The sequence below is a fragment of the Phyllostomus hastatus genome, unplaced genomic scaffold (genome assembly GCF_019186645.2).
Source record: "Phyllostomus hastatus isolate PE091 unplaced genomic scaffold, TTU_PhHast_1.1 phas_contig_17, whole genome shotgun sequence".
Lineage (NCBI taxonomy): Eukaryota > Metazoa > Chordata > Mammalia > Chiroptera > Phyllostomidae > Phyllostomus > Phyllostomus hastatus.
The window spans coordinates 22,650,861-22,764,671 of NW_025333664.1; the positions used below are offsets into that span (position 1 = coordinate 22,650,861).

General features: G+C 43.5%; 3 protein-coding genes and 1 pseudogene across 3 annotated transcripts; 1 reads left to right on the forward strand and 3 right to left on the reverse strand.

The window, feature by feature from the left end:
* Nucleotides 1–18,660: 18,660 nt before the first annotated feature.
* On the reverse strand, nt 18,661–43,780 carry LOC123814980 (signal-regulatory protein beta-1-like). The gene is made up of 6 exons (XM_045833134.1): nt 43,688–43,780; nt 31,315–31,665; nt 27,539–27,859; nt 26,627–26,959; nt 20,028–20,137; nt 18,661–19,373 (listed from the first exon to the last, which is right to left on the reverse strand). Exons 1-5 carry the CDS (start codon nt 43,755–43,757, stop codon nt 20,031–20,033), a joined length of 1,182 nt encoding a protein of 393 aa, XP_045689090.1. The 5' UTR covers nt 43,758–43,780; the 3' UTR covers nt 18,661–19,373; nt 20,028–20,030.
* A 10,331-nt stretch (nt 43,781–54,111) lies between these two features.
* Nucleotides 54,112–69,705, reverse strand: LOC123815049 (signal-regulatory protein beta-1-like). Its single transcript, XM_045833206.1, has 5 exons — nt 69,630–69,705; nt 65,506–65,859; nt 59,277–59,597; nt 58,437–58,745; nt 54,112–54,218 (listed from the first exon to the last, which is right to left on the reverse strand). Exons 1-5 carry the CDS (start codon nt 69,697–69,699, stop codon nt 54,112–54,114), a joined length of 1,161 nt encoding a protein of 386 aa, XP_045689162.1. The 5' UTR covers nt 69,700–69,705.
* Nucleotides 69,706–72,941: 3,236 nt separating this feature from the next.
* Nucleotides 72,942–87,722, reverse strand: LOC123815050 (signal-regulatory protein beta-1-like). Its single transcript, XM_045833207.1, is given in 6 exon segments — nt 72,942–73,048; nt 79,650–79,982; nt 80,668–80,988; nt 86,881–87,065; nt 87,067–87,232; nt 87,683–87,722. Coding segments are annotated over 6 exon segments (1,152 nt in total).
* Nucleotides 87,723–87,832: 110 nt separating this feature from the next.
* LOC123815051 lies at nt 87,833–88,730 on the forward strand (annotated as a pseudogene).
* Nucleotides 88,731–113,811: the final 25,081 nt, after the last annotated feature.

Sequence of the window (113,811 nt, forward strand, 5' to 3'; positions counted from 1 at the left end):
ACTCCTGCCTACCTGCTACGAGGAAGCCCACACTAATGCATACATGTGGCTATAGGGCTTGTAGCTGTAAGCCCAGCTCAGGTGCCAGCGATAGTCAGCATTACTCATTACACCTCCAAGTGAAGAAGCTTCCAGGTGATTCCAGCCCCCAGGAGTTGTCACCTCTAGCTGAGTCTTCGCAGTGGAGGCCCCAGGCAACATGCAGCAGAGATAAGCCGTTCTTGTGCCCTGCCTGAATTTCTGACTCACAGTATCAGTGATCATAATGAAATGGTTGTTTATTTCCCCCAAGATTTGGGGCATTTTGTTATGCAGCAGTAGACACTAGAACACCACTCTTGGTAAACTGGTTCCCCATCTCCACTCAATAGTCTTCCTGCTTCACCGGGACCGGTGCTGTTGCCGGCAGGGACTGTGGAACATGGCATTAAAACATGAGCTTTGGGGCTAGAAGGACATTTGTTGGGCTCCTGGTATGTGCGTGACAGGAGGCAAGTCATCTGCATGCCTAATCCTACTGTATTCTTAGCATCTGCAAACCATTCTCATCACTCACCTCCTCCGTCGGGCTTTTTGGCTGTGTCTTCATCTCACTGTCTGACACCCCCATTAACTGAGTCAGTCAAGCTGGAAAACCTTGGTGTCATCTTCGATAACTGCTCTCGTTCTCCCACATACTTGCATCTAAATAATGCCTTCGGTCTTGTGTGTGTCTCTCTCCATTGTCACCTCTGACTTGGACAGTCTATCAGTTTGCCTCCCTCCCTCCTTGCTTTCAGTCATTTCCTCACACTGAAGCCCGAGTGGTACTTTAAAGAGAAATCTGAGGGTGTCCTTCTCTCTAAGTGGCTTCTCACTGCTGTTGGATAAAATAAGATTGTTCTCCTGTGCCCAACTGATCTGACCCAAATGTCTTACCAGCCTCAGCCGGAAGCCCTTTACCTCATGTTTGCTTCAGCCACCCTGGCCGTTCTGCAGCGACTCAGACTGTCTGTACTCCCTGCCCCCCTTCCTTCATTGTACTGGGGATGTCCACCCCCTGTCCTCCTTGTTACAGATAAATCTAGAGCACCTTAATTACCTCATCAGGATTTGTAGTCATAAATTTATGTTCAGTGTTTGCCTTATCCACTGGAGCAAATGCCTCCATGGCAACAGAGGGTGGATCTGCTTTATTTCCCATAGAGAATGTTCAACAGGTGTTTTGAACTTGGAGAGGAATGTCTAATGGATTCACGGTGTGTGTGCGGTGACCCCAGGTGTCATCCTCTTGTGACCTCCCCAGAAGTGTCAGAGCCTCAGGACCCCTACCTTTCTTGGATCCCACAGTTGCCCTCTTCACCCTTCTTCCTTCTTGGGGCTCCTCCACTTCTTGACACTACGGGATCCTGACACTCATTATAACTAAACCATGGTGTTGGCCTCCCACTGCCTCATCCTTGACCCCACTTCATTGCAGCTGGGCTCTGCTTTAGTATTGAAAGCTTTCCTGGGTGAGTGTTACTGGGGCACAAAGAGGCAGTCTCTTGGTGTCTTTATGGCTGGTGCCTGGCTCTTGGGTGAGCTTTGGCAGTTTCGCAGAAAGGAAAGGTAGGACACTTCATGCCTGTGGGGTGGGCTATGGTTTGGGGATATACACGTTTGTAGGTACATTCCCCTAAACTCAATTAGAAGCAGACCATGAGGCTCAAGCGGCATTACTAAGGGTGAGGCAGACTTGGCTGAGACACGGGTTGAATTTCTGAGTGGGTCATTTAAGCTCAAAGTGAAGGCAATGGACTGTAGAGCTAAGACTTTGCATGCCAGAGGCAGGAGACTTGTGGAGAAGAGTTCTTGAATTCCAACAGCTTTACATTGCAAATGGTAACCAAAGTTTTGAATGAAGCATTGAGTCATTCACTCAGTAAATTTGTATTAAGTATCTGGTTGGTCCAGCCACTGTTCTAAACAATGGGGATATAAGAGCAAAAAAAAGAGGCAACATCCTTGTCCCCAAGGAGCTAACATGCATGTCAGCGGGGCCATGTAATAAAGGGGATGGGAATGCTAGGGTGGGGGGTACTGTTCTATATAGGACAGCTAGGAATCCTTTACAAATAACATGATGTTTGGGTAGAGACTTGGGGAAAAAGTGAGCTATGCTGACATCTGAAGAAGAGGGTTCTAGAAAGAGAGAATAGCAAGGCCAAGTTCCTGAGAGAGGACTGTGAAGGTCAGGGACCAATTGCAGCTGGAAAGTGGCAAAGTGGCAGGAGATGAAGTCAGAGAGGTTGAGAGCAACTCAGCCGGGGCTCCTAGCTCATCACAAACTCCCCTTGGCTTCACTGGGAGATAGGAAGGCACTGGCATGTTGGAAAAGTGATGGGTCTTCTCTTACTCTGAGATTAGCCTGAGGTGTATAAAGGTGGGAACAAGGATACCAGAGTTGGAGACTATTGCAATAATCCAAGTTGTAACCTGGAGGTGCTGGGAAGTGACCAGATTCTGGGCCTGTTTTGAATGTTGAGATGGTAAGATGGGGTATGACTTGGCTGTGGAGTAGGGGAGAAGTGAGAATCAAGGACCATATCAGTAGTTTTGGCATCTGGAGAAGATGGACAGCCTTCAAGGCGGCTCCCGGTGGTCCTGCCTCCTGACGTTCACATCCTGGTGCAATCTCTCTCCCTTCTGTGTGCTGCACCTCGTGACTCAGTTCTAAATGACTAGAATACAGCAGAAGTCACTTCCAAAATTAGGTTTCAAAAAGTCTGTGATTCTTACCTTGCTCATTCTGTCTCATGCTCTCACTTATGAGGAGTCACCTGCCATGCTGTGAGCTGCCCTGCAGAACTGTTCATGGGGCAGGGGACTGATGCCTTCAGTCAATGGCCAGCAAGGGTCTGAGTCCAGTCAGCATCCACGGAAGTGAGCTTGGAAGCAGATCCCAACCCTAGTCAAGCTTTGAGTTGGTGGTACCTCTGGCTGACACCTTGGCTGTGGCTTTTATGAGACTCTGAGCCAGAGGACCCAGCTAAGCCATACTCAGATTCCTGGCCCAGATGAACTGTGAGAAAATAATTGTTTTAAGCCCCTAAGTTGTGGGGTAATTTTTGTAAAATGCAGCAATAGAAACCTAATGCAGTATACTAGAGCATTTACACTCTAAAAGCAGGGTTGGGAAGAATGTAGGATGTTATGAAATTGCTTCCTATTTTACAGATTTACAAAACAAACTGTCTAAGTGGAAGTTAGAGCTTAGACTGAGAGGGAGATGCAGACAGCTCATGAGAAATTGGACATGAGAGTGGGATTCAGGCCCTTGTTCTTCAAATTAGGGAGGTGTGATGAGTCCCCCAAGGTCTCCTGTTTGCTGCTCCAGGTTTTGTCCTGAGACCCCTCCCTGGGGACACTGTTGAGTGGAAAGGAGTGTGGGAGGCAGGTGACCAGGGAGAGGAGGCATGTGGAGGTCCCTCACCTCCCTTGTTCCTTCTCTCAGGCTGAGTTCCTCTGGAAAAAAGGAGGTAGCGAGACTGAAGTCCCTACAGTGCATGGGAGGGGGCGGCTGTGGGGAAATGTGTCCATGCTTCTGCTCAGCCAGTCAGCGCAGGTTTCCTGGGTGTCTGCACAGGCTAGCCTCTGTGCTCAGCCTGGGGAGGAGTAGGGAGTGGAGATCCAGCCCTGTGGGGTCAGACACTGCCCCTCTCTGGGCCCTAATCTTCTCTACTGTGTCTTGGGCATTTTTTTTGCAAACCCTTGATCATGCCCCATTTCCTCCATTATCACACCTAATATGGAGGTTCTTAAAGGATTCTAGGAAATTCCTGGGGAAGTAGGAGTTATGTGTCCCTCCCTTACCTGTTGGTGATCCTTGGCCCCATGTGACCTGGTGGGCTGACTCTTCCTGACCTTAGCTTGCTCCCAGGCCAGGCTGTGGTCGCCACCTTCTTTACCTTTCTCAGCCTCCTCTCAGCTTACAGCCAGGCAGTTTGCTTCGTGCGCCACGGAGGGCTGAGATTCCATCACAGCAGCGCCTTGTGGCGTAGGGCGACAGCCACCAGAAAGAGCCACTAGAGGGCGTAGGAGTCCGTTCTCCAGGCTCTTCACTTTTCCATTGAGGGTGACACCTGGTCCTGCCGCCCTGTGCCCGTCTGGCTTGGAAACCTGAGGCAGGAGCCCAGACAAACACAGATATCTGACACTGCTGGGCCAGGCTTCTGTGGAAAAAGCAGGGGCAGGTTCAGCCATTTAATTATCTCACACGACCTTGTTAGTGCCTCAGCGTGGTCTTAGGAGATGGGTGTTATTATCTCCATGTGGGTGAGGAAATTGAGGTTCAGAGAGCTTGGGAAACTTTTCGGGGCCACTGAATAGCGCAAATCAAACCCATGTTGTGAAATACTGTGCTCGTCATTGCTTTCCCTGTAGATCAAGAAAGAACAGGACATCCAGTCCTCCAGAGGGCGCTAGAGTAACACATATTTTGGCACCACGGTATCTGTCTGCACTGATAATAAGTAGGGTATAGACATCTGCCTGTGGGGAGAGTTGCAAGTCGGTCTTGCTCAGCAAGGACTGGGGCTCCACAGAAAATGCGGAAATACCAAAACACTTCCTGGCCAGAAAACATTAAGGTCCTTTAAGGGAATATTGGTCCCTGACTTAGAAGGGCTCTCAGACATTATCTAGTCCTCCCACTACCTGGTACCTGAAGTCTACTTGCAGGTAAATGAGGTGTAAAGGGGTGCACAGCAAATCATAAATAGAACAATTCTCTGGGGAGTTGTATTGGGTGTACTTGATTTCTAACAGATATTAGTCTTTAAGATTGTTTGGAGTGTGTGTGTGTGTGTGTACGTTTATGCGAAAGAAAGAAAAAGAGAGAGCAGGCTTTGCTTTCATAATTTAAAATGTCATAATTTTGAAAAGAGAGTTTAAGGGAAAGATGATGGTGCCTCCTTAAGTCATGCAGGCCTTGCCATTGGCTACTTCTTAGACTTATCCAGATGAACAGAAACCAAAAATGTCATTTTTGCTGTGACGACATGCCATCCATCTTGTTCTACCTGGCAGGTGAACCCGGTGTCCTCTGTGAGGTCAGTTCTGTTCACCAGGATCAAGCTCTGCGCAGTGTACAGTCCATCTCTGCTCATGGTGAAGGTCAGGGTCTTATCTCTCTGGGAGGCATTTCCGCTTTTCAGCCAGGTCAGCTGTAAGCCCTGGGGGTAGAACTTCTTTGCTTTGCAGGTGACATTGATTTTTCTTCTTTGAGATGAGTTGTTCAAAAACAGACGTGGTGAGTGGAACTGAAATAGCATAGGACAAAGGCTCAGACTCCATGAAACAATTAGATCCATCTTGCTTATTGCTCGGTGGCCATTTACTTGGTGACTACCCAGCATGCGGCAGTCCATACCACATAGTAGGTGCTCAATAGCTGGAAGATCTTGTTATTATTTAGGCCTAGTTCCTGAAGTAAATTTGGGGAAAACTGTTCTCCAAAGCCAGGTGAAAGTCTGTGCACATGTGGTGTCACCTATGGTCTTAGACAAATCAGCATTCTCTTGAAGAGGCTAATGTAAGCTCAGGTGGTCCATATCACAGGCAACTTAAGAGTAGAAGTCTTGTAGATTCAGGGACACTTTAGTGCTGCCGGAGATTTTGTAAACATGGCTGTGCTCCATCCAGACCACGTGGGTCTGGAGGGATGAGATTTTATCCTTATTTTTAAACCACTTGAGGGTGCTATTTTTGGGGAAGAAGCTGGAGAATATGGAGCTGAAATTCACAGACTGTCCATTTAGGGCTCTCTCCAAGGGCTTATTAGTATAGGCAAAGAGGGTGGAGCTACAGGAAGGAAGAAGAATGAACAATGAATGCTGGTGAGCCAGGCAGTATTGTATGTGCTTTGCATAATTTTAATTCTGACAACTCTGTTCATTTTATAAATAAGAAAATAAAGGCTGATGGAGGCAAGGAACATATTAGTAATTGGCAGAGACAGAAAGATAATACAGGCTTCTCGACCACGTAGCCTGTGCTCTTCCTTGAGGCCAGTGTCCCTTTGTTCAGGAGCCACATTCCTATATTTTTCTCCCTTTTGGCATTGGCTACTCCTACTACTCATTCTCATTCAATAAAGTTTAGACCACTTTTTAAATTTAGGAATAAAAGAGAAATTTCTTAACCTGATACTTATCTACCCATATCCTAAAACAGCATAACATTTTTAATGTGCAACTTTACAAAGATGTACTTTAAAATCAGCACAATGGGACACACACTCTTACTATTTAACACACTTTCAAACAATGTACTGGAGATCCTGGCCCATGCAATGAGACAAGACAGCAAGGAATAAATAATAATTTGGAAGGAAGACTAATATAATATAAACTTGCAAAGAAAATCTAAGTAAATCTGTTGACTAAAAGACTAATGGATTAGAAATCCCACACATACATGGGAATTTGGGGCTCAGTGACAAAAGTGGGTCAGAAAACATTTGATTTTGGGGACAATTATCTTTTTATAAATGTCAGTGAACACAGACATAAATACCTGATAAAATCATTGGAAGAAAAAAATAAAGGAATATTTTATGTCTTTGGGATGGGAAAGAACTTTAAGAGAAGATCCTAAAAACACAACTCACTGAGATCTGTAAAGTTCACTTTAAAGACTTATAAAGGTGACAATAACAACAATAAAAATTATACATGATGAGAAAGAAAAATGATAAATCCAAAGGCTTCTGGAAGTATGTGATCTGGGTTCTAGTATCCATCACCTGTGTAAGTTTCGGGAAGCCTGATCTCTGGGTCTCAGCTTCCTCACATGTTTAATGAAGGGTTTGGACCTTGTGGCAGGCATATTTTGTTCTCATTCTGTTGAGCATTTGTTTCATTGGGTCCATAATTCCATACCTAGCATCTCCTTTCCACTGCAATAATGAGTAAGTAAAAGGCACAAAAAAGGCAAATAATATTTTATATTTTTTATTTAATAGAAAATGCATTAATCTGTTCACTGAAAATGTTTATTTAGTGCCTGCTATACTCCAGGCCATTCTCATATCCTGATGCAGAAGGAAGGTGCCATCCTCCTTTCAGTACATTGGTCTCCTTCCCTTCATCCCATTTGTGACTTTCATACAATTAGTGGCAGTATTGTTGCTAAAAGTGTGTGTAATGAGGCCCCACCTTGACCCAGAACCAGGACCTCAGAACACCTTTGGCCCAGACAGGGGACACAAGAAATGATGCAGAATTTTTCTCCAGGAACTTCAGGTGAAGGTTTCCAGGTAAACCAGCCTGAGAGTTGGGTGCCAGTCATTGCTGGAGATGTCATAACCATGGCCTGCAACATGTCTGCTCTGTCTCCAGCAGGGCACTCCTTGTGGTACAAGAAGACTGGGACAGAATGACAATTAACCTAAGTTTCAATGGAAGGCACTTCCCTCAAGTAGACCAAGTGGGAAAAACAATGGTGAACCGAGCAGACTATTCGATCCAAACCCAATACAGACGTCCTGACATGGAGTATATATCTGGGCTGTGAGTGGTGAGTACAGTCTGATAAACTTCATCCCCTTGGCTTGTACAGGTAAATTTATAAAAGTCTGCAACATGCACCAAAACATTACCACACACTGGATAATGTGCCCCTTTGTTCACAAACAACCCTGTGGGCTAAGATTCTGCAGCTGGCCCTTCTGTCCAGTCATTTCACTTTGCTACGCCCAATATTGACTTTGGACAAGCCATGCCCTTCTCTGATGGCCAACAATATCAGAACCCAAACATAGGTCATGAACATTCCCAAATGAAAAGATTTTGGGTAGGTAAAATGCAACTACAAGTTTGCATTGCATGGTCTAAAAAGTTGGAAAACTGAGACTTAGAAGGCTGACTGGGCTTTCCAAAGTTTAGGGGCAAACCTGGGCTCAGGAGCATTGGGTCTATTATAATCTATTTCCTGGACCTGAACATCCATTACAAACACTTAGCAGTCACATCTTACTTTCTGGATTCAGGATGAAATATCAACATGGATGAAGTTGTTCCCAAATGCCCAATATCTCCTGAGCCAAAATAAAGGGAATCCTCAGGCAAGCAGAATCTTGACAAGACTGATAATTACACTCACCCATTTCCAACTGGAATGTGATTGGAGCCAGGTAGCAAGTACCTGAGAAGTCACCATGATTCAGTCAAGGGTGTCCTACCCCATGTAGGAAGACAATGAGTAGGTGTGGTTTCTTCCTATGTCAGAGGTGGCTTCTGGGAATCATGAGACCAGAAAGATGGGTCTTGAGTGTCTCCCACTTCCAGGTCTTGCTTGGAAAAGCCCTCCTGGAGGAGTGGAGTCACTTTCTTGCCACTTGATCTTTCCCTGGTCTCGACAGAGAATACTACTCCCAGCCCTGCTGTTCTCTTGTTCTCCAAGGACACCCTGTGTTTTCTTCTCCTCACCACTCTCTGAGTTAATGTCATGAAAAACAAGGAGATGAGAGCGTCCTTCTGTCTGCCAGGACAACTGGTCTTCCCCAGTAACATTTTCCTCAAGTCCAGCCACATTCCATGACATCCAACTGGCCATGGAGAAGTCACATATTTCACTCATTTCTGAAAAATGTGAGTATGGCAGCTTGAGGCTGCTATAATGAAGCACCATAAGTTGGGTGGCTCACACACAACAGAAACTTATTTCTTACAGTCCTGGAAGCTGGAAGTCTGAGACCAGGGTGCCAGTGTTGTCTGGTTCTGGTGAGAATCCTCCTCTGCATTGTGGACTCCTGACTTTTCCTTGTATTCTCACATGGTGGAAGGGGGAGCCAGCTCTCTGGCCTCTTCTTACAAGGGCACTAACTCTGCTCATAAGGGCTCCACCCTCATGACCTAATTCCCTTTCAAATACCAAACCTCCAGATACCATCACATTGGGGATTAGATTTCGACATAGGATTTCTGGAGGGACACAAACATTCAGTTTGTAGCAGATTTCCATAGTTTTTACATAATACCCTTTTCTGTTCCAGGATTTCATCCAGGATACCACATTACATTTAGTCATCATGTCTCCTTAGGTACCTGTCCACTGTGACAGATTGGACTTTGCTTGTTTTTTTGTTGACCTTCACAGTTTCGAGGAGCACTGGTAAGGTATGTTACAGAATGCTTCTACTTCAATTTGTCTGATTTTTTTCAAAATTAGCCTGGAGTTCTGTGTTTGGAGGAGGAAGGTCATTGAGGAAAAGTGGCATTTTCAACACATTACATCAAGAGTACATACTATGGACATGATTCATGATTGTTGGTGTTGATTTATGACTGCTGGTGCACCTTTGTTCACTTGGCTAAATTGTCTTTGTCAGGTTTCCCATAGTCAAGTTATTCTTTTTCCTCCTTTCTGTCCTCTTTGGAAGGGAATCATCACGTGCAGCCCACACTTCGGGAGTGGGGAGGTAGGCTTCCCCTCCTTTAGGATGGAGCAGCTACGTTAATGGAGACTTTCTTGCACAGGACTGATATTTATTTCATATTTGGGGCTATAATCTGTCATAGTCTATTTGGGCTGATGTAATAAAATATCACAGACTAGTTGGCTTATAAATAACATAACTTATCACTCACAGTTTCAGAGGCTTCAGTTTGGAAGTCTGAGGTCCGAGTGGCCTCAGACTTCCCTGCATGGCTGGGTCAGGGCTCTTTTCTGGGTTGCAGATTTCTCACTATATCCTCACATTGTGGAAGGGACTAGGGAGCTCTCTGGGATCTCTTTTATAAGAGCACTAATATCGTTCATAGGAAGGACCTTCTAAAGGCCCCACTTTCTAACATTAAGCATTAGAACTCTAATGTGAATTGGGTGGGGGGATACAAACATTTAGACCATAGCATATTCCATTAACACTTTATGTTAATTATTTTGCTCAAATTGTTCCAGCCTTAGCTTTTGGGAGGGGCTTTTAATTGGTTTCCATGTCCCTTGAAATATTGTAATTATTTTTTTATTTTTGTTTTTTTGTGTTTTTTTTTTCCTTCTTATTTTTCTGGAGAATGTTGAATTTTTTATGGGACTTTTTAAACACAAAGAAGAGAGTCATATTTAATGAAAGAGTTTAGGATACAAAAAGCCAGGTGACTGAATTAAGAAAAATTTTATTTTGAAATCCATCATCTAGCAGAAACTAATGTCCTTAAAGAAGTATTCATTCATCTATGTTTGTTTTTTTTTTTTTCAAAATGGGATGGCCTATTACCTGGCAGTCTGTATTCTGGGACCAGGATACAGACAGGCAGTCCCTTCCCTGTTAGCACTAACATCCTGTTTGTGGAGGAGACAAATGCATACAGCAGCTCTCCCTTTGCACAGCGTTGGCATGTGTGAATCTCAGTTACTACAGTTTAGTTAAATAACATCAGTCCCCCAACACACAGTTCCAGTTGCAGTTACCACAGTAAATTTATCAGGAGCAATTGCATAAAGCACGTTTGCTGCTACCTGTTCTCCAGTCTGCAAATCACAGTGTGGCCAACAGCTGCTCATCAGGATTAGCCGCCCATCACGTCACTTCTTTCAAAGTCTGTGGTGATGGATCCCTGTGACTGCTACTGAGTTTACACACAGGCAGCATGTTGCTGTGTTGTCACCTTGTCTCCCACATGACATTTAAAAAAATGAATAATTATAAAAGGCACATGGCAAGAAAGACATAAGTGCAATGGGGAAACAAAAAGTGATTGTACTGAAAGTAAAATTGAAATTGAGTGCAAGTGAAGTTGACAGAAGAAATTGCTGCCCTTGGGAAAGTTGACACTGATACTGTTAGAAAGAGTCTAGAAAACCAGCCAGAGGAACTAGGTGAAAGCAAACTCACCACATAAAGGAGGAAAATGGGAAGTCCCAGAGGAAGTGATACCACAAAGACTTCAAATTGATGGAACTTTGGTAAAGGTTTCACAGCATTGAGAGCACAGGGATAAAATGTTGGAAGGGCATCCAAACTTACAAGGGAGTGTGGTAGTTCATCAAGGCTCAGCAAAGAGGCTGTTGCATTGTAAATTATACAAGAAGAAGAAGGCAAGTTCCGTTCAAAATATTCTTGAGAAGTTTTTACAAAGAAAACCCTTCAGTTCTCAATGTTTTTAATGTTTCAAATTGCAGTATTTTAAATAAATGTTTTATTATTTTTATTTCCCTATACTTTTATAACTGACAGTAAGAGAGTTTCTAATGTTTTGGGAAAAAAATTAAAGGTCACAGAGCAATCATGATTTCCCCCATTGATGACTGAGGTCATTTTCCATGGTTTCCATTTGCCCAGCCCTTTTCCCAGTATTTTGTGGGACATTCATTTAACTGCAAGAGCCTTCATGGATCAACTTCCCTCTTCCATGGAGATCCACGTGTCATGCTGGGGTCTGCTTTGTCAGCCCGGGCACCTGAGTGACAGTGAGGTGTAGAGCTCCACATAATGCACATGTAATTTAAGTAAAAAGTAAAAACATTGTTTAAGTTCTTGGGATTTTTTCCCATAGCATAATCATGTGATATTAGTTTTTTAAAAATATTTTTATCTTTCAATTACAGTTAATGTATAATATTATATTGGTTTCAGGTGTACAACCTAGTGATTAGATATTTATATAATCTAAGAATTGATTCCCTAGATAAGTCTAGTACCAATCTGACACTATATATTTTCACTACAATATTGCTGACTATATTCTCTATTGTAAATAATGCTGCAATGAACATATGGATGCATGTGTCTTTTCAATTTACTTTTTAAATTTACTCTTCAGATAAATACCCAGAAATGGAATTGCTGGGCCCTTCTTTGTGCCTTATTATAGCCTTTATTTTAAAGCCTAGTTTGTCTGGTACAAGTATTGCTACTTCAGTTTTTTTTTGTTGTTGTTGTTCCCATTTTACTGCAATATTTTTCCATCCCTTTACTTTCAATCTGTGTGTGTCTTTTGATTTGAAGTGAGCATCTTATAGATAGCATATGTAAAGGTCTTATTTTTATTTACCTATTCAGCCACCCTGTGTCTTTTGATTGGAGCATTTTAGCCATTTTCTTATAAAGTAATTCTTGATGGATATGTATTTATTGCCATTTTATTACTCATATTTTGATCACTTTTCCCTTCTTCTTTAAAAAACACCCTTTCACCTTTCTTATAATACTTGTTTCTTATCTGTTGTGTGGTAATGAATTATTAGCTTTTTCTTATCTGGGAAGTTCTTTATCTGTTCTGATTTTAAATAATAGCTTTTCTGAGTAGAGTAATCATGGTTGTAGGTCCTTTCTTTCAATCACTTTGAATATTTCAAGCCAATCCTCCTGGCCTGAAAAATTTCTGTTGAGTAATCAGCTGACAGTCTTATGGGGACTCCCTTGTAGGTAACTAACTGCTTTCTCGTGTTGCTTTTGAGATTCTCTTTTGTCTTTAACTTTTGCCATTTTAATCATGATGTGTCTTGGTGTGGCCTCTTTGGGTTTGTTCATCCTGTTTAGGCCTCTTTGTGTTTCCTGAACTTGTATGTCTATTTCCTTTACCAGGTTGGGGAAGTTTTCTGTCATTATTTTTTCAAATGGGTTTTCCAGTGTTTGCTCTCTCTCTTTTTCTTCTGGCATGCCATATGATGCAAATATTGGTATGCTCAATGATGTCCCAGATGCCCCTTAAGCTATCTTCGTTTTTTTGTAGTCTTTTTTCATTTTGCTGTTCTGATTGGATGTTTTCTGCTACCTTGTTTTCCAAATTGCTAATTTGATCCTTATCTAGTCTAGTGTTGTTCTTTATAGTGTATTCATCCTACTTGAGTGGTCCTTTTTAGGTTTTCTAACTCTTTGTTGGAGTTCTAAGTTCATCTACTCTTCCCCTAAGTTCATTGAGCATCCTTACAACCAGTGTTTTGAACTCTGCATCTGATAGTTTGCCCTGTCTCCATTTTGTTTAGTTCTTTTTCTGTAGTTTTGTTCTATTCTTTCACTTGGGACATATTTCTTTGTCTTGCCATTTTGGCTGTCCCTCTTTGTTTGTTTCTATGTACTAGGTAGAGCTGCTATGTCTCTCAGTCTTGGTAGAGCAGCCTTATGTAGCAGGTGTCCTGTGGGGCCCAGTGGCACAGCCTCCTCAGTCATCTGAGCCAGGCACTCCAGGTTCCTCCCTCCCATCCCTGTGTGGGCTCTGAGCACCCTCCTGTTGTAGTTCAGCCTTGATTACTGTTGGCAGATCAGTGAGAGTCCATGACTCCCTGACTGATTTGTTGCAACAATGGCTGCAACTCTAGCAGAGGAGATTCAGAGGCCAACCCTGTGGAGCAGGACTTGCTTCAGTGGGGCTCTGGGGCCCACTGAGTTCATCCCTTGCGTGTGTCCCTGGTGGGGATGGTTGGGTGGTGCTGCAGTGTGGTAATCTTGCTTTTCTCTATGTTCTGTGGTAATGTATTTTCAACTACAAATTAGAATAATTTAAAACTCATGTCACCTTTTTCTTCAAAACCTTGCAATGGCAACCATTTCACTCAGAGCAAAAGCCCAGATCCTTGAACACAGCAGGAAGATTCTACTCCCATGGACTTTGCACATGCTGTTTCCTGTCACGCAGGCTTTTCTGCCAGGTAACCACAGGGCTCACTTCCACTTTTTTTTTTTGTTTTAATCTGTACTCAGACTTCCCCTTCTCAGTGATGACCACATGGACTACCCTGTTTAAAATACATTCTACCTGACAGATTCCCCCAATTTTCTTGTCCAGCAATACTTTCATGTTTCCTTAATGTTTATTAATTTCCATATACTCTATGGTTTACTTATTTATTATGTCTATTGTTTACTATAATTTCCTCACTAGGAAAAGCTCCATGAAGGCAGCTACTTCATCTCTTTTACTCACTAATGCACCCCAAGTTCCTATAATGGTTCCTGGAACACAGTAGGTATCTTATAAATATTTGTATGATATGTGTGAATTGCCCAACGTAACACCTCCCTGAGACTTGAAGGCTATGTTAAGGGTAAATCTGTGGAAATTATGTCATTAACTGAGTTTCCCACGAGAATACTTGGCGAAAAACAAAAGCATCTTATACGGATGCAAGAAGCAGAAGAGCCCAAGAGCAGAAAACCACAAACCCTGTACCCCCCACTCACCCTTCCCCATTAGCAGGAGCTCCTGAAATACCATGGGGTGGAAGTCAGATTACAGACATTTGAGAAGAGTAATGATAAGCCCATGAGCTCTAGATCAGCTGCCTGAGTTCAAATCACAGCTCTACCATTTACCAGTGAGTAATCTTGAACCTTTTGTACTTCCTTTTGTTATCTGTGAGGAAGAGGTGAGAAGATGTTTTCTTTTGGATATAATGGTCACATGAGATAACAGTCACAGGCATTTGCAGTAGTGTCTGCACATTGTGTGTGTTCAAGAAATTGAAAAGTTATTACTCATTAGATTTCCTGAGGCCTTAGAGTTTAACAGATTAGATGATATAGATTGGATATAGGTACAGATATGTACATGGATATGGATATAATTACATTTATATATATATCGCTCAGAGAGGAGTCCATATCTTTTCTCACCTTCATTCTTTCCTCCTCACACCCATCCATCATGGAGGAGGAACTCCAAGGTAGTAATGCACAATAGTCCTACTGATTTTACCAAAAGTGAAGCTTGCTTGTCTTAAGAGTTTGGGAGAGGGCTGGGGGTAAGTTTAAATAGAAAGGAGGGAGGGTGGCTGAGAGACAGAGAGAACTAAAGATTTGTTCATGTCATTTCATGTAGAGTGAGAATGATTCAAGGAGAACAATAAAAAAAGGCTTTTCAAGAATTCCATGTGTATGTGAGGGTGCACTTCCTTGAGCCATCTCATACACACACATACATGCATCACAAGTATACTCGTATATAGAAGTGTGGCCTATCACTCTAGTGCACAGATCGTTTTGAGGATTAATGAAATTATAATATATATTAGAAACTTAGCAAAAATTAGGAACATAGAAACCATCCAACACATCCTTAACAAAAGTGTGCCAATAAGCACAGCAGAATCTGAACTCTGACAATCTCTGAGTGGCTGGGTGGGTGATGAATATTGTTTCTCTCTCTGTGTTTTCTGATTTTCCACAATCAGCCTCCACTGAGAAGCCGTATCACATGGTTAAAAGAATGAGTTCTGGAGCTGCTTGGCCTGGACTTGAATCCAGCTGAATCTCTGCCTCACATAGGTGGCATTGCACAAGTTACTCTCTCTGCCTCGGTTTCCCCAGTTGCAAACGCAGGATAATAGTCATACTTCTCACACAAGCATGTTGAGAGAATTAAACAAGTTAATATGCACAGAGCTGTCACTGTTGCAGTTTGAAGCATCATCTATTTTGATGCCTCTGGTAACATGGTGCTAGTGATGGACCCCCAGAAAAATGCTCAGATCCTTGATTTCATGCTCTCAGATAATGTCTTGTCCTGGGCTTTTTGTGAAAGCAGTGGGTGATGCACCCTGCTTTCCTGGAGGCTCCAAACCCTTTGAAGAGTAGGAGGAGGTCCAAGAGTAAGGAGAGTATATTGTATGCCAAGGCATGCTCACCTGTAAGGCCCAGCAGCAGACTAGTAGCAGGCAAGGAGTGGGGAGGGGCCAGGAGGCAGGGACAGGCATGCTGGAGGCCTGAGGAGCCTGTTCTGTACTAATGTGTGCTGGGAGAGCCCAGACTCTGCTCTGTGAGAAGAGAGGCCACACTTCTTGTGATATAAGAGGAAGTCCCCAGGATGGGGTGCAATGGCTGTGAGACAGTAGCTGGCTATTAGATTTGAGACAATACTTGCTTCTAGATTGTGAAATAGAATCAGGCAGAGAAGACAAATACAGGGTGAGGAAATGCTCATAGTTTTTAGCCACAGATTAAGGAATTACTCATCTTAGTTGTTAGAGAGACTTGGACACACCTACAGGAAATAGTGCTTCCCCTGCATGGGGCCTCTTCTCTCCACTGGACCTCTCACCCCATCTGAGATCTTTATGGTGGTACCCCACTTGGGGCTCAGGACAAGAAGGGTCTGCAGTTGTGGGCTGTGTCCCAAACTTCCAAGTCAAGGACCCTAGGATGAGACCACAAGCTAGTCAGCTTGTGGCTGTATCCTCACCAGCCTCACCAAGAGCTATTCAGCTGGAGAAGAGAGAAGGTTTACTAGAGCCTGTTTGACATTGAGACAGAAATAGGTCTGCTACTGAATGACTCCATGTTCTACCCTTTATTGATGGGACTGGTAAAACTTAGCCCAAATGCACAGTGTGCTCTGGACCTCAGAATCTGTATGTGCTTCCATCCAACAAAAGGAATAATATCCTGAATTCTTTCAAAAGAGGAAGTAAGTTATTAAGACCCACCAAGTACACTCCCAAGCATTTATTTCAGAGAAATAAAGCTTACATTACAACCAAAACCTGTGTGCTAATGTTTAGCAGCTTTCTCTCTAATAGTGGAAAAAGTGGAAACAATCAAAAAGGTTATGTAATAAGTGAAAAGTTAATCAAACTCTAATACCTTGTAATGCCTCCATACAAGGACATGCTACTTAGCCACAGAAAGAAATAGATTATTTTAAAAAGTCGTTTTTATTTGTTTATTTTTAGAGAGAGGGGAAGGGAAGGAGAAGGAGATTGAAACATCAATGTGTGGTTGCCTCTCACGTGTCCCCTACTGAGGACCTGGCCTGCAACCTAGGCATGTGCTGTAACCAGGAATTGAACTAGTGACCCTTTGGTTTGCAGGCCTGTACTCAATCCACTGAGCCACACCAACCAGGGCAGAAATAGATTATTTATATGTGCAACAACTTGTAAGTTTCTCAAAAGCATTATGTTGGGTATGTAAAGCTAGTCTCAAAATTTTACATACTATTTGATTCCACTCATATAATATTCTTAAAACTATAGAGTGGAGAGCAGACTGGCATTTGCAGAGGTTGGCACAGTGGGCATGGGTCACTGTAAAGGCGAGCACAGGGGACCTCTGTGGTCATGGAATTGCTCTGCATCCTGGTCATGATGGTGGTGACACAAACATACATGGGAGGGATCAGCATAGCAAAGCAGGAAATGTTACAAGATTTAGCTGTAAGTACCAACCTCATAGTTGTTGTAATGAAGACACGGACTACTCAGTTATCCAAAGTTATACTGCAATGACATCAGTGTGATGGGAGCAGACAGTGTGCGTGTGCGGCATGAGGTCAGGAGTAAGACTTATGTCCCATCTTCCTTAGCGGGATGTCCACACATAAATCCTGAGGGTCAGAGATCAAGAAGTGCAATAGAAGTTCGCTGTATGCGTTGTGACAGTAAACTCTAAAATAATCAGTTCACAGAGTGGAGAATGGTTGCTTTTTGGAAGTAGAAAACAGTGGGTGGCTCGGGAGACTCCAGTTTTCACATGTAGAACTTGTAGAACTCTTTGATTCTTTAAACACATGCACATGTAACTTTGATGAAGGTAGAAACTAATTATAGATAATTGATGTTGTAATTGTACAAATAAAAAGTGTACATACTATTAGCACTAGTTAGGGTTTCATAAGCTTGGTGGATATAGAATGATTGAAATCAATTACCATCCTAAACAGTACTAAAAATACTAAAAAAGTACTAAAAATAGTACTATTAATAATTAATTAATAATTAATAATTATTGATAGTACTATTAATAATTACTATTAATTACTAATAATAGTAATTATTAGTGTATTTACTATTTAAAGCAATAATAGTAATTATTGTTTTTAAAGTTTTCATGAACTAGAAAGTGTTAAACATAGTTCTAATTAAAGATGCCTAAGACCATTAAGGGGAAAAATTGTGTACTGAAAGTCAAAAAGTAAACTTTAATAGATGTATATTATGTCCATGAATTAAAAAATCTTAATAGTATAAAGATATAAATTTATGTGAATTAATATATAAGTGTAATACAGTCAAATAATGATTTAAATATAGTTTTTCATGAACTATGAGAAAGTCATTCATGGACAGCAGTGTGGTGTTGTGGTGATGGGGGGTGAGGGGTATAGGAGATTAAATGGGCATAGAAAAAATACAATAAAAAATATAAAAAATGCATTTTGGCCAAGAGTAACACACAATTTTGAAAACAAGAAAAGGTGGGAAGATTTCCCAATAGTGCTATGAAAACTGATTATAAAACTATTCTAATTAAGTCAAGGAGGTTCTGACAGGGAGATAGACAAGCAGCTCAATGCAACAGAGAGCTCATAGAAAGAAGCACGTATTTATGCAGACTTGACATACAGCAAAGGTGTCTGTGAGGACCAGTGGGTGTGGGGAAAATCATCCTTGTGGAATAAAAAAGATCCTGACTACCTATAGTGTGTGTGCGCACGCACACACACACACACACAGGGAAAATCTGCCTAGATCAAAGGCATAAATTATAAGAGCAAAGCACGATCAAATATTGAAAACCATTTTGGGTGAACCAAAAGCTCCCAAATGACCCCGACTTGCTTCTTTGCAGCTCACACTAGGGGAACAGGAGGAACTCTCCCGTAGGTGCCATGGAGCAAAAATCAGAGTGTTTATTGCAAAACATTAGATCTAGCTTTAATGCAATACAAATTGTAGCACATCTTACAACAGAAAACTATAGAGCATGGAAAATCAAAAAAAATGGGGCTATATATATATAACACACAAAACTGTTAAGCAATAAAGTTCCAGAATGTTGTATACAGTATGATAGTATTTAAATAAAATTTAAAGCATGCAAAGTAAAATTAAATATTTCATGAAAATATTTCAAAGATTTTCATATATATTGTAAAAGTATAAAATTGCACTCAAGAAAATAACACCAAATTCAGAATAGATTTTTCAAAATGAACACAAATCATAAGGCAACATGTTACTATTTTGCAAAGACTTCGTGGCAGGTCCATAGGTTTTTTACATTATTCATTATATAGTTCAGAATACCAGAATGCTTATTCAGCTTAGTGGTTTTAAATATCTATGTGCTAAAATGAAATCATACTTGCAAAATCTCTGGGTAAAGTAAAATCTTCTCTGAATATTAAAGGTTGTTTACAATAAAAAAGAATGGAAACCCATTGCCTTGCCCTGGAGGGGCCTCTTTTGGGAAAAGGCAGGGTCAGTTTGAAGCTCAGTGCATCTAGGTCCAGACATCTTGGATTCCCCATGACCAAAGTCTATCCTTGACTCATGTTCATTGTCAGAGAGCAGGACCATCAGGAGGGTGTGTGCAGGAGCGTGTTCATGGTTCAGGTGGGGCTGGCAGAGTAAAGGGCCAGGGTTTTGGGTCACCTGCAGGTCCTTGAAGCTTCTTCTCTCCAACGGAGCCCCTTGGAGAAGGCAGGAGACAATGCATCATGGAAAGATGTAGTGACATTTTTTATTCATTCATTCAGTGCCTCCTTTTAATTCTGCAAATATTTATTGAGCACATACTAAGTGCCAAGCACTCTCACCTGGGTTGGGGGCACAGATCAGACCCTCGAGTCCCCTACTCAGTTTACCTGAACCCCTCCTCTGAGTTCTGCTCCCCCTTTCATACCTATATTCGTCTTCACCACTGGTCAGCACCCCTAAGTCTCTCAGGTTGTATTGGTTGATTTTAGTTCTACTTTTTTGTTCATACAAAACATATATCATATGAACACTGAAATATACAGCAGTTTATGGAGGACTGTTTTTAGTTTGTGTCTCAGAGCTTTGGCCTTTATCCCACCTCCACATTTAGACCACCATTGCCAGGGTCCCAGTGCACTTAGTTTGAAAACCTTCAAAATCCAAGACATGATACAAGGTGGAAGAGTTGGTAGCCTCTAAGATTCCAAAGACATTTAGAGAAAATAAAAGCTTTCACAACCTTCTGCTGAGGCTGAATCAACCTTGTGGCGACCATGTGACTATGCAGCCACACCCTGCACTTCTGCCAGCCCATGAGGTTTGCCCTGACCTTCCTCTTTAAGGACTAAGGCCTGCCTCCAACTCACCTGTTACAGATTCCACCACCTGTGGATGTAGGTGACTGTGAAACTCATTACCAGCAGCACCTTGAGGCCCAGGAGAAACATCACAAAAATAATGGCAGATGTCTGTGAACCTAAACACCAATGGGCAGAAGGAGACATCAAATGGAGCTCTGTGAGTTTAAATACCTCACAGCATTCAGGAGACAGAGGTGACCCAGCTGCTCACAGGAGTGGAGGTGAGTGAGCTTCTCTGCACCTTCAATAGGCTCTATGTGGTATGGGGTGTTGTGGACAGTATGAGGTTGGCTGGATTGGAGGATGTACCTCATGCAGCACCATACAGGTGAGCACCCTCTGCAGTGATACATTCATCAATTGCAAGCTTTCCATGCTTTAGGTCCCATTGCTCTTCTGCATGGATATGGGTTTCTCAGTTCTCTTGAACATATGACAGTTCTCTAGCCAGGTGAGATGCACACTCTGTGGATAGAATCTCTGTGCCTGGCAAACAATAGCCACCAAGTCTGAGGAGAATGAAGACTGGGACACTGTCACTGCGGGGGGGACTGACACATCACAGAGATAGCTGACAATTACTATAGGAAGTCCACTGTGGGAGATTGGGAGCTCCTTGAGGGTGGGTCATCTTCCGGGGCCTAGTACAGAGATGATCACTGTAGGCACTGATTAACATATACATGCCTAAGTAAATGTACAAATGAATGAGAGTGTGAATATATCAGTGAATGTATGCTGGGATAGATGGATGGGTGGATGGAAGGATGGATGGATGGATGGATGCATGAGTGGAGAAAGATTGGGAATCTAAATGGGATCAAACATCCTACTCTTTTCTTTCTTTTCCAATTTGGAATCTGGTCACAGGCTATAACATGGATTAAACTTAATGACACTGTGCTAAGTGAAATAGGCTAGTCACTAAATGGCAAATACTGCATGGTTCTACTTATATACATATCAAAAGGTGTCCTACTGAGGGAAACTCTCCCCTAGAGAAGGAACACAGCCCTGCCAATGCTTTGCAGAATTCTGTCCTCTAAAACTGTAAGACAATAAATTTGTCTTGTGTTAAGCCACTAAACAGGTGGTCACTGTGCCCATAGGAATCTAATCCAGGGAGTCAGGAACATTTAAATAGAACAGATGTAATTAAAGGGCCAGGCACAATTAAAGTTCATTACTTGTGTCTTTGATGAAGATGGTGGAATAAGTAAATGCAGTACACGCATCTTCTTATGAACACATCAAAATTACAACTAAACTACAGAACATTCATCATTTAGAACCACCTGGCTTCTAGCTGAACAGAAGTTCTATGTACAGAAGAAGCCACATTTGTTCTTGTAAGAGCAACAGAGATGTGGAATGGACTGGTCACACACCCATGTGTGGCGGGTAAAAAATTTTGGAGGGATACGGATTGTGGAGGTTCTCCCTGAGGAGCAATGAGTCCCTGACCTGCACCAGGCCAGCTGCCCCAGAAATGCAGTGCTGGAAGAGAGTCCCATTAACTTCTTGCTGTGAAAACCAGCAGGGATTGTGGCTGAGAGAGACAGAGAGTGGCTGGAGTCCCAGGCATTCCTCTTTTTATTTTAAAATATAATTCTTTAAATATTATTTTTAATGAATTTATTGGGGTGATAGTCTGAGAAAGAGAAATACCACATGATTTCACAAATATATATAAAATCTAATGAACAAAATAATCTAACAAACAAAATAGAAACCAGGCATCTCTCTTAAAGGGCCTACACCCAGACTTAACCAGACTCACTTTCTCACGGCTCCAGCACTGGGGCAGCAGTTTGAAAGGTGCCAGAGGATGGGAAGAACTGAAATGTCTGGCTTTGTGGCAAGGCTAGAGAGGCAGCTTTTTGCTAGACAGAAATGCTGGCAGAAGCCATTGATCTCTGCTGAGCCCTTCCCTGCTGGCACAGGTGGGCACTATATATGAGTCTCCATCAACTTGGCTAACGTTGTTAGTCCCTCCCTAGTAACTCCCTGAGACCCCACCCCACACAAGTTGTGGGCCTACCCAGGCCATTTCTAGGGCATTCTTTGCAAATGGCCTATCTTGGCTTATTCTCCAGACTTTTCTAAAATCTCTCAAGGGTCCACAAACCCTTAATAAGCTGCATTTGGCCTCAGTGTGCCACAGACCTGCTAAGTGGCCCCAGGCCCAGCATTAGTAGCAGCCAGCTTCAGTATGCAGCTGGGCCTCTCCCAGGCACCTCTAGGCCCAGCACAAATAGCAACCATCTGCAAATTATTTTTTAGCTCATGCCAGGTAGCCCCAAGATGGGCCCAGGCAGTGGCTGGTCTTTTTCTGCACCTCCAGGGAGACTCCAGAATCAGGGAGACAGCTTTGGACAGCTTTAGACAACAAAGGAGCACCACCTAACAATTTCCCAAATTGACACAATCAAGGGGTGGGCTCAATGGGCACCAGAGCCTCAATGAAGTGAGTCCTACTCTTTGGGGTCAGCCCCTGCACAGCGGCTCCTTTGCTGTAGTCACAGCCAGTCCTTACAGCTGACTGGCCTGGGGGCAGGTTCCTATCATTGATGTACCAACATCAATCAAAGCTCAACCACAACAGGAGGATGCACACATCCCACACTGGGGGTACGCACCTAGAACACCCAGGTAGGGTGGCTGGGAAGGCTGCACCACTGGGCACTATAGGACACTTACTACATAAGGCCACTCTACAAAGACTGGGAGATATAGCAACTCTACCTAATCCATAGAAACAAACACAGGGAGGAAGCCAAAATGAGGAGACAAGGAAACATGTCCAAAATGAGAGAATAGAACAAAACTCCAGAATAAGAACCACAAAAAATGGAGACAAGCAATCTACTAGATGTAGAGTTCAAACACTGGTTATAAATATGCTCAGTGAACTTGGGGGGAGAGTAGGTGAACTTAGTGGGAATGCCAACAAAAGGATAGGAAACATAAAAATGCAGATGGATGTCCTGGCCAGGTGGCTAAGTTGCTTGGAGTTTTGTCCCATGCACAAAAAGTTTGCAGGTTCAATTCCTGGCCAGGGCACATACCTAGGCTGTGAGTTCGATCCCCAGTTGTGGTGTGTGGGAAAGGCAACCCATCAGTGTTTCTCTCTCTTATTGATGTTTCTCTTTCTCTCTCTCTCCTCTCTCATTAAAAATCAATAAATATATTCTTGGGCAAGGATTAAAGAAAACGGAGCTAGAATACATTTAAAAAATTTAGCAATGAAGAACACAATAACTGAAATGAAGAATACATGATAAGAAATCAACAGTAGAGTAGATAAAGCTGAGGATCAGATCAGTGATTTGAAAGATAAGGAAGCAGAAAACACCCATTCAGAACAGCAAAAAGAAAAATAAAAGAAAGTGAAGATAGCTTAAGGAGTCTCTGGAATTACTTCAAGCATACCAACATTCACATCATAAGAGTGTCAGATGGAGAAGAGAGCATGAGATAGTAAACTGTTTGAAAAAATAATGACAAAAGACTTCCCTAACCTGCTGAAGAAAATAGACAAACAATTTCAGAAAACACAGAAGGGCCCAAACAAGATGAACCCAGAGAGACCCACACCAAGATACATCATAATTAAAATGACAAAAGTTAAAGGCAAAGAGAGAATCTTAAAAGCAGCAAAATAAAGCAATTAATTCCTTACAGGAGAGCTCTCATAAGACTGTCTCAGCTGAATTTGAACAGAAACTTTGTAGGCCAGAAGGGATTGGCATGAAATATTCAAAGGGATTAAAAAAAACCCAGCAACAAACTGATGAAAAGCAAGGACCTACAACATGATTATTCTACCTAGCAAAGTTATCATGTAGAATCAATGGGCAGATATCATGTAGAAGCAAGGACCTACAACATGATTATTCTACCTAGCAAAGTTATCATGTAGAATCTTGTCTTTCTTTCCCAGACAAGAAAAGGCTAAAGAAATTCATCACCACCAAACCAGTATTATAAGGAATATTAAAGGGTCATCTTTAAGAAGACAAAAAAGATAAAGATATGAAAAATATGATGGCAATAAATACTACCTGTAACAATTACATTAAATGCAAAAGGGCTAAATACTCTAATCAAAAGACACACAGTGGCTGAATGGATAAGAAAACAAGACCCTTACATATGTTGCCTACCAGAGACTCACTTCAGATTGAAAGACACACACAGACTGAAAGTAAAGGGAAGGAAAAAGATGTTTTATGAAAATAGAAACAAAAGAAAACAAAACAAGTGGGGCAGCAATACTCATAGCAGACAAAATAGACTTTAAAACAGAGGCTGTAACAAGAGACAACAAAGGATCCAGCAATTGCACTTCTGGCTATTTATTCAAAGAACCCAGAACACTAAATTGGAAAGACATATGCACCCATGTTTATTGCAGCATTTTTTACAATAGCCAAGATATGGAAGCAACCTAAGTGTCCATCAATAAATGGATGGATAAAGAAAAAGTTGTGTATCTATAAATGAAATATAATTTAGCCATGAAAAATGAATGAAATATTGTCATTTGTAACAGCATGGATGGATGTAGAGGGTATTGTAGTGAGTGAAATCTATCAGACACAGAAAGACAAAAGCCATACAACTTCAATCATATGCAGACTCTAAATTAAATAAACAAATAAATAACAAACAAACAAACAGACCAGGAACAGACCAATAGATACAGAGAACATTTTGGTGGGAGAGGTTTTGGAGTTTGGTGATAAAGGTGAAGGTATTAAGAAGTACGGAATAGTCACAGGGATGTAAATTGTATATAATATTGTAATAAATTAGGTATCATACAGATGGGTGCCAGATTTATTGAGGTGATCACTTGGTAAATTATATAAATGTCTAGTCACTGAGTTGTACACCTGAAACTAATATAATACTATATATGAGCTGTAATCCAAAAATAAAACATTATTAAAAAATAAAGTGTGTAACTGCTGGAGGCATAAGGCAAAAAAGAGGGAAGACGTGCTGTTTCATAATTAGGTGATGAAAAGAAAAAAGGAAAAAGGGAGGGGGGCAAATTTAGGGTTCAAATTTGGCAAAAGAGAACCAAAAAATCTGAAGACTCAGAATCTTTCTCCCACTATCAAACCTAATCAATAAACTCCATCAACATAATCTACACTGACAGAGAGAGGTTCATTAATCAAGAAATATTGTAAAACACCCCAGCATTATACACATGAACAAAACATTGTGCATCCTCACACTGAGCCCACTGCGCTGGGACTGCAGTGACCAGAAACCTCAGATTCCATGCAGGGTGTGGCCCCTCAGTGCAGAGGGTCACACAGGCCCTTCTACATGGCTCCACTGGCTACCCAGACAAACTAAACACCATCCTCAGTCTCAAGATGTGGCAGAAGTGCTGGGTCACACACACTGAGAGCACTGGGAGGTGACAGGCTGGGCACAGCAGCAGCAGGAGATGAGACTCAAAACACCCGAGGGGGCTCCAGACCAGATGGTGCAGACACAGCTCTCCTGCTCTCCCCACTCAGTGCATCTCCGACCCCTAGAGATGACACCAGGTACAAGGTACACATAGACGAGGACTCTGAGCGATGGAAGGGGGAGGCAGACAGGCTCGGACCTGAGGACTGGAGGAAGCACACAGGGACAGGCTTCAGAGGTTGCACTCCCCTGATCTCCAGGCACAGAAGGTGACTCAGGTGTGGCTTAGGAAAGAGAAAAATGTTAAAATCAGTGATCTACATTCCCATTGCAAGAAACAAGAAAACAGGGAGCAAAGTGAACCCAAAAGGCAGAAGGAAGGAATTTGTGAAGTAAAGGGGGAAGCTCAATGAAATAAAAAACAGAGAAACAGTAGAGAAAATCACTGAAAAAAAGCAGGTTCTTGGAAAAAAGAAATAAAATTGAAAAAATTATATCAAGACTGACAAAGAAAAAATGACATATTTCCAACATCAGTAATGAAACTGGGGATGTCATCTCAGACCTTGCATCATCACAAGGACACTAAGGGAACAGTATTAACATCCCCACAAGCAGACATTTGTGATTATTGCTGGTTCATTGTCACAACACTGGGGACAAAGGAGGCTGGTGCTGTCACCACCCATGGTCACTTAGATGACTGTCCTGACTCAAACTCCACATCCTCAGGGCTCCCCCTCTGGAATTTCACAGAGCAGCAGGTTCAGGCATTTGCTTGGTGACCTTACTGATGCGGATGGAGAAGTCTGGAATGGAATGGAGACCAGGAGGAGGTTGAAAACAGCAAGGAGGAGGGAGGGACTGACATGGACAGAGGACACAGGGACAGTTAGGAGAAGGAAGGGAGAGGCAGGACACTGAAAAGATGATCACCCTCAGTCATTTTTTCTTTCTTTAATGTGTATTGATATCAAAAGATCTGTAAAGATTTGTACCAAACTCTTACCAGTGATGACTCTTATATTGTGGGGTTTAAGGTGGGGAACCTCACTTAAAAATTCTACTTTCTATTGATAGACTTCTAGATTATTCTATAATAAGCATGAATGAATACTTATTAAAAATGATAAAGTTTAAATAGAGCTGGTCATTTGGGGTGGAGGCCTCACCAGAAGGTCCATCTGTGCTCGGGCCCTTCGGGTTAGGGGAGGCCTCCAGGGTGAGGTTCCTGCTGACGGCCAGCTGCCCATCATGCTGCACCAGACAGGTGAGCTCCACGGCCTCCCCTCGGACAGGTAAATTCACCAGGATCCAGCTCCTCCAGGTGAAGGTCCCATCTTTGTTCTCCACTCGGGTTAACAGCGTTTCTGTTCGGGACATGTTTCCGTTCTTCAACCAGGTCAGCTGTAGGTGCTGGGGGTAGAAGTTCTTCACCTGGCAGATGATGATGTTCACCTGGTTCTCTGACAGGGTGTGTTGGGAAACCTCCAAGGTGGGTGGAACTGAAACAGCACAGGGCAGAGGCTCTGACCTCATGGGCATGCAGATCACAGAGGAGAGGCCCATGATGTAACTCCCCGACCACACCAAGGGGTCACCCAGGAGAGTGCTAGGTAAGCAGCAGGTGCTCAGAACTCAGGGTTCTCTTTGTGTGTGAATAAAATCACTAAGCACTGTGCACAGTATACAGTAGATGCTCAAAGACTGGTAGCTCCTGTTAGGTTAATATGAATGAAATCAACTAGCACAGCCCATGCATGGAGTGGGAACATAATAACTAGCAAAACAAACAAAACTGAAAAGCACATATGAGTTTTGTTTGTAGTAGGTGCTCAGTAATTGAAGTTGGTAAAGTAGATAAAACTACTGAGCACACTGCTTGGCACGTGGTAGGTATTTATCAAGCAGCTTCTATTAAACAGTGGCTTTTTTGATTGGCAAATCCATGTGCCTGGTGATGGGAAGGACTGTGAGGAATCATATTACCAGCAATTGCAGGTCTGGAGCAAAGAGCAGGGGGAGGAGGAGGCTATAGGGAAGGAGCCAGGTGTGGGCTTGGGCTGGGTGTGAGGGACATCTACCTTGGATGGCCTCAGACAGGTTGGCAGTCCCACGAAGAGGAGGGCCCCCCTTCAGAGTGACATGGTCCACCTGGCAGATGACCTGGGAGCGGACATCCCCCCAGGCTAGCCGCACCCTGGCTGTGCTGGAGATGCTGTAGGAAGGGCTGTCTCCCTCTGGGTCCACAGTGGTCTGGGAGGCTGGGAGCTCATTCCTGTCTTTGAACCATCTCAGGACGATGTTCCTGGGGGAGAAGCCATGGGACTCGCAGGTGAAGCTCACTGTCTGCCCAGGTGTGGCCCTCCTGGTGGGGGCTGACACCACGGGGGGAGAGGGTTGGGCTGTAAAAGGAGCACAATGAACAATGAACATGATTGTGACCATCACCACCAGTGACAAGCATGTGACTCTGTAAGGATCCTTCTCATACATTGTCTTTATCCTCTAACAATGCTGGGAGGGTGTGTCATCATCCTCATCCTACAGAGCAGGACACTTGGGTCCTTGGACATGAACCCTGAGAGAGAATCTGGACAACTTGCAGGTCCAGGAGTGAGCTCAAAGTGCACCTTCTTTCATCCTGAGGTGACTTCCCATCAGTCTGGGCTCAGGAACATTTCTGGTCAGTTTCAGTATTTGCACTGACTGTTTACAGCTGACCTCTGCCCTCACAGACCCCTAAACAGGAGCTGAGATTATCATCCTTCATTATGTGGGGAAACTGGGGACTGAGCGAAACCGAGCCTTCCCAGGAGCACCCAGTGGAGGGACGAGATGCAGTGGCTCAGCCAGGGCTGTGCTCTCCCAGGCTCACCTCGTAACACCCTGTGAAGGTTGATTTGATTATGTGATCAATATTTAATTAATCATTTGATTATATTACATTGTTAACTTATTGTACAGACTTTCTGCAAATGAGGACCTGAGGTCCCTGCAATGTTCCCTGGGTCATGACACTGACATGACACCTGACTTGGGGGTGCTGCTCTGTGCTGGGTGACTCAGACAGAGCACCTCTGACCCTTTCTACACTTTTCAAAAGCACCCGTAGTTATCACCATTTCACAGATGAGAGAACTGAGGCTGAGGGAAACCAAGGGACTGTCACCTCCCGCACTACTGTGTCCCAGAGATGTTTCTTGTGCCCCCTAAATATTCATGACCAACAGCAGAGCAGGTGCCCACCTTCAGGAACCTGACACTGTCACCCATTTCAGGTAGGAGTGGCCTCCATGTGCCCAGGCCTGGGGACCCTGTAGCAATGAACGGAAGGATGGGCTCCTGACAACTGGGTCTAGAAAATGAAGTCCTGCTCACCTGGGGCCCCAGTACTTTCTAGGAAATGCCCCCCCGCTCCGCCTCATCCTCAGTCTGTGGGGACAGGAAACGTGGTGCACAGTGTCACTGGGGGTGCAGTGACCCCTCCCTGCTCTAACCCCACCACTGTCCCCAGGCTGCTCTGGCAGGCTGCTCAGTGAAGGAAAAACTCCATGTTTAGAACTAGTTTCAGAACAACATGGGATGTGTCTCATTTCAGTTATAAAGCTAGCCCTGCCTCCCCCACAGGACATTTTCAGAAATTTATTTATTTATTTACTTATTATGGAAACATAATATATGATTTTAAAGAAGAGGGTTGGAGATTTCTCTTCATATCGACAAGCATGGTGGGGCAGTGCAGAGAGCAGGGCTGTGATTTATGCTGCCTGGGGTTCAAATCTTAGCTCTCCTTCCTCTGAGTTCGTGTCCCTCTCTGAGCATCAGTGTCCTCATCTGGCAAAGGGGCAACAGAGGCCCCTCCCTCACCACACTGGTTATAAAGTAAATGCCGCCATGAAGACATAGTTTTTGCTCCATCCTGTCTCCCTCCTTTCTCACCCAGGGCATCCTCTGGGCAGGCAGCTTGGGGAAGAGGAGCCAGGACTTTACCAGGAGGCAGCAGACCTGAGATGGAGCTGCTTACTACCTGTGGTTGCCTAGGGAAGGGACACACCATAAGGAACTTCAGAAATATCTGAATATTCAGGATAAGGCCACCTTCCCTGCCTATGTCCAGGAGTTGTGGGGAGACTCCATTGCTACCATGTCTAGGAGGGAAATCTGGAAATGTTCACACGAGTTAAAATGCCCGTACCCTCTGACCCAGCAATGCCACTTCCAGGGGGCATCTCCCTCTTGATCAAGTGACACAAGGGCAAGGTTATCCACTGCATCACCTTTCTAATAGCCACAGGTTGGGAACAACATATATCCATCAACAGGCTGTCAGTGAACAATGCTGTCTCCATGCGCTGGAGGGTGAGGCAGCAGTTGAAGAAGGGGCAGCTCTAGGTGCTGATGTGGATGCTTGATTTGGGGGGATGGGGCTGAAGGAACCAGCAGATTTCAATGACCTTGGGCTTCAGGGTCTGAATCTGAGGAGCACCTGAACATTTGAGAAAATGATGAGAAGAATATTCTGGCTTCTTCTTTTTAAAAAAGATTTTATTTATTTATTTTTAGAGAGATGGGGAAGGGAGGGAGAAAGAGATGGAGTGAAACATCAATATATGGTTGCCTCTAGCATACCCGCTACTGGGGATATGGCCTACAACCCAGGCATGTGCCCTGACTGGGAATCAAACCAATGATGCTTTGGCTTGCAGGCCTGTACTCAATCCACTAAGCTACACCAGCCAGGGCTGGCTTTTTTTTAATGGTTTGGGGTAATTAGCTTTTATTCAGTACTTAATATGTGCCAAGTCTTTCATGGAAAGAGGGTCCTATGCACGATAAGGGAAAAAGGAACCTGCTTGGAATCAGACTGGGTTCTGGGACAATCCCCTCACTCACTGGCCATGTGATGTGGGCAAGGCCACTGTCACCTCTGTGTATCAGGCTCCCTTCTGTACATGGGTGGGCCAAGCAGGGTGGTCTAACAGTCCTTTGTGGGCTGACATTTCAGGATTCAGGATCCTGGGCCTTAGGCAAAAGCCTAAATGAGCTCTTTTGCTGCCTCAGTGGGATAACTCCTATGTCACCCACAGGGGGAACCTCCTCTCAGAGTGAAGGACAGTCCGAGAAAACTCTCCTCAGACTCTAAGTGACAGTGTGACCAGGTTCCCTGAAATGAAGGGGGTTTATCAGACAGACCCACAGTGAGCGCCCAACCTCTGGCACCTCCTCCCAGCAGGGCTGGCAGAGCAAACAGGGACTCTGTGCCCCTTTAGGGATGTCTTCTCCTGTGATGCTTCTGAGGAGGAAATAAAGAAACACGTCCCCCCTCCCTGCCCTGCATGGATCTCTCCCAACTCCAGGGAGGAGAAGGAAGCTTCTTGGGAGAAGAGCTCTGCCTGCTCAGTCTCCTGCAGCTCTCACAGCACCCAGGGCAGAACCCAGCTCCCAGCGGGTGTCAGTGAGTGTCAGTGAGGGGGGCTCGGCCACACTGGGGAGCACTCTCTGGAGGCAGGGGTGAGGTCTGACCTCAGGATGGGCGAGTCCCTCAGACCTTCAGTTCCCTCATCCCTGGAACCAAAGGGCTGGACAGCATTGGAGAAGGGAAGTGCTCAGGAGCCAGGCAAATAGGGGTTCCAGACTTTTCCCACCATTTACCAGCCATGGGGCCTGAGAAGATAGCAGGATCTCCAGGCCTCAATCTCCCTGACCTGCAGGAGGGGTGACATCAGACCAGGAATCAGACCCTGACTATAAGCACTTACCTCTGTACCTGATTTCTAGATGATGCTCAAAAAACGGAGATTGTTCTTATGGACTTGTTGTCACACACCAGGGACGAAGGGCCCCACACTGTACTCACCACTCACGGTGAGCCGAGTGCCTGCTCCAGACTTGAGCTCCGTGTTGTCAGGCTCTGCTTTGCGGAACTTCACACAGTAGTAGGTGCCGGTGTCTGCTGGGGTGATGTTGCTGATGCGGATGGAAAAGTCCATGTTGTTTTTCCTCGTGGTATCTGTAGCATTTGTTACTCGGGGGGAGTGGCCTCCTTGTTGACTGTAGACTAACTCCCGGCCTGGCCCTGTCCCCCTGAACCAAAACATGGGCCCCACAGGGAGAATGGAGGTCACAGTGCAGCTCAGAGTGGCTGTCTCTCCAGCTGCCACTGACACTGACTTAGGCTGAATCACCTGCAGCTCCTCACCTGCCCCTCCTGCAGTAAAGCACAAAGCAGTTTTTTTATCCATCCATGTGTGATGGTATAGGTTTTGTAAAGTCTTTATCGACAACAGCTTTCATTGACTGAGTGCACACCCTGAGTGGGCCTGAGCTCAGCACATTGCATGTGCCATATGTGTAATCTTCACAATGAGCCTGTAATGTGAGACCCTATTAAGAATGAGGAAACTGAGGCACAGAGCGGTAAAGTGATGTGGCAAAGAGTGGGTTTAATTTTTTTCTTGCCAAGTGGTTCTGCTTGATGCCAGCAATGGAGAGCATGTGCTGGGCCTTTTCCTGTGATGCTTGGCTGCCCAGCTGAGCTGAGGAGCTGTCGGTGGTGTGACCCATCCAGCCTGAGGTGAAGGAGTGTGTTGCCCAGACTGTCTGTGCCCGGAATGCTAAGGCAGCCATGGCTGGTCTTCTGATGATGAGGAAATTAGTTACATAGAAATTGAGTATCCCTTAGAGTAATATTAGTTTTGCAAAGAACTGTGACAGAAAAACAAGTTCTTGCAAAAGACTTACTGATTCCTTATTCCATTTCAGCTTTAACATCTCTCATTAAAGGGACTGAGCTGCACCTGCTGCTGAACTTGAGCTACACGTTAGAACTAACACAATGAACTCTAGTTTTCCAGGGTGTAGTTCAATTTGGGAATGCTTTCATATTATGAAACGAAAGTTTACCAGCAAGGAATGAGAAGCAATCAGAAGCTTTAAAGCTGAATGTAATTGGGTGGATGTGTTTTATAGGGACTGGGCACTGAAAGTAACCCTCATAAAAGTCACAGGTGTGGGACTGGGATTTGAACTGCAATGATTTGAATTTGATATATTCCCATTAAACCTGAGTATAGACCAGGTTTATAAAGAAACACATTTGTTTATGGATGAAGAAGAGAAAACAATGGGCATTTGAGGAACACAAAATAGATGAGCACCCTGTTTCTTCAGTAGCTCTGAGCAAACGCGATGGATGCACACACAGGATGTTTTGTCTCCAGATGATTCTAAACCTTCCCAGAGACGTTTACTGGTCTCACCCATGACTTACATCATCTGTGGTTCCTATGGCCCCTGATGAGCCTTCATTTTAGGTCTGTTTTTGCTTCACAGAAAAAATTCTGATACAAAATGGTACAAAGTCATGATATGATAAGAAGGGGAAATGAAAACTGTACTATGCTATATTTACTAAACAGTTTGTAAAAGAAAAACACCATTTTTCCAATGAAAAGACTATACACCCACTAGAGATAGCTTTGTAGATTACATATTTACCTTTTCTTCCTCCTCAGTTTGCAGTGAATTGACAGAAGAAATCAAAAAGTGTGGCACAATTTCAGGTGACACGGGCATTCTTTGTTTTATTGCACTTTTTTCATGTGCTTCACAAGCTTGCAGTTTTTATAAGTGCAAGGCAAGGAGACCCTCCACCAACAACAGTATTGTGACTCGCCTTATTACAGAGGACTGGAGCTGAACCCGGAGTATCCCTGAGGCATGCCTGCACATGCTTGTTAAAGATGAAATGGAAAATGCAGGTGTGCAACAGGGAAACATTTAAATGTCTGCCCTTCAGACATACTTATGTCAGAGATAACTATTTCTAAAACCTTTGTCTTGGCAAATAAATCCATATTTAATGCACTTATTTTTGAATAAAAATGGGAACATACTATTTTGTAATTTTTTTGTTAACTGCACATCTACTGTTCATAAATAGTTCTGTGACATAACTTTCACTGGCTTGTAAGTATTCTATTGTGCGGCTAATATCAGTTAGGATGCTTTTGACCAGAGATAAGTGTCCAAACATAATGGTCTTAAGTAATCAAGCACATTCATTATCTCACACACAGGCAGCTCAGACATGTCATTAAGGACTCTGTTTGGCCTCAGCCTCAGTGTGTTTGGCCTTAGGCTTGTCTCCTGGTCCCCAGAGCTGCTGCTGCAACTGCAGCTTCGCATCTTCACAGAATTGCATCTAAAAGTCAGGAAAGGCTGCTCCTCCTCTCACATCTCAGGTTGTCAGTGAGGAGTGCACTTCCCACGGGTCCCCAGAAGATTCCTCCTCAGTTCTCTGGACTCGGGTCAGCTCACTGAGGAAGCGATTGATGGTTAGACCCTGTGGGAAGTGGACTCTGGGGTTGGGGGAAGGAGCTGAGGGAGGCTGGGAGGATGGCATCGAGGGGACGCCCACTGCCTGCCAAAAGGGAGGGGCCACTGCTTACTCAGTGTTCCTCTGGGTCAGACATTTGGTCGTGTGCAGATGTCAGTGTGAGCAGTGGTGCGGGGAGCACCCTGTGACCACGTTCTGAGGTGTGTGCTTAGTCATGTTCTTGAGAGAGGTTCTGGAAGTGGAATGATTGGTTCAAAGGGATTAAACTTTTTTAGAGTTTTGATAAATATTACCAAGTAGCTCTTCAGAAAGTGCAACTTACACTTCCAGCTAGTTTTATATGTGTGACCACCCTTTCACCCCCACCTGCACACTCCCTGGTAAACTGTAGATACTATCTCTTAGAAAAATTTAATCTTTGCCAATGGTACCTTAGTTTTTAAGTTTTTATTTCTTCAAGACAAATAAGATTGATATATCAGTGTTGTTATTGGCTCTTTGTATTCTTTCATTTAATGAAATGCCTATTCATAGTCTTTGCCTGTTTTTGTATCAGTAAATAGGACTTAATTTAAAGTGGGAACATAATATCTAAAATGCCAAGTCCAGTGTATTGATGACAGAATCTATTATATGGTGGTAGTGCATGTCTTAGTGAGTAAGTGCTGCTATTGTTTAATATGAAGAAGTGAAATAATTTCATCTTTCCATTACTAAATGGAATGTTGTGTGTAATTGTATAAGATTAGATTCTTTGCTTAGTAAAAAAATTGGAATGACAACTTCTGGTCAAGATGGAGGCATAAGTAAACAGAGCTTGGCTCCTCTCACAACCACATCAACATTACAACTAAACCACAGAACAACCCTCTCAGAACCATCAGAAACTGAGTTGAATGGAAGTCTGACAACTACAGAACTAAAGAAACCACATCCATCCAGGCTGGTAGGAGATGAGGAGAGGAGATGCAGAGACACAGAACAGGCTGGTCCCACACCCATGTGTGGTGGCTAAAAATTCAGGGAGGGGACTTGAGGTGACGATGGTGGTGTAGACAGACATGGCTCACCTCTTTGCATGACCACAGCAAATTTAAAACTAAAATATAGAAACACCACAACTCAGAACTGTCAGAACTTGAGTTGAATGGATGTCTGACAACTATGAAATTAAAGAAACCATATCCATCTAGACTGGTAGGAGGAAAGCAGATGTGGAATGGACTGGTCCCTCACCCACATGTGGTGATTACAAATTTGGGAGGGAAATCTTGGGAGCAAGGAGTCCTAGCCGTATACTAAGCTTTCCAGGCTAGGATCCCAGGACCAGGAAGATAAGTTCCCACAATTTCTGGCTGCAAAAACCAGTAGGGATTGAGTCAGTGGGAGAAACTGCTGGAACCACAAGCAGTTTCTCTTAAAGAATTCCCACTTGGATTCACTTACTCACACTCACTCCCTCTGAGCTCCAGCACTGGGGTAGCAGCTTGACAGGCACCAGTGTTATATAGGGAGAAACTGAAGTGTCTGGCATCAGGGCGAGCAGAGGCCATTGTTCCTTTTCTGAACTCTATTTCCACAAAGCCAATAAACTCATGCCATATCTGAGACCCCATCAACCTGACTAAAACTGTTTGTCCTGCCTTGGAGATCCCCAGAGACTCTGCCACATCCAATTTATGGACCCACCCAAGCTGCTTTTTCATATGGATGACTGGTCTTGGCTCATGCTTCACAACTTCATAAATCCACTCAAACCAAGCAACAGCTGGCCTCAGTGAGCCCAAGGCCTGGCACTAGCAGCAGCCAGACTATATTCACAGCTTGGATTCACCTGGGAATCTCCAAGCCCAGCACAAGGAGCAGCCATCTCAGATTGCTTTATAGCTCAGGCAGGGTGGCCCTGGGAAAAAAACAGGTGGGGGCTGAACTTGGCCTGTGCCACCTGGGAAACGCCAGGGCCAGTGCAACCAGTGGACAGCTACAGATCACATTGGAGCACCACCACCCTGTCCTCACATAGCTGATCCCCCATGAAGGGCAGAGGTTTGTGGTCAGTGGTCACAGCCAGTTCCTGCAGCTGACTGGCCTGGGTAAATCACTCCCATTGATCTGTCAACAGCAACCAAACCTCAACTACAAGAGGAGGGTATACTCAGCCCACATGAAGTGTGCACCTCATGTACCCAGCTTTGGTGACAGGAGAGGCTGTGCCACTGGACCTTCAGGACACCTAATACATTAGGCACACTACCAAGACACAGAGTCAAAGCAGCTCTACCTAATACATAGAAACAAACACACAGAGACAGCTAAAACTAGGAGATAAAGAAACCTGGCCCGAGTGAAAGAACAGATCAAAACTCCAGAAAAAGAGCTAAATGAAATGGGGATAAGCAATGTATCAGATGCAGAGTTCAAAACACTGGTTATAAGGATGCTCAAGGAACTTAATGAGGACCTCAACAGCATAAAAAAGACCCAGTCAGAAATGAAGGATACACTAATTGAAATAAAGAAGAATTTACAGGGAAACCACAATGGAGTGGATGAAGCCAAGAATTGAATCAATAATTTGGATCATAAGGAAGTGACAACAACCAATCAGAACAAGAAGAAAAAAGAATCCTGACTTCTGGTCAAGATGGAGGCACAGGTAGATACTCTTTGCTTCCTTGCACAACCAAAAGAAAGACAACAACCAATTTAAAAACAACAAATAGCTGGGACTGCTAGAAAATTGAACTGTATGGAAGTACAACAACCAAGGAGTTAAAGAAGAAACATTCATCCAGACTAGTAGGAGGGGTGAAGATGGGCAGCTAGGGTAGAGGATGCACATCAAGGCAGTGGCTGGCAAACAGAGCAGTTGCACATTTCTGTACAGATAGATCAGGAGGAACAACTGGGGGGTGAGAGAGACCATGCAATCCAGGGTTCCAGTGTGGTGAAATAAAGCCTCAAAACCACTGGCTATAAAAACATGGGGGTTGTGGCAGAGGGAGCAACTCCCAGTCTCGTAGGAGAGTCCATTGGAGGGATCCACAGAGTCCTAGAATGTACACAAACACACTCACCTGGGAATCAGCACCAGAAGGGCCCAATTCACTTGTGGGTAGGGGGGAAGTGACTGAATGTGGGGTGAGAGCTGAGCAAGTGGCATTGTTCCTCTCTGACCCCTCCCTCACATACAGCACCACAATGCAGCAAAGAGCATTTCCCTGCCCTGCTGAATACCTAAGACTCTGCCACTTACAACATAACAGGTGTGCTGAGACAAAGAAACATGGCTTAAATGAAAGAACAGATCAAAACTCCAGAAAAAGAACTTAGCAATGAGAAGACAGCCAACCTGCCAGATGCAGAGTTCAAAACACTGGTAATCAGGATGTTCACAGAAATGATCGAGTATGGATGCAAAATAAAGGAAGAAGTCAAGGCTATACAAAGTGAAGTAAAGAAAAATATACAGAGAACCAACAGTGAAGGGAAGGAAACCAGAACTCAAATCAATGATTTGGAACAAAATGAAGAAATAAACATTTGACCAGAACAGAATGAAGAAACAAGAATTCAAAAAGATCAGGAGAGGCTTAGGAACCTCTGGGACAACTTTAAATGTCACAACATCTGAATCATAGGGGTGCCAGAAGGAGAAGAGGAAAAGCAAGAAAATGAAAGTTTATTTGAAAAAATAATGAAGGAGAACTTCCCCAATCTGGTAAGGGAAGTAGACATGCATGTCCAGGAAGCCCAGAGAGTCCCAAGAAGTTGGACCCAAAGACAAACACACCAAGACACATCAAAATGACTGTATTTTTGGACCATAAGATGCATGTAGGTTTTAGAAGAGGAAAATAGAAAAACAGTTTTTTGAAGCAAAAAATGTGGTAAAATATGTAATAAAATAATTAACACAATATTTAACCAATGTAAATGTAAACAGAACTCAACAGGAGCATTAACAACCATTACTCCTTCCAACTTGGTGTGTGTGGGGGTGCGTCTTATAGTCTGAAAAATACGGTAAATCACCCAAGATTAAAGATAAGGAGAGAAAATGAGAGTGTTACCTACAAAGAAGTTTCTATCAGACTATCAGCTGATTTCTCAAAGAAACCTTATAGGCAAGAAGCTGCTGGGAAGAAGTATTCAAAGTCATGAAAGACAAGGACCGACATCCAAATGACTCTATCTAGCAAAGCTATCATTTGGAATGGAAGGGCAGATAAAGTGCTTCCCAGATAAGGTCAAGTTAAAGGAGTTCATCATCACCAAGCTCTTATTATATGAAGTGTTAAAGGAACTTATCTAAGAAACAGAAGAAGATAAAAACTATGAACAGTAAAATGACAATAAACTCACAACTATCAACAACTGAACCTAAAAAAAACCCCCAAAACAAACTAAGCAAACAACTAGAACAGGAACAGAACCACAGAAATGGAGACCACATGGAGGATTATCGGTGGGGAAGGTGAGGGGGAAGAATGGGGGAAAAGGTACAAGGAATAAGGAACATAATTAGTAGGCACAAAATAGACAGGGGAAAGTTAAGAATAGTTTAGGAAATGTAGAAGCCAAAGAACTTAAATGTATGACCCATGGACATGAACTAAGGGGGAGGGGGATTTCTGCAGGGGTGGGAGGTGCATGGAAGAGGGGGATAAAGTGGAGAAAAAATGGGACAACTGTAATAGCATAATCAATGAAATAAAAAAAGAAAAAATATCTGAAAAAATGAGGATAGTATAAGCCTCTGGGAAAACTTTATGAGGTCCAACATTTGCATCATAGGGATGGTAGAAGGAGAAGGGAAAGAGAAGGAAGTTGGAAATCAATTTTAAAAAAGAATGAAAGAAAACTTCCCTAATTTGATGAAGGAAATAGACATGCAAATCCAGGAAGCACAGAGAGTTCCAAACCAGATGGATGCAAAGAGGCCAACTCCAAGACACGTAATTAAAATGCCAAATGTTAAAGAGAGAATCTTAAAAGCAGCAAGAGAAAATGCCACGCTCTCTTCCAACCATGTTTTTTGACAAGGTCTGAACATGGAAAGAAGGCATTCAAGGAATCCATCTTCCTGGAAGAGAGTGTGGCATACAAAGGGGGGGTGGTAATTTTCTGAGGATTGCTTTTAATAATTTCCTTGCTAGTATTAATCATGGTCTTACTTTGTACCCTGATTCCTATAAGAACAGGCCATGAGAAGAAAGAGGCTCAAAAAGAGTCAATGATTGATTTTGAGGGAAATTCTGAAGGGACAACTAGTTCTCCATAGACTATTGCATCATGCCCAGATTGTTTTAAATAAAGTGTTTATAAACCTGAGTAAGAAATTATCCCCGATTGTTCCCATAAAAGAATTCATAAATCAGTTACAATAGGTTGAATTATTGGCGGACTTTCCCATGCTTGTTCCTTACCCATAGATACAAAGAGTCTTTCAAGAAAACAAGAAAAAACTATATAGACCCTTACCCACAGCCCAGGGATACCCCTGGGTAGCATATTAAATTATTGGCAAATTATGGTATCCTCCAAAAGGAGCTAATGGTCTCCAGAGGGTTCCAGATCTCCCATTGCCTTATACAGGAGCATATAATGAGGGTGACATTAGAATGGTCAATAAGGATGAAGTCCAAGTGCCTTATAATAGTCTAAATTTCATGGAAAGGCTAGCTCGAAGCAGACCTCCCTGGTATTTATTAATTAAGAAATAAAAAGAGTTTATTGTAGCTGAATTTCCTGTTTATCTCTCCTTATATGTTTGTTTTGGAGATTAAAGGTAGTGGGATTGTTAGATATCTGTATTTCAGGTTTATTGATTTGCATAATTCCAATGAAGTTGTATAAAATAATTTCTTGACCAGAGAATAAAATCCCCTCTAATGAAATAGCCCCTGAATGTCTAAAAGTTGTTGGAGTAACAGCCCTGCCTTTACCTTGAATAGGAATATATATCAAGTAGAATTAGACAGGCAAAGAAATAAGAAAAGCTGGTTAACTATTATAAATTAAGCACGTAGAAACAGTTACCAGGAAGTTAAAGTCCATGGTACATAGAGAAATATTTTAGACAGAAAAGGTAAATAGGTAAGTTAGACATCACAAAGGCCTTATAATAAATTTCCTATAACCTCTATTCAATTTAGCGTATCCTTTTGCCCCATGACAAATTCTGAGAACTTTAATAAACAATAAGACATTCAAATTCTGTACGTACAGCTATTTCTAATTGTCTGATTTATGGCTCTCCTGGTTAAAATAATCTTTGTTTAAAATAACTGAATCTATGGGAATTTTTGTATTTTTCCTGGTTACCTTTGTATTAATTTTTTTTCTGCTTTACCTAATCGCCAAATGTCAATCACTGCTAAAAATGAAAGTATAAAAACCTGCTTGTACTTGCAATAAACGGAACAGAGCATCACTGTCCTCTGAGGCGTGTTGTCATCTGTCTTCCATCGCCGACGCCTTACCCACCTTTCAGGAAACCCTGGACCTAGCTGCGGCTGGACCGCGGCAAGAAAAGAAGTTAGTTATCTACAGGGGAGTTCCCATAAGACTGTCAGCTGATTTCTCAAAAGAAACTTTATAGGCTAGGAGGGATTGGCAGGACATATTCAAAGTGAGGAAAAGCAAGGACCTACAACCTTGATTATTCTATCCAGCAAAACTATCATTCAGAATGGAAGGGCAGATAAAGTGCTTCCCAGAAAAGGTAAAGCTAAAGGAGTTCATTGTCACCAAGCCATTAATACATAAAATGCTAAAGGGACTTATTTAAGAAAAAGAAGAAGGTCAAAATCATGCATATTAAAATGGCAACAAATTCACAACTATCAACAAACAAATCTAAAAAAACAAACTAAGCAAACAATCAGAACAGGAACAGAATCATAGACATGAAGATAATTTGGAGGGTTATCAGCTGGGAGAGGGAAGGGGGAGAATGGGGGAGAAGGTTCAGGGATTAAGAAGCATAGTTGGTGGGTACAAAATAGACAGGGGGATGTAAAGAAAAGTATAGGAAGTAGAAAAGTCAAAGAACGTATGTGCATCAGCCATGGACATGAACTAAGTGGGGTGGGGGGAGATTGCTGGAAGGTGAGGGGTACTAGGCAGAGGTGGGCAAAGGGAAAAATTGGGACAACTGCACTAGCATAATCAATAAAATATATTTAAAAAAGTAAAAAAGAAATAATGTCACTCGGAGATGGAGACAGATGTGGCACCACAAGTAAATCCTGTGTTCTTTTCTGTTTCTTAGCTTCTCCTCAGGGAGAAAATCTGTGGGTCACTTTTGCAGAGAGTGAGCTGGCGAAACCCTCCCACTTAGCACTGTGTGTGACCACACAGCCCCCAAGGAGGCTACATGCTGTCACAGGGCAGGTCCCTTGGAGCCAAGCACGTCATGGTTCATGTTTTAAAGTCAGGAGAAGAAGATTGAGAAGGGGGAAGCTGGACAGCTGAGACAAAAATTAGAGAAATAGCCATGAGTATCAAGAGAGAAGTGGAGGGAAGAGAGAAAGAGAGAAGTGGACTCAAAACTCTGACATCCATGCATCTCTAAATCTCATGTTTACATCTCTGTCCAGGCCTTTCCTTTGAACTCTGGACTGTGTGTCTAACTGCCCACTCACATTTTTCTTTAGATGAAAACAAACACCTCACAGTTAACATGTCCAAAGTGAACTCCTGAATTTCCCCCACAGCTCTTTCTCCATCTCACCTGAGCACCATTATTTTTCCAGATACTCAGGTCACCAACATGTGGAGTCTTGCTCTTCCACCCAAATCCTATGCATCAGAAATCCTGTGGCTCCCCTTCAGCATGCATCCAAGTCTCCGTCTTTCCCCTGTCTCTACTGCCCTGGTACAAGTCACTTCTTTGTGTTTGTGTGAATGCTCTACCTGCTTCTTTCTATGTCCTGTTGCAGTCTATTCTCAACTAAATGCTATGGTATTTTAAACCTTATGTCACTTATTTCTTCAAAACCTTGCAATAGAAATCTTTTCACACAGAGAAAAAGCTAAAATAATCACACAAAGCAGAAAGAATCTACTGCTGTGGACTTTACACATGCTGTTCCCTGACAGGAAGGCTCCTCCCCCAGATAACATCATGGCTCACTCCAAACTTTCTTTTAATTTTGGCTTGAAATTCCCCTTCGCAGTGATGCCCACCCGGACTACACTGTTTAACCTACATGCCAACTTACAGATCCCCTAACTCTCTTATTTAAAATATTTCCATTTCTCCCTAAAACTTAACAATTTCTAATATTCTGTGTAATTTACTTATGTCATTATTCTATATAATTTACTATGTTTATTGTTAACTGTCATTTATCTATTGGGATATAAGCTCCCTGAGGGCAGTTGCCTTGTTTCTTTTATTTACCAACACACCCCAAGTTTCTATGATGTTTCGGTACATTGGAGGTGTCTAATAAATGTTTATTATATGTATGAACTGGACTGTCAAACTCCTCTTTGAGCCTCTGAAGCTTATTTTAAGTGGGAAAACTGTGTAAATGATGTCCGGAACTGAATTTCCCAACTAGATGACTTGGTAAAAAACAAATGCATCTTCTGCATGTGCAGAAAGCAGAAGAGCCCAGGAACAGAGAACCACAAACCCTCTCCCCCAACACCCAACCTTTCCCGCACTCTCTGGTCCAAGTAGTGGAAATGAGTTCTAAGATCAAACTGTTTGAGTTCAAATAATGGCTCTACCATTTACCATTGAGTGACCTTGAACCTCTCTGCAGTTTTGTTTCCTCCATAATTAGGGGTGACAAGGTATTCTACCTTGGATATAATGATCACATGAGATAAGAGACAAGAATCTCTAACAGTATCTGCACATAGTCAGTGTTCAAGAAATTGATAAGTTATTACTCATTTTACTTCCTGGGGCTTGATGTTTCAATTGATATTATAGGATATAGATATATAGATATAAGTGCAGATGTATTAGATATAAATATAGAGATCATACAGGCAGAATTGTATGTATCTTTTATGCCCTCTTTTTTCTTCCACCCACAACCATCATAGAAGAGGGACCCCAACATTATAATTCACAAAATTCTTCTCGTTTTATTAAGGGAGAAGCTTGCTTGTCTTACAAGTTTGGGGGAGGGTAAGGAGCACATTTAGAGAAGAAAAGGAGAGAGGGTGTCTAAGAGACAGAGGGAACTAAACATCTGTTCAATCATTTCATATGGACTGAGAAGGATTTGAAGAGAACAAAAGGGAAAGTCTTTTAAAAATCCCAGTTGTGGGTGTGTGTGCACTCCCTCAAACATTCTTGTACACACACACAGGATACAAGCATCACAAATACACATATAGAAGTGTGGCCTGATGGGAGATGACTAGTCTTTAGTTTAGTTCTCTGTGTTTTCTGATTTTTCCATGAGTCAGCCTCCACTGAGAAGCCGTATCATGCAGTTAAAGAAGCAGGCTCTGGAGCTGCTCGGCCTGGACTCGAATCCCAGCTGAACCTCTGCCTCACACAGATGACACTGGGCAAGTTACTCTCTTGCCCAGTCTCAGTCTCCTCATCTGCAAATTAGGGATGATAGTCATAGTTCTCACACAGGGATGTTGTGCAGATTAGGGCATTTAATATACCCACAGAGCTGTCACTGTTGTGGTTTGAAGCATTATCTGTTTTGATGTCTCTGGTACCCAGGTTCAGGCATGGACTCACAGAGAAAAACAACGGATCCAGATTTCATGCTCTCAGATATTGCACTCTTCTTGGCCTTCTGTGACAGCACTGGGTGATGCTCCGTTTTCCTGGCCATTCTAAATTTTCAGGGCAGGAAAAGGTCCAGGGGGAGGAAGAGGAAAATCTACCCCAAGGCATGCTCACCTGTGAAGCCCAGCAGAAGAGTCAGCAGCAGGCAAGGAGGAGGCCAGGACCAGGAAGCAGGGACAGGCATCCTGGAGGCCCGAAGAGCCTGCTCTGTCCTAATGTGTGCTGGTAGAGCTGGACTCTGCTCTGTGGGAGGGGAGAGGCCCCACTTCCTGTGATGTAAGAGGAAGTCCCCAGGATGGGGTGCAATGGCTGTGAGACAGTAGCCCACTTCCAGAATAGAGACAGATTCTGGTTCCAGATTGTGAAATAGAATCAGGCAGAGAAGGCAAATACAGGGTGAGGAGTTACTCATCTTCATTCTCAGAGAGACTTGGACAGGCCTACAGGATATAGCACTTTCCTCTGCCTGGGGCCTCTGCTCTCCACTGGGCCCCTCACCCCATCTCAGATCTTCCTGGTGATGCCCCACTTGGGGGCCCTGGACAAAAAGGGGCTGTAGTTGTAGGCTGTGTTCCAAACTTTCAAGCCCAGGCTCCCAGGATATAGCCAGCTATGGCCTCATTTCTTCATCCTGACCAACAGCTGCTCAGGAGAAGGAAGGAAGAGGGTCCACCAGAGCCTGCTCAATGTTAGCATGGAAGCAGGTCTGCTCCTGAATGACTCCCTCTCCCAACCATTTGTGGATGGGACAAATAAAAACCCAAACACACAGTGCAGTATGGACCTCACAACTTGTATGGGTTCAAGCTAACAAAATGTCCAATAACAAGCAAATGGCTAAACAAACTGGTGCTTCCAGACAAAGAAATACTATTTAGCAGTAAAAAGAAATGGCTTATTTACATGGACTACAACTTTAAGTTTCTTGAACACATTATCCTAAGTGAACTAAGGCAATTTCAAAATGTCATGTACCATATGATTTCCGGTATATTACACACTTGAAACTATAGAGCGGAGAGCAGACTGGCACTTGCAGATTAGGTGTGGTATGATGGGGATGGGGTCACTGTAAAGGGTGAGTATAGGGAGACCTCTGTCGTCATGGAATAATTGCTCTGCATCCTGGTCATGATGGTGGTGACACAAACATACACCTGAGGGATCGACACAGCAAAGCAGGAAATGTTACAAGATTCAGCTGTACACATCAACCTCAAGTCATTATAATGGAGACATTGACTATTCAGTTATCCAGAATTAGAATATAATGGTAGTAGGGTGATGAGGAGTAGAAAGGGTGTGTGTGCGGCATGAGGTTAGGAGTAACAGAACTTTATGTCCCATCTTCCTGAGTGGGAAATCCATAATGATGCCTAAGAGTGAGATATCCAGAAGTGGCATTTTAAGCATGCTATATGAAGTATGGGGAAGGGGGAGGGGAAATCCCCACACATAAATAATCAGCTAAAAGAGTTGCACATAGTTGCCTCTGAGAGGTAGAAAATGGTGGGAGGGAGGAAGACAGACCTCCATTTTTTTTTTTTTAAGAAATTTATTTTTTAGTACACATATAATTTTTTTAAAGATTTTATTTATTTATTTTTAGAGAGGGAAAGGAGGGAGAGGGGAGAGAGAGAGAGAGAGAGAGAGAGAGAGAGAGAGAGAGAGAGAGAGAGAGAGAGAGACATCAGTGTGTGGTTGCTGGGGGTTCTGGCCTGCAACCCAGGAATGTACCCTGGCTGGGAATCGAACCTGGGACACTTTGGTTCCCAGCCCGCGCTCAATCCACTGAGCTATGCCAGCCAGGGCGACAGACCTCCATTTTTATATGCAGAACTTACAGAACTTTTTTACTCTTTAAACATGTGCACATGTAACTTCGATAAAGGTAGAGACCAATTCCAGATCATTAATGTAAGTGTGGTAAGTAAAAAGAATATCCATACTATTAGCAGTAATAAAGGGTTCATAAACTTGGTAGATATAAAAGCAATGATCAAAATCAATTACCATTCTAATCCATAGTAAAAAAAACACTGTAATCAGTAATGACAACTTTTAAAGATTTCATGACCTAGGAAGTGTAAAGATAGTTCCAGTTAGAGATGCATGATTAAGGAATGGAAGCATGTAAAATTGTGAATTAAAAGTCATAAAACATCATAAAACTTAAATTTCATATCCATGACTAGAAAACTCAATATTGAAAAGATATTAATTTGCCTGAATTCCTATATAAATATAATGCAATCAAATGATAATTCTAATATGGCTTTTCATGAAATGCAACGAAGTGATTTTTAAATACTTTTGGGCCAAGAAAGCACACCATTTTGAACAATAAGAAAAGGTAAGAAGATTTTCCCAAAAGAGTCATAAAAACTGATTATAAAACTGTACTAAGTAAGGCAGAGTAGTTCTGACAAGAGACAAGTAGCTCAGTGGAGCAGAGAGCTCATGCAAAGAATCACATGTGCATGGAAACTTGGTGTTTGGCAAAGGTGGCTGTGTGGACCAGTGAGTGCTGGGTAATTTATCCCTGTGGAAGAAAAAGAGATCCCCACCACCTATTACACACACATTCACACTTCCATATGCACACTCGGAAAAGATAGCTAGGTAAAAGACATAACTAGAAAGAGCAAAATCTGATCAATAACTGAAAGCAGTTATTAGTATAACCAAAGCTCCAAAATGACACCAATGCTGCTTCTTTGTGAGCACATTAGAGGAACAAGGACTCTGCCATCTGAGCCAAAGAAGGAAAGATAAGAATGTTTGTTTAAAGTTGTACTAGCAAAGCATTAGATAAAATTTAAACATCTGGAATGAGAAGAATCAATGAATTTTAGTATATTGTTATAATAGGAAGCAATACAGCAGTACCACATTCATAAAATGAAGCTACATATAGCAACATGAATAAATTACACAAACTGTGTTAAGCATAAAAAATAAAATGAAGTCCCAGAATGATATATACAGTATAATAGTTTATAAAAAAATTAAAACATACAAAGTAATATTAAATATGGCTTAAGTATTAATGCATATGTTATAAAAGAATAAACTTAATATTTTCAAAGAGATCTATGGATATTTTTAATAGTATTCTTTATATATTTCAGACTAGAAAAATATTTATTTGACTAAGTGATTGCAAATACCTATGTGTTAAAATGAAATTGTACTTGCAAAAGCTCTGGAGAAGGGTAAAATCTGCTCTGATTGTTAAGGGTTGTTAATAATCAGGGAACAATGGGAAACATGATTTTGTGATCTGCTTGGTTCTCTTTTGAATGGGGCAGAGCAAGTTTGAAGCTCAATGCATAGGATCCACACATCCCTGAGTTCTCTTGACCAAAGCTCATCTTTGATCTAAATGTCGGATAGAAGAAACATCAGGAGAGTGTGTGGAGGGAGCATGTCCTTGGTGCAGGTGGGGCTGGCAGAGTGACAGGCAGCCATGTGGGGTAACCTGCACATCCTTGCAGCTTCTCTCCACTTACTTGAGCCCATTGTAGAAGGCAGGAGGCAATGCATCACAGGGTGTGCTGGAGCTGGAGGGAAAATCATTCATTCATTCGTATATTTTTTAATATATATTTTATTGTTTATGCTGTCACAGTTGTCCCATTTTCCCCACTTTGTTCCTCTGCGCCCTGCACATCCCTTCCCATCTGCATTCTCTCCCCGACTTAGTTCATGTCCATGGGTCATACATTTAATTTCTTTGGCTTCTGCATTTCCTATACTGTTCTTAACTTCCCCCTATTTCCTACCTACCATTTATGCTACTTATTCTCTGTACCTTTCCCCTGCTTTTCCTCCCCTGCCCTTCCCCACTGACAATCCTCCATGTGATCTTCATTTCTGTGATTCTATTCCTGTTCTAGTTGTTTGCTTAGTTCGTTTTTTTGTTTTTTTTTTTTTAGGTTTGGTGGTTGATAGTTGTGAGTTTGTTGTCATTTTACTGTTCATATTTTTGATCTTCTTCTTTTTCTTAGATAAGTCTTGTTAACATTTCATATAATAAGGGCGTGGTGATGATGAACTCCTTTAACTTGGCCTTATCTGGGAAGCACTTTATCTGCCTTTCCATTCTAAATGATAGCTGGATAGAGTAATTAGGATGTAGGTCCTTGCCTTTCAAGACAGCCCCTTCTTGCCTGCAAGGTTTCTTTTGAGAAATCAGCTGATAGGCTTATGGGAACTCCTTTGTAGGTAACTGTCTCCTTTTCTCTAGCTGCTTTGAAGATTTCCTTATCTTTAATCACAGGTAATGTAATTATGATGTGCCTTGGTGTGTGCTTCTTTGGGACTCTCTGAGCTTCCTGGACTTCCTGGAAGTCTATTTCCTTTGCCAGTTTGGGGAAGTTCTCCTTCATAATTTTTTCAAATAAGTTTTCAATTTGCTGCTCTTTCTTGTCTCCTTCTGGCACCCCTATGATCTCGATGTTGGAATGTTTAAAGTTGTCCTCGAGGTTCCTAAGCCTCTCCTCATTTTTTTGAATTCTTGTTTCTTCATTCTGTTCTGATTGGATGTTTCTTTCTTCCTTCTCATCCAAACCATTGATTTAAGTCCCAGTTTCCTTTCCATCACTGTTGGTTCCCTGTACATTTTCCTTTATTTTAGTTTTCATAGCCATCACTTTTTCCTCTGTCAACCAATTGTGTGAGCATCCTGATTGTGTGACCATACTCAACGAGTTCTGTGAGCATCCTGATTACCAGTGTTTTGAACTGTGCATCTCATAGGTTGGCTATCTCTTTGTCACGTAGTCATATTTTTTTCTGGGGCTTTGATCTGTTCTTTCTTTCATTTGGGACATTCTTTTTTTTTTTTTTTAATCTCAGTGAGTTTGTTACATAGTAACGCGGAGCCTTAGGTATTAGCCAGGGTGGGGTAATCCACCTGGCTGCGTTGTTGGGGAGGGGCCCGACAGGGAACACTGGCACTTGTTCAGTTCTCTGCCAGCTTTCAGTCACTTCCATCACTATTCACAAGCAAATTGGGCCCTTCTGGTGCTGATTCCTGGGTGGGTGGGTTTGTGTATGTTCTAGGACCCTGTTGGTCTCTCCAACAAAATCTCCTGTGAGGCTGGGAGTTTCTCCCACTGCCTCAAGCCCCACAGATTTTTTCAATCAGAGGTTCTGAGGCTTTATTTACCCACATTGGAACCCTGGGTTGTGTGGTCTGTCTCGCTTCCCCCATTGTTCCTCCCATTTTATCCACACACAAATGTGGGACCACCTGCTCCTCCAGCGATGCCTTGTGCAAGTCCTCTCCACCCCAGCTGCTGGTCTCTGCCCCTCCTACCAGTGCGGATGAATATTTCTTCTTTAACTCTTTGGTTGTCAGACTTCCATATAGTTCTATTTTCTGTCAGTTCTGGTGGGTTTTTTATTTTTAAATTTGTTGTTGTCCTTCTTTTGGTTCTGTGAGGAGGCACAGTGTATCTACCTACACCTCCATCTTGGCCGATCATTCATTCATATGTTAAATACACAAATATTTATTGAGTTTCCACTATGTGGCCTTGTAGGGAAAATGAAGTCAGTCAGGCTTCCTCACCCAGATGTCTGGACAACTATGATATTCAGCAGTATTGCCATAACCTTGAGTATGGGCCCGCATGCACAGAATCACGCTTTGTTATATAACATCTTGGCACTCTGTCAGCTTTGTGTGCATTTACTATGTAAGGGAGTTGGGACTCCCTGCTGGTGCAACATGTGGCTTGTGGCATATGTGGATCACTCCACCATAGAATAAAGGCATTTTCAGGCATCCCCACAGCTCCACACATTTTCTACCATCTGCCTGAATCCTGTGTGACCCTGTCTGGCCTTGAACAGCTGCAGCGCAGGTCTGCACACTCCTTGACCTCAGTGCACAGTACAAATCAGAAATGAAGTCCCCATTCACTTCACCTCAACACTTCTTTTTAAGTTCTGAACTTCCTTTTATACCCACATTCATCTTTGTCATGAAGCAACACTTCCTCATTTCTCAGATAGGTTCTATTAGTGGATTGAAAATATTTATGTTAAACCTAAAATATATAGCAGTTTATATGCAGACTGTTTGCAGTTTGGGTTTCAAAGCTTTGAGCTTTATCCCATCTCTAAACCTTGGATACCCACCTCCATGTCCCAAGGAACCTAACTTTGAAACTCTAGAGCACTATGCAATGAGTAAGAGTTGTAAGACTTTGAGATTTCCAGGAGATATTTGGAGAAAATAAATGTTTACAACTGTCTTTTGAGGCTGAAATAGTCTTGTGGCCTTTGTGGCATTGTGTATGTGCCCAGACTCTTCTGGGTAGCTCATGACAATGGCCCGACCTCTGTTCTAAAAACTTAGGCTTGCACCCAACTCACCTGTTATAGTTCCCACCATCTGTGATTGTAGGTGGATATGAAACTCATCATCATCAGTCCTTGAAGCAGAGAAAAAAAGCCACAAAGATAACAGCAGGCATCTCTGGACTTAAATATCAATGGGGAGAACGAAAAATCAAATGGGGTGCTTTTCCGAGCTACTTTTTTTGGTCACCTCTCAGGGAGAAGTTTAACACTTGGAATGCTAGACATTGGGTCCAAATCCTACTCCTCAAGAAGCTACAGGCTGTGAGTATCTCCTGATTGTAGGTCTCTGTGCTGAGGGTGGGGTTTATGGTGAGATTGTGTCTCATTGTCTTCTATTTGCTTGGATGTGGGTTTTTTCTTGGGTGTCCAATGTATGGGAGTCTCCCAAATAGTCTCTGGATTTCTTTCTCAGGGAATCATTGCTCTAATAGCTATAGATTTGGGAGGTAGCAGCTAGGAATGAGTGGCCAGAGGGGAAATAAAAGCAGGGCCCTCACCACACAATCTGACAAAGCACTTAATACACGAGGCTAGAAGCAAAAGGAAGACGTGTCTCACCAATCAACACAGCAGTCCTGAGCTCAGTTTGATAAGACTGCCAGGAGTTCCAAGCAAAATAGCACAGGAGGAGGGGAGATTTCTTGAGCCAGTACTGAGAAAAAGGGTTTCTGTAAGTGGATGTAATGATTTTACTAAGATTGCTGGATGTCCTGGGTGTCACGAGCAGGAATGGTGCAGGAAGGAGGGCTAGTTCTTGAGATGCTATGCTGGGAAAGGGAGCTTCTGTAGAAATTTTGTGAAGTAAAACAAAGAGCATTTACTGAGAAGGAAAGCCTTTGTAGCTGTACATTATTCCCAAGGAGCGAAGAGGGGAAACCTAGGAACTAGCTAAGGTATATAACCCCTGGACCACAATAGTTGGCATAGATAGATTAGCCAAGTACCCAGCTGCAGCTGGCTCAAGTGTATAGCACAAACTTACAACTTTCTTTCCTCTATATGTGGGGCATTTAGACTAGCTGGGTGCCAGCGTGCAGCTTTGTGCTTATATGTATTTCATAAATAAAATTGCTATCTCATATAGCTTTCTCATATTGCTTTCCACCATATGTATTTGTCTCTCACTTGAATTATTCTCTTGCAGGCAAGACAAACACTGAGGCAGGGGAGAAAGGCCTCCTGACTCGGTGTCTCTCTCCCCACGTGTAACAAATTCAGTGAGTCTCTGGGTGAAGGTGAGTTCAGGTACCTCTTAAGTCACAATCTTGAACCATTAGGTTTTGCTTAAAAGAATAAAAACTTATTTTTTACATTTTAGCCAACATGTCAGCCAGTTTGATGTCCGACGCTTACAGAAAAGTCAAAATCTGAGGCAACAGGGTTTCATAGAGAAAAGAATTATTTGTTCAACTGGCAAACCAGGAGACAAGAGAGAGGGCTCACACCCATCTCCTCCCACACCTTGGAATATAGACTTAAAGCAAATTTTAAAAATAATGGTAAGAAGGAGTTACATATATTAATTAATTCCAATTTGTGATCCTTGCTTGGACAATTTTGGAACTAAGTCATCAAAGGGAAGGAATGGGAAAGGTGAGAGAAGGTATAAAGGAATTCCTGTGGGCAGGGTCTCATCGGGTGAGATCTAGGTGCCCTGCCAAGCGCAGATTCCTGGGCCTCCATCATGTCTGACTACTGTCTCTGAGGACCAGGTCTGTGCTCAAAGTTTCTGGCTTGGTGTGAATATAGCTTAAGGCCACCCTTCAGGGTTAATTGGAGTTCATTTGTTGAGCTTTCTGAACATGCCCATGCCTCTGGGACCAGTCTGATATGGTTTGGTCTTGTGTCCCTGGGGCTCTGTGAGAAGACCTGCTGTTATTTCCTGAAACAAATAAAAGCAAAACAAAACAAAACAAAACAAAAAACCCCCGCAAACCCAAAACTATTAGATCTTCTTCCAGTGTTACAGCCTAGTTTCAGTTACATTGATTTCCTTCAGTTTCCCCTCATGTTAGCAAGTGTGTCCCCAACTTTGAAACAAATGTCACTCTTGCTGTCTGTAAAGAGATTCTTGGATTCAGATGCCAGGCTACAAGTAGGGAAATTTTTCCCAGAAAAGTCTGAGAACATCTTCAGGCAGCCAGGCTACTGGAACACTCTCAATGTTGTCTCTTCACAGGGCTGGAACCCTGCAGATGGTGTGAGTTCCTCACTGAGCAAAGGAAGAGAAGGATCTTATCACACACAACCTTGTTCCAGGCCCTGTGCGTCTTCACACATTGATCCCCTCTTTAAAGCCCCCACAATTCTTTGAGGTAGCCTGATTCCCATTTTTCAGAGGAGAAAATTGGTTCATGGAGTGTCAGTGAGATGCCCACCATCACATAGCTGGTATGTGTTTTCCAGTATCTGAACACAAGTCTGCCTACTACACTTCAGAGGGGAACCTCTTTGCTTGATTCTCTAAGGAACTGTGAACACACTGCCCCTCAGTGTCTGATGGATCACAGGATAGTGTGGTCTTTAATGGGTCATCAGGTCCAGAGATTCCTACACTTCGACACTGTAGGTCAACACATTGTTGAAAAATATTTGTATACCTTAATTTTTCAAGAAAGAAAAATTTGAAATAGTGTGACATTTGCTGGAAATGTCATTTTACAGGATAAAGAAATTTAATACTCCCTAAGTAAAAGGAAATAATTCATTTCATCATTCATTTAAGACATATTCATTGACTGCCTTTGGTGAAAAATCACTTAAAATCCCTAGAAATAATCCTCAAGATATACCTTAAGGGAAATAACATAGATCAAGAAAACCTACTAAAACTAGGGAAGAAAAGTGAGCATCTCTGGTGTCTGAATCAAGATCTGGCCCCTCATCCCCTGTCCAGCTCAACAAGACCAGCCCCACTCCAGACTCCTACAGCCTGAACACAGCTTCCAGTTGAAATAGTTGAGAAATCTCAACTTACTTGAACTTACTGTTCCTCAGTTTCATACTATCCTTAAAGAGCAATCATAATATCTTTAAATGGCATATCCATTATTGAACCAATGGCAATATTAATGTGACTAGCCTGCTGCATCAAATTGTGCAACTTGGTCATATTATTGCTTTCTCTTCCTCTGGCTCCTGTTTGACAGTGATTGGTAAAGGTCTGATTGCATAAATATCAGTCTCTTTCATTCTCTCCATTCCCAGCAGCTCATTTTTCCTTCTTATCACATATAAGTCATGTGTATATGATAATAGAGCAACAGACAATTTGGAAATTTGTGTGTGTGTGTGTGTGTTTGTGAGAGGACCATGTATGGAGATCCAGTTCTGGGGGCATCAAGGACTGTGAGAAGGAACAGCAGGAGTCTGTGAGCAGCTGATTTGGGTTGAGTGGAAGCAGAAGCTTCTAGTCAACTTTTTCTCTAAGGCTGGGCCCCTCATAGAAAGAAGGAGATAGCAGAGATTGAGGGAGTCAAGTGGAAGGGGAGGATGGAAGGACTTGTGGGAAATATCCACTCATAAATATCTGCTCATCATTTAAGACACATTCCCTGAATGTTTCCTAAGTCTTGGACTGTCTTTCTCCTGGGATGTCCATCGTGAGAGGACAGGAAGTCCCAGACACAGGACTCTGCCCCCTCAGCCTTCTTCCCCAGGTCCTGAACCCTTGTCCCCGTTCCTTCCACTCTGTCATCCACAGGGTTAGGCTAGGAACAACCCTCTGAGCAGGTGATCTAGGACTTCTGAACATTACTCTAAAATGTAGATTCTTTTGCCTTAAGGAACCTCAGTGATCAAAAAAATTGAGAGGTGATCTCCGAGATATCTATCCTCGTAGTTGCCCCACCCTTGTAGTTGCCCCACATTCATTTCCCTCTACCCACTTCCTGCACAGAAGGCCTAGGACTGTGTGGACACCCTTTGAAAACCCTTGTGCAAACCAAGTTCTAAAACCCCCCACACATTTCCTGTGAGTTGGGAACCCCTTAGAGTGATTCCTGAGACTTCAGAGGGTACTGATGGAGTAGTGATAGTTGAGTCACCTTTTCTTAATATCATATAAGCCCTGACCATGTGTGACTTGTGGGCTGGCCTCTCCTACTGACCTTGCCCCTTCTGGGACAGACCTTGGTCTGCCCTCCCTGCCCAACAACTTACAGTCAGGCTCTCCATTTCCTTTGGACATAGAGGGCAGAGACACCAGCCACCAGCAGCACCTTGAAGCCTAGGGGGACCACTATGAGGATGTCAGTAGATAGTCCTGGGCCTGAAAACAGGGAAATGGTAGGAGCCATTAGAAGAGACCATTCCCAGGGTCCTCCACTTACTCTGTCTGATGCTACCCATGCCCATCAATGCTCTGAATCTCTCGAATCCTACTCTGGCCTCAGGCTCAAGGCAGAAATCAGGGTAAAGAGGTTCCTCATTGTTAATCAACCCTTTCTTAGCTTGCCTGGGTTGTCTTCCTTGAGGGAATGGGTGGAGAGAATGTGTGCTCAATGACTTGTAAGTGAGGTACCTGATTAGCTGACTTGGTCCTCACACCCTCATGGGGATGTTAATATTCTACTCCTTCTGAAGAGGAAACTGAGGCTCAGAGAGTTAGGGAAAGCACAGATTAGTCAGATTGAAGTGCAGAAAAATTCACCACTGTTATCCCTACAATGACCCTAAGACCTTGTCTTTTGAATGGGGACAGGTTCAAACTCTCAGAGTTCAGGAACAAAAGTGAACAGAGCAATTGAGTAGAGTGAGGACAGATTTCACTGTGAGAGAGCTGCAGTGCTGCTCTGCTGGCACCATGGACAGGGCTGGGTGACCCATGTTCTCAGGAGCAGAAGGGAGGACTCACAGCCCTGATCTCATGAGACCTGCTGGCTGGAAACACTCTGTGACTCAGGGAAATGTCACATGTTTGGGAGGAACTGAAACATGATTCAGCCAGCCTTGATCCCATTGTCAATGTCAGCTGAAACCTTTCTATTGGACACAGAAAGTCAGATGGGAAAGCACAATTTTATATTCTTTGCAGATTTACAATGAGCCAGTTCTATTTAAATAAAAAGAGATATTAAACAGTTTTATAATTATAATAATCATTAATGTAGGACTGAGGAATTCATGTGGGAAGGTGGAGAATGGCAATTCTCAGCTGAGAGTCTTTCTGGGATTTTCTCTCAGGTGAAGAGAGCTTCATTGTAAGTTTGCAACCCCCCTAGAGGGCAGCCTGGGTAGAGAACTGGCTGGACTGGGAGTATAAAGGTTCAGCCTCCTCCCCCTCACATAAACAACTCTCAGAGACAGTTCTTCTGTCCAGGTCTCCATAGAGCACCAAGTCTGGTACCTGCATTGCAGTTCAGCAGCTCCTCTGCTAGTCCTGCTCCTTTACCCCCTGAGGCATGTGGATCCTGACAGCTCCCCATAGTGAGCTTCCCACACTCTTATGTCCATTTAGCATTTGCTTCCAAGGCAAACGACTTGTGGGAGTCAACTGTGAGTCTTCTGGAGAGCAAACTCTAAAATGCAATTTGGAAACTGGATCACTCATCAGCTGGCTGGTCAAGGGGACCCAGCACTGGTGGGAGGTGCAGCAGGGGTGGGCCCAGCAGGCCCTGTTGTTGCAACTGTTAAAATTCTCACCAGTGGTGAACTGGGATGGAGTAACCAGAGGAAGAGAATACCTGGGTATCAGGCATTTGGAAGTGAGTTGGGAAATGATCATTATAAGGACAATGGAATTGGATGACTATTGTTGGGGCATCACTCCTTTGGAGAAAGATGATGAAAAGTTTAAGTGTAAGTCAAGACTTCTTGATAGTATTTCAGATTCTTTTCTTCTAGAGTCAGAGGGCAAAAAAAGTTGAGATTTGGGTCAAGGACATAATTCTAGGTATAGCAGAGGGACAGAGAAGTTCAGTTCTCCATTTAAATGAGGCCCTGATTGGGAAATAAGGGACCTGAGGTTGGGGCCTATGGGCCAGAGCACCCAACAATCTTCAGTCCCCTTCTGAGCTGCTGGGGACAATGGCAGCAGCAGAACTACTTATCTCCAAATACGGCCTCTCCAAACCAAAGACAAAACACACACACAAAAACAAAGTAAATACTGTATACAATTGGCTCTCAGTATTATGTGAATAGAAAAACAGAAAAAGTAGAAAAACCTATGAGTTAAAAGAGAAAAACCACCAAACCCCACAGCATAATCTTCCATGTGTCACCTTCCCACCCTCACTCAGGAACAAGGCACAGGGCAGCTGACAGAGGGGCTGAGAGCTACTGGGGATGCACCACCACCAATACTGAATCCACCCTAACTCTGAAATACTGCAAAGTGTCCTGGAGATCAGAGCACAGACCATAGGAGGAGGCTTCAAAGTAAGTCTGCACAAAAGGGTTGGCACAGAATCCCCATAATCTGTGGCTGTGTTACATTTCCTGGCAAAAGGATTTAGTTGCAGTGATTAAAAAATGAAATGGGGACATGATCCAGGATTTTCCAAGTGGAGCCAATGTACTCACAGATCCTGCTAAGTGAAAGCGGAGGCAGGCGAGCCAGAAAAGGAGACATGATGACAGGGGCAGAGTTCAGAGTGCTGTGGGGCCTCAGCCTCTGTCTAGGGCTGCAAAAGGCAAGGACCCAGATGCTCCCCCTACAGCCTCCAGGGGAGCCCAGTCCTGCCAACCCACTGCGGACCTCTGACCTCTAGAGCTCATGATAATAAACTTGTGTTGTTTAAGACACTTAGTGTGTGGCAATTTGTTTCAGTACAGGCTAATGCAAGGAGAAAAGAATATTTAAAAGGACAGATGAGATTGAAGGGACAGGCACAACTCTAAGCACACAACTCCTGTGGGTAAAAGGCAAAAAATAACTGGGAAAAAAAAGGCTGTTTGGAACTGAGAGTTAACTGGAAATAGAAATAGTGGAGGTAGAAAATTTAGCGTTCTGAAAGACAAAAAAGAAGAAAATCTATGGGGACTCAAAACCATGTTCTCATTTACAAAACCAGTCATCTACTACAAATCTGCATTGATAAATGTGGATTTTGCTATATTGACAGAAGAGAGGTTTATCCATCTAGAAATACTGTAAAACATCTCAATGCCATAAACATGACCAAAAAGACATGCATTGTTACACCACACCCATTGGCCCAGGACTGCAGTGGCCTGAATCCTCAGATGCTGGTACAAACTGTGACATCCCAGTGCAGATGGTCACATACGTATCTTGCACTTTGCTTCAGCCAGTCAACCCAGACAGCCCAAAAACCATTTCCAGGTTAGTGCTCAGCAGCGTGTGGGGCCAGGCCCACTGAGGGCACTTGGAAGTAACAGCCTGCTCTGAGACACGTGAGAGGTGGAGACTCAAAAGCAAACCCAAGGTGGTGCAGGGAATGTGGCAGAGACTGATCTTTCCTGCTCTTCTTGTTCAGCACTGCTCTGACCCCTGGAGATAACACCAGGTTTCAGCACAGGAGGACTGGAGACATGGAAGAAAAGGCACACTAGCTTGGGACCTGAGGATAGAGAAGGAACTCGGCATTCAGGCATCGGGAGTGGCACCACCCTATCACCCCAGCCTAGAATGCAGCCCAGGTGTTGCATTTAAAAAGTCTAAAATCAACAATCTATGTTCTTACCTCAGCAAACAAGAAAAGGGGGAGCAAAATCAACCCAAAGCAAGCAGCAGGAAGGAAATTATAAAGAAGACAAATATCAATGAAATTGAAAGTATAGAAACTCACTGAAACAACAAGTGGGATGTGTGAAGAAACCCATAAATTGAAAATTTTCTACCAAGACTGATGGAAGAAAAAAGGAATGACGCATTTTCGTATCAGGAATGAAATGGGATAGAATCACCAATCCCGCAGACATCAGCCATGTATGAGGGAATCTCTGAGCAACTCTGCAGGCAGACGGGTGTGATGACTGCTGGTCTACTGTCCCAATCTGGGAAAAAGGAGGCCTGTGCTGGGACCACCCATGGTCACTTGGATGACTTGTCCTGACTCAAACTCCACGTCCTTGGGGCTCCCCCTCTGGAATTTCACAGAGCAGCAGGTTCAGGCATTTGCTGGGTGACCTTACTGATGGGGATGGAAAAGTCTAGGTTGGAATGGAGACCAGGAGGAGGTTGGAAACACCAAAGAGGAGGGAGGGGCTGACATGGACAATGGGCACAGGGACAGTTAGGAGAAGGAAGGGAGAGGCAGGACACTGTGAGCTCATGATCTCTGTCCCTCTTTCTTTCTTTAATGTGTACTGATGTGAACAGATCTATAAATACATGCACCAAACTCTTACCAGTGGTGGCTCTTGGAGTGTGTAGTTTAGGGAGAGGGATCCCTCCCAAATTCTAGTTTCTATCAATAAACTTCCAGATTCTTTTCTATAATAAGCACTAATTGTTATTGGTAACAGTAAAATTTAAAAAGAGCTGGGTGAGTTGCAATAGAGGTCTCTCCCTGGACTTTACCTTTGTCCTTCTGGTGAGCCAAGGCCTCCAGGGTGAGGTTGCTGCTGATGGCCGGCTGCCCATCATGCTGCACCAGACAGGTGAGCTCCACGGCCTCCTCGTGAGCAGATGAATTCATCAGGAGCCAGCTTGTCTTATTAAAGGTCCCATCCTGGTTCTCTTTGAGAGTCATGGTCGTTTCTGTTCGGGACATGTTTCCATTCTCCAACCAGGTCAGCTTTAGGTGCCGGGGGTAGAAATTCTGGACCTGGCAGGCATTCACCTCACTCCCTGCCATGAGGTGGTGGGCAACCTCCACAGTGGGCGGAACTGAAAGAGCACAGGACAGGAAGGTCTGACCTCGTGGAAAAGACAGATCACAGGTGTGGGCCCCATAACATAGCCCCCCAACCTCAGCAAGGATATCACAGGGGACAGGTACTCAGACATGGGGGATCTGCATGTGAATGAAATCACTAAGCACAGTGCCCTGCACACAGTAGGTGCTCATAAACTGGGAGCTGCTATTAGGGTAATAGGAGTGAAATCACCAAGCATAGCCCTGGAATGCAGTTGGAACATAATCACTGTACAAAATAAGTGAAGTCACCAAGCACATAGTGGCCAGGTTTATAGTAGGTGCTCAGTTATTGGAGTTGCTATTGGTAAAGTAGATGAAACTACCAAGTACAGTGGTAGGTGATCACCTGGTCACTGCCATTAAACAGTGGTGAGTGACAGGTGAGTGACTGGTGATGGGAAGGATTGTCAGGAATTACATTCCTGGTAAATTAAGTTGGAGCAAAGAGCAGGAGGAGGCACACACTTAGAGGGTAGGAACCAGGTGTGAGAGGCATCTACCTCGGATGGCCTCAGACAGGTTGGCAGTCCCACGAAGAGGAGGGCCCCCCTTCAGGGTGACATGTTCCACCTGGCAGATGACCTGGGAGCGGACATCCCCCTGGGCCAGCCGCACCCTGGCTGTGCTGGAGATGCTGTAGGAAGGGCTGTCTCCCTCTGGGTCCACAGTGGTCTGGGAGGCTGGGAGCTCATTCCCGTCTTTGAACCATTTCAGGACGATGTTCCTGGGGGAGAAGCTGTGGGACTTGCAGGTGAAGCTCACTGTCTGTCCAGGTGTGGCCCTCCCCACAGGGGCTGACACCACGGGGGGAGAGGGTTGGGCTGTAAAAGGAGCACAGTGGACAATGAACATGACTGTGACCATTACCAGCAATGACAAGCATGTGACACTGTTAGCCACCTTTTCGTGTATTACTTTTCATCCTCTAACAATGATGAGAGGGCATGTCATCATCCTCATCCTACAGAGTGGGACACTAGGGTCCCCAGAGATGAACTCCGAATGAGGGGCAGGGCCCACAGGCAGCCCCAGGCCTGAGTTCAAAGTGCACCTTCCTTCCCCCTGAGGTGACCTCCCACCCGTCTGGGCTTGGGAACAACGGCACTGAGCGCTCTCCCTCTTCATATTAACTCTCCTGTCTGGCTTCCCCTGACACCTCCCCGACCTCACAGACAGTGTTCACAGAGTACATGTAGGGGAAGCTGTGGGGGTGGGACCCCATGGAGTGGAACAGGCTGGCAGCTGAGGAGAGGTGCAGCCAGGGCACATCCCAGTCCCGCCTGTGAGAGGGGACAGTGGGCACTTCCTCCTTCCCGGGTTGCAGGGAGGGTGAAATCAGGCAATGGAAGCTGTTTTGCTTTGAGTGAAACAGAAGATGCTTTGCAAAGGTAAATAAACACAGATCCACCTTGAACCTGGACTTAAATTATACCCAGATCTCTCCCTTCAAGCATTAATAAGTTTACTCCATAATTTCCATTATTTGAACAAATATTCCAGTAGGGTTGAATATGTGTCAATCACTAAATTTCAAGGGATGGGTTTGGGATGATTTTCTGATTTTGAGTTATTCTCCTCAGTACATTTGGCTTCAAAAAGAAGAGTGCAGAGATCATTAAGGGTGGTTAATTTCCCAATGGTCATGAAATGAGAAGAGTCACAGACACAGGCCTGTGAAGCAGGCAGACCCCCCATGTCCTGAAAGGATCCACACTGATTCCAAGGGTCATTGAATCACAACCAAGAGCAGTTTCTCCCGGTGGAAAGATTCTGTAGGGTGCCTTGAAATTGTTAATCATCACTCAACACCTTCTCTAACAGGGGGCACACATCAAACACGAAAAAGCATTAGCATTTCTAAATGTCTACCTTGCTTCCTAAAACTCCTCAAACATTTTGAGGACATAGTTAAGGGGGTGTCACTTGAAGAAGTCATGCAAACCCTAGCAGCCTGGATGTCACTGGGGGGATGGATGCTGGGGTCAGTTACCATGGACTGGGAGCCTCTTGGGCTCCTGATGATGGGCTGATGCCTCTGCCCCCTCAGCTGCTCACCCTCCTGCTGCCCTGAAGGCTGGCCCTGGTGGACTTACTTATGGGTGGAGGCTGAGAGGGGAACCCGGCTGGCAAAGGGCACATGGGGAGCAAAGGGCAGAGCTCATCTCTCTGCACTCAGGTTAATTTTAGCATCTCTGTTCTTTGTCCTTGAGCCTCAGTGTCTGTTTCTGCACAAAGTGGATTGAAACACCACCCTGGTAGAGAGGAGTGAGGAGGTATGTAAAACACAGAGACTCGATACATAGAAAGCGCCTAATAAATAACACCTATGACTGTAGCATGACATCTGGTATTTCTCTTTCTGACACTGCTGATTTGTTCTGTGGGAAGAAAAAACAAACTCATAACAGGAACACCAAGGAAAGTCTCAAACCCTGCTTTCCATAGCTGCTGTGCAAACACCCAGCTGAAAATAAAAGCAAAGAAACCACCTAATTAGCGTTCTCTTACTATTCATTTTAATGATCCCCTCAGGAAACAAGTTGGGTGAATTAATTTTCAAAACACACAATAAGTCACAGGAGTTTCCCTGCAGATCAGCTCTTTGCAGAAGCTGGGAGCATTTTGAAAAAGGAGAGCAGATTTGAGACCTGACAAGCTGGTGTGTTGGGCAGGAAGGGCTCTGGGACTGAGCAGTGAGTATCTGTGGGGTTTCAGAGACTGTTCACACATACAAACCCCACGTGGGATTTGAACATGGGAAGGTGTCCCCAGCCATGGAGCTTGGATCTCACAGGGTGTCTGGGCTGCGCGTCCTCAGGCCTGGAGACAGCAGGGTGCCACTCTCAGCGCCCTCTGCTCCAATGAAGGGTGTCCCTGCCCCTCCACTCAGGCTGATTTTCCTGGGACTCTGATGAGCTGTCTCTGGCACACGAGATTCTGAAGCATCCCCACCACCCAAAGGTGTTGTTCTCACATCCCAGCAGCAGGGGGAGACACTTCTGTCAGGGGAAAGAATATGAGGTTTCCTCTGTGACCCCAGAGAACATCTAGCTTACTTAGGGTCTTCAGCCTCTGGATAGTGAAGAACTTCAGCTGCCAGACCCACATCTGAAATTACCGTATTTTTCAGTATAAGACTCACTCCCTGCCCACGCCCCAAATTTGGGAGGAATAATGGTTGTTAATGCTGCTGTTGAGTTCTGTTTACATTTACATTGGTGAAATATTATGTTGTTTGTGTTATTAAACATTTTACCACATTTTTTGCTTCAAAATTTTTCCCCCTATTTTCCTCTTCTAAAACTTAGGCGCGTCTTATGGTCCGAAAAATGAGGTAAATCAGAATTCCTAGGGTGGAGCCAGGGTCTGGGGACATTTGTAAAATTTCCCAGGTGATTCCAATGACAGCCAAGGTTGAAAGGCACTGAACCCCACCTCCAACCCCATCATATTGAGACTTGGGAAGGAGACTGTCCTGTCGAAGGCCCTATGTCTTTGGTGTGTCATAGCTCACACTCATCACACATCTACTATGTGTCAGGCACCGCTCTGATCACTGCGCATGCGTTCACTCACTCAGTCCTCAGAGCTGCTCTGTGAGGTCAGTGCTGTCCCTGACAGATGAGGACACCACGCACAATGTGGGGAGCGATGAGTCAGAGGTCACAGGCCAGGAAGTGGCAGAGCTGGGATCTGGGGCCAGGCAGGGGGCTCAGCCCATGCACTCACCAGCTGGGTGCTGACGCTAAGTGACACCTTGACCTGGGCACCAGGGGCTTTCTAGACATCCTCTCTTGTCCTCACAGACCCCTGAGTGGGAGCTGGGACTATCACCCCTGCACAGACGGGGACACTGAGGCCCCCAGGGACACTGAGACTTGCCCAAGAGCACCCAGCAGTGGGATGACACCGTTGCTCACTGAGGCTCTGCCCTCTCACCATGCTCACTGTAGCTTCAGTCCTTCCTGCAGAGGGTGGGGAGAGCGGCCACTGTCTGCAGGTGAGGAAACGGGCCCAGCAAGAGAGAGTGGGCCATGCCGTGAAATAACACCCGATATGGGGAGTGATTCTGTGCTGGGAGAGTCAGACAGAGCACCTCAAATCCTTCCACTCTCCAGAGGAGCCCATGATTATCACCATCTTACAGAGGAGCAAAGGGAGGCTGAGAGAAGTGAAGGGGCTGTCCCTCACCCAGTACTAGGTCCTGGGGTATTTGCTGTGGCCCCCAATTCATGTCCATCCACACAGATCCCAATACTGGCTGCTTCCTCCTCTTTACTCTATGAGATCTTTGACTTTAAGGAGTTAAGGAATAATGGGGGGGGGAGTTAACTCCAAGTGACCAGGGCTTGAGACCTTCTCCCAATAAACAAAAGACATGGCCTCCTGGAAAATGAGTCTAGAATAGGAACTCGGCTCATTCAGGGCCCCAACCAGCTTCTAGGAAATGGCTTCCCCTCCTTTTTCTGAGTCTGCGTGTCCAGGATTGTTATTCAAGGTGTTTCTGGGGTGCCATGACCCCTGTCTGCTGCTCTGTCAAGGCCACTGTCCCCAGGCTGCTCCTGCAGGTGCTCAGGGAGGGACAAACAGCACAACAGAGGGGGTAAGCCTCCCAAATGCTTCTGTGTGCTGAGCCCTGTCACTAGGAGCAGGGCCAGCACATGGTGAGACTTTTGCATACATGTCTGATCTGGGTTGTAAGGTTATCCTGCCCATCCCAGAGGACCTGGTAAAAAGTGCTTATAGCTGAAGACAAAACAATTGAAGTTTTAAAGGACAAGTTTGAAGCTTTCTGCACTCTTTGACAAGCACAGTGAGGTGTGGCAACAACCAGGGGCTGTTAGTCAGGCTGTTTGGGGTCAATCTTAGCTTCTCTACCTGCTCACCAGTCAGGTCCCCACTCTGAGCCTTAGTGTCTTCATCAGTTAACAATAACCTATGTCACAGCACTGGTTATAAGAGTAAACGTCACGAGGAAGGTACGGTAGCTAGAACGCTGCTGATCCTGCCCACTCCCACCTCCCTGCCTTCTCATCCAGGGCATTTTCTGGCCAGGCAGCTTGGGGAGAAAGAACCAGGACTTTACCAGGGGCAGCAGATCTGAGATGGAGGCACACACTGCCTGTGATTGCCTAGGCAAGGGACACATTATTAGGAACTACTGTAATGTCAGAAAATTTGGGATAAAGCCACCTTCCCTGCCAATGATCAGGGGTTGTGGGAGACTCCATTGCTACCACATCAAGGAGGAAAATTGGCAATATCCACACAAATTAAAATCACATACTCTCTGACCCAGCAATGTCACTTCCAGTGGGCATCTCCCTCTTGACCAAGTGACACAAGGGCAAGGTTCTCCCTGATCACTGTTCTAATAGCCACAGGTTGGGAACAACATATATCCATCAACAGAATGTCAGTGAAAGATGCTGTCTCCATACACTGGAGGGTGAGGCAGCTGTTGAAGAAGGGGCAGCTCTAGGTGCTGATGTGGATGCTTGATTTTGGGAGGATGGGGCTGAAGGATCAAGTGAATTTCAATGACCTTGGGCTTCAGGGTCTGAAAGTGAGGGCACCTGAACCTTTGAGAAAACAATGAAAGAAATATTCTGGCTTTTTGTTCAGTGGTTTGGTGTAATAACCTTTTAATTTGAACCTACTATATGTGAAGTCTTCCATGGAAAGAGGCTCTTACAACAGGACAGGAAGGAATGTTCCTTGGACTCAGATAGGGCTCTGGAATGATGACTTCACGCACCGGCCATGTGACCAAAGGCAAAACTACTGTCACATTTTGGCCACAGGCTCCCTTGTTTGCATGGGGGTCAGGCAGGGTGGTCTAACAGTGCTTTGTGTTCAGACATCCCTGGGATTCAGGATCCTGGGTCTCTGGCAGAAAACTCTAAGTGAACATTTCTGCTGTCTTAATGGGGTGACCCTGAAGGCACCCACACTTGTAGTAACCCTCTCCCAGAGTGCAGGACATCTGAGAAAACTCTGCTCAGAGCCTGAGTGGCAGTGTGACGGGGTCCCTGAAATAAAGGGGGTTTATCAGACAGACCCACAGTGAGTGCCCAACCTCTGGCACCTCCTTCCAGCAGGGCTGGCAGAGCAAACAGGGAGTTTGTGCCCCTTAGGGATGTCTTTTCCTGTGATGCTTCTGAGGAGGAAATAAAGAACCACATGCCCCCTCCCTGCCCTGCATGGATCTCTCCCAACTGCAGGGAGGAGAACGAAGCTTCATGGGAGAAGAGCTCTGCCTGCTCAGTGCCCTGCAGCTCCCTCAGCACCCAGGGCAGAGCCCAGCTCCCAGTGGGATGTCAGTGAGTGTCAGTGAGGGGGGCTCGGCCACACTGAGGGGAGTGCTCTCTGGAGGCAGGGGTGAGGCCTGACCTTGTGTTGGGCAAGTCCCTCAGACCTTTGATTCCCTCATCCCTGGACAAGGGGCTGGATGAGATTGGAGAAGGCAAGGACAGAGGGGGGTCAAGCAGATGAGGGTTTCAGACTTTTCCCACCATTTTCCAGTCATGGGGCCTGAGAAGATAGTAGGACCTCTCCAGGCCTCAACTTCCCTGACCTGCAGGAGGGGTGAAGTCAGACCAGCAACTAGACCTTGACTCTAAGTACCCATGATCACACCTGATTTGTAGTTGCTGCTCAAAGAATGGAGGTCTTTCTTATGGACTTGTTGTCACACACCAGAGAAGAAGGATCCCGCACTGTACTCACCACTCACGGTGAGCCGAGTGCCTGCTCCAGACTTGAGCTCCGTGTTTTTAGGCTCTCCTCTTCGGAACTTCACACAGTAGTAGGTGCCGGTGTCTGCTGGAGTGATATTGCTGATGCGGATGGAAAAGTCCATGTTGTTTTTCCTCGTGGTGTCTGCAGCACTTGTTACTCGGAGGGAGTGGCCTCCTTTGTGACTGTAGATTAACTCCCGGCCTGGCCCTGTCCCCCTGAACCACATGATAGACCCCACAGGGAAAAGGGATGTCATGGTGCAGTTCAGAGTGGCAGTCTCTCCTGCTGCCACTGACACTGACTTGTCAGGCTGAATCACTCGCAGTTCCTCACCTGCCCCTCCTGGAGGGAAACAAAGAGCAGTTATTTATCCTCCATGTGTGATCCTGTGGGTTTTGTCAAGTGTTTATCAGCAACAGCTTTCATTGACTGAGTGCACACTCTGAATGGGCCTGGAGTTGAGCACACAGCATGTGTCATACATGTGACCCTCACAACACGCCTGTAATGTGAGACCCTAGCAGGTATGAGGAACCCAAGGCACTGAGAGGTAAAGTGATGGGACAAAGAGTGGGTTTAAATCTTTCCCATCAAGTGGTTCTGCTTGGTGCCCGCATTGGAGGGTGTGTGCTGGGCCTTTCCCTGTGACACTGGGCTGCCCAGCTGAGCTGCATGGCTGCTGGCAGAGTGACTCATCCAGCCTGAGGAGAAGGAGAGTGTCTGTCGGTCCATCTGTGCCTGAGATACTAAGGCAGCCATGGCTGATCTTGTAATGATGATGAAACTAGTTGCTACAGACTCAGTGAATTTTTACCCCAACTTTACCTCAACTTCAACATCTCTCTTGAAAGGGACTGTGCTGCTGAATGTGAGCCTCAGGTAGGAACTGATGTAATGAGGAGAAGTTTTCTAGGTGATGGTTCAATTTCAAAATTCTTTCAGATTATAAAAAGAACGTTAACAAACAAAGAAACAATGAGAAGTTCTAAGGATGAATGCAGTTGGCTGGATATGTTGTAAAGGAATTTGGCCCTGAAAGAAAACCTCATAATGGGGTTGTTTGTCTTCCTGAAATGCAGCTGTGTGAGTTCTTTATGTATTTTGGAGATCAAACCCTTGTCCGAGGTATCATTGGCAAATATGTTTTCCCATATGGTTGGTTCCCTTTCATTTTGCTGGTGTTTTCTTTTCTTCAGGTTTAGCAATAATTTCATGGGTGTGACACTAAAATCACAGGCAACAAAGAAAAAAGGAAAGTCCCTCAGAGGAGGCAGCTGTGGCACCACCAATAAACCCTGTGTTCTTCTCTGTTTCTCAGCTTCTGCTCAGGGAGAACATCTGTGGGTCACCTTTGCAGAGTGTGAGCTGGTGAAACCCTCCCACTTAGCACGTTTGTGACCATACACCCCCAAGGAGGCCATGTGCTGTGACAGGGCAGGTTCTTTGTTGCCAAGAACAGGAGACTGACTGAATTTGAGGTCAGGACAAGAAGAATGGGGACAGGGAAGCTGAACAACTGAGACTAAAATGGGGGTGACAGGAATGAATCTCAGAGGGAGAAGTGGAAGGAAAGGAGGAGGAAGAGAGAAGAGACATCAGAGGGTGGAGAGGAGCTGGGAATGACAAACTCTGTCTGTGCTTCTGTAAATCTCAAATCTACATCCATGACCCAGGCATTTCCCTGAACTCTGGGCTGTATGTCCAGCTGCCCACACTATGTGTTCCTTCTATGGAAATAAACACCTTACAGTTAACATGTCCAAAGTGAATTCCTGAGTTTCCCCCACAGCTCTCTCCATCTCACCTGAGCCACCTTCATTCTTCCAGATGCTCAGGTCACCAACACATGGAGTCTTGCTCTCCCTGTTCCTGAATCCTGTGCATCAGAAACCCTGTGGCTCCACTTCTGCATGCACCCAAGTCTCCAACTTCCCCCTGACTCTACTGGCTACTGCCCTGGTACAAGTCATTTATTTGCATAACTGCTCTGTTACTTCTCTCTGTCTCCTCTTGGAGTCTATTCTCAGCCAAGTGCTATGATAATTCAAAACTTATGTCAGATTAGATCACTTCTTTCTTCAAAACCTTGCACAAAGCAGGAAGATTCTACTCTCATGGCCTTTGCACGTGCTGTTGCCTGACAGGAAGGCTCTTTCCTGAGATGACACCATGGCTCGCTCCCGACCTTCTGTTAATCTGGCTCAAACCTCACTTTCTCAAGGATGCTCACCCAGACTACATGGTTTAAAGTTCATAGCACCTTGGAGATTCCCCCAATTCTCCTATTTAACAATACTTTAATTTCCTACTAAATATTATTTTCTAATATTCTATATTATCTATCTTTATTCTGTCTATTGTTTACTGTCATTTCCCCACTGGGATACAAGCTCCATGAGGGCAGCTACCTTGTCTCTTTTATTCATCAGCACACACAGAGTTCCCATAATGTACCTGGTACATCATACAAATCCAATAAATATTTGAATTATGTGTGGGAATTGCCCAGTCAGACTCCTCCTGGAAATCTTGAAGCCTATTTTAAGTCAGCAAATCAATAGCATTTAATGTCGGAAACTGAGTTTCCCAACTAGGTGATGTGGTGAAAAACAAAAGCATCTGGTCATGTGCAGGAAGAGGAATAACCCAGGAGAGAGAACCACAAACCTCTCCCCCAGCACCCACCCCTCCTCACACCCACTGGTCCAATGGAACACATCTCATGGGATGGATGTGGCATAACAGGGACACCTGTGAGCTCTAGGATGAGACTGTTTGGGGTCAAATATTGGATAAATCACCTACTGTTGAGTGACCTTAAACCCCTCTGTGCTTCTCTGTTCTCTTCTATAGGTACAGGTGACAAGAGGACCTGCTTTAGATATAATGACCACGTCAGAGAGCACATGCAGGAATTTCCAACATATCTGCACGTGGTGAGATTTTAAACAATTGAAAGTGTGTTACTCATCATACTTCCTGGAGCTCTGATGCTTCATCTGACATTAGAGGATGTAGATGTAGATATGGATATTGATATAGGTAGATATATTGATATTGATATCGATACAATTATAGATGCAGACCATACAGGGAGGCATCTCTGTATTTGTTATCCACTTCTTTCTGCTTCATTCCCGTCCCGTATAAAAGAAGGAATCCAATATAATAATGCACACTTGTACTCATTTTACCAAGAGAGAAGCTTGCTTGTCTTAAGAATTCAGGGAAAGTAAAGGGTAAGTATACGGAAGTAGAAAGGAAGGAGGCAACAGGGAGAAACAAACATCTGTTCATGTGCATTTCCTGTAGACTGACAAGGGCTTGAATTAAACAGCAAGAAAAGACTTTTCAAAAATCTCATGTGTCTGTGTGCATGCACTTACACCAACTGTACACACAAACATGCATGGGTATATATGTCACGAATATATATGGAAGTGTGGCCTTGCATTCCAGTCACAGGTTGTTTTGAAGATTAAATTAAATGGTTATACATATTAAATGCTAAGAACATGCTTGGTAGACAGGCACCATGCCACACATCACTAACAGAAGTTCCTGAGTAAACAGCAGAACCTGAACTCTGGGACTCTGAGTGGCCTGATGGGAGATGACTGTTCTTCCTCTTTGCTCTCTGTGATTTCTGATTTCTCTGCAATCAGCCTCCACTGAGAAGCTGAGCAGCATCACATGATTAAAAGATGAGCTTTGCAGCTGCTGGGCCTGTACTTGAACCCGGCTGAACCACTGCCTCACATAGGTGTCGTTGCCAATTTATTCTTTCTGCCTCCATTCCCTCATCTGCAATCAGGGATAAAAGTCTTAGTTCTCACACAGTCATATTATGAGGATTAGAGGGGTTAATACTGTCACAGTTGTGGTTTGAAGCATCATCTGTTTTAATGCCTCTAGTAAACAGGTGCAGACAATGAATCCACAGAGGACACTCCCAGATCCCAGATTTCATGCTCTGAGATAATGCCCTGTCCTTGGCCTTCTGTGAAAACACTGGGTGATGCACCCTGCTTTCCTGGAGGCCCTAAAATTTCTGAAGGTCAGGAAGAGGTCCAGGGGCAGAGACAGGAGATTCCATCCCAAGACATGCTCACCTGTGAGGCCCAGCAGCAGAGTCAGCAGCAGGCAGAGAGGAGGGAGGTACCAGGAGGCAGGGACCAGCATCCTGGAGGCCTGAGGAGTCTGCTCTGTCCCACTGTGCTCTGGGAGAGCTGGACTGTGCTCTGTGGGAGGGGAGTGGCCCCACATTGCAGGATGTAAGAGGAAGTGCCCAGGATGGGGTGTAATGGCTGTGAGATGGTGGCCTGCTTCTAGATCCAAGACAGTTTCTATTTCCAGATTGTGGAATAGAATGAGGAAGAGAAGGCAAATACAGGGTGAGGATTTACTCATCTTAGTTGTCAAAGAGACTTGGACATGCCTACAGGAAATAATGCTTCCTCCTTCCTGGGGCCATTGCTCCCCACTGGGCACCCCGCCTCATCTGGGATCTTCACAGTGATGCCCCACTTCGGGCCCAGGACAGGAAGTGTCTGTGGTTGTGGACTGTGTCCCAAAATCTCAAGCTATGAGCCTTAAGATGTATGGCCCTTGGCCACATCTGCACCAGTCTCACTAGGAGCTACACTGGTGGAGGGAGGAAGAGGGTTCACCAGAGTTCACCAGGTTTCACCAGGGTTCTGGCCAACATTGGGACGGAAGCAGGTCTGGTCCTGAATGACTCCCTGTACCTAACCTTTATTGATGGGACTGGTAAAACATAGCCCAATGGCTAGTGTGTTCTGGACCTCAGAACTTGTATGTGCTTCCATCCAGGAAAAGAAATAATATCCTGACTTCTTTCAAAAGAAAGGAGGGATTATGAGACCCAGTGTTTGATTCCCAGGCATTTATCTCAGTGATGAAATTTATGTTACAACCAAAACCCTCTGTGCTAGTGTTTATAGCAGCTTTCTCTGTAATAGCAGCAAAAAATCAAATAGGTCCAATAATAAGTGAACAGTTAATCAAACTATAATACCTTGTAATGTCTTCATACAAGGACATGCAACAACTTGTAAGTTTCTCAATGACATTATTTTGGGTAAATAAAGTAAATCTCAAAAGTCTCACACCCTATGTGATTCCTCCTCTAGCGCATTCTCAAAATTATGAAATGGAGATAAGATGGGCATTTGAGGGATCTGGTGAGGTGGAGATGGGGTCACTGTAAAGGTGAGCACAGGGACTTCTGTGGTCGTGGAATTGCTCTGCATCCTGGTCATGGTGGTGGTGACACAAACATACACCTGAGGGGCCAACATAGCACAACTGAAAATGTTACAAGATTTACTTGTAAGTATCAACCTCATAGTCATTGTAATAAAGACACGGACTACTCAGTTATCCAAAGTTATACTGCAATGATTTTGGGGTGATGGGACTAGAAATGTGCATGTGTGGCATGAGGTCAGGAGTAACAGCACCTTATATCCCATCTTCCTTAGCGGGACATCCACACATAAATCCTGAGTGTCAGAGATCAAGAAGTGCATTAGAAGTTCGCTGTATGTATTGTAACAGTAAACTCTAAAATAATCAGTTCACAGAGTGGAGAATGGTTGCTTCTTGGAAGTAGGAAACAGTGGGTGGCTCAGGAGACTCCAGTTTTCACATGTAGAACTTGTAGAACTCTTTGATTCTTTAAACACATGCACATGTAACTTAGATAAAGGTTGAAACTAATGATAGATCATTACTGTCTAAAGTGTTGCAAATAAAAAGTGTACATACTGTTAGCACTAGTAAGGGTTCATAAGCTTAGTGGAATATAGAATGATGATTGAAATCAATTGCCATCCTAAAGAGTAGTCAAAAAACACTGAAAATAGTAATTATTACTTGTAAAGATCTCATGAAATAGAAAGTGTTAAATGTAGCTCTAAGTTGGAGATGCATAAGACCATTAATGGGAAAAACCATGTAAAATTGTGAATTGAAAGTCATAAATGTAAACCTATGTAGATGTCCATCTTACAACAGAAAATGATAGAGCACGGAAAAGTAATCAAGTGCAGCTAAATATGTCAACATTATGAAAACTCACAAAACTGTGTTAAACACAAAAATAAAATTTCAGAATGTTGTATATAGTAGAATAGCATTTAAATAAAATTTATAACATGCAAAGTAATATGATATATTGCTTAAATATTTACATATATATTGTAAAAGCATAAAATCATACTTGAGATTAATAACATAAAATTGAGAACAGGTTTTTCAAAATGAACACAAATCATAAGGCTGAATGTAACCATTTTGCAAAGATAGGGTGGTGCATCCATGGGTTTTTTTACATATTCCTTATATAGTGAGAATACGAGAATGTTTAATCTGCTGAGTGATTTGAAGTGTCTATGTGCTACAATGATATCATACTTGTAAAATCTCTGGATAAAGTAAAATCTTCTCTGAATATTAAAGGTTGTTTACAATAAAAAAGAATGGAAATCCTGTTGCCTTGCTCTGAGTGGGCCTCTTTTGGGTGGAGGCAGGGCCAGTTTGAAGCTCAGTGCATCTAGGTCCAGACATCTCAGAACCCAATGACCAAAGTCCATCCTTGACTCATCCTCATTGTCAGAGAGCAGGACCCTCAGGAAGGTGTGTGCAGGAGCATGTTCCTGGCTCAGGTGGGGCTGGTAGAGTGAAGGCCTGGGTCTTGGGTTACCTGCAGGTCCTTGCAGCTTCTTCTCGCCAATGGAGTCCCTTGGAGAAGGCAGAAGACAAGGTGTCATAGGGCATGGAAAGATGGAGGGAAATTCATTCATTCATTCACTCCTGTATTATTTTCACAAATATTTATTGAGCACATACTAAGTGGCAAGCACTTTGGCCTGGGTTGGTGGCACAGATCACAAATCAAACCTACTCAGTTTACCTGAACCCCTCCCCTGAGTTCTGCTCCCCCTTTCATTCCTACATTCGTCTTCACCACTGGTCAGCACCCCCAAGTCTCTCAGGTTGTATTGGTTGATTTTAGTTCTACTTTTTTGTTCATACGAAAACATATATCATATGAACACTGAAATATACAGCAGTTTATGGAGGACTGTTTTTAGTTTGGGTCTCAGAGCTTTGACCTTTATCCCACCTCCACATTTAGACCACCATTGCCAGGGTCCCAGGGCACTTAGTTTGAAAACCTTCAAAATCCAAGATATGATACAAGGTGGAAGAGTTGGAAGCCTCTGAGATTCCAAAGATATCTAGAGAAAATAAAAGCTCTCACAACCTTCTCATGAGGCTGAATCAATCTTGTGGTGACCATGTGACCATGCAGCCACACCCTGGGCTTCTCCTGACAGCCCATGAGGTTTGCCCTGACCCTTCTCTTTAAGGACTAAGGCCTGCCTTCAACTCACCTGTTACAGGTTCCACCACCTGCGGATGTAGGTGACTGTGAAGCTCATCACCAGCACCACTTTGAGGCCCAGGAGGAACACCACAAAAATAATGGCAGATGTCTCTGGACCTGAACACCAATGGGCAGAAGAAGACATCAAATGGAGCTCTGTGAGTTTAAATATCTCACAGCACTCAGGTGACAGAGGTGACCCAGCTGCTCACAGGAGTGGAGGTGAGTGAGTTTCCATGCACTCCCAATAGGTTCTATGTGGTGTGGCTGCTGTGGACAGTATGAGGCTGACTGTATTGGAGGATGTACCTCATGCTGCACCATACAAGTGAGCACTGCTCAGACTCTTGGAATGACACATTCATCCACTGCAAGCTTTCCAGGCAATAGGTGCCATTACTTTTCTCCATAGACACAGGTTACTCAGCTCCCTTGAACATATGATAGTTCTCCAGCCAGGTGAGATGTACACTCTGTGGGTAGAATCTCTTCACCAGGCAGGTAAGAGCCACCAAGTCTGAGGAGAATGAAGACTGGGAACACTGACACTGCAGAGGGCACTGACACAGCACAGAGAAAGCAAACAATTACTGTAGGAAGTCCACTGTGGGAGAGTGGGAGCTCATTAAGGATTGGGTCATGTGCCAGGGCCTGGTACAGAGGAGGAGGTAGGCATTGGTTAACAGCTGTATGCCTAAGTAAATGCACGATTGAATGAGAGTGTGAATGCATGAGTGAATGCATGCTGGGATGGATGGATGGATGGAAGGATGGATGAAAGGAAGGAAGAATGAATGGGAATCTGAATGGGACCACAGACATCCTACTCTTTTCTTTCTTTTCCAATTTGGAATCTGGTCACAGATTACAAGATGATATACACTTAAGGACATTGTGCTAAGTAAAATAGGCCAGCCACCAAATAATAAATACTGCATGGTTTTACTTATATACATATCAAAAGGTGTCATACTCGGGGAGACTCTCCCCTAGAGCCTCCAGAAGGACTCAGCCCTGCCCACCCCTTGCAGACTTCTGACCTCTAGGACTGCAAGATAATAAATTAGTCTTGTGTTAAGCCACGAACCATGTAATTACAGTGTCAATAGAAATCTGATTCAGAGACTCAGGAACATTTAAAGAGGACAGATGTAATTAAAGGGCCAGATACAATTTAAAGTTCATAACTTGTGACTTTGGTTAAGATGGTGAAATAAGTAAATGCAGTACACGCATCTTCTTATGAATACATCAAAATTACAACTAAACTGCGGAACAGTCATCATTTAGAACCACCTGGCTCCCATTCTTGTGAGAGAAACAGAAATGTGGAATGGACTGGTCACACACCCATGTGTGGTGGGTAAAACATTTTGGAGGGATACAGATTGTGGAGGTTCTCCCTGAGGAGCAATGAGTCCCTGACCCGCACAAGGCCAGCTGCCCCAGAAATGCAGTCCTGGAAGAGAGTTCCATTAACTTCCTTCTGTGAAAACCAGCAGGGATTGTGGCTGAGAGAGACAGAGAGTGACTGGAGTCCCAGGCATTCTTCTTTTTATTTTTAAATAATAATTCTTTAAATATTATTTTAACCATTTTTTGAGTTTATTGGGGTGACAGAGAAAGAGAAATACCATGTGATTTCACAAATACATATAAAATCTAGTGAACAAAATAATCTAACAAACAAAATAGAAACCAGGCATCCCTCTTAAAGGGCCCACACCCAGACTTAACTAGACTCACTCTCTCAGAGCTCCAGCACTGGGGCAGCAGCTTCAAAGGTGCCAGGGCATGGGAAGAACTGAAATGTCTGGCTTTGTAGCAAGGCTAGAGAGGCAGCTTTTTGCTAGACAGAAATGTTGGCAGATGCCATTGACCTCTGCTAAGCCCTCCCCTGCTGGCACAGGTGACCACTATATCTGAGTCTCCATCAACCTGGCTAACATTGTTAGCCCCTCCCTGGTGAGTCCCTGAGACCCCAGCCCACACAAATTGTGCGCCTACCTGGGACATTTCTAGGGTTTTCCTTAGAAATGGCCTATCTTGGCTTATTCTTCAGACTTGTCTGAAATCTCTCAAAGGTCCACAAACCCCTAATAAGCTGAATCTGGCCTCAGTGTGCCCCAAACCTTGCTACGTGGCTCCAGGCCCAGCATTAGTGGCAGCCAGTTTCAGTGTGCAGCTGGGCCTCTCCCAGGCACCTCCAAGCCCAGCACAAGTAGCAATCATCTGCAAATTATTTTGTACCTCATGCCAGGTAGTTACAAGATGGGCCCAGACAGTGGTTGATCTTCTCTGCACCTCCAGAAAGACCCCAGAGCCAGAAATCCAGTAAACAGCTTTAGACAACAAAGGAATACAATCCAACCATCTCCAATATTGAGAGGTGGGCTCACTGGGCACCAGAGCCCCAGTGAAGTGAATCCCACTCTGTGGGGTCAGCCTCTGCACAGCAGCTCCTTTGCTGTAGTCACAGACAGCCCTTACAGTTGATTGGTCTGGGGACAGGTTCCTGCCATTGATGTATCAACATCAATCAAAGCTCAACCACAACAGCAGGATGCACACATCCCACACTGGGGGTGCACCTAGAGCAGAGGGTAGGGTGACCAGGAAGGCTGCAGCACTGGGCACTGCAGGACACTTACTACATAAGGCCACTCTACAAAGACTGGGAGACATAGCAGCTCTACCTAATCTCTAGAAACAAACACAGGGAGGAATCCAGAATGAGGAGAAGAAGAAACATGTACCAAATAAGAGAACATAACAAAACTCCAGAAAAAACCCCACAAAAAATGGAGACAAGCAATCTACTAGATGTAGAGTTCAAACACTGGTTATAAAAATGCTCAGTGAACTTAGGGGGAGAGTAGGTGAACTTAGTGAGCACTTCAATAAAGGGATAGGAAACATAAAAATAAGAGTAGAGTTCCTGGCTGGGTGGCTAAGTTACTTGGAATGTCATCCCATGAAACAAAAGTTTTCAGGTTTGATTCCCAGCCACGGTACATACCTAGATTGTGGGTTCAGTTTCCAGTTGGGGCATATATAAAAGGCAACTGATTGATGTTTGCCTTTCATATTGATGTTTCTCTATCTCTTTCTCCCTCCTTACTTTCAAAAATCAATAAATATATTCCTGGGTGAGGATTTTTTAAAAAAGTAAAGATAGAAAACATTCAAAAAGTCAGAAATGAAGATATGATTAACCAAAATGAAGAATACATTATAAGAAATCAATAGTACAGTAGATAAAGCTGAAGCTCAAATCAATGATTTTAAAAATAAGAAAGCAGAAAACACCTATTCAGAATAGCAAAAAGAAAAAGAGTAAAAAAAACCAGCGGAGATAGTTTAAAGGCCTCTGGAACTACTTCTGGTATACCAACATTTGTATCATAGTGGTTTCAGAAGGAAAAGGGAGAAAGCAAGAAATAGAAAATTTATTTGAAAAAAAATGACAAAAGACTTCCTTAACCTGGTGAAGAAAATAGACAAGCAAGTTAGGAAGCACAGAGAGACCCAAACCAGATGGACCCAAAGAGGTCCACTCCAAGATACATCAAATTAAAATGCTGGAAGTTAAATATAATAAGACTCTTAAAAACAGTAAAAGAAAAGCAGTTAGTTTATTTGAGAAGGGAGCTCTCATAAGACTCTCTCAGCTGATTTTCAACAGAAACTTTGCAGGCCAGAAGAAATTGGCATGAAATATTCAATGTGATGAAAAACAAAACAAAACAAAATAAAACAAAACCAAAGTGATGAAAAGCAAGGACCTACGACTTGATTACTCCACCCAGCAGAACTATCATGGACAGATAAAGAGCTTCCCAGACAAGAAAAGGCTAAAGGAGTGTATCACCACCAAACTGGCACTATAAGGAATAAAAGGTATTCTTTAATAAGAATAAGGAAAAAAATAAAAAACTATGAAAAATAAAATGGCAATAAATATATATCTATAACAATTACTTTAAGTGCAAATGGATTACCTGCTCCAATCAAAAGACATGCAGTGCCTGAATGGATAAGAAAACAAGACCCTTACATATGCTGTCTACCAGAGACTCACCTCAGATTAAAAGACACACACAGACTGAAAGTAAAGGGAAAGAAAAAGATATTTCATGAAAATGGAAACAAAAGAAAACAAAACAAGCAGGGACAGCAATACTTAGACTAGACAAAATAGACTTTAAAACACAGGTTGCAAACACAAGGCCCATGAGCCAAATCCGGCCCTCCACCTTGTTTCTACCTGGCAGCAGTACTGAGCTCCTTGCCCCTAGTTAAGGAGTAGTTACATCTATACAGTCCTAAAATTACACTGGGCCCTTTGAAGGCAACCTCGATGCTGATGTGGCCCCCAGTGAAAATGAGTTCAACACCCCTGCTTTAAAACAAAGGCTACAACAAGAGACAACAAAGGACCTGCAAATTCCACTTCTGAGTATTTATTTGGAGAACCCACAACACTAAATTGGAAAGACATATGCATCCATATGTTCACTGCAGCATTATTGACAATAGCCAAGATATGGAAGCAACCTAAGTGTTCACCAGGAAGTGGATGGATAAAGAAGTGGTGCATATATAAATGAAATATGACTCAGCCATAAAAAGTGAATGATATCTTGCCATTTGTAACCTCATGGATGGATGGAGAGGGTATTATGCTGAATGAAATATAACAGACAGAGAAAGACAAATGCCATATGATTTCACTTATATGTGGAATCTAATAAACAAACAAACAAACAAACCAGGGACAGACCAACAGATACAGGAAGCATTTTGATTGGAGGTGTTTTGGGGAGATGAGTGATAAAGGTGAGGGGGTTAAGAAGTACAAATTGATAGTTACAGAATAGTCATGGGGTGTAAATTATATATAATATTGCAATAATTAGGTATCATGTCATGGGTGCTAGATTTATCCAGGTGATCACTTTGTATGTTATATAAATGTCTAGTCACTGGGTTGTACACCTGAAACTAATATAATATTGTATGTGAGGTGTAATCCAAAAAAAACCCTTATTTAAAAAATAAAGTACATAACTTTGGGGTATGGGAAGGCAAGAAAGAAGGAAGAAGTGTGTTTTACAACTGAGTGGTGAAGAGAAAAAAGAAAAAGGGGGGAGGGAAATTGAGGGTCTTGAAAGCGAAAAGAGAGTCAAAATATTGGAGGACTCAGAATCTTTCTCCCACTATCATAACTAACTAATTAACTCCATCAACATACATGGATTAATCTACACTGACAGAAAGAGGCCCATAACCCAGATGCATTATTAAACACCACAGCATTATATAAACATGACCAAAACATTGTGCATCCTCGCACTAAGCCCACTGCACCAGGACTGCAGTGACCAGAGACCTCAGATTCCATGCAGGGTGTGGCCTTGTAGTCCAGAGGGTCACACAGGCCCTTCCACGTTGCTCCACTGGCTACCCAGACAAACTAAACACCATCCTCACTCTCCTACTCTGTAGATGTGCTGGGTCACATGCATTGAGAGCACAGGGAGGTAACAGGCTGGTCTGAGCAGCCACAGGAGATGAGACTCAAAGCACCCGAGGGGGCTCCAGACCAGATGGTGCAGACACAGCTCTCCTGCTGTCCCCGCTCAGTGCAGCTCCGACCCCTAGAGATGACACCAGGTACAAGGTACACGCAGACGAGGACTCTGAGCGATGGAAGGGGGAGGCAGACAGGCTCGAGGGACCTGAGGACTGGAGGAAGAACAGAGTGACAGGCTTCAGAGGCTGCATTCCCCTGATATCCAGGCACAGAAGGCAACTCAGGTGTGGCTTAAGAAAGAGAAAAATGCTAAAATCAGTGATCTATATTTCCTTCACAAGAAACAAGAAATAAGAAATGGGGGAGCAAAGTCAACCCAAAGGGCGGAAGGAAGGAATTTGTGAAGTAAAGGGGGAAAATCAGTGAAATTGAAAACAGAGAAACAGTAGAGAAAAATCACTGAAACAAAAAGCAGATTCCTTGAAAAAAGCCGTAAAATTGAAACCTTTATCAAGACTGACAAATAAAAATAGAGAAATGACACATTTCCAATACCAGACACAACACTGGGGATGTCACAGACCCTGCATCATCAGAAGGACACTAAGGGAATAGTATTACCATCCCCACAGGCAAACATTTGTGATGACTGCTGGTTCATTGTCACAACACTGGGGAAAAGGAGGCCTGTGCTGTGACCACCCACGGTCACTTGGATGACTGTCCTGATTCAAACTCCACGTCCTCGGGGCTCCCCCTCTGGAATTTCACAGAGAGCAGGTTCAGGATTTGCTGGGTGACTTTACTGACGTGGATGGAAAAATCTAGGTTGGAATGGAGACCAGGAGGAGGTTGGAAAGAGCAAGGAGGAGGGAGGGGCTGATGTGAACAGTGGATACAATGACCATTAGGAGAAGGAAGGGAGAGGCAGGACACTGTGAACACACGACCTCCATCCCTCCCTCTTTCTTTAATGTATATTGATGTCAAAAACATCTATAAATACATGTATCAAACTCTTACCAGTGGTAACTCAGAGTGTGGTGTTTGTGAGAGGGGAGCTCACTCAAAAATTTCTTGTATTGATAGACTTCTAGAATATTCCATAATAAGCATAAATTCCTATTCTTAACATTACAAAAAAATTAAAGTACCTGGGTTCAGTTTGGGTAGAGTTCTCACCAGAGTGTCCATCTGATCTCTGGCCCTTCTGATGAGTGGATGCCTCCAGGGTGAGGTTCCTGCTGACGGCCGGCTGCCCATCGTGCTGCACCAGACAGGTGAGCACCATGGCCTCCCTGAGGACAGATGAATTCACCAGGAGACAGCTCCTCCAGTTGAAGGTCCCATCCTTGTTTTCTATGTGGATTGAAGGCACTTCTGTTTGGGACATTTTTTCATTCTTCAACCAGCTGAGCTGTAAGTGCTGGGGGTAAAAGTTCTTCACTTGGCAGGTGACCACATCTACCTGGTTCTCTGACATGGCATGTTGGGAAACCTCCAAGGTGGGCGGAACTGAAACAGCACAGGGCAGAAGCTCTGACCTCATGGGACACAGATCACAGAGGATCCCCATAACCTTGCTCCCCCACCACAGCAAGGGTGTAATTCAGGACAGGTGTAGGGTGGTAGGTATGCAGCAGGTGCTCAGAACTCAGAGTTCTCTTTGCATATGAATGAAATCACTAAGCTCAATACCCTGCACACAGCAGGTGCTCAAGAACTAATAGTCCTACTAGGGTAATATGACTGAAGTCTACAAGCACAGCCTTGCATGCAGTTGGAACATAATAACTGTAGCAAAATAAATGAGTACACCAAGTGCATAGTAGCTTGGTTTATAGTAGGTACTCAGGTATTGGAGTTGTGCAGTTCTTTAGAATGTGTGTGAAATGTGGTAGATTCTTTCCCTGTTAAGGAACAAAACAAAACACAAATGCAAAAAAATATACTCTTTCATCATCTGTTTTTTTCATCTATTGCTAAAGCAGATGAGACTACCAAGTACAGTGGGAGGTGTTCACCAGGTAACTGCCATTAAACAGCAGTGAGTGACAGGCACATCCAGGTGTTGGTGATGGGAAGGACTATCAGGAATTAGATTCCAGGGAAATTAAGTTGGAGTAAATGGCAGGGGGAGGAGCAGGCTTAGAGGGAAGGAGCCATGTATGGGCTTGGGCTGGGTGTGAGGGGCATCTACCTCGAATGGTCTCAGACAGGTTGGCAGTCCCACGAAGAGGAGGGACCCCCTTCAGGGTGACATGGTCCACCTGGCAGATGACCTGGGAGCGGACATCCCCCTGGGCCAGCTGCACCCTGGCTGTGCTGGAGATGCTGTAGGAAGGGCTGTCTCCCTCTGGGTCCACAGTGGGCTGGGAGGCTGGGAGCTCATTCCCGTCTTTGAACCATCTCAGGACAATGTTCCTGGGGGAGAAGCTGTGGGACTCGCAGGTGAAGCTCACTGTCTGTCCAGGTGTGGCCCTGCCTGTAGGGGCTGACACCACAGGGGGAGAGGGTTGGGCTATAAAAGGAGCACAATGAACAATGAACATGACAGTGACCATCGATGACAAGCATGTGACTGTTAAACACCTTTTCATGTATTACTTTTTATCCTCTAACAAAGCTGGGAGGGCATGTCATCATCCTCATCCTACAGAGCAGGACACTCAGGTCCTTGGAGATGAAATGTGAGTGAGAGGCTGGCCCATGAACAGCTCTAGGCCTGAGTTCAAAGCCCACCTGTATCTCTTATCAAGTGATTTCTCACCAATCTGGGCACAGGAATAAAATTGCTGATCAGACTAATTTGTACTGTTTTTTAAAATTATAATTTATTGATTATGCTATTACAGTTGTCTTATTACCCCCCATTTGCCCCCATCTATCCAGCAGCCCCCCCTCCCTCAGGCAATCCCGCCAGCATTGTTCATGTCCATGGGTCATGCATTGATTCTTTGGCTTCTCCATTTCCTATACTGTATTTCACATCCCCATGGATATTCTGTAACTACCTATTTGTACTTCTTAATCCCCTCAACTCTTCACCCATTCCCCTGCACCCTCCTCCCATCTGACAACCTACAAAGTGCTTTCCATATCCATGATTCTGTCTCTGCTCTTGTTTTTACAGGTTGTTGTTTAGATTCAGTTATTGGTAGATGTGTATTTGTTGCCATTTTATTGTTCATAGTTTTGACCTTCTTTTACTTAAATAAGTCCATTTAACATTTCATGTAATAATGGTTTGGTGATGATGAACTCCTTCAGTTTTATCTTGTCTGGGAAGTCTTTATCTGCCCTTCAATTCTAAATGATAGTTTTGCTGAGTAGAACAATCTTGGCTGTAGGTTCCTGCTTTTGCTTTTCATGACTATGAATATTTCTTGTTGATACCTTCTAGCCTGCAAAGATTCTTTTGCGAAATCAGCTGACAGTCTTAGGGGAACACCCCTGTAGGTAACTAACTGCTTTTCTCTTGCTGCTTTTAAGAATCCCCCTTTATCTTTAAACTTTAGTGTTTTAATTATGATGTGTCTTGGAGTGGGCCTCTTTGCCTTCCAATTGTTTGGGAATCTCTGTGATTCCTGGATTTGCATATCTATTTCCTTCACCAAATTGGGGACTTTTCTTTCATTATTTTTTCAAATAGATTTCCAATTTCTTGCTCTTTGTCTTTTCTTTCTGGCACCCCCTCTGATGTGAATGTTGGAATGCTTGCAGTTTCCCCAGAGGCTGCTTACACTATTGTTGTTATTTTGGATTCTTTTTCTTCTTATTATTCTGATTGGTTGTTGTTTGCTTCCTTATGCTCCAAATCATTGGTTTGATTTGAGGCTTCATCTACTCTACTGTTGTTTCCCTGCAAATTGTTCTTTATTTCAATTAGAGTATCCTTCATTTCTGACTGGATCTTTTTTTATGCTGCTAAGGTCCTTTCTGTGTTCCTTGAGCATCTTTATAACCAGTGTTTTGAACTTTGCACTTGACTGTTTATCTCCATTTTGTTTATTTTTTTTTTCTGGAGAGTTGATCTGTTTTTTTATTTGGGCCATGTTTCTTTGTCTCTTCATTCTGGCAGCTTCCTTGTGTTTGTTTGTATGTATTAGGTAGAGCTGCTATGACTCCCTGTTTTGGTAGCATGGCCTAATGTATTAGGTGTCCTGTAGGGTCCAGTGGCACAGCCTCCCCATCACCCAAGCTGAATACTCAAGGTTTACCCTTTGTGTGGGCTGAGTACATCCTCCTCTTGCAGTTGAGCCTTGATTGCTGATGGCAGGCCAATGGGAGTGATTTACCCAGGCCAGTCAGCTGCAAGGATTGGCTGTGATGACTGACCACCAACCTCCACATTCCATGGAAGATCAGCTGTTCAGGGGCAGGGTGTCGGTGCTCCAATGTGGCTGTCCAGTGGGTGCACTGGCCCTGGGTGTATTGGCCCTGGGGTTTCCTGTGTAGTGCAGGCCAAGGTCCTCCTCCCACCTGTGTTTTGCCTGGAACCGCCCTGCCAGAGCTATAAAACAATCTGAGGTGGCTGCTACTTGTGTTTGGCTTGGAGATTTCCAGGTGAAACCAACCTGTGATTCTAGGCTGGCTGCTGCTAGTGCCAGGTCTGGGGCCACTTAGCAAGAGGTACAGGGGCTGGGGGTGCTCACTGAGGCCAGCTGTTGCTTGTTTGAGAGGATTTAGAAAGTTTTGAAGCATGAACCAAGACCTATGACAGCTATTCATATAGAAAAGCAGCTGGGGTGGGCCCTTATGTTGGGTGTGATGGAGTCTCTGGGGATCTCCAGGGTGGGACAAACAGTGTTAGTTAGCCAGGTTGATGGAGTCCCAGATATGGCACCCACCTGCTGGCTCTGTGGCTTTGTGGGGGAGGGTTCAGAAAAGGGTAATGGCTTCTGCCTACCCTTCTGTGTGGGAGAAAGCTGTCCCCCAGCTCTTGCCTTGATTCCAGACACTTGAGTTTCACTCTGTGTGTCACTGGTGCCTTTCAAGTAGCTGCCCTAGTGCTGGAGCTCAGAGGGAGGGAGTTGGAGTTAGTCCATGTGTGGGTTCTCTTAGGAGTAACTGCTTAGGGCTCCAGAAGTTTCTTCTATTGACTTAATCCCCACTGGTTTCTTCAGCCAAAAGTTTTTGGGACTTATGTTCTTCACACTGAAACCCTCAGCTGGGGGACTGTTTTTGGTTTTGGACTCCTCACTCCTGAGATATCCTTCCCAAATTTTTATCCCCCACACCTGGATGTGGGACCCAGCTCATTCTGCTTCTCTGTTCCTCCCAGCACTCTGGCTGAATATGGTTTCTTTAATTCCATAGTTGTCAGACTTCCATTTAACCTGATTTCTGATGGTTCTCAGTGATAGTTGTTCCTGATTTTAGTTGTAATTTTGAGTTGGTTGTGCGAGGAGGCAAGGTGTTGACCTATGATGCCATCTTCACTGGAAGTTGTGCTGTTTATAGCTGACCTCCAATCCTTACAGAATGCTGAACAGGAGCCATGATTATCCAAATTCATCAAGTGGGGAAACTGAGGACTTGAGTGCACCCGAGACTTCCCAAGAGCACCCAGCTCTTGTGGGATGACAAGACCATGGCTCAGTGAGGGTCTGTTCTCTTACCAGGCTCATCTCATAACACCCTGTAAAGGTTGATTTGATTATATCATAAATATTCTCTTAACCAGTGATTTGATTAACATTACATTAAAATAGTATAGAAATTTTCTGGCAAACAAGGACCTGAAGCTTAGCAAAATTAACTGGGTCACAACATGGACATAACACCTGATTTTGGGGGACTACTCAGTGCTGGGTGACTCAGACAGAGCACCTCAAACCCTTTACAGTCTTCTAAAAAGCATCCATGATTGCCACCATTTTACAGATGAGAAAACTGAGGTTGAGAGAAACAATAATCTGTCACCTCTCCCACTACTATGTCCCAGAGCTGTTTCCTATGGCCCCCAAATGTTCATGACAATCAGCAGAGAAAGTGCCGACCTTCAGGAGCCTGTCACTTACTGCCACATGCTCCAGGGAGGAGTGGCTTCCAAGTGCCCAGGTCTGGAGACCCTGTACCAATAAATGGAAGAATGGTCTCCTGACAACTGGGTCTAGAATATGAACTCTTGCTCACCTGGGTTCCCAGTACTTTCTAGGAAATATCCCCCACCTCACCTTCAGTCTGTGGAGACAGGAAAAGGGATGCACAGTGTTGTTGGGGGTGCAGTGACCCTTCTTTGCTCTACCCAGGTCACTGTCCCCAGGCTGCTCCTGCAGGTGCTGAGTGAAGATAAAAGAGCATTTGGGGCTATACACATGAATGTTTTTATATGCTGAATCATGTCAGTTAGGAGTAGTTTCAGGACATGATGGGACATTTGAGTATCTGTCTCATTTAGGTTGTAAAGCTAGAGATGCCTCCCCCACAGGGCCTTCTTAAATTTTTATTTTTTGCTGAAGAACATAACAATATATGATTTTAAAGAAGAGAGTTGGAGCTTTCTCCTTACATTGACAAGAACAGTGGGATGGTGCAGAGAGCAGGGGCTGTGATTTCTGCTGCTTGGGGTTCCATTCTCAGTTCCTATTCCTGCTGAGTTCAGGTCTCTCTGTGAGCATCAGTGTCCTCATCTGGCAAAGGGGCAACAGATGGCCCCTCCTTCACAGCACTGTTTCTAAGGTAAATGCCATGATCAAAATATGGCCCCTGTCTCCCTCCTACCTACCTGCTTTCTCATCCAGGGTGTCATCTGGGCAGGCAGCTTAGGGAAAAGGAAGGAGCACTCTACCAGGAGACAGATGGAGTCACTTACTACCTGTGGTTGCCTAGGGAAGGGGCACCCCAGTGGGAACTTTTGCAATATCTGAAAATTTAGGATAAAGCCACCTTCCCTGCCTATGTCCAGGGGTTGTGGGAAGACCATTGCTACCATGTCTAGGAGGAAAATTGGCAATATCCACACAAAGTAAAATGCACGTACCCTCTGACCCAACAATGCCACTTCCAGGGGGCATCTCCCTCTTGGGCAAGTGACACACAGACAAGGTTATCCCCTGCACTACTGTTGAAATAGCCAGAGGTTGGGACCAACTTATATCCATCAGTAGATGGTCAGTGAATGTTGCTGTCTCCATACACTGGAGGGTGAGGCAGCTGTTGAAGAAGGGGCAGCTCTAGGTGCTGATGTGGATGCTTGATTTGGGGGATGAGGCTGAGGGTTGGGAGAGGATTTCAGTCATCTTGGGCTTCAGTACCTGAATGTGAGGGGCATGTGAAAACAATGAAAGGAATATTTTGGCTCCTTATTCAATGGTTTGTTGTAATTAGCTTTTATTGGCACCTACCATATGCCAAGACTTCCATGGAAAGAGGGTCCTATGACAGGGCAGGAAGGAACCTTCTAGGAATCAGATTGGGCTCTAGAATGATCTCATCACTCACTGGCCATGTGACCGTGGGCAAGGCCATTGTCACCTCTTAGCCTCAGGCTCCAAACTATACAAGGGGTGGGGTGAGGCTGGATGGTCTAAAGGTCCCTTGTGGAGACATCCCAGGATTCAGTATCCTGGGTCTCTGGGAAAAAACTGTCAATAAGCATTTTTGCTGTCTCAAAAGGAGGATACCTATGTCACCCACAGGGGGCACATCTTCTCAAAGTGAGGGACAGTCTGACAAAACTCTGCTCAGAGCCTAAGTGACAGTGTGACCGGGTCCCTGCAATAAAGGGGATTTATCAGACAGACCCACAGTGAGCGCCCAACCTCTGGCACCTCCCGCCTGCAGGGTTGGCAGAGCAAACAGGTACTCTGTTCCCCTTAGGGATGTCTTCTCCTGTGATGCTTCTGAGGAGGAAATAAAGAAACACGTCCCCCTCCCTGCCCTGCATGGATCTCTCCCAGCTGCAGGAGGAGAAGGAAGCTTCTTGGGAGAAGAGCTCTGCCTGCTCAGTCCCATTCAGGTCCCTCAGCACCCAGGGCGGAGCCCGGCTCCCAGCGGGTGTCAGTGAGTGTTAGTGAGGGGGGCTCGGCCACACTGAGGGGAGCGCTCTCTGGAGGCAGGGTGAGGCCTGACCTCGTGACGGACAAGTCCCTCAGACCTTCAGTTCCCTCATCCCTGGACAAGGGTCTGGATGAGATTGGAAAAGGCAAGGACAGAGAGGGGGGTCAAGCAAATGAGGGCTCCAGACTTTTCCCACCATTTGCCAGTCATGGGGCCTGAGAAGATAGTAGGACCTCTCCAGGCCTCAACTTCCCTGACCTGCAGGAGGGGTGACATCAGACCAGCAATCAGATCTTGAGTATAAGCGCCCATGATGACACCTGATTACTAGTTTGTGCTCTAAAAACAAAGTTTATTCTTATGGGCTTTTTGTCACACACCAGGGAAGAAGGATTCGCACTGTACTCACCACTCACGGTGAGCCGAGTGCCTGCTCCAGACTTGAGCTCTGTGTCAGGGCTTCCTTTGTGGAACTTCACACAGTAGTAGGTGCCCGTGTCTGCTGGGGTGATGTCACTGATGCGGATGGAATAGTCTATGTTGTTTCTCCTTGTTACATCTGCAGCAATATGTTACTCAGGGAGAGTGGCCTCTTTTTTGACTGTAGACTAACTCCCGGCCTGGCCCTGTCCCCCTGAACCACATGAAAGGCCCCACAGGGAGAACGGAGGTCACACTGCAGCTCAGAGTGGCCGTGTCTCCAGCTGCCACTGCCACTGACTTCTCAGGCTGAATCACCTTCAGCTCCTCACCTGCTCCTCCTGGAGGGAAACACAGAGGAGTTGTTCATACTCCATGTGTGATCCTGTGGGTTTTGTCAAGTGTTTATCAGAAACAGCTTTCTTTTTAATTTAATTTTATTATTTTGTTATTTTATTTTAATTGTTGTTCAAGTACAGTTTTCTGCCTTTTACTCCCATCCCAGCCCACCCCCCATTCCTCCCCACCTCCCTCCCGTTTCCACCCCCTCGTTTTTGTGCATGTGTCCTTTATACTTGTTCCTGTAAACCCTTCCCCTTTTCCTTTGAAATTTTCTCTCCTCTCCCTTCTGGTCACTGTCAGCCTATTCTCTATTTCAGTGTCTTTGGTTATATTTTGTTTGTTTGTTTGTATTGTTGATTAGGTTCCTGTTAAAGGTGAGATTACATGCTATTTGTCTTTCACTGCCTGGCTAATTTCTCAGCAACAGCTTTCATTGACTGAGTGCACACCCTCAGTGGGCCTGGAGTTCAGCACATTGCAATGTGTCATACATGTAACCTTCACAATAAGCTTGTAATGTGAGACCTTATTAGGAATGAGGAAACTGAGGCAGAGACAGGGAAAGGGATGTGGCCAAGAGTGGGTTTAAGTCTTTCCCTTCCAAGTGGTTCTTCCTGGTGCCATCAATGGAGGACATGTGCTGGGCCTTTTCCTGTGACACTTGGCTGCCCAGCTCTGCTGAGTGGCTGCTGGAGGTGTGACCCATGCAGGCTGAGGTGAAGGACGGCATCACCAGTCTGTCTGTGCCCGGGACGCTGAGGCAACCATGGCTGGTTTTCTGATGATGAGGAAATTAGTTTCAGAGAAATTCAGTATCTCTTGGAATAATATTTGTTTGCAGAGGACTGCAAAAGGAAAACCAGTTCTTGCAAAAGACTCACTGAATCCTTACTCCAATTTCAGCTTTAACGTCTCTCATGAAAGGGACTGTGCTGCACCTGCTGCTGAACCTGAGCTACAAGGTGGGATTGATACAGTGAACACTAGTTTTTCCAGGTCATGGTTCAATTTGAGAATCCTTTCATACTATGAAAAGAAAGTTTACCAATAAGTAATTAGAAGCAATCAGAAGATTTAAAGATTAATGAACTTGGGTGGGTATGTTTTACAGGGTTTGAGGGCACTGAAAGAAAGCCTCATAAAGGCCTCACAGGTGGTGGACTGGGATGTGAATTGCACAGCTTGAATTTGCTATGTCCCCACTAAACTTGGATACAGGCCAGGCTTATGAAGAAACACGTTAGGTTCTGGATGGAGTGTAAGAAAAGGAATGGGCATTTGAGGAGCACAGAATAATAGCACTGTGTTTCTCACTAGCTCTGAGCAAACCCAGTGGATCTGGACATCAGGGTGTTTCATCTCCAGATGAGTCTAGACCCTCCCCGGGCGGTTTACTGTTCTCACCCACAGGGACGCACGTCATCTGCAGTTCCTGTGGGCCCTGAAGGGCCTTCATTTTTGGATTCTTTTTGCTTCACAGAAAATATTCTGATATAAAATTGTACAAAGTCATGATATGATAAAGGGATAACATTTAATCCTTGATACACCCAGATATTATTTCACCAAACATTTTGAAATAGAAAAACACATCATTTCCTATTAGAAAATCACCCTCCCAATTCAACAAAGCTTAGCAGAATACATGTTCACCTTTTCTTCCTCCTCTGAATCAGGTTGAATAGACAGAAGAAATGGAAAAGGAGTGACGAGCTCTAAGTGACACAGGCATGATAGGTTCAGAGGTGTTGAGATTTTTGTGATCAAAAGGCAATGAGACCCTCCACCAGCAAAAAGATTATGACTCGCTTTATTAGGGAGGTCTGGCGCTGAACCCCCTATATCTCAGAGGCATGCCAGCACATAGTTGTTGTATAGAAACAAAATGCAAATATGCAAAGAGGAAACATTTAATTTCTGGCTTTCAGACAGAACTATATCAGAGATAACTCTTTCTAAAATCTTTTCTTGGCAAGTAAATCCATATTAACATACTTGTTTTTTAATAAAAAATGGAAGCATACTATTTTGTAATTTTTTTCCCTTAACTGTGCATTTACTACTCAGAAATACTTCTGTGGCATACATAACTTTCACTGGCTCTAAAGCACAGGTGGCAAACACAAGGCCCACAGGCCAAATTTGGCCCTCCACCTTGTTTTATCTGGCCCGGCACCTTGTTTCTATCCGGCAGCAGCACTGAGCTCTCGCTTAACTGTTAAGGAGCAGTTAGATTTATACAGTCCTAAAATTACATGTTGTTATTGTTTAATACCAAGAAGGGAAATAATTTGCCCTTTGAAGGCAAATGTGAGGCTGATGTGGCCCCTGGTGAAAATGAGTTTGACACCCCTGCTATAAAGCATTCTGTTGTATGTCTGATATCAGTTAGGATGCTTTTGACCAGAGGTAAGTGTCCAAACATAATGGACTTAAGTAATTAAGCACATTTATTGTCTCACACACACGCAGCTCAGACACGTCATTAAGGACTCTGTTTGGCCTCAGCCTCAGTGTGTTTGGCCTTAGGCTTGTCTCCTGGTCCTGAGAGCTGCTGCTGCAACTGCAGCTTCACAGCTTCACAGAATTGCATCTAGAAGTCAGAAAGGCTGCTCCTCCTCTCACATCTCAGTTTGTCAGTGGGAAGTGCATTTCCCACAGGTCCCCAGAAGATTCCTCCTTGGTTCCCTGGACTCAGTTCCCTGGGTCAGCTCACCGAGGAAGCGATTGTTGGACCCTGTGGGATGTGGACCCTGGGCGGGGGAAGGAGCTGAAGGAGGTTGGGAGGGTGGCATTGAGGGGATGCCCATGGCCTGCCGAAAGGGAGGGGCCACCGCTTACTCAGTGTTCCTCTGGGTCAGGCATCTGGTTGTGTGCAGACATCACTGTTGCAGTGGTGCGGGGAGCACCCTTGTGACCACGTTCTGAGGTGTGTGCTTAGTCATGTCCTTGAGTGAGGTTCTGGATTGATTGGTTCAAAGAAAATAAACAGTTTTAGAGCTTTGATAAGTATCGCCAAATAGTTTTCCAAAACAGCTGCACAACTTACATTTTCAGCTAGTTTTCTATGTGTGACCACCCTTTCACCCCCTACCTGCATACTCCCTGGTAAACTGTAGATACTATCTTTTTTAAAAAAATAATACATCTTTGTCAATATAAGTGAAAAATAATAACTTAATTTTTAACTTCTATTTCTTTCATGGCAAATAAGATTGATACATCGGTGTTGTTATTTGCAGTTTGTAATCCTTCTTTTAATGAATTGCCTGTTTATTGTCTTTGCCTGCTTTTGTATCAGTAAATAGGACTTAATTTAAAGTGGGAACATAATATCTAAAGTGCCAAGACCATCACGTTGATGACAGAGTCTGATATATGGTTGGGGAGCATGTCTTGTTATTGTTTAATACAAAGAAGGGAAATAATTTCATTGTTTCCATTACTATAGTTTTAAGTTGTATGTAAATTATATAAAACTAGAAAATTTCCTTAGTAATGAAACTGGAATGTTTTATAAATTACTATTTTATGAAAGATGTCAAAATATTCCAATCATAGGAAATAACATGCTTTAAAAGGAATAAATAACATTCACATTAGAGAAAGCATTGTTATCCCTAACATAAATGTAATGGTGATATGAAAAAATACCATTTGTGTCATCATTACAATAATAAAATGATTGACATTGAATTAAGCATAAAGAGTGTGTTTAAGTGCTGAGTCACCTCTGGAAGTGTCACACTTCCCCAGACATTTCTGGCTGTGCACTCTCTGCCTCATGGAGTGTCCCACTTCCAGACAATTCCAGGGTGGGACCCTGAGACTTCTCTAGACCACTGAGCTGTGCGTAGGTGATGAGTGTATGTTGTGGGACATGCATTTCACTGCAAGACCCTCTATGGAGCAACTTCCCTCTGCCACGGAGATGCACGTGTCATGCTGGGCTCTGCTCCCTCAGCCTGGGCACCCGAGTGACAGTGACATGCAGAGCTCCACACACAATGAGCATATCACTTAAATAAGAAGTAAAACAAGGTGTCAAGTTCCTTAGATTTTTTCCCATAGCATAATCATGTTATATTGTTTCCTAGGCTGGTTTAAGAAAACACCAAAATCTCAGTGGCTTAAACCAACAACAATGAATTGATTTATAGTTTTGGAGGTCAGAATCCAAAGTTGGTGCTGTCAAGCACTTTTCATCGGCAGGCTCTGTGCCCTGCCTTTCCAGATTCTGCAGGCTGCCCACGTGCCTTTTCTCATGATTCCAGCTTCCTGTAACTACAACCTCTTTCTTTTTTGTCACTTGCTGCTCTCTATGACTTTTAAAGTATTTTTTATTGATCACGCTATTACAGTTTTCCCAATTTCCCTCCTCTATACCCACTCTGGCCTGCCCCCCGGCCTTCCAGCATTCCCCTCCTTAGTCCATGTCCATGGGTTATACAGATAAGTTCTGTTTTCTATACCATTTTTATCTCTCCCTGTCTACCTTATGCCTACTAACCATGCTTCTATTTCCTGGTACCTTTTCCCCCCATTTCTCCTTCCCCCTCCCTACTGAACTCCCTCAGTGTGATGTCCATTTCTCTGATTCTGTTCCTGTTCTGGTTGTTTGCTTAGTTTTTGTTTTCATTGCTTTTCTTTTCTTTTAGGTTTTTTTGTTGATAGCTGTGTGTTTGTTATCATTTTACTGTTCATATTTTTTATCTTCTTTTTCTTAGATAAGTCCCTTTAACATTTCATATAATAATGGCTTGGTGATGATGAACTCCTTTAACTTGACCTTATCTGGGAAGCACTTTTATCTGCTCTTCCATTCTAAATGATAGCTTTGCTGGATAGAGCAATCTTGGATGTAGGTCCTTGCCTTTCATGACTTTGAACACTTCTTTCTAGCCCCTTCTTGCCTGCAAGGTTTCTTTTGAGAAATCAGCTGACAATCTGATGGGAACTCCTTTGTAGGTAACTCTCTGTTTTTCTCTTGCTGCTTTTAACATTCTCTCCTTATCTTTAATCTTGGGTAACTTAATGAGGATGTGCCTTGGTGTGTTTGGGTCCAACCTCTTTGGGTCCAACCTCTTTGGGACTCTCTGAGCTTCCTGGACTTCCTGGAAGTCTATTTCCTTCACCAGATTGGGGAAGTTTTCCTTCATTATTGTTCAAATAAGTTTTCAATTTCTTGCTGTTGTTCTTCCCCTTCTGGTACCCCTGTAATTTGGATGTTGGAAAGTTTCAGGTTGTCCCAGATGTTTGTAAGAGTCTCTTCACTTTTTCAAATTCTTATTTCTTCATTTTGATCTGGATGGATGTTTATTTTTTCCTTTTGTTCCAAATTGTTGCTTTGAATCCTAGTTTCCTTCATGTCACCGTTGGTTCTCTGAACATTCTGCTTTATTTTACTTTGGGTATCCTTCATTTGTTTTTGCATTTTTCGACCAAGCTCAATCAGTTCTGTGAGCATTTTGATCACCAGGGCTTTAAATTTTCCAACAGATACGTTGGCAATCTCCTCCTCCCTTAGCTCTCTTTCTGAGGCTTTACTCTGTCCTTTCATTTGGGCCATATGTCTTTGTCTTGGTGCAGCTGATATGTTGTAAGGGGTGGGTCTTATGCATTCACCCCTTTGCTGCACTGGGAGCTGCCTGTGGGGGAAAGGCCAGAGAGGGAACAGTGTGGCCGGCCTGCTTGTCTCTAGCGCACTTTTCAATGGACTCTCACATTCTCCTATGAGACTGGGGGCTTCTCCTACTGCAGCAACCCCAGCCATAGCCCACAGCCACCTCTGAGTCTCCTTAAGTTAGCCCCTCCTTCAGAGCCTGCCAGCTCCACAACCAGCCTGTCCCCAGTGTCCTCGTGTTGCTGCGGTTTTTCTGAGTTGGCTGGTGAGATCCACTGCCTTACCAGTCTGATTTTTCTGGTTGATTTTTTGTTTAATTCCTTGGTTGTTGGAGTTCCATGCAGTTTGATTTTCTAGCACTTTTGGTTGTTTATTGATTTCAGATTGGTTGTTGTCTTCCTTTTTGTTGTGCAAGGAAGAGAAGGGTCTCTACCTATGCCTCCATCTTGGCCAGAACTCCCTCTATGATTTTTTTAACTACCTTTTTGTAAGAACAGTTGTGATTATACTGTGCCTCCCTGATAATCTAGGATAACATTTTCACATCAAGAGTCTTAACTTAATGACTTCTCCAAAGCCTCTTTTACCATATAAAGTAAAATATTCACAAGTTTTGAGTACTAATACATAGACTTCTTTTGTGGGGTCATTGCTCTGCTTAATACACACATCTCTTCTGACTATTATAGAAACCAGTTGCTGTAAGTAAAAACACATGTATGTGGCATTGTCACACTGTATGAATGACAAGACCATGCCTAGAATCTACAAGAAGAACTACTGAAGCAGTAAAATAAAACTAGAAAGCAATTGCAGAAGGAAAATGGAATATTCACAAATAAAAAGAAATCAAGCAACACACACCAAAAATCCATTGGTCAAAGCAGGAATCACATGATAAATTAGTGAATGCCTCATGGTGAATGAAAATGAAAACACATGATGCAGACAAAGCAGTGATAGAGGCAAATTTATAGCTATAAATGCATGCATTTAAATAGAGGAAATATCATAAATCAATAATTTCACTATACACATTAAGAAATTAGAAAAACAGGACAAAATAAACCCCTAATGTAATGAAGCAAAAAGAGGTATATTATAAAGATTAGTGTAGAGATCATTATAATGTGGATAAAATAAAAAAAACAGAAAATCAATAATTTTGAATTGAAAGCATGGGCTTCAAAGAAATAAACAATGTGAAAGGTCACATCTCACTCAGAATTACCACATCACGGCCTTCCTCCTCAGAACTGTAGGACTCTGAGGCAGAACATTCAACAGTGAAGGACAATGGGGCCGGCCCCTCTCCCAGATCCAGCACAGAACTAGCTGTCACCATTAAATGACCCTCCCTTTTCCTCCTCCTCCTCCCAGTTTGTGGACTCCACTGGCATTTTGCAGGAGTGTCAGTGCTGTGGGGTTGTGAGAGCTACTGACAGACTCTACATACCCCACCACAGGGTGGTCCTCTGAATGTGGCAACTGTGCAAGGGCTGCCATAGAGTAGGCAGCAAGGCACCACAACTATTTTCTATGCTAAGAGGAATGGCTGCACCATGTTCCTGAGCTATGGCAGTGAGACCTGGTATCTGTAACTTCTCCGCAGAAACCCCAAACCTGGCAAGGATGATTCAGATTTTGGCAGATTATGGCTTCATCCACATCCGATACTGATCCTACCAGAAGAGTAACTTAAATTGAAAGTTTTGGACTCCTGGTCAAGATGGAGGCATAGGCGAACACACTTAGCCTCCTCGTATAACTACAGAATGAATTACATCTAGACCTAAAACAAGTAACACCCAGAACCATTGGAAAATCAAGCTGTATGGAAGTTTGACAACTCTGGATTTCAAGAAGCCACAATCATCTAGACAGGTAGAAGGGGTGGAGATGGAGAAAAGGGGTGGAGAGGCATGGAGATGCAGCATGGTACAGAGTGGTTGCAACAGTGCAACAGGTGAACCCACATTCATGTGTGGTGGATAAAAATTTGAAGGAAAGGCTGGGAGAAAGCATTCCCAGTCCACAGGCTAGACTGCACAGCCCAGGAAGAGAAATCTTCATAAGTTCTGCCTGTAAAAACCAGTGGTGTTGGAGTAGCAGAGGAAACCACTGGATTTTCAGGAGACTCTAGTTAAAGGGCCTGCATGGAATTAGAAAGTATGCAGAATCATGCCCTCTGGGATTCAGCTGGAAGTGCACCAGCCACATCCAGGGAGTAAGTGAAGTGCCTGGAAACAGGGCGAGTGCTGGGTGAACCTCCAGAAGCCAGGCAGCAGCACTGTGTCCTCTCTGCCCTGCCCCCACACAGAGCCACAAAGTGGTGAAGAGGGTTGTCCCGCACTGGCAACTACCTAAGGCTGTGCATCACACAATTTATAGCTTACTTTTCTACAATAAGCCATGCTACTGAGATAGGGAGTCAAAGCAGCTCTACCTAATACAGAGAAACAAACACAAGGAGGTTGTCAAATTGAGGAGACAAAGAAATATGGCCCAATTGAAAGAACAGAACAAAACCTCAGAAAAAGAACTAAAGGAATTGGAGATAACTAACCAGCAGATGCAGAGTTTAAAACACAGGTCAGGATGCTCAAAGAAGTCATTGAGTATGGCAATAACAACAAAAAGTCCCTAGGGAGAAAAATAAAGGTTACACTAAGAGATATAAAGAAAAATCTTCAGGGAACCAACAGTGGAGAAGATGAAGACAAGATTCAAATCAATGATTTGGAACATAAGGAAGAAAAAAAATTCAATCAGAACAGCAAGAAGAAAAAGATTTTTTTTTTTTAAAAACGAGAGAATAAGGAACCTCTGGGACATCTTCAAACTTAGCAACATCTGAATCACAGGAATGTCAGTAGGAGAAGAGGAAGAGAATGAAATTGACAATTCATTTGAAAAAATAATGAAAGAAAACTTCCCTAATTTGGTGAAGGAAATAGACATACAACTCCAGGAAGCACAGAGTCCATAACAAGTTAGAGGCAAAGAGGCCTATCCCAAGATACATCATAATTAAAATATCAAAGGTTAAAGATAAAGAGAGAATCTTAAAAGCAGCAAGAGAAAAGCAGAGAGTTACCTACAAAGGAGTTCCCGTAAGACTGTCAGTTGATTTCTCAAAAAAACCTTTGCTGTCTAGAAGAGACTGGCACATAACTATTCAAAGTCGTGAAAAGCAAGGACCTACATCCAAGATTACTCTATCCAGCAAGGCTATCATTTAGAATGGAAGGGCAGATACTGAGCTTCCCAGACAAGGTAAAGCTAAAGGAGTTCATCATCACCAAGCCATTATTATATGAAATGTTAAAGGGACTTATTTAAGAAAAGGAACAGTCAACACCTGATTCTAAAAAAAACAGCTAAGAAAAGGAATCAGTCAACAACTGATTCTAAAAAAACCAGCTAAGCACATAACCAGAAGAAGAACAGAATCATAGACATGGAGATCATTTGGAGGGTTATTAGCTTGGATGGGGAAGGGGGAGAATGGCGAAAGAGGAGCAGGAAATAAGAAGCATAGATTGGTAGGTACAAAATAGACAAGGGGATGTTAATAGTATAGGAAATGGAGAAGCTAAAGAACTTATATGTATGGCCCAGGACATGAACTAAGGGGGTTGGATTGCTGTAAAGAATGGGGGTACCAGGCAGAGGGGGACAAAGGGGGAAAATTAGACAACTGTAATAGCATAATCAAGAAAATACATTTAAAAAAAGAAAAAAAAGTAACCAATGTCACTAAGAGTAGGATCTGCTGGGGCATCACAGATAAACCCTGTGTTCTTCTCTGTTTCTTAGCTTCTCCTCAGGGGGAAAATCTGTGGGTCACCTTTGCAGAGTGTGAGCTGTTGAAGCCCTCCCACTTAGCACTGTTTGTAACCACACAGCCTCTATCGCCACCATGCACTGTTATATGGCAGGTCTTTTGGTAGAAAGCACATCATGGTTCAAGTTTTAAAGGCATGAAAAGGAAATTGAGAAGGGAGAAGCTGAATAGCTGAGACAAAAATGGGAGAAATAGGAATGAACATCACAGGAGAAGTGGAGGAGATAGAGAAAGAGAGAAGAGGGCTCAAAACTCTGCCACCTGTGCATCTCTAAATCTCATATTTACACTCCTGTCCTCTGAACCTTGGACTGTATGTCTAAGTGTCCATTCACATTTTTCTTTGGATGAAAACATCTCACAGTTAACATGTCCAAAGTGAACTTCCTGATCCACCCCCACAGCTCTCTCTAACTCACCTGAGCACCATTATTCTTCCAGATGCTCAGGTCACCAACATGTGGAGTCTTGCTCTCCCACCCCAAATCCTGTGCATCAGAAACCCTGTGGCTCCAGTTTCACGTGCATCCAAGTCTCCATCTTCCTCCTGTCTCTACTGGCTACTGTCCTGGTACCAGCCACTTCTTTCTGTTTGTGTGAATGCTCCACCTGCTTATTAGTTCTGCTATCTTCTATTCTCAACTAAATGCTATGATATTTTAAACCTTATGTCACATTATGTCATTCCTTTCTTCAAAACCTTGCAGTGGAAACATTTTTTCACACAGAAAAAAAATAGATTAACAGCACAAAGAATCTAGTGCTATGGACTTTGCACATGCTGTTCCCTGACAGGAAGGCTCCTCCCCCAGATAACACCATGGCTCCCTCCTAAACTTCTATTTGTGTTTGCTTGAAATTCCCTTAGTCCAGATGCCCACCTGGACTATCTGTGTAACATACATCCCCACTTACAGATTCCCCAGTTCTTCTAATTAGCACTTTCATATTACTAACAATTGTCACTTTCTAACATTCTACATAATTTATTTTGTCTATTGTTTACTGTTATTTCCCCACTGGTTATAAGTTCCATGAGGGCAGCCACTTTGTCTCTTTTATTCACCAGCACACCCCAAGTTCCTATCATGTTTTGGTACATTGTACATATCCAATACATATTTATTCTATGTGTGAATTGGCCAGTTGAACTTCTCTCTGAATCTCTGAAGCTTATTTTAAGTGGGCAAATCTGTGGAAATGACGTCAGAAACTGAGTTTCCCAACTAGATGACCTGGTGAAAACAAATGTATCCCGTGCATGTGCAAGAAGTGGGAGAACCCAGAAGCAGAAAACCACAGACCCTCTCCCCCAACACCACCCCTCCCCACACTGTTTGGCACAAATGGTAGAAATCTCATAGGATAGATGTGCGGTAATGATGAGATTTATGAGCTCTAGGGTCAGACTGTTTGAGTTCAAATAATAGCTCTACCATTTACCATTGAGTGGCCTTGAACCTCTCTGTGCTTTTTTTCTCCTCTGTAATTAGAAGTAACAAGTGAATCTACCCTGGGTATAATGATCACATGAGGTAAAAAGATAAGAATTTCTAATAGTATTTTCACATAGTGTGTTTGAGAAATTATAAGTTATTATTCATTTTGCTTCCTGGGGCTTGATAGGATATAGATATAGGTAGTTATAGATATGTGTAGAGATCATACAAGGAGGCTTCTCTGTATCTTTTATTCCCTATTGTCCCTCTTCACCCCTATCCATCATGGAAGAGGGACACCAAGATTATAATGTACAAAATTCTACTCATCTTACTCAGAGAGAAGTTTTCTGGTCTTAAAAGTTTGGGGGAGGGTAAGGAGCACATTTAGAGAAGTAAAGGAGAGAGGGTATCTAAGAGACAGAGGGAACTAAACATCTGTTCAATCATTGCATATAGATTAAGAGGATTTGAAGAGAACAAATGGAGAGTCTTTTAACAAATTCCAAACGTGGGTGTGTGCACACTCCTTCAAATCCCCTTGTACACTCACACAATACAAGCATTACAAATATATATGTGGTATGATGGGAGATGACTATTCTTTGGTTTACTTCTCTGTGTTTTCTGATTTTTCCACAGTCAGCCTCTACTGAGAAACCGTATTCCATGGTTAAAAGAATGATGTCTGGATCTACTTGGCCTGAACTTGAATTTGGCTGAAACTTTGCCTTACATATGTGACATTGGACTAGTTAATCTCTCTACCTCAGTTTCCTCATCTGCAAATCAGGGATCATAGTCATAGTTCTCACACAGGGATGTTGTGATGATTAGAGGGTTTAATACCCATAAAACTGTTGCTGTTATGGTTTGAAGCATCATCTGTTTGATGCCTCTAGTACCCAGGTTCAGGTGATAGACTCAGAAAAAAATAATCAGGTCCCTGATTTCAAGGTCTCAGATATCAGTTTGTTGTCAGCCCTCTATGAAAGCACTGGGTGATGCTCCCTGTTTTCCTGGAGGCTCTAAATTTTCAGAAGCAAGAAAATGTCCAGGAGGAGAATGAGGAAAATCCATCCCAATGGGAGCTCACCTGTGAAGCCCAGCAGCAGAGTCAGCAGCAGGCAAGGAGCTGGGTGGAGCCAGGAGGCAGGGACAGGCATCTTGGAGACCTGAGGAGCCTGCTCTGTCCTAATGTGTGCTGGGAGAGCTAGACTCTGCTCTGTGGGAGGAGAGAGGCCCCACCTCCTGTGATACAAGAAGAAGTGCTCAAGCTGGGGTGCAATGGCTGGGGGAGTGTAGCTCACTTCCAGATTCAGGACAGTTTCTGCTTCTAGGTTGTGAAATAGAATCAGGTAGAGAAGACAAACATAGAGTGATGAAATACTCATCTTAGTTTTTAGCCATAGGCTGAGGAGTTACTCATCTTTGTTCTCAGAGAGACTTGGACAGGCCTGCAGGAAGTTGTGCTGCCCCTGCCTGGGGCCTCTGCTCTGTACTCGGCCTCTCACCCCAGCCGAGACCTTCATGGTGATGCCCCACTTGGTGGCCCAGGAGGTGAAGCTGTGGGCTGGGTCCCAAACTTTGAGTAGCTGACATGTGGCCTCATCCTCACCAGCCTCCCCAGGGACTACTCAGAGGGAGGGAGGAAGAGGGGTTCACCAGAGCCTGGTCAGCATTGGGATGGGAGCAGGTCTGCTCCTAAATGAGTCCATATTCTGCCCTTTATTGATGGCACTGGTAGAACATAACCCAAATGCACAGTGCGGTGTGGACCTCACAGCTTGTATGTGCTTCCATGCAATGATACGAATCGTTTCCTCACACATTTCAGGACAAGACGTGTATTATATGACCCAATCTATACTCCCAGAAATTTGTCTCAGAGAAATGTGACTAATGTCCACACAAAAAGCTGTGAGCAAAATGAATCGTAACGTCAGAAATCAAGAAGTGCATAGAAGTACAATATCAGAGGTATGGGAGTAAAATCTAAATAATCAGTTAGCAGTTGAAAATGGTTGTCCTTAGAGGTGGAAAATGGTAGGAGGTAAAAGGGACACCAGTTTCTATAAGTAAGACTAGTTCATACTTAAAACATGAAAAAGATAAAAATGAATTCTAGATAATTAATGTTTTAAGTGTTACAAATAAAAAGAATGTGCATACTGTTAGTGGTAGTGAGTGGATACAAGTAATGATCAAAATCAATTACCATGCTAAACAGCAGTCAAAAACCATGGGAAATAGTAATTATAAGTTGAAAGATTTCATGAACTAGGAAGTTTTAAAGTTAGACCCAATAAAGATGCATAAGAACATTACGGGAAACAGTATGTGAAATCATAAACTTAAAGTCATAAAAGAAAACTTAAAAACTGGCATGCTGTGTCCATGAATTGGAAAACTCTATATTGAAAAGATATCAATTTTCCTGAGTTAATTCAAAAGTTCAATGAAATACAATAATAATTCTAATGTTTTTTCATGAAACATGACAAAGTCACTCTAAAATGCCATTGGGCCAAGAATATCACACCATTGTGAACAATAAGAAAAGATGGGAAGATTTGACAAAAAGAGATATGAAAAATGATTAGAAAGCTAATCTAATTAAGACAGAGTAATTCTGACAAGAGACAAGTAGGTCAGCAGGGCAGAGAGCTCATGCAAAGAACCATGTATTGATGGAAACCTGACATATGGCAAAGGTGGCTGTGTGGACCAGTGAGCACTGGGCCATTTATCCTCGTGGAAGAAATAATGACCCACGCCACCTGTAACACACACACATGCTCACATACCAGTAAAATATACATAAATCAAAGGCATAAATATGATCTGAAAGGCATACATTGCAAGAGCAAAACTTGATCAAACATTGAAAAACTATTTTTGGTGAAACAAAAGCTCCCAAATGACACCAACCCTGCTTCTTTTATGGCCCACACTAGGGGAATAGAAGGGACTCTCCCACAGGTGCCATGGAGCACAAATCAGAGCGTTTGTTGTTCAACATTAGGTCAACTTTTAATACAATATGAATTGTAGCACATCTTACAAAAGAAAACTATAGAGCATGGAAAATTAATAACATGGAGCTACATATGTCAACATTGTTAGAACACACAAAACAGTATTAAGCATAAAAAAGTTCCAGAATGTTAGCACAGTATAACAGCATTTAAATAAAACTTAAAACATGCAAAGTAATATTAGATATTGCTTAAGGATTTACACATAAGTTGTAAAAGTATAAAATCTTGCCTGGAATGATAACACCAAATTTCCAATAGTTTTTTTTTTTCAAAAGGACCAGAGAATATAGGCAAAGTGTTCCTATTTTGGAAAGATAGAATGGTGAGTCCATGGATACTTTTTACATTATTTATTATGTGTTTGAGAATACATAAATGCTTATTCAACTTAGTGATTTCAAATAGCTACATGTTTAAATGAAATCATACTTGTAAGAGCTCTGGGAAAAAAATCTGCTGTGAAGAGTAAGGGTTGTTTATGACCCCAGAGGATAAAACCTGTTCTCCTCATAGGCTTGGCTCTCCTTTGGGAGGGGGCGGAACCAGTTGGCAGCTCAGTACCTCTAGGTCCAGACACTCCCCAGTCCCTATGACCAAAGTCCACCCTTGTCTCAGCTTCATTATCAGGGAGAAGGACCATCAGGAGGGCGCTTAGGGCAGCATGTTTGCGATGGAGGTGGGTGTGAGAGAGTGAGGGGCAGTGGTCTTGGATAATCTGCAGGCACTCTGATTGGCCTGGGTTGGTGGCACAGATCAAAAGTGAAGCCCCTACCTGCCACACCCAACACCTCCTTCTGAGTTCTGAACTCTCTTCCATGCCCACACTCATCTTCGCCATCATCCAGCACCTCCAAGTCTCTCAGATCTGTTCTAGTAGTTGACTTTGGCAATACTTTCTTATTCATTCCAAAGATATAGCATATGAAAACTGAAATATGATATATAATAGTTTATGGGGGACTCTTTGCAGTTTGGGCATTGAAGCTTTGGCCTTCATCCTGCCTCCATACCTTGGACTACCATTTCGAGGGTTTCATGGAATTTGTTTTGAAAACTTTCAAACTCTAGAGCACAACACAATGTGCAAGTGTTGGAAGGCTCTGAGATTCCAAAGGCACTTAGAGAAAAGAAAAGCATTTGGAACCTTCTCTTGAGGCTGATTCAGGCTTGTGGTGACCATGTAACTATGTGGGTGCCCCCAGGACTCCTCTCGCCAGCCCATGAAGTTTGCCTGGACCTTCCTCACTGAAGACTAAGGTCTTCCCTCAACTCACCTGTTACAGGATCCACCACCTGCAGATGTAGCAGCACCTTGAAGCCCAGGAGGAAAGCCACAAAAATAAGGGCAGATGCCTGTGAACCTAAACACAAATGGGCAGAAGGAAACATCCAATGGAGCTCTGTGAGTTGAAATTCCTTTCTCCACCCAGGAGACAGAGGTGACCCAGTTGCTCCCAGGAGTGGAAGTGAGCTTGCATGCAGTCCCAATGAGCTTGCACGTGGCTTAGGCTGCTGTCACAGTATGTGGTTGGCTGGATGGGAGGCTGTGTCTCATTCTGTATCAAACAGGTGGGCACCTGCTCAGACCCCTGCAATGACGTTCACCCACTGCAAGCTTTGAAGGCTGTAGGTGTTACAGAAACAAGCCCTCTCCCCTGGGGTCTTTCTGTACTATGGTTCTTCTTTGCCCACCACTGTGTTAGGAACTGTGGCTCTCAATGCCAGGGTTTGGTAAAAAGGAAAGAAACAATTTAATTAAAAGTTATACAGGTTTAGAAAAATGGCAGAATTCTACTGTTACATCTCACTCCCTTTAGAAACAAAGATATACCCACAAACCCACAGTCCTGCCCTCCCCACTTTGCCCAGTCAGGCCAGTCTCAGAGCATGGCAGTCAGAAGTACTGCCTTCCGCAAGAAAAGAAACAGAAGTTCACAGCTCACTTCTCCTGGTTCCTCCCAGTAACCTGTGCTTGGCTGGGCAGGTCTTCTGCGGTTCCCATCACTGTCAGCTGGGTTGCTGGGATCTCCAGTTCTTAATCCAAAACCACGTGGCACCTTCTCATGGCCCACCAGCAAGAGTCCTTTCATCCTTTTTCTTCCCTCCAGGTCTTGCATTCTCCATCACACATGGTGGCCCACATTTTGTTTAAATCCCAGCATGAAACCTCCTTATAACCCCATATCCATCTCCTCCCACAATCGGCTATGCCTGCCTGCACTCCCATATTCTCTGCCTTTCTTGGCTGCCACAGTTAGTTTGGGCAGGTGTGGTCCCTAGGCCTGGAGGGAACCATCTCCAAGTTCTCAAGCAGGTGCTGTAAGGAGGTTGGGCAGCTGGGTGATCAAAGTCATGCATATTTCCTTGGCTTTATGCAGGCTACAAAGCTAGCCTCCTGTTAATGATATGCAAAATACCTCTCAATCCCTGTGCTGCTGCTTTTCCCAGTCCTCAACTAGGCTTGTGGGGGACCCTGGGGCCTCTCAGCCTACATCCTGTTAAACCTACACCACGTTATGTAGGTCCTATTGCTTTTCTACATGGACACGGGTTGCTCAGCAACCATGGACATATGGCAGTTCTGCAGCCAGGCGTGTGCACACTCTGTGGGTAGAATCTCTTCACGTGGCTGGTAACAGTCACCAAGCTTGAGGAGGGTGAAAACTGGAACACTGTCACTTCAGGGGGAAGTGACACAGCCCAGAGAAAGGAGACAATTCTGTAAGAAGTCCGCTGTGGGAGACTGGGAGCTCCTTGAGGATGGGTCATCTGCCCAGGGTCTGATACAGAGGATGTAGGCATTGGTTAACTGATGCATGCATAAGTTATTGTATGATGAGTGAGAGTGTGAATGCATGAGTGAATGGGTGGATAAATGGATAGATAGGTGGTGGATGGACAAATGGATGGATCTGACTCTGAATGAAATGAAAGACTTCCTAATCTGCCTTTTCTGCTTTGGCCATTCTGTCGCATGCCACAGCATGGATAAAACTTGAGGACATTGTGCTAAATGAAATAAGGTAGACACAAAAGAGCAAAGGCTGGTTGGTTCTACTTTTAGGGTCCAGCAGAAGTAATGCCATTGAGTGTAGTTAGTAGGGTACATGAATATCTCACATGAGATGGACAGCAATTTGAATATTTTACATAAAATGTCATATGGTGTGCTGGAGTATGATGTTGTTATGTTACAGAATGACATGCTTATGATTTTGTAATGAAAGATTTTTATGTAATACAAAAGGGGTGTTGTTTGTGCTGGACCCCGTGTATAAGTTGTCAGCAATCACACTCATGAAGGCAGAAGGCAGAACTGCCTTCATGTTACCAGTGGCTAAAGGTTGGGGGATGTGGCTATAGAGTTTCAGTTTCACAAGATGAAAAACTTTTGGCGATCTATTTCAAAATAATGTGAACATAATTAACAGTGGTTAAAACAGTTAGAAGAAGAAACAGTGCAGTGAAGCAGGTAAATTCAACATCATTGAACTCACAGAACAGGCTCTGTTTTATATCAGATTGCCCATATTTGTGTGCGGCAAGACTTACACTGCCTCTCACTCAATCTAGGACTTGGTTGTAAAGTGGACGGGGAAAAAAATCTAGAGTCTTTTCTATCTGAACTATTGAGGCTGCCAATAATTACTGTAAAGCACCTAAATTGTGCATGGTAAGATTGGCCTAGGTCAGTTTGAAACAGGAGTGTACATTCTCTGTTTTTATTTGGCACCTTCAAATTTTATTAATTACAGGCTAAAAAAAAAGCAGCTACTATCTACTCCCACTACCATTTCATAACAGAATAAGGAGCTTTAATACCAAAAATATATAAAGAACAATCCTTTTTAATACAAAGAGTTTATCTTTTTTAAACCTAGTTTTATTGAGATATAATTGATATATAACATTGCACATTAGTTGTAGTGTACAGGATAATGATTTGATGTGTGTTTTTATTGCTAGTGTTTGCCACAAAAAGTTTTGTTGACATCTATTACATCACATGGTACAATTTTTTTCTGATAATGGTAACTTTTAAGATTTACTCTTTTGGTAACTTTCAAATACACAGCACAGTGTTGTTAATGGTAGGCATCATGCTGTACATTGTGTCCTCAAAACTCACTAGTCTTATAACTGGAGGTTTGCACATTTGACCACTTTCACTTACTTCTCCCACCACCATGCTCTGCCTCTGGAACCACCAATCTGTTCTTTGTATCTATGACTTTGTGTTTTTTAGATTTCACACATAAATGAGAAAATACAATACTTGTGTTTTTTTTTTGTTGGACTTAGCATGATTCCACTAACATATGTTGTTGAAAATGGAATACTCTTTTTTTGGGTGAATAGTGTTCTGTCATATATATATATGAAATACATTTATAAATATATACACACACACACAAAATGTGTCCAGAAAAAGTCCAGCCATTGTTAATATAGTGAGAATGGTTTGTGCAACATCAATGTAACCTGGCAGCCCGGAGAGTGGACTGGAATTCCCATGTGTGAACAATGGTGACTTGACTGTACTAGTCAGTGTGGAGTGGTAGGCCCCTTTGAGTAGGCATGTGTACTGTGTGGCCATTGCATTCAAAATGGCTGAGCAAGTAGAGCAACGAATCTGCATCAAATTTTGTGTTAAGCTTGAACATTCCTCCACAGAAATTATTTTGATCATTCCAAAGGCCACAGCTATAGGCAACTGGCAGCTTCATCACAACATATCAGCTCATGCATCACATCTTGTACAGAGTTTTTTGGTGAAACATCAAGTCACCCAGGTGATTCAGCCCCTCTGCAGCCCAGATGTGGTGTCCTCGACTTCTGGCTTTTCCCCAAACTAAAATCACCTTTGAAAGGGAAGAGATTTCAGACCATCAATGAGGTTCAGGAGAATAAAACAGGACAGTTGATAGCAATTGGGAAAACTGTGTGAGGTTCCAAGGTGCCTACTTTGGAGAGGACTGAGGTGTCATTTCATTGTCATATGTACAATGTTTCTTGTATCTTTTTTTATTTTTAAAATATATTTTATTGATTATACTATTACAATGTCCCAGTCCCACCCACCCCCTTTGATCCCTTCTGTTTGGAAACTCCATTTCCTCCAGCAATATCCCCCTCTTAGTTCATGTCCTGGGTCATGCATATACGTTCTTTGGCTTCTTCATTTCCTATACTATTCTTAACATCCCTGTGTCTATTTTGTACCTACTAATTTATGCTTCTTAATCCCTGCACTTTTCCCCCATTTGCCCTCTTTCCCCTCTGAGCTGATAACCCTCCAAATGATCTCCATATCTGATTCTGTTCCTCTTCTGGTTGTTTGCTTGGTTTGTTTTTTAGATTCAGTTTTTTGATAGTTGTGAATTTTAATGTTGTCATTTTAATGTGCATAGTTTTGATCTTCTTCTTTTTCTGAAATAAGTCCCTTTAACATTTCATATAATAATGGCTTGGTGATGATGAACTCCTTTAGTTTTATCTTGCCTGGGAAGCACTTTATCTGCCTTTCCATTCTAAATGATAGCTTTGTTGGATAGACTAATCTAGGTTGTAGGTCCTTGCTCTTCATCACTTTGAATAGTTCTCACTGGTCCCGTGTAGCCTGCAAAGTTTCTTTGGACAAATCAGCTCACAGTCTTATGGGTAACACCTTTGTAGTTAACTCTCTGCTCTTCTTTTGCTGCTTTTAAGGTCTCCCTTTATCTTTAACTTTTGGCAGTTTAATTATGATGTGTTTTGATGTGGTCCTCTTTGGGTCCAACTTGTTTGGTATTCTCTGTTCTTTCTGGATTTGTATATCTATTTCCTTCACCAAATTCGATAAGTTTTCTTTCATTATTTTTCAAAGTTTTCAATTTCTTGCTCTTCCTCTTCTCCTGGCACCCCTATGATTTGGCTGTTGGTACGTCTGGAGATTTCCCAGAGGCTTCTTAGTCTATCCTCGCTTTTGGATTCTCTTTTCTTCTCACTATTGTGATTGAATGCTTTTTTTCTTCCTTATGTTACAAATTATTGATTTGATTCTCGGCTTCATCCCTTCCACTGTTGGTTCCTGTAGATTTTTCTTTATTTCACTTAATGTAAACTTCATTTCTACCTGGGTCTTTTTTATTCTGTTTCCGTACTCAGTGAGTTCTTTCATCATCCTGATAACCAGTGTTTGGAACTCTGCATCTGATAGGTTGGTTATCTCCATTCCATTTAATTCATTTTCTGCAGTTTTGCTCTGTTCTTTCATTTGGGCCATGTTTCTTTGTCTCCTCAATTTGGCAGCCTCCCTGTGCTTGTTTCTGTGTATTAGGTAGAGCTGATTTGACTTCCTGTCTTAGTAGCATGGCCTGTTATAGAAAAGTCACCTGTAAATTGTGTGGGGTGGAGCCTTAGGTGCTCACCAGGGCAGGGTCACATGTTTTACTGCTTTGTGGCTCTGTGTGGGGAGGGCTTGGAGAAGGGACAATGCTGCTACCTAGCTTCTGGAGATTTTTCCTGGTGGAAGCTGTCTCCCAGCACTCACCCTTTTCCCAGTCACTTCACTTTCTCCCTGTATTCCACTTGTGCCCTCCCAGCTGTTTCCTGGTGCTGAATCTGGGAAGGAGTGGGTCTGCATAAGTGCAATGTCCATGTGTACCCTTTAAGAGGAGTTTCCTGAGATCCAGCAGTTTCTTCTGCCTTCCCAACCCCCACTGGTTTTTATAGTCAGAAGTTATGGAGCTGTATCTTCTTGGAGCTGGAACCACGGGCTGCTGGTTGGTCTGACTTGGGGTTGGCATCCATTGCTCCTGATATATCTCTCCTGCTTTTTACCCACCACACATGAATGTGGGGCCATCTGCTTTGTCACCTTCCATGTCACTCCTTGCCATTCCATGGGTCTGCACTTCTCTGCCTCTCTTCACATCTCTGCCCCTCCTACCCACCTGGATGAATGTGGCTTCTTTAAATCCTTGGTTGTCAGACTTTAATACAGCTCAATTTTCTCATGGTTCTGGGTGATATTTGTTTTGTAATCTAGTTGTAATTTCTTTCTGTAGTTGTGTGAAGAGTCAAAGCATGTTTATCTATGCCTCCATCTTGATCCTGAGCCTGTTTCTTGTATCTTGTATCCTTTTCAATAAATGTCTCTATTTTTTATATTACATGGCTGGACACATCCTGGGCATATCTTATATCTATATTTATCTATCTATCTATCTATCTATCTATCTATCTATCTATCTATCTATCTATATCTATCTATCTATCTATCTATCTATCTATCTATCTATCTATCATCTATCACATTTTCTTTATGCATTTACCCACTGATGGGCACTTAGGTTACTTCTTAGACTTGTATATTATAAATAATGCTGCAATGATTGTGGTGGTGTACACATCACTTCAAGACAGTGAGTGTCTTTCACTTGGATGTAGACCCAGAAGTAGAATTGCTAGATTATATAGCAGACTATTAATATTTTAATGATCCTCCATATTGTTTTCCATAGTAGCTGCATCAAACTTAATTGGATGAGTTTCACATCCTTTTTTGAGTTCCCTGATCCTTTCTTTTGCTTCATTTAGTCTAATGTTGACTTGTATTGAATTTTTCAGTTCGGTGATTGTATTATTCACGTCTGTGATTTCTGTTTGGTACTTTCTTATATGTTCTATTTTTTGTTGAAATTATTACATTATGCATGCACTGTTCTCCTGTACAAATGAGCATACTTATCAGCATTTAAAAAAACTGTCAGGTAAACCACTTATCTCCATTTCATTTAGGTACATTGTAGGGTTTTATCTTATTGTTTTGTTTGATACATATTGTTATTCTTCTTTTTAATTTTCCTTGACTCTCTGTGTTGCTTTCTGTGCATTAAATGAAAGAAGCACCTCTTCCAATCTTGATGGAGTGGTCTCTTGTAGGAATGAAACTTAGAATTCATCCCTGTTCTAGTACTTTGTGATTGTGCAAGCTGCCTTCTGTGTTCTTAGTGGATCCCAATCCTTGAGGTGACATTTCAGTGTCCCAAGAAGAGGATCTTTGTTGGCACCCAGTTTCAGACTGATGGGAAGCTAAATCCTCAGGCAGCAGCTATAAAAGTATTTGTGTAGATTATTGTTATGAAAAGACTGGGAGACAGTTGTTTCAAGTGTAGCCTCTGAGATAAGTCTCTGGGGAACAGCCAGGTAAGAACTGTTCTTTTTTGCTTTCTACAGTCCTGTGGGACCCACTAACACAAGTCTGAAGGCCACCAAATGAGGCGATCAGTGGGTGCATCCCCTGAGCAGCAGCCACAAGAGCCAAGGTACCGGGCGTGTGCACAAGTTCAGGGGAACACCAGTGTAGCAGAGGGAAAATGTGTAGACGATATTCCCCCACCTCCCTGGTGTCTGGAGAGGATAGTTGGCATCTGCCTTGGATGGTCTCAGACAAGTTGGCAGTCTGGCAAAGAGTAGAGTTCCCTTTAGGGTGTCACGGGCCACCTCACAGATGACTTAGGAGCAATGATCCCCTGGGGCCAGCAGCACTGTGGCTGTGCTGGAGATGCTGTACAAAGAAAGGGCTGTCTCCCTCTGGGTCCGTGGTGGTCTGGGAGGCTGGAATGTCATTCCCATCTTTGAATCTTTTCAGGACTGTATTTCTGGAAGAGAAGCCATGGGACTTGCAGGGGAAGTCACTGTCTGCCCAGGTGTGGCCCTCCCCAGGGGGCTGATAACCAGTGGTAGGGGGGAAAGGGTTAGCTGTAAAAGGAGCATAATGAATAATGAAAATGGCTGTGATTATCAACCCTAATGATAAGCATGTGACACTGTTAAGAACCTTCTAATATATTGTTTTTTTATGTTTCTAATAATGCTGAGAGGGCATGTCACCATCCTCAAATTACAGATGAGGACACTCAGGTGCCCAGAAGTGAACTCTGAGTGATGGGGCAGAGCTGAGACCAATTCCAGGCCCAACTTCAAAGTCCACCTTCTTTCCTCCCCCGGCAATTTCTCATCCATCTGTGCACAGAAACAAAATTTCTGAGCGATCTTACTCTTTTTATTAACTGATTCTAGCTGGCCTCTTCTGAAAACCTTCCAAACTTCAGAGAAAATGTTACAGAAGTACACTCAGGGGAAGCAGTGGGTAGTGACACCCCCGTGACAGGGGAACTAGGCTGGCAGCCGAGGAGAGGTGAGGCCAGGGCACACCTTGTTCCCCTCTGTGAGATGGGACAGCAGATGAGGGTTAAATCAGGCAATGGAAGTTTTTTTTCATTTGTTTTTGTTTTTTGAGCAAAATGGAAGAGGCTTCACAAAAATAGAGACACACAGATACATCTTGAACCCAGACTTAATTTCCATCCAGAGTTCTCCCTTCAGGCATTTTTGAATTTACTAGATAGTTTTCATCCAACCTACACATCTTGCAGCAGGGCCTGTCTAATCCGTGCCAATCCTGATTTGAAAGAATAGGCAGCAATGGGATGGTTTTCTGAATCTGTGTTCTTCATTTGGGTCAGTAGTTTTGGTTTGAATACACAGATCACTTAGGGCTGAGAATGCCAGAGGTTGTTAGTTTTCTAATCATGTTAAGTGAGAAGAGACCCAGACACAGGCTGATGAGGCAGGCAGGGCTTCTCCTGTGTCCTAAAAGCATCCACATGCCAGTGAATCAGAAGTGAGTGAATCTGTCAATGGAAAGATTCTGTAGGGTGTATTGAAATTGTTCGCGGTTACTTAGCACCTTCTCTAACAGTGGGCAGACAGCAAATATTCACCAGTGTGTACATTTGTAAATGTCTAACTTGCTTCCTAAGACTTGTCAAACACTTTGAGGGTATAGTTAAGAGGGTGTCACTTGAATAACCCTAATAGTCTGGATATCATTAGAGGGATGAGATACTGGGATCAGTTACCATATGTTGAGAGTCTCTTGACATCCTGATATTGGGCTGTGCCCTTCCACTGCTCACCCTCCCGCTGCCCTGCAGGCTGGCCCTGGTGGACTCACTTATGGGATGAGGCTGAGAGAGGAACCCGGCTGGCCAAGAGCACACAGTGAGCAAAGAGCAGAGCTCATCTCACTGCACTTGGGTTAATTTTAGCATCTCTGTTCTTTATCCTTGAGCCACAGTGTCTTTTCTGTACAAAGTGGATCAAAACACCTCCCTGGTAAGAGGAGTGAGGATGTATGTAAAATATAGAACCTGGCATATGGAAGGTGCTTAATAAATAACACCTATGATTATTATTATAACATTTGGTGTTTACTAGTTCTGGAACTACGTATTCGTTCTTTAGTCGGTAAGAAGGCAAAACAAACATAGGGCAGAAACAAACCAAGAAAAGAGTCAGAACCCTGCTGTTTGCAGCTGCTGTGCAAAACCCCAGATGAACAGAGGTGCAGATGGCAAGGACCCAGGAATGTACAATGACAAAAGGACAGTCACTTCATTAGAAGTGTTTGTGGAATAATGGCATGTACAAAGTAGATACTCTGTGAATGTAAGGAAAGAGATTCCTCTATGTCTTTAGTTTAAGGAAAGAACTGGAATTTTCTCTTCATTTATGCATAATTACATGCCATAAACCTGAGCCCTTTATGATGTATAACTTAGTGGGTATTTATATATTCAAAATTTTATAAAATCATCACCACTAACTTCAGAACATTATCCTCACCTTCGAATAAAATGCCATAACGTCTAGTACATCCCACATGCATCCTATGGAAATGACTAATGTAATTTTTGTCTCCACGTGTGTCCCTGTTCTGGATATTTCATGTAAATGTAAAGTGATATCTCATGGTTTTGGTTTGCATTCTCTAATGACAAATGATTGTAAGCATTTTTTCATATTTTTGTCCATCAGTGTATCTTCTTTTGAGAACTATCTATTCACTTGCTATATGTGTATTTAAATTAGGTTATTTGTCTTTTTTTTTGGATTGTTTTAAGTATCCCTTGTTTAGGATAAATATTCTATTATCAAATATATGATTTGCAAAATTTTTCACCTATGTTGTAGATTATCTTTCTACTTTCCTGACAGTGTCTTTTGATACCCAAGTTCAAAATTTTAATAAAATTTTATTTTGGGAAGGGTTCTTTGAGTTTTTTATGTAATATCTAAGAATGCATTGCCTAACCCAATGTCTGGATGATTCATGAGGTCTGTTCATAAAGTATTCAGCCATGCAATATGAAAAAGAGAGACATTTTTTGAAGAAAATACAAGATACAAAAAACATTGTACATAGGACAATGATAGCTCAGTCCCCTTCAATGCTGGCACCTTACACAGTTCTCCAAATTGCCATTAGCTGCTCTGTCATACTCTACTGAATCTTTTTGGCAGTCAGAAATCTCTTCCCTTTCAAAGGTGATTTTAGTTTCGGGAAAAGCCAGAAGTCACAGGGCACCAAATCTGGGCTGTAAGTGGGCTGAGTCACCTGGGCAATTTGATGTTTCACCAAAAACTTTGCACAAGATGTGATGCACCAGCTGGCATGTTGTCATGATGAAGCTGCCAATCACCAGTTGCCCATTGCTTTGGCCTTTGGAATGATCAAAATAATTTCTGTGGAGGAATGTTCAAGCTTAACACAAAATTTGATGCAGATTCATTGCTCTATTTGCTCAGTCATTTTGAATGTGCTGGCCACACAGTACATATGCTCACTCAATAGTGTCTACTGCCTCCAATGATTAGTACAGTAAAGTCATCATTGTTTACAAGTACACATTCCAGTCTATTCTCTTTGGCTTCCAGGTTACACTAATGCCATGCAAACTGTTCTTGTTATATTAACAATGGGTGGACTTTTTTTGGACAGACCTCATATACCTATGTTTTCTTCTAAATATTGGGTTGGCCAAAATGCCGATTTTTTTTTCTGTAAGGTGGCTCTAGTAGTGCTTAGTTGTCTTTAATTTCATTTGAAACAAGTTCATTAGATTGTATTGAGTCATCTGTCATCATCATGCATTTAAAAAAACATTAAAATAGGTGAATTTTCTTATAGCCCTTGAATATTGAAGATGGAAGAAAATACACAACATTTTTGCATATTATGCTTTATTATTATTATTATTTTATTGTTTTTATTTTATTTTTTTATTTTAATCATTGTTCAAGTACAGTTTTCTGCCTTTTACTCCCATTCTAGCCCACCCACCCAACCCTCCCCACTTCCCTCCCATTACCACCCACCCCTAGTTTTTGTCCATGTGTCCTTTAAATTTGTTCTTGTAAACCCTTCCCATTCTCCCCTGAAATTCCCTCCCTTCTCCCCTCTGGTCACTGTCAGCCTGTCCTCTATTTCAGTGTCTTTGGTTATATTTTATTTGTTTCTTTGTTTTGTTGTTTAGGTTCCTGTTAAAGGTGAGATCATATGGCGTTTGTCTTTCATTGCCTGGCTTATTTTGCTTAGCATAATGTTTTCCAGCTCCATCCATGCTGTTGCAAAGGGTAGGAGCTCCTTCTTTCTTTCTTTCTGCTGCATAGAATTCTATTGTGTAAATGTACCATGCTTTATTATTTTAAGAAAGGTAAAAATGCAACTGAAATGCAGAAAAAGATTTGTGCAGTGTATAGAGAAGGTGCTGTGACTGATCAAATGTGTAAAAAGTGG

Bases quoted from the DNA above. Each gene is read 5' to 3' on its own strand.
- LOC123814980 (XM_045833134.1), bottom strand. From the start codon at position 43,757: ATGCCTGTCCCTGCTTCCTGGTCCTGGCCTCCTCCTTGCCTGCTGCTG. The intron at 27,860-31,314 runs GTGAGTACAGTG...CTCCTTTTACAG, and splicing joins CACTCGGCTCACCGTGAGTG to CCCAACCCTCTCCCCCCGTG. The intron at 20,138-26,626 runs GTGAGGCCTCCA...ATTGGTGTTTAG, and splicing joins GAGCACAGATGGACCTTCTG to GTTCACAGACATCTGCCATT.
- LOC123815049 (XM_045833206.1), bottom strand. From the start codon at position 69,699: ATGCTGGTCCCTGCCTCCTGGTACCTCCCTCCTCTCTGCCTGCTGCTG. The intron at 59,598-65,505 runs GTGAGTACAGTG...CTCCTTTTACAG, and splicing joins CACTCGGCTCACCGTGAGTG to CCCAACCCTCTCCCCCCGTG. The intron at 58,746-59,276 runs GTAGATGCCTCT...GTGCTCTTTCAG, and splicing joins CCTGTCTGAGGCCATCCGAG to TTCCGCCCACTGTGGAGGTT.